Raw genomic sequence first — 144,179 nt, forward strand, 5'->3', positions numbered from 1 at the left:
AATGTGCTGAGGCCACAGAAGTGGCCCAAGAATGTCATAGTGTTGATGGAGTTCTCAACTAATCCATATCCTATGCTTGGCTTTCTACAGGTTGAAACTGGAGATAAAAAAACTATGCTTACATAATTTGTAAGGATGTGGATGAAATCAGAATCATGTGATATTTGTAGAGTGACTTAAACATGTAAAGCGCATTACAAATGCTGAATGCTATTACCATAAAGGTTGGTATTGAACCCAAACTCTCCATATTACAAGTTTTGTGCCATCCCTCTGGTTGGTTAATCCGTAATCGGCTTTCTAAACATTTCTTATATGGATATAGGCCATCACAGCACATGAGATTAATGCTGTGCAAGGAAATAAACTGTCTTGGGCTGAAATGGCAGACTTGGAACGGCTTAGTCACCAGGCTGCCTGCACTAGAAGAAAACACTCTGCCACTTCGCTGATTACTTGGCTTGCTGAGATAGAAGAAATGGTCTGGCTGCTTCTCTCTCTCTCTCTCTCTCTCTCTCTCTCTCTCTCTCTCTAAAAGATGAAAAAAATCACAGGGTACTGGATATAGGACAAGTAAATTATGCCAATCTATTTAAAAAATGCATTTAGAAGTGCCTTGGGCAAACTTTTAACAGGATGAATTTTAACAGCACAGCAGAGTCCTGCATACATGGACCTGTCAGTAGGTTTGCCAACCTTTGATATAAAATGCCAGTCCCCTCAAGCACCATGCTTGCAGGCTACCTAAAGGGATACAGGCCAGGTCATGTGGCACACACAGCCCTTTTCTGCAACACCTCTCGCTGCCCCTGCATGCTCACCCAGCATCCGCTGCCTGAGATGGTTGTCTCACTGCCTAATGGTAGGGCTGGACCTGAATCTTTGACTAGGTAAAGATAAAGGGACCCCTGACCATTAGGTCCAGTCGTGACCGACTCTGGGGTTGCGGCGCTCATCTCGCTCTATTGGCCAAGGGAGCTGGCGTACAGCTTCCGGGACATGTGGCCAGCATGACTAAGCCGCTTCTGGCGAACCAGAGCAGTGCACGGAAACTCCATTTACCTTCCCACCGGAGCGGTACCTATTTATCTACTTGCACTTTGACGTGCTTTCTAACTGCTAGATTGGCAGGAACAGGGACCGAGCAATGGGAGCTCACCCTGTTGCGGGGATTCGAACCGCCGACCTTCTGATCAGCAAGTCCTAGGCTCTGTGGTTTAACCCACAGCGCCACCCGTGTCCCTAGAATCTTTGACTAGTAAGTAGCTAATGACTCACTGTGAATTGCAAGTGGAGAGAGCACTGTTGCACCTAGGCACTTCTTCCAGGCTTCCTATAATCTTCTGGTTGGCAACTTTGAGAACAGAATGCTGGGTTTCAGTGGCGTAGTGTGGGAAGCTGCTGGGGCGATTGCACCAGGCACGTTTTCCTGGGGGCACACACGGCCCATGCTGCCATCCCCAAGCTGCTTTGCGAGGCTGGGACCTGGCAAAATGGCCCAGGGCAGGCTCAGGGAGGGCCGCCTAAGAAAGACACCCTGTGCCCTTTGATCCCAGCCTCACCCCCAAGGGGCTGGGATCGAAGGTCGCATTGCTGTTGTGTCCTTCTCACGTTGCCTTCCCCGGATCCCGACCTCGCAAAGCGGGGCTGGCTTGGGGAGTGCAGCGTGAGAAGGAATGCATGAGCCATGCACCCTTCAATCCCAGTTCCGTGAGACTGAGATCGAAGGGCACATGGGGTCCTACTCACAGTGCCCGCCTTGAGCCGCTTTGCAAGGCTGGGATCATTCCAGCCTCGCAAAGCAACTCAGGGCTGGTGTCGCTGCAGTGGCACGGGTTGCAAGAGCTGAGCTGGCTGGTAGTGCGCTCCTTTCGCCCTCCACACCCCATGCCCCACCCACCTGGGTGTGCACGCAACCCAGGCACCATTAAAGCATGCTTCGCCGCTGCTGAGTTAGGTGGGATTTTCTATGTTCTTCCTATGCTCTTATGTTCTCTGTTTTAACTACAGTGGTACCTCGGGTTACATACGCTTCAGGTTACAGACTCCGCTAACCCAGAAATAGTACCTTGGGTTAAGAACTTTGCTTCAGGATGAGAACAGAAATTGTGCAGCGGTGGTGCAGCGGCAGCAGGAGGCCCCATTAGCTAAAGTGGTGCTTCAGGTTAAGAACAGTTTCAGGTTAAGAACGGACCTCCAGAACGAATTAAGTTCTTAACCCGAGGTACCACTGTAGTTTGTTAGGAAGCCAATGAAAGACACACAACCTTCAGCTGATTGCTTGGCTGGGGTATCCATATCCCTGGCTTTAACTAGTATCCTTCAAGATAAATCTGACATAGAGGATGTTTCATTCTAATTGCAGTTTTTCGAGGGCAAAAAATAAATAAATATTAGACTGCTCTATTAAGCACTCCAGCTTCCGACGGCTATGTCGGAAACATCTCTCTGCGAGTGATACTTTGAGTAATACAGGCCTTCTCAGGAAGCAATGTGCCATCTGCTAATCAGCCTTGGACAACAAAACTGGGGCAGGGACTAAATAGAAGTGTAACACACTTTCTCATATGGGGACAACTGCATTTGCCTTCAGAAGTTTACGTGCTCTGTTAATAATATAGCACGTCAGCTAGTTATTAACCCTTTTTTCTACTTAAGTGGAAAATATAAGGAGCTCAATCTAGCCCATGTCCAACACTTTTAGGTCCTATTCATTTCAGCAATATTGAAATCGATGGATCTGAAAAGTGCGTAAGAATGAACACCAGAAATAAACAAACAAAACACCAATGAGAATAAAATAGTCTTTGTCTGGCACCAGAATGATGGCAAAGTCAGTGCCAGGCAGCCCTCCTTGGGAAGACGATTCCACAATTTGGGGGACCACCAGAGAGAAAAAACCTGTTCTTTCATTGCCACCCTATGCCACCCTATGAACATTTCTCAAAAGCACACAGGGAAGGGCCTTGAATGTTGATATAAGAGATCAGATAGGATTCATACAGGCAAAGGCAGTCCTTGTGTCATGGACTGGCTGGATGCAGAGGAGTGGTGAGAAACATCAGCTGGGGAACCCCCAAGGGAACCCCCAGGTTCAGAGTCAGGGGAATGGTGTGAAATGAAGATAAGTGGTCAGAGAGGGAAGCGGGGGCAGACTGAGAGGAGGAGGTGTCAGAAGCTGAAGAGGTAACAGGGTTTAGTGAGCAGGAAGAGTCTGTGCCAGAGAGCAGTCCAGAACCAGAGGCAGAAGCAGAGGCTGGAGAGGCAGCAATGAGTAAGACTAGTGAGGAAGCCAGGCTGTCTCCCCTCCTCTGGGGACTAGCTCCACTCCCCACTGGTGTCTCAGAACCTAAAGAGGGACCAAGAGATTGAGGAGTCTCAGATTGCTTAGGAAGGACCCAAGGGAGGAAGAGACATAGAGAACTGTGGGAAGGTAGAGACAAGGACTACTAGTAAGAGTTCCTCTGCTCAATAGACCTAGCCTCCTGAGCGGTTTGTTTCTTCGAATAAAGAGTTGATTTCTCTGTGTGAATTATCACTAACCTGCTCCTGGCTCCCACTCCAGACACCTTGAGGTATTGAGTTTCTAAGCTGTGGAAGGCTTTATACGTGGTCCTGAGCACTGCTGAGAAAGACAGTGGCTACAATTTTATACTTGCTTGCCTAGGAGTAAGTTCAACTGGGGAGGGGGAAGAATCAGGCGTGTAGTAGAAGGGTAGCCAAATGTGTGTTGCATCCATTTGCAAGATACACCATCAGATTCATAAAAACACCACATTGTGTCAATCTGGGTCTGAATGTAGCTGTGTGATAATGCCCTGCAAGAAACATTCTGGAGAGAGAGATTCTGATGTGGCTGGAAGACATTTATGTTGAGCACTATGTGTTATTAAATAAATCTGTTCCAAGGAAGAGTCTGAAAGGGGGAAGGAAATCAAGGCTTTGTCTCATCTTTCGCAGCCAACCCTCCCACACGACTACACAGACAATTATCAACTTGTCAGCAACCGCATAAATAAAATACATTTATCCTGGAAGAACCATTTGCTGATATCCTTTTATTTTGAAAAGGCTTCAACTTCCTTTTTTCTATTTAAAAAACAACAACCCTGAATTTGTTTGCATCTAGTTACAGAGCTTAATTAAAAAAGAAAGAAGGAAAGAGGTACTGAGGTCATGCCTGCTTGAAAATCAGCCCACTTCCCTAGAAACCTTTTTCATGGTTTCTCCATTAAAATGTGCAAAAATAGCATATGGTACAGTTGTTCTTGGAGCGAACCACTTTAGAGGGGGAGCTGGATATTTAAATGCTCTCACATAAAAAATGCCCTGAGAGAGCTCTGCCTTCACTGTACATGAGGTCCTTTTAAAAAACAGGGGGAGCTTTCAAACATATTGTTTTACCACCTTCTCCATCTGAAGTGAGCTTGTCTAAAAAGGAATGTATCATGCTCTACAGTATTTTAATATTAATGGGGAAAGGGCATCATGTCCATGTTGAAAGCTATGCTATTAGTACTTTCAGAGAAAAATAGATTTGGGGAACTAAGCATTTGAAAACTTTGACTCCGCTTATAATTCAGTCCTGCTCTTAATTTCCCCCAAAGCAGCACATCACACAAGCAAGTACATGGAAGTAAATATAGTACAATATAAACCTGGAATTTGGAGCACTGGGTTTGACTGGATTTGTATCTTTCCCTAAAACAACAACAAGAAGAAAAGATTTGTTGCATATGCTGTATCTTGAAAGTGATAAAGAAAATATTATCAATCATTAGGTGACTGGGGAGATGGGTGTTGGAGAAGGTGAAATCTTTCAAAATCGCAATTACACATTCTCAGGCCAACGTGCAAGGAAGTATATGGTGCATAGATCAGGGAGGCTGAAACTGAGAAGAATAAATGGTATCTCTTTAGAGCTACTGAGCGGGGAAAAGAGGCAGCAACATAACAGATTGTTCATGGAAGCCTGATTATTGGTCAGTATAAAATTGCTTGTAGGAGGTCGGAATAGGTAACAGCATAATGCTATATATTGGTGGTGGGTTTTTTGCTCTTGAAGGCAGGAGGCCATTTTTTGCCTGAGAAGAAGAAGAAGAAGAAGAAGAAGAAGAAGAAGAAGAAGAAGAAGAAGAAGAAGAAGAAGAGGAGGAGGAGTTTGGATTTGATATCCCGCCTTTCACTCCCTTTAAGGAGTCTCAAAGCGGCTAACATTCTCCTTTCCCTTCCTCCCCCACAACAAACACTCTGTGAGGTGAGTGGGGCTGAGAGACTTCAGAGAAGTGTGACTGGCCCAAGGTCACCCAGCAGCTGCATGTGGAGGAGCAGAGACGCGAACCCGGTTCCCCAGATTACGAGACTACCGCTCTCAACCACTACACCACACTGGCTCTGTTAGGTGTTAGATGTTAGGTTCTAATCTACAGCTTTGAAACTGGCTCAACCCAGCAACAAATTAAGGGTTTACCAGGGTTCAACCTTTGAGCACCCTTAGTACATGTGGAATCTTGGTTTTCGAAGGAAGCAAGGCTATATATGAACTCACTTGGGTCACTTAAACATCTGATAATTAACAGGTGGATTTGTGAAATGGGTTCACAATGCTTTTTTATTAGGTTCTGATCATTCTCTCGATGCTGTTCTCAACAAGCTGTACTTAGTTTTCAATCCTTGTTGTGAGGACAAAAGCTTAAAACCATACAGGCAACTCATTTGTTCCTTCATTCATTTTCTGCCCATCTGCCTTGGGTTGCCCCAGCCACTCTAGGCAACTTGTAATAGATTAAAAACATTAAGCACAGTAAAACATCAAACATTAAAAATTTCCCTATACAGGAAGGCCTGACTCACTGTCAGGGGCTGGTCAGAGGAGGAATGTTGGAGACCGCTTCCCCAGCCTGACCCTTCCAGAGAAGAGGAAGACAGTAAATTAACTACAGGGGGTTGAGGGAGGTTTACAGCTCAGAGGCAGATGAGAGGAAAAGTTGGGAAATAACAGGAGACGAGGAGGAGGAGGAGGAGGAAGAGGAAGCACCAGGGGGTGACAGCTGATGTCTTTAGAAAGCATTCCAGACTCCCCATCTCCCAGAACCCAGCAAGCCTTGAAAGTAGGAGAGCAAAGAGCTCAAAGACAAAGGGCACTTCTCAGCACTCATAGGAGAGACATTGACCTTGACAAATGAGGAAGTGGAAGAGATGGAGATTCACTCAGGACAACGCCATTATCCAAGAGGCTGGGTTTTACAGCCTCTCTCTGTAAATATTGAATAAAAAGCAGATGGTAGGAACATTCCTTGTCTTTGTACGTTCCTGGGCAACCGGCCATGGGAGTCACTTGCAGCAGCCTGACACCCACTGATGGTCCAACCCCCAAATTCAGTGAAAGAAGTAAAGCCTGGACATTAAGAACATTAATGACTGTGGTCTAGTTATGGGCCTAAGTGTACAGAAGCAGGCTTCCTTATGTGAATCCCCAGCTGGACTAAGTACCACGTATTAGAAACTGCTCACACATCTCTAGATCCATCTGAACTATAAGGATGCATTCAAGGCTGACTCAAGCCTTATTGCTATCCCAGACAAAAGCATAATTCAATCCTACACATACATATGTGTTTCAGAGCTCCTCAAAGAGAGGTTGGGATGCACACAGCTTATTGGTGTGAAGTTGGTACCCATGTGGTTCATCTACTGAAGCAAATTTTTTAAAGCCCTGGAAGGCCTGGCCTAGATGGAAAACCACCTGGATGCAATAGATCTTTAAATAAAATGAGTTATAAACCTGTCTATATATTTTTCTACCTTAGTCACCTATCCAAGATTGCTCCAAGTTTGCATTAAAAAAACTGAGTGTTGCTTGAAGGAAGAAATCCATGTTAAATAACAATGCCAAATTCAGGTGTATTGCAGTATCAAACATCCAGAAGTTGAAAGCTCAAGAAAATTAAAATACAGTGGTACCTCGGGTTACATACGCTTCAGGTTACAGACTCCGCTAACCCAGAAATAGTGCTTCAGGTTAAGAACTTTGCTTCAGGATGAGAACAGGAACCGTGCTCTGGCGGCGCGGCGGCAGCAGGAGGCCCCATTAGCTAAAGTGGTGCTTCAGCTTAAGAATAGTTTCAGGTTAAGTACAGACCTCTGGAACGAATTAAGTACTTAACCCGAGGTACCACTGTACAATGTTCTGTGTCATTGTCTAAGTGGATGTTGTGCTACTCACTCTGATAAACTTGTTCTTAAAGGTGTGAATGTTCTGAAAGTGGTATATGGACCTTAGTGAAGCCCAGGTGATGCATCTCCTACGTGATATATCAGCATAAGGGATTGCATTGCCAAATCAGACCACCTAGTCCAGCATGTGACTGAGCTGGAAGGTGATGTCCAGTGCCTATTGCTTGTCCCAAGGCTCTGGCTCTGATCAATATGCTATCTCCAGACCAGACTTCACAAATCCACTGCCTTCCTGATGCTTCAGACTGCATCTTCCTTCAACCCAAGTCATTGCAGGTTGTCCTGCTTGGGGCAGATGGCAGTTGTAGTCCAAAACATCTGGAGAATGCCAGGTTGCAGAAGGCTGTACTCTGTTGCCCTTTGTTGCAAATATTATTCTGCCCTTTCAACTTCTGCTTTAGGAGAGACAGGGAGGTAAGTGAACATGTCCTTGAGGACCAACTGTGGTCATGGATCATCGAAACATCTGGCATCCTGGCAAAAGACAGCTTGTTTTTTGTTATCTATTCCCTCTTCATTAGTATTCCACCAATGTTTGGAAGCAGAAGAATACATTAACCTTTCCAAAGGATGCATTCTTCCTCCATGCTCTCAAAAATCACGTGGAAGAGTCCTTTATGGCTTCCTCACATTCCTCCTGGAGACTGAACGTTGCAGGCACTTCTTTGCAGGTATAATTGCTCCTCATCTTGTAGCCCCTCACTTTTTCCTTGTCTACTTTGCACCATCTCAGTCCAGCTATGGCCATGCCCCATCTTTAAAGAAGCAAACACCATGACATATAGACATGTGACACATTATATTGAGTATGTCTTTATGAGACAGGTACTCATGTCAATAATTCATGTATGTTCTTTCTTTATTAGAGGCCTTTAATCCTTCCAGTCCAGTTTCTGAGTATAAACTCCACACATTTTCTTTGTAAACTGCCTTTACCTCCCTTCAATATTGTCCTCAAGTGAAGAAGAAGAAGAAGAAGAAGAAGAAGAAGAAGAAGAAGAGGAGGAGGAGTTTGGATTTGATATCCCACTTTATCACTACCCGAAGGAGTCTCAAAGCGGCTAACATTCTCCTTTCCCTTCCTCCCCCAACACAAACACTCTGTGAGGTGAGTGGGGCTGAGACTTCAGAGAAGTGCCACTAGCCCAAGGTCACCCAGCAGCTGCATGTGGAGGAGCGGGGAAGCGAACCCGGTTCCCCAGATTATGAGTTTACCGTTCTTAACCACTACACCACACTGGCTCTCAATGCCCTCAATGCAACATGAGTCAGTTTTGAATGGTGTAAGTAAGCCGTGCATGTTTAAGCACACAAAAGGACACTTTTCCACCAGGAAAGAAGCAACAGGCAATGCTAGCTCTGTCGCATAGGTTGGTATTCCAATATCGCAAAGCAAAACTGCTGCAGGCGCATGGCTAAGCCTGAAATGCCTAACATCCTTGGAATCGTAAGAAACAGCATTCAGCCACACCTGCATGTATAACATCTGCCTGGAAGAACACCCCATGGCTGGCACATACAGGGTCACTGCTGTCTCTCTGACCTTGTACAGACAACCTGTGATCAAGATAACACCAAGTGTGAAGGGGGCATGGGCAAATGAACCCAACAGCTGGAGGGAAAGAGTATAAGAGCCACACAGAGTCCACTGGGTGTACGATGAATTTATTGGGTGGCAGTCAACTAGGTTCTACTCACTGTAGACCTGTTGGAATTAATGGACATAATTTAGCCATGCTCATTCATTTCAGCAGGTTTCCGCTGATTAAAACTGAGCTGAATGGCTTGTCTTTCTAGTTCACTCTGGAAACAGTGGCTTGTTTTAATGGAGACCTAATTGGTTGTAGACTTTGGCCAAGCAACAAGGTAAGCATTTCGATGCTTCCACTTCTTTCCAGATGGCCAGAATGGATGGCTGGTCAGTTTCACCACATGGCCAATGGCTTCACACTCCTGCTGCTCTCTACGCAGCTTCAACAATGTGATTTTTTTAAGCAGCTATTGTTCTCACGCCGCCACAAATGCTCATCTGAAACCACCTTCATGCTTGATACATATATTCCCATGTGTGGGAGCTATTTTGTGCTCCCAGTTCCCCAAGTAGATAGATTTTTTTCTTAATAAAAATTTTAAAAAATCAGGCTGAAACCCAATTAAAGGATTTTAAACTTTTCAAATCATAGATTTTTAGTCAATTTAGTTATCGATTAAATTTGAATGTCAGTAAAAACGTTTGTGCCAAAGGAAACTTCACTCATTGGGCTAACAGTAGTTTCAGGTGGGGCAATTTTCATTGACACCATGGTGGTAGGAAAGGGTTAAAGCCCCTTTCTGGCCCTGATCCTATTTGGGCCCTCAGCACAGCTATTCCTCTTTTAAAATAATAATATGTGTGCATACTAATTACTTCCCCCGCCACCCTGGGTCAAGCTAGATGTGATATCAATTTCATATAAGCAAAAAACCCCAATACTGGTCTTTAAAGTAGCATCATCCCTAAACCTCACTCCTACAAGCAAGCAACATGCATTGACAACCTCCCCTGCCTCCAAGCTGTTATCTGCCAACTTTGCCAGCTGCAAAACTCACACTTCTGTCTCCTTCAACAGCAAACAATTTCTCACCAGCCTCCACCTAAGCCAGTGGGTTGTCAGTATCATGTAATCATCAGCCATCAATGGTTATTTTAACAGATCTCTACTAGCCCTCAATGCTCATTAAAGAAACATTGTATGCTATTAGATTCTTTATTTTTTTAAAAGTTCCTCCTAATAGATAGTTATTTCTTTACTTAGTATAATGCCGTAGCATTTTTCTCAAATTATGAATGAGGCTTCACTGTATCAGAGGGATGCTTAGTGCAAGTTTGTCTCTATCAGGATGTTGCCATTTTCTGGCTTTAATTTGATGCTACAGATCATTTTATAAGCTAGCCATACGAGTGTAGTGGCCTTTTTCAAATAAACTGATACAGAGTAACAAATCTCTGTCCAAATGGGCTGTCATCGTATTCAAGAAATCTTAGCCAATTAATCATATGATTTAAGTCACTTAATTGATTGGTTGATTAAATTGACAGATGTTTTGAAAGAATTCTGAAGTGAGAAGCATACTTTCTTGGTGTATATCTTCTGCACACTTAGCATTCAGCAGAAACAGCCCCTCCTTTTAATGGGCCTACTCTGAGTAGGGTTGGAAGAAGCATTTCATGCTCACTTTTCTGCGCACACACCTTTTTGATTAGCAGGAGCTGAAGGAATATTTAAAATAAAGAAATCACATAAAATTGTATGTATATCTAGCTTGCTACCTGATTTAGTTGATTAAAAGGTTTTAATTGATTAATGTAACAAATTGATCAATTGCATGCTGCAGCCCTACTGTTGAGTGATCTTCAGTGTGTATTTAATGTTCTCTCTCTGCAAAGTCCCTTAACCTCCCAAGGGATCACCTTCCCACCAGGGACCCAACTTGAATAAAATATTGGAGGGGAGGTAAGCCCCACCCCGCATAAATCAATCACAAGATGTGGTGCATTGAAATATACTCGGAGTCGAGAGTGGATTTCATGCTCTTTATTCAGCTCTTAGTGGTGAGGAGGAATGGAAGCTCCCCCAGACTGTCTGCTTTATATTTACACTATTATTTACACAACAGGCGCCACATGATTGGCTAATTCCGGGATTCACCTGTAGGCCAATCAGGTCGCGGATTCACTTCCACCTGGAGCTGGATTGGGTGGCTCCTGTGGACCAATCAGACTGCTGCATTCTGGACCCTATTGTTCTAGGGCCAATCAGACTGCTGCATTCTGAATCCTATTGTTCTAGGACCAATCAGACTGCTGCATTCTGAATCCTATTCAGCTCAGTACATAACATGCATATACACCATCTGTCCATTAACTTTGGGGAGGACTCCAGCCCAGCTCCCTCAATTAGTTTATTTTGGGGAGCGAAGGGACCTTGGCCCCTAGATTTGGCTCCTACGCTTTCCCCACCCCACCCCAAAGCCCACACTCCAGATCACAACATGAATTTGCTCCAGCTGTGGCAGCTTACCTGCTGTTCTCCACTCCCCCTCCACACACACCTTCCTACAAGGCACTCCATACTCACTCTTTCAGTCCCAATGCAATCCATGGGCATAGCCAGTGGGGCAGCTGTCCCCTCTAAATCAAGTAAATAAATAAAAATATGTAACTAACTGACAAATTGCATGGCAGATAACTCGGTACTGTCCCCCAACATAAACCCTGCCCCCTAACATTAATCCTCCCCCCCCCTAAAATAAATCCTCGCGACGCCCATGCCCCCCTCCACTGCAAACTCTCTTCTTTCCCCATTTCCACAACTTCCCATTTATAACGCATGAAACCCTTCATTGTCTTGTCTCCTCCTGTCTCAGAAACAAAACTCTCTGGGTTGGATCCAGGCAAAGTGAGTGGACCTGCGGTCCCATTAAAACCAATGGGGCATGCTAGTTTCCGCTGGAATCAATGGAACTCCAGTGTGTTCCATCCCTTCATCCTTCCCCTGGAAACGAAACCACCAAGAGCCCTTGGAGCAAGAAAAAACCCAAAAACAGTTCATTTGGAGCTTCTCTAAGCAAGCAAGCAAGCGCACACAACCCCACACAAAAGCGGGAGCGTCATGCTGTTAGTCCTACTCGTTGCCACTAGACTTGGCTTTGACAGTAAGGTCTGGCTCTGCAGCTAAAGACCTTTGCCACGCGCCCGACCTCCCGCCAGTCCTAGGCTAGATTCTCCGCTGGGTGAATGGGTGGCGTCTGCTATGTTCTTATCCTCCTTTCACGGTCACACCTGAACGCTGCCGGTTCAAAGTGCCTGCCTCCTTGGGCATCCCTTTGCTACGGGAAGGGAGGTCCTGGAGGGCGCGCAGGGGAGGCGATGATGGCATGTGGAAGGAGGAGGCTGCGGGTTAAGGTTGGGGAGGGGGCGGCTGCTGCCATTGGACAACTTCCCCCCCGCCCTTGCCCCCGTGGCTTTTCGGAAATCGGCGACCTCTAGCAGCCGAGGCGCTCCGTAGGGAGCTCGCTTTCCCCTTTGGAACCAGCCGGACCACCCTGCCCAGACAGGCGGGGAAAGCGCTGGGTGCGCCCAGAGCGCAGGACGAGGGAACTCCCCAAGGTCCCGCCGCCGCAGCTGTTGCTCGCTTGGCCGGACATTGCTGGCAAGGCGCAAAGGTGCCTTCGGAGACTGGGCCAGCTCGGCGCATGCGCCGCTCTCTCCGGCATCACAGCTCTGCCTGTGGATTGAAAGTTACATCCCTTGAATCTTCGCGGGAGGGGGTGGGGAGAGGGAAGGGGGAGAAAGAGGCAGCAACTCTCCACCCGGAGGAAGGAATGTGGGCAGCTCGGCCGCGGGAGCGCGTGGGGATTTTGCTCTTCCCTGCGATGATAGCCATGGTCTGCTATGCCAAGAGGTGAGATTGGCGCTTGGGCGCGAGAGGACGTGTGTGTGCGTCTGTGTGTATGTGATGGGCTGAATGATGGACCTCATCTTCCGGGGAGCTCAGCTCCGTGGATTTCTTCCTCTTCTGGGAGGCTGGTCGGGATCCTGCTTGTGGCTGTGTCGGTGCCCGTGTGTGTGCGTTCAAGCGCTCGCTCTGAATCCTTTTCCTCTCCCGCAGCCTGAATGAGCCCAGCAACATGTCCTACGTGAAAGAGACCGTGGACAAATTACTCAAAGGATACGACATTCGCCTGAGGCCAGACTTCGGAGGTGAGTCTCCTCGGATTTGTTTACAAGGGGAAATCACCAGGCTGCGTGCCGGTCCCTGCAGGGTCAGAGGCAAGGGCCGCTTAGAATTCTAATCAGCCGGGAAAGGGGTCCCTTTGGTAACCAATTCATTTCTCTCAAAATGGGCACGTTCTCCTTTCTCTTCCCTCCCCTCCCCTCATATACACATTCGGACATCTATAGACATGCTCCAAACGTGTGGGCTCTAAATTGATTCAGTAAATCGATGTCCTTATATAAAAGGATTTTGCTGGGGTCTGGTGGTAGGCTTTCAGATTTCACAGAGCTCTTCTTCAGACATGAAAAAGAGCACACCAACGTTTAAGCACGTGAACAGGCACAGGGCGCACTTGAGGCTCAGAAGTCCTGACCTTCCAACCCTTTTGACTGCTGGCCATTAAAAACAAACACCTGTTTCCGTTTCCAGGCTCTCCCGTTGACGTTGGCATGAGAATAGAGATTGCCAGTATAGATATGGTCTCGGAAGTCAACATGGTGAGTACTCTCTCTTGGAATAAATAGCATTGGGCGGAGGGGACGCAAGGCGCTCTCTGAGATTGCAGAGGGCTATTCAGGAGAGATTGGCCGTTTGTCGAGTTTAATGTCGTGGCGTCCTGTTCCGAGGTGTGCTGGAGAAATCAGTTTGGGGAAGACTTTGGCTGCTGCCCCCTCGTTCGCCTCACCTTTTCCAAATGTGGAACGGCGCCACCTGCCGACCGCCGCAGGTCACGAACTGGTTTCAGCACCGCGGACAGCGACCTGTGCCTAGGCTTTTTAAATGGTATTCCTACGCTTCTTCCGCTCTCTCCTTCTGTAGCGTTTGATTTGGATAAGGAATTAAACTGCAACTGTATTGGGGTGAAACAGAATAAAAAGAGGGGACGTGAATGGATAGCCAGTTGATCTTTGGGAATCAAACGCTGAAAGGATGCGCAAGTGCAAAAAAAGGGGTGCAAGCTTGCAGCTTATAGGACTTGGTATGCAACTGGTAGCTTCCTGTAATCTAACGACTGCAGCTCTCGTTGCAGTGATCTAACTTGGCATGCGGGTGATGGAGGGGAATATTTATAATAAGAAGCCATATTTATTTTATTTTACTTTAAGACTGTGCTGATCTTATTTACTGTAGGTAGCAAATTCTTGCTGCTATTCAGTGATGGGCTAAATCAGTGTGTGGTTCATTAGGAAGGGTTGCCATCTGAATTGCTACTGGAGATACAGAAGCCTGTTGATTCCACCCCCCACCCCGCCGTGTTTTGACAGTCTCTTGTGAAGATGAACAGTAACTGCTGAGTGGTGATTGCTGAATATCAGTGCTGACTTGAGGGACTCCTGCTGAGTAATAAAAAACAATGACAAGAATTAAGTATGAAGGTCTGGATGACTTTATTCAAGAGACAACTCAGATTATGGGTTTGAAAGCTTACTAGAATATGTCCATTGGTGTGTCTTGTTTGCAGCTGGGAAATGAGGGCCATGCAATATTTATTGTCGGTTTAGTAGATTTATATGCTGCTTTATGACTACAGTCCCCAAATCATCTCACATTTATTTGTTTAAAGTATTTATACTCTGTTCAGTGACAAAAGTTCTCTGGGTGCCTTACAATAAAGCAATTATATGCAAAATTAAAACCTAAAAAAAATAATTAAATATCGCATAAAAGATCAGCAGCAGCACCAAACATTTCACAGGTTTAAAAACTCCAGAAACAACAAATTTATAAACAACAAAACAGTTTTAAGAAGCCTGGGGAAAGAAAGGCATGGGGAAAGGAAAAAAGTATTCACCTGGTTCCATTTTTTCAAAAGCCAGAGTATATGCACCAAGCAAGACTATCTGGGCTGCTACCACTGGGGTGTTCCCTAGTAGCCAACTACCTGACCTTATTTGTTACAAATATGAAACTGGTGCAGCTAGAAGCATGCACTTCAAAACAAAGACTGCCCCATTCTGCTGCTTGAGCAGGAGCTAACAGCTGATGTTATTTCCCACAAGGCAGTTGGGTCAGATGGCCCCCTATTGAGTGGAGGGGAAAGTCCAGCTGGCACAGACCCAGGCATTTTGCATGACTCTTGCTCCTGGATTCCTTATCGCAGGCCAGTTGGCCTTAGATGGCCCTGTGGTGGGGAAGAGGAAGTCCAGCTGGGGAAGAAGCAGGCTTCTGGTGTTTTACTTTGCCTGCCTGCCTCCTGCCTGCCTACCTCCATATGTTTTAGTTTCCTGCATTGAGTAAATAGCTTTTCTCAAAGAAGTCTTGAGGGCCAATTTGTACTACTATTTTTTTGTCAGTGCTGAATTTCATCCAAGATTATTTTTAGCAGTCATGGTTACAGATATAGATATTCACAGTCTCCCCCCACCCCACCCCCATCTTTATTGTCTTTCTATATCATCAGGTCCCTATCCCCTGGCTGTTCCTAATTCTAAACAGCACAAGCCTTTGCAGAAAATGGCACATGGACATATCTTCTACATGTTCCTGCCCAGAAATCTGTCCTAGCTGCCTGTTGCTTTGGTTATACAGTGGAACCTCGGGTTAAGTACTTAATTCGTTCCAGAGGTCCATTTTTAACCTGAAACTGTTCTTAACCTGAAGCACCACTTTAGCTAATGGGGCCTCCCACTGCTGCCATGCCATTTCTGTTCTCATCCTGAAGCAAAGTTCTTCACCCGAGGTACCATTTCTGGGTTAGTGGAGTCTGTAACCTGAAGCATATGTAACCTGAAGCGTATGTAACCCACACATGCATACAACTTATCTGTTGTATACCAGCACTTATCCAAGACAAACTTCTAACTCAAAAGAAAAGCTACCTAGAGTTATCTAGCTATAAAATCTCATAGGGTTAAGTGCTATAGCTTGTATGTTTCACCACATGTCATGTGGTACATCCCAATGTTTCTTTCCTTAAGAAAACAATGGTCACAGCTGAAACATTTTCCAATCTAGATAGAATTGTGTTTCCCAAAGGACAGGGCTTGAAACTATCCCAACCTTTCTAAGGAGCAAAATTATGATTGGTTGACAAAGGTCAGGATCTCTGAACAGGGCAATCGGCTCCTTCTGACTGTAAACAATGCTTTGTCAAGCCTGACATGAGTTTGCATTAACCTCCTTGCCTGGGTGTGTAATTGCCCAGTGAAATAATGCTGTCCCTAGCAGAGTTAAAGGCCTTGTTATAAGAGATGCTCGTGAACTTCTAAGCATTGGGAGTGCTCTGTTAACTTCACTGGGAGCTGAAGGGACTCAGAATGTCACTGTGGGACTCTTAAGAGTGCTGTGGGATTTATTTGTGTTGCTTACACCAGCAATATTTCTCCTAGGTCTTCAGGACAGCATGATTCATAGCATGCCTGTCCTATGCCAAGGTTTCACATTACTCCTTGCTGAGGTGGCAGAAACATGCCTTGTAGCATCTGAGGATGTGTTCACCCCAGGGCAATTAAATTGGTCTAAAAGGACTTATAACATTTGTGCTGCCCAAGCTAGCAGATTAGTTTTACTAGTAGAAATGCAAAGCGCATCACTTCCGCCACAGCTGGGTGCAATTGAGTTTCAAGCGAGACAAAATCAGCTCACTCTTCCCTGTTCCATTAGGCAAAGCTCTGCCCCTGCCCTTGCTGTTGACTATTCCTGGAGCGTCCATACATTTTTTAATGGATATGCCTGCCTTTTCTACTGGATACACCTGAAGCACACCTGTCGATAATATTAGATGCACCTGGCCCCAAAGTCCCATAGATACTGCATGAAGGAGCCAGAAGAGATCTGCAGAGGGACAGCGCTTCAATATATTTCTTTCTAGAACATGGGTGGATAACTTTGGGCACTCCAGGTGTTGTTGGACCATGTGACTACTGGCCATGGTTGCTCGGGTTGATGAGAAATGTAGTTCAGCAACATCTGGAGGCCCAAAAGTTATCCACCCTGCTCTAGAGGGAATTGGCAGCAGGCCCATGAGTCAACCAGCTGCATCATTTTAACTACAGTGGTACCTCGAGTTACATACACTTCAGGTTACATACGCTTCAGGTTACAGACTCCGCTAACCCAGAAATAGTACTTCGGGTTAAGAACTTTGCTTCAGGATGAGAACAGAAATCGTGCTCCGGCGGCGCAGCAGGAGGCCCCCATTAGCTAAACTGGTGCTTCAGGTAAGAACAGTTTCACGTTAAGTACCGACCTCCAAAATGAATTAAGTACTTAACCCGAGGTACCACTGTATTCTGGCATTTTGTAATAATTAATTAATTAATTAATAATTTTTATTTATACCCCGCCCTTCCTGGTTGTACAGAGGGCCATGCTTTCAAGTGAATTTCTGGTCTACAGGCGAGTGGGAATGATAGCTCAGTTGGTACAGCATGAGACTCTTAATCTCAGGATCATGGGTTGGAACCCCACATTGGGCAAAGGATTCTTGCATTGCAAGGGGGTTGGACTAGGTGGGCCTTGTGGTCCCTTCCAACTCTACAATTCTGTGAGTCTAATCAACAAGCAGCACTCTTCCTTCCTTCTCTCCCCTAAACCTACCCAGGTGTTTCATGGGTGTTCCCGATTGTTTCAGTTGGAGAGACTTAGAGTGAATGATGCCAAGAAGGTATGTTGCTGCACAAATTGAGAGCCCCACCTGCATTCCCTAAGGAAAGGCTTCTCATTTTACCCCCTTCAATGGCAGGAGTAACTATGTATCCCTTTGCATGTACCCCATTGTACTGCCAGAGCCAGTCATCCGCTGGAATGAGTGGCAAAGTCTATGTGTTTGGATTAGACTACAGCTGGCATTTAACAGGTGATACCTGCTCACTTCTAGTTTGCAGGAAATGCCAAGTTCAGCCAGAATATTTTATAGTGACTTTTTTCAATTTTTAGTAGAATTTGAGAGCTGCGGGCTGAATGTTTCTGTGTTCTAACTAGGCAGATAGGTTCTTCACAACTGCTATTGAGTGTAAAGCCAAAAGGCTGGTTTTCTGCAGTAATAGATAGTTATCATCATACAATATTTGCCTTATGAACAATGCACCATAAAAGTGGAGACGCTATCTGTTACTCATCAAAATAATTAATCTGTCACTTAGGAGCAGATGAAAGTGATTGATTCATAAATGGTCTACAGTGAGGAATGGGTGGTCAGGTTTCCTGATGATATCAAATATATCAAATTGTTCAGGGTGGTTAAAACAAAAAGGGACTGTGAAGAGTTCCAAAAGGATGTCTCCAAACAGAGTGAATGGGCAGCAAAATGGCAAATGCAATTCAATGTAAGCAAGTACAAAGTAATGCACATTGGGGGGGGGGGGAGAGAACGTCTAAATTTCACATATATGCACACATGGAGTCTGTAGTTACAGTAACTGACCAAGAATGAGACTTTGGTGTTGCAGTGGATAGTTTGATGAAAATGTTGACACAGTGTGTGGCAGCTGTGAAACGGGCAAATTCAGTGCTAGCGATCATTTGTAACGCGATTGAAAACAAAATAGGCAATATTATAATGTCATTTTCAAAATCTGTGGTGCTACCAGACTTGAAATACTGTGCACTGTTCTGGTCGTTTCACCTCAAAACAGATATCGGGCAGCAGGAAAGAGTTCAGAAAAGGGCAGCCGACATGACTGAGGCAATGGACCAAGTCACTCTGAGGAGCCATTACAACATTTGGGGTTGGAGAAAAGTCAAGTAAGAAGGGATGTAAGCAAGTAAGAGGCATATAAAATTATGCATGGCGAGGAGAAAATGAAAAGAGAAAAGTTTTTCTCCTGCTTTCATAGGGTTACAACTCAGAGACACCCAATGAAGCCAGTGTGGTGTAGTGGTTAAGAGCAGTGGACTCGTAATCTGGTGAACCGGGTTTGATTCCCCGCTCCTCCACATGCAGCTGCTGGGTGACCTTGGACTAGTCACACTTCTCTGAAGTCTCTCAGCCCCACTCACCTCACAGAGTGTTTGTTGTGGGGGAGGAAGGGAAAGGAGAATGTTAGCCGCTTTGAGACTCTTTAGGGTAGTGATAAAGCGGGATATCAAATCCAAACGGTGGAAAATTCAAGACAGACAAAAGAAATATTCACTCCCACAAAGGCAGTGATGACCACCAACTTAAGTTTATTTTCTCCCCCCCCCATTTTTTTATTCATTTTATAACACAAATAAACTACACAAACAGAAAAACAAACAAGACAAACAAATTCTTGTCTTGTCCTTATTTTTTCTAAACATTGTTAGGTGGGCTTCCCCAAATCCCCCCTATCTGATTTTCATTTTACCTCATCTTTAGCAGTTATATATATATCATAATTTCTAACCATTTTCCCCCCTCACGCTTACTTTAACCATAAAAATCTTCACATTTCATTACTTACAGATAATACTATTTTAAAATACACTATCTTCTACTTCTAACCCTATAGCCTATATCCACTTCCAAAGCTATTCTAAGATTTAAATATTAACATACTTTTTTCAAATATTCCTTAAACTTCTTCCAATCTTCTTCCACCATCTCTTCTCTCTGGTCTCGGAGTCTCCCAGTCAGTTCAGCAAGTTCCATATAGTCCATCATCTTCATCTGCCATTCTTCGATAGTTGGTAAATCTTGTTTCTTCCCATTCTTCACCTGTAATATTCTCGCAGCTGTATGTTGTGGCATACAGAAAAAAAGTGACATCCTTTTGGGGGATTTCACCCCCCACTATACCAAGTAAAACCACCAACTTAAGTTAAAAAGAGGGTTAGACAAATTCATGGAGGATAAGGTTACCGATGGCTGCCTGCCACGATAGCTGTGTTTTATGTCCATTGCAGTAGGCCTTTGAACATCTGTTGCTGCAAATGGCAAGTTGGGACAGTGCTCTTGCACTCAGGTTCTGCTGTGGACTTCCCACGGGCATCTGGTTGGCCTCTGTGAGAACAGGGTGCTGGATTAGAAGACCTTTGGCCTCTTACATTCCCTACAAGAAATTCAAGGTGGTGCAGATAGTTCTTCCTGCTTTCCCTTTTATCCTCACAACAAGGTGGGTTACACTAGTCAAGGTCACCCAGTTTGTACTAGCTGAGTATGTACTAGCTGGTAGAGTATGAGACTCATAATCTCAGGCTTGTGGGTTTGAGCTCCATGTTGGGCAAAAGATTTCTGCATTGCAGGGGGTGGGACTAGATGATCCTTCTGGTCCCTTCCAACTCTATGAATCTATGGCTGAATGGAGATTTGATAACAGGTCTTCCTGCTTCTAGTCCTTTGCCTGCATAAACAGCTGTGTTTTATTATTTTATTATGAAAGAGGACCTCCATTTAGACTAGGCGCATTAAAAAAAATCCACTCCAATATTGTGTATAAAAGCATAACAATATCTAGTATCTTGGAAACATATTTATTTTGGGCCTACTCACTGGTCCAGTATATGGAGTACCTATTATAAACACAGTAATGGGTGTACGTATCAAGTATGAATACAAACACCCCCTCCCCCCCAAAAAAACACACCTTTGCTTAAAAGAAGGGTGACCATTTAGTTAATTGCTTTAGTTATTAGCAGCCACAACAAACATACGCTAGTCTTCTTTTTCACATTTGCAGCTTAACTTTGAATTGGTCCAAGAATGACCCTTGAAAACTTACTGAGAACCTTGTCTGCCTCAAAAAGTTCATTCCTCTCCCTAATGAAATGCTGCCCCCTGATATACCTCATGTTGTTGTTGTTTAGTCGTTTAGTCGTGTACGACTTTGTGACCCCATGGACCAGAGCACGCCAGGCACTCCTGTCTTCCACTGCCTCCAACAGTTTGGTTAAACTAATGCTGGTAGCTTCGAGAACACTGTCCAACCATCTCGTCCTCTGTCGTCCCCTTCTCCTTGTGTCCTCCATCTTTCCCAGCATCAGAGTCTTTTCCAGGGAGTCTTCTCTTCTCATGAGGTGGCCAAAGTATTGGAGCCTCAGCTTCAGGATCTGTCCTTCCAGTGAGCACTCAGGGCTGATTTCCTTAAGAATGGATAGGTTTGATCTTCTTGCAGTCCATGGGACTCTCAAGAGTCTCCTCCAGCACCATAATTCGAAAGCATCAATTCTTCGGCGATCAGCCTTCTTTATGGTCCAGCTCTCACTTCCATACATCACTACTGGGAAAACCATAGCTTTAACTATATGGACCTTTTGTGTACAATAACATGATCTGGACATAAATGAGATGGCAGGAATATGCTCTTCTACTAGAACTAAGAAATAAGAAAGGAATGTTGGACTTCCATGGATGATTCAATCAGCCTTGGTAACAACGGGCAATCAAACTGCAGCACGGTTGACATAAATGAAAACCGCCTAGGGATGATGGCATGCTAAAATTATTGATGGAAATGTTGCATAGCTGCCACGAGATCAAGTGACTCAGTTAGTAAAGGCATTAAGGAATCCCTTCAGGAAAGTCCATGAAAAATGGATAAATCCCAACACGCAAGGACGAGAGAATCCAAAGAACCCAAAGCCAATCACTTCTCCTTTGACAAGGAACATGATTATGGCATCTCTCATCTCAAATAAACTTGATTAGCATTTAGCTGCTCGGGGCACTCTTAACAATGGAGTCAAATTGATGCTTTAAAAGTTCCAGGGATAGTAGAGAGCAGCTAATCAACTTTTCTATTCTGATGCGTGCATATTCTACTTCATGCTCTGCTTCAGTTTGGCATATGAGACTCTATTGCGGTGCTCTAATGCAGTCCTCTAATGCACGGTCACTAGATCAGGGTTGGAGAACCAGGTTACTCTTAGGCTTCTGCTCCTACCACCCCTGACCACTGGCCATGCTGGCTGGAGCTGATGGGAGTTGGAGTCCAGCAACAACTTGGGAGGGCCACAGGTTCCCCATCCCTACATTAGAGATCCCTGCACTAGTTTGTCAGATGTTTCACAGCAAAGTTATTTGTATAAGAAGGCTGGTATTTATCTGTACCAGCCCCAGTTGGTCCTTTCATTCTTAAGGGCCATGCTTCCCTCCACTGCCTCTTCCTCAAATCCCTACTCTGTGTTGCTTCTGACTTCCGTCTCACCCTGACTCTCAGACAGCCTTGCTCAGTAGGAGGGATGGAAGAGTCTGCCAATTTCAGTCCTCTCAGTTTCTGATTTTCCCATCTTTAAACAAGTTCTCTGCATTTCTGCAGAAATCTGTGGATGGTTTTTTAAAAAAAAAATCCTCATGAAAATTCTTCGGAATGTTAGCGTGAATTTTCGTCTTTGCCTTCTTGGTAGTGGCACCCACCTTGTGGAACGTGTCCCCACCAGATGTCAAAGAGAAAAATGACTACTAGACTTTTAGAAGACATCTGAAGGCAGCCCTGTTTAGTGAAGCTTTAATGTTTGACAGACTACAGTGGTACCTCTGGTTGCGAATGGGATCCATTCTGGAGGCCCGTTTGCAACCTGAAAAGAAAGCAATCCACGTCTGAGCATGCGCGGGTCACAATTCGCCACTTCTGCACATGTGCATTATGTCATTTTGCGCATCTGCGCATGCGTGAGCAGCAAAACCTGAAAGTAACCCATTCCGTTACATCCGGGTCGCCGCAGGACACAACCTGAAAACACACAACCTAAAGCAAACGTAACATGAGGTATGACTGTATTATATTTTAATATTTTGTTGGAAGCCACCCATATTACCGTATTTTTTGCTCTATAAGACGCACTTTTTCCCTCCTCAAAATAAGGGGAAATGTGTGTGCATCTTATAGAGCAAATGCAGGCTGCACAGCTATCCCAGAAGCCAGAACAGCAGGAGGGATCGCTGCTTTCACTGCACAGCGATCCCTCTTGCTGTTCTGGCTTCTGGGATTCAGAATATATTTTTTTTCTTGTTTTCCTCCTCCAAAAACTAGGTGCATCTTATGGTCTGGTGCGTCTTATAGAGTGAAAAATATGGTGTTTCATACACCACTTTGACTAATGTACTCATTTGTGCAAGGAATTTCACCAAACGTTATGCATTTTTGTAAAGGGATTTTCACAAATATGGCACATGTTTTCTGAATGTGGCAAACCCTTGGAAGCATGAGTGATAGGTGTGCATCCTTAGACACTTATGCATGGTTCTTTGGAAACTAGAAGCAGATTAGGGGAAAGTACCCTGTTGCTCTGCACATCTTCCCATCCTCTGATTTGATCAGCCATGGTGACTCATGCCAAGCAAACCATCAGGGCATGAGATCAGGGCAATGTCAGCACAGTTATTGCATGGCTTGCTGGCACTGGATGCCCTCAGCTAGTCAACCTGAAAAATAAAGCAAAGCTCTTCATGGGCATGCTCCATGCAGCCAAATGATCAAAGGCGTGCCCAAAATCAAAGACAGTACGGGAGCATGGACTTCCGGTGTCACAATCCCTTGCTGTAGCCAATATACACACCCTGTGTCCTAGACTACCATGAGACATATGTTAATGTGAGTCTATTTCACCTCTGCTTTCTGGACACTCTCGCCGCAGTTTACAGAGCATCTTTGGAATCTACAAGGTGACCCTTTGGCATAGCATCAATTAATAGCAATTTAACAGAATTTAGCAGTAACAAAAGGCTTGTGAAACATTTACAAGACTCGGAAATGAGTCCATTAGCAGCAGGGTTATGACTACGACAAAATCTATTAGACTCCGTCAACATGAGCTGTCTGCTTTCTGGAGGGAACTTGCTTTGAGTTAAACAGGCTGTTTATAAGAGAAGCCGGCGAATGCTTGTAATCTTGCTATGCACAAGAGAAAGTAATTGTGTACAGCAGTGGTTCCCAATTATAGCTAATTACCGAGGACCCCCTGTTTTTCAAAAGCCAAGCCACGGACCCCCTACTTTTGAAAGTTTTGATAAGTCTATGGCATGGGTGTAGCCAAGGGGGGCAGTTGCCCCCCACTCAATACAAATCAATATAAATCTGAGGTTCTGCCCCCCCTAACAAAAGCATGCCCCCCAACAAAAATCCTGGCTATGCCCTCTATGGTAGTTACCTCTGCAAAGCAATTTTTTAAACAAAATGTGGGGTAGCCCCCAATAAGTAAAAGATTTTAGGTATAGTTTTTTAAAAAAAGACCATAAAATTTATGATATTACCATGCAAAAATGACAAAAAAATAGTTGGAGGGGGAGGCAAGGGATGGGGCCGTGGACCCCCTGGATGCGATCTGCAGACCCCAGGGGTCCCCAGACCCCTAATTGGGAATCACTGGTATACAGAGTTCCCCCAAAATAGTGGACCTTTTTATTCATGAAAGCTGTCCTGGTCACATAATTCAATAAATTGCATCCATTCAATAAATGATATAACACAGAATAACCAGCCACAGCAATATCTGACAGAGGGGTGTGCAGTTTGGTTACTGGTGCAGGAGAGCATTTGGTGAAAGGGAAGGGGTTGGCCTTTTGTTGTGGCTGCGTTGAAAAGGAGAATGAGTAGCGTCAGTGCAGAAGAAGCTCCTGGCCAGTTGAAATATACTCAGAGTTGCAAAGTGATCTCATGGTCTTTATTCAGCTCATAGTGGTGAGGAGGAATGAATGAATGTCCCCTCAAAGTATCTGCTTTATATACATTATTTACACAATGGGCTGCACATGATTGGCTAATTCTGGAATTCTACTGTAAGCCAATCAGGTTGTGAATTCACTTCTATCTGGAGCATGATTGGGTGGCTCCTGCGGACCAATCATACTGCTGCATTGTTCTAGGACCAACCAGACTGCTGCATTCTGAATCCTATTGTTCTAGGACCAATCAGACTGCTGCATTTTGGATCCTATTGTTCTAGGACCAATCAGACTGCTGCAGTTTGGATCCTATTCAACTCAGTACATAACACCAGTGTTTGGATTTGGTGGTTTAGTTTAAGTTTGTCATTCTTTAATTCAGTGCTCCTCCTCGACCTTGCGTAAGTGAGCTAGTTACTGTGAGGTTTTTTGTTGTCATGCACATTGAAATGTATACATACACTACACACACATGTGTCAGTGAAAATTTTAGGTTATTTTTAACCTTGTTTTTATACTTGTTTCAATATTGTTTCTATACGTTGCTTTGAGTTCACCTTCATCAAAACAACTATGAAATAATAATAATAATAATAATAATAATAATAATAATAATAATAATAATAATAATAATATCATTGGAATTTAATTTAATTTGAGTTCCACAATGGAAGAAAGGTGGAATATGAATATACAGTGGTACCTCGGGTTAAGAACTTAATTCGTTCTGGAGGTCCGTTCTTAACCTGTAACTGTTCTTAACCTGAAGCACCACTTTAGCTAATGGGGCCTCCCGCTGCCGCCGCACTGCTGACACAAAATTTATGTTCTCATCCTGAAGCAAAGTTCTTAACCTGAGGTACTATTTCTGGGTTAACGGAGTCTGTAACCTGAAGTGTCTGTTACCCGAGGTACCACTGTACTTACGGTAATAAATAAATCTAATAAATGACCTTTAACTAAAAAGTGCCTTCTGCAAGGAAGAATGACAGGGCTGTTTGGAAAAGCTGGATAACTGGAAATATAGTGTTGGGATACTGAAGAACGATCTCTTGCTTCACTCCAAGTACATATACAACCTCCCCATATTCTTTACAGATTTCAACAGCCATCATGTGTGTGTGTTGCATTTTGTATCCCCTAAGGAGAAATTCATCTAAGTCCTTTCACATCCTCTCCTTTAAAAGAATACTGAGTGCAGTCTCTTCCATTTCTCTGGGAGTAAACTGATTTAGAGGACTGTTCTGAACACACTTTTACTACTACCAGTCATTGATTCATGACCATAGTTGTGCAGGTTTCTTGAATTTCAACCAGTTGAATTTGTGGCTACATAATTCCTTCTGTCTTCCCATACTTCTTTTTAATGGTGATGGAAAGGGACAGAGCAAATCTCCAGGTTTGCTCCATCTGACAACCCTACTGGGAGAACATGGGTGTGGTGTTGGTGGTTGTTGTGATGGCGGTGGTTGGTTGGTTATTTGGTTGTGACGCACAATAGAATGGGCTGCTTGTTTCTTTTAATGTGGAGGATGTTTCAAATATACATCCCCCACTTGCAGGCTGAAGGCCCAGCCGCAAATTACATGAAATGAACCTGCTGGTTATGGATGCTAGTTCAAATGTCAAGCTGACCATCCACATGTCAAAAGAGGGAGAAAAGGGGGGAAATAAAGGGGAAATGGAAATAGCTTTATCCATTTAAACAACCAAGAGCAGGGTAGCATTAGAACCTGAACCACTTACCTGGGGCTGTGCTTCATAATCATCGTGAGTCACCAAGTGTTGCCATGGAAACAGCTACATTACATGACACAGTCTGTCTCAGAAATACAAAAATAACTGCGTAGAAAAATATTCATTTATGCATTTTGCAGTCCCCCCACCTGCTTTTAGAAATTGGCTTTCCAGCATTAATTAATTCCACCAAACTTCTGGATGTGATGAGCTAGGTGGGCACTGTTTGCTAAGTGGGCTTTTCGATAAAGATGCGTGGCGTTCTGCAAAGGCGAGTCTGCTTTTTGCTTTTAACAAAAAGGAAAAAGAAGAATGATGGATTCCACCCAAAACCTGAATGACATTCTAGGATGGCACAGAGCTTTAGTTTGCTGCACGGGGAAGGGCAAAGGATTGAGATATAGGAGACTTAGGTTGAAAACTTTCCTTAGTAACTGAAAACACTGGGCAGACTAGATGTTCCTGCCTTCACACAATTAACAATTGTTTCCCCAGTGTTACTGATCAATATCTGCAGTCCTAGGGAAGTGACAGGGATGCGGGTGGCACTGTGGGTTAAACCACAGAGCCTAGGACTTGCCGATCAGAAGGTCAGCAGTTCAAATCCCTGCAACGAGGTGAGCTCCCGTTGCTCAGCCCCTGCTCCTGCCAACCTAGCAGTTCAAAAGCATGTCAAAGTGCAAGTAGATAAATAGGTACCACTCTGGCGGGAAGGTAAATGGCGTTTCCGTGCGCTGCTCTGGTTCGCCAGAAGCGGCTTAGTCATGCTTGCCACAGGACCCAGAAGCTGTACGCCGGCTCCCTCGGCCAATAAAGCGAGATGAGCGCCGCAACCCCAGAGTCGGCCACGACTGGACCTAATGGTCAGGGGTCCCTTTACCTTTAGGGAAGTGACGTCTCTCAGACCTCCTGGTGCCTGTCATGGACCCATAGCAAAAATCAGGCATCAAAAGGTGGAGGGAGACTTTTCTCCCTCCTTTACCTATTGATAGAGCACCACTAAGCACCACTAGATTATTATTATATTAAGATTCAATCTGGACTACAGCTTTCGGTCCAGAATACTAGCCTCGTATTTCAGGTGAATATCACAGACTGGCTAGATTTGTATTTTCAGTTCTAGAAAGATGAATGTTGATGCCATCTCTAAGAACATGGCCTTTTGAAAAGCCTTGGTGGATCAGACCAAAGGCCTGAATATATCATGCATTCCCTTCTCACAGTACCTAAACCAGATACCTATGGGAAGTCCACAAGCATGACCTGCAAAAAATAAATAAAAATCCACTCTCTAATATTCCCTTTATATTTTGCTTCCTATCTCCCACCTTTTTAAAGTACCATCATGTATTTTTTTATTATTTAATCGCATTTTAACTAAAGTTCTTCTGAACTTTACTGGGGGGGTGGGGAAAGAGGAATTCAAGGTGTGTAAGGCCACATGTAAAAACCATTGAATAAAGTCACTTGAACTGACTTCTGAGTAAGCCCATTTAGGGTCAGGCTAAAAGGACAGAACGGATGCGGGTGGCACTGTGGGTTAAACCACAGAGCCTAGGACTTGCCGATCAGAAGATCGGCGGTTCGAATCCCCGTGACAGGGTGAGCTCCCATTGCTCAGTCCCTGCCCTCCTCCTGCCAACCTAGCAGTTCAAAAACACGTCAAAGTGCAAGTAGATAAATAGGTACCGCTCCGGCGGGAAGGTAAACACCGTTTCTGTGTGCTTCTCTGGTTCGCCAGAAGTGGCTTAGTCATGCTGGCCACATGACCCAGAAGCTGTACGCTGGCTCCCTCGGCCAATAAAGTGAGATGAGCGCCGCAACCCCAGAGTCGGTCACGACTGGACCTAATGGTCAGGGGTCCCTTTACCTTTACCTTTAAAAGAACAAAAGGTGAAACTTCAACATTTCTTTTTTAAAAAAAACAACCTGTTCTGTGCTATTTAGATATTTTTTTAAAATTGCACATGCACTCATCAGAATTTTAGAGGGATACACACACACACACACACACACACACACACACACACACACACATATGCAGGCAGAATAAAATGCACAGAAATGATAAGATATAATGGAATGCTGCCAAATCAGAACGATTTGTCCTCCTGTTACATCAACAGCACTGTATAAAGAAAAGCAGACAGGAGGTGATAGGTAGGTTAGATTTTATGCCTATCGATTTTGACAAAGCCCTGCTAAATGCTGGCTTTGTTTTTAACAGAATCTCAGGCATTTAGGTGCCTTTTTCTGCCTCTTATTTCCCCAAGTCCACATTTCTGCTCTACATGTGGCACTGTATCAAGAGTTTAAAATATATCAAGAGTTCAAAGATAAAGACAGAACGGACTGTGCTGCTCAGTCAGCTAATGCTGCTCATCATTTTTTTAAAAAAATATCTATTTTCCTCGTTCACAAAAGCACATGTTTGTCTCTTTCTTCAGGTTGTGTTCTCTACAGATCAGTTACATTTGTCATGAGACATTGGTGTTATATGCAGTATAGGGTTGGGAAGAAAAAGGGGGGAGGCGGTGGGGTGGTAAAGACTGTGTTATTTTACTTAGTGTGTGTGTGTGGTGGTTTTGTGTCAGCGTTACTTGGGTAGGATCTCTTTCTATTCGCTTGTTATGTCTCCTTGGTGGTGAGAGAGGTTGAGGTGGTCTAGGGTGTGGTTGATATAGTCTTTGGTTGGCTGCAGTGGGATTTGTTTGTGCCTGTGTGAGGGCGATGGGTTGTTGGGTTACGTTTTTGTTGTTGTTTAGTTGTGTCCGACTCTTCGTGACTCCATGGACCAGAGCCCGCCAGGCACTCCTGTCTTCCACTGCCTCCCGCAGTTTGGTCAAACTCATGCTGGCAGCTTCGAGAACACTGTCCAACCATCTCGTCCTCTGTCGTCCCCTTCTCCTTGTGCCCTCCATCTATCCCAACATCAGGGTCTTTTCCAGGGAGTCTTCTCATGAGGTGGCCAAAGTATTGGAGCCTCAGCTTCATGATCTGTCCTTCCAGTGAGCACTCAGGGCTGATTTCCTTAAGAATGGATAGGTTTGATCTTCTTGCAGTCCATGGGACTCTCAAGAGTCTCCTCCAGCACCATAGTTCAAAAGCATCAATTCTTCAGCGATCAGCCTTCTTTATGGTCCTGCTCTCACTTCCATACACCACTTCTGGGAAAACCATAGCTTTAACTATACGGACCTTTGTCAGCAAGGTGACGCCTCTGCTTTTTAAGATGCTTGGGTTAAGTTAGCCATATTGAATTGTATGTGGTGGGTTCGTGTTGTTGTCTTGCTGGGCTGTGAATGCCAGAGGTAGGCAACCTAAGACCCATGGGCCGGAAGCAGCCCATGAGGGTCACTTAACCGGCCCATGAGCCACCCCCGAACCGAGCTGCCCACTCAGTGAGTCCCTGTACGGTGCACTAAACCGGTGCAGCGCAGCACAGGGACTCTCTTCCATGGCTCCAGAAATCACTTCTGCGCATGCCCAGACACCAGAAATCGCTTCTGCACATGTTCGTGGTGCTGGAAATCGCTTCTGGAGATAACCAGTTGTGGGTTGGGGGACACATAGTGAAGACACATTTATTCCATCTAAGAATTTTTTGATATTTCCCCTCTTTGGAGAAAGGAACTCTGTGCATATGCTCAGAGGCACTTAGTCTATAATGCCAGATTGTCCGCGAATGAAATGTAACCAATTGCTGTATAGTGCATCCTTCAGATCAAGTCCCCTGAAAAGGTGTCTCAGTCCTTCAATAGACAGGCTAGCTCCAGTTCAGATATTCATGCTTGCACTTCTAAATAGTCTTTCAGCAATCGGTGGACAAAAATGCACCTAAATCACATTGTGATGTGTGCAATATCTCTCCTGAGTATTCTGAAGTCTGGCCACAAACTATATGGCTCTCTCTTACCTTTGTGAATTGGTTACCAAATTAAAGACTACCATTTAAACTCATTTTACATCATTGTACAGAAGAAATATGAAACGGCAGCCACACATTCAAATGATAGCATTGACACAGATCGTAATTTCAAGCGTTATGAACAGGAAGTAAATCTATGTCCATTTCTGATATCAAACAAGATGGAGATTGTTTTTCTGTTATTAGGCAAGGAGGGGCAATGATTGCATTCCATTCTTCTGGGAAAGCTAGAAACAAATGGTCTGTCCAGCATGAGTAACAGACAGACCCTGTTTCATTACATCATGGGAGATTTCAGCTGTGGGATGATGCCTGTCAGCATTGCACTTCAAGGCCCCAAGACACCCCCCCCCCAAAAAAAAAAAAAACACACGTCACACAGACACATATTTTAGTTTAAGTTATTGGGCAAATTTTGGCCACAACTTTATTAATTACAAAAGGATGAGCGGTATTGGCTCAGGCATTGGCACAGACTATAACTGACTCCGCCTCTCTGGCTGGTAGTCTGAAAGGGTAAACGCCAAACGAGGGAGCAACATCGATGAAGACCGACCGAAGCTCACCCTGGGGTTCCTGTGGTCCTGGCATGGCCCTAGCCCCTCAAACGGACTTCGGACGAGAACCAGGACCCCCAGATTCCTTTACCGGAATACCCTTATTCATGGAGGGGCAGGTGATGGCCACACCTCTCCTCCCCCACATTCCAAAAGCCAATGCCTAGCTGCCAAACCTTATAAGTTGTGACAATTGCTGAAGGGGTAGGTGAAAACCAAGTGGCCAAAGCCAATCTGCCAAATGGAAAAATTCCTACCCAGCCCCTGTTCCATAACAGGCAACCCAATCCAAAGCAAGGCCAACTCAACACAGCCTAACATAAGAGAGAGGGAGGGCAGGTGTCTGGCAGCGCGAAGCAAGTGCCCCAATTGCATTGCGCTGCCACCTATATTGCGCCCAGGGATCACGCCACATCACACAATTGGCCCAAACAGCCTGGCGTGATCCCTGGGCTGAGGGGGCCAGGGCTAGCTACAACCCTAACAATTTTAACCCTGCAGGGTTATTCCCGGGGCCCGCGCGCAACCAGGACCCTCTGTAAGGAGGACCCTATTTATTGCACCTTTGTGCGAATTCTGGGAACAAAGGAAAGAGAACAGGGTGCACTGGTCAGGGAGTTAGACTGCCCCAGAACGCAGTTCATCAAATTGCCCCAATGATCTTCCACTCAGCAATGCTCACGAGGCTCAGCATGGCTGTTTCCACAAGCTCCAGCACGCAATATTCCTTTTCCCTGACAGCTATTTACTCCCGGCTTTACCTTGCAAGTGATTCCAAAGCAGTGCAATCCTGCCGCATGATAATTACACTCTGCTCAGCGGGGCTGCTGACTGACACGCTGAGATATAGCAACAGGCAACTGTGAAGGTTTAGCTTCGCTCGCTTCAGCTGTCCGCCGCAGCATGTTTACAAGTGAGCACATTGGCAACATGGAGATGAAGAAGAGCTGTTGCTAGGTGCTTGGCAAAATCACACTGAGTCACGTCCCACGGTATCATGCAGCAAGACCAATAGAGAGAATCTTATATGTCTACACAATTGCAAGAAGGGAATCCAAATACTCTATACTAACACAATCCTACACATGCTTACTTAGACATAAGCAAAGGCAGACTTTAGACTCTCAAATTTCAGCAGTGTCCTGTGCGAGGCTAAAATTCTACACCCCACCCTGCCTCTCATGATTCATCTACAGCATTGTTGGGGTGACCCCTGCAACATGGCACCCAGTATAATAATAATAATAATAATAATAATAATAATAATAATAATAATACCCTGCCCATCTGGCTGGGCTTCCCCAGCCACTCTGGGCAGCTCCCAACAAAATATTAAAATACTGTAATACATCAAACATTAAAAGCGTCCCTAAACAGAGTTGCTTTCTTCTAAAAGTCTGGTAGTTGTTCTCTTTGACATCTGTTGGGAGGATGTTCCACAGGGCGGGCGCCACTACCAAGAAGGCCCTCTGCCTGGTTCCCTGTAACTTGGCTTCTCGCAGTGAGGGAACTGCCAGAAGGCCCTCGGCGCTGGACCTCACTGTCTGGGCTGAACTATGGGGATGGAGATGCTCCTTCATATATACTGGACTGAGGCTGTTTAGGGCTTTAAAGGTCTGCACCAACACTTTGAACTGTACTCGGAAACGTACTGGGAGCCAATGTAGGTCTTTCAAGACCGGTGTTATATGGTCTCGGCGGCCGCTCCCAGTCACCAGTCTAGCTGCCACATTCTGGATTAGTTGTAGTTTCTGGGTCACCTTCAAACGTAGCCCCACATAGAGTGTATTGCAGTAGTCCAAGCCAGAGATAACTAGATCATGCACCACTCTGGCAAGGCAGTCCACAGACAGATAGGGTCTCAGCCTGTGTACCAGATGGAGCTGGTAAACAGCTGCCCTGACCAGTATGGCCGTACTGGTCACACTACCACAGTCTCTGATGTAAGCCCCATTGAATTCAAAGGGATTTGCTTCCAGGTGAGTGTGTATAGGATGTGCGGCCTAAAATGCCTAATAATTAAATCTATTATCCTTTATAGGGAAGACGAGACTGATAAACGAGCTGTTTTGTCATTCTCTTTGACAAAAACCAGGCTTGGTGAGAAAGTAGCACCAGCCCAGGAAATATGCATGAAAGCAGGATGTCAAGTGACTCCATGTGATAATGCGCATTGGCACACAACTGTGTGGAAGGTTTTATTTACCCAGCTAGTTATACGATTTCTTGCCCACCTTTCACAACAAGTTCCCAGGACAGGATACGACGACACGATAATACAGAATCAAAATCCAGTAAAAGAAATTGCATTCTAAAAACAACAGAAAAACAGAAGAAAGATGTTCTGTTAAATTGACTTAGCCCACAGCCCACGCCTAGCAATCAGTGAATATATCCATTTCAGTTCCTCATGTTTCTTCAGATTAGTGCTCCTTGTATACAAGTTTGCAATTAAAAAAACCCAGAAGCCTAGTGAAAGTTCATCAGCATTTTAGTATGAAATTCTCCTACTATACACATTTCTGCAAAGCACTTTCCCCCAATATAATAAATTTTGTGTGCTTTTTTCACTAATATATGCATTTACATTCACACTTTACCCTTCATTCCCTCCCTCTTCCCTTTTTATGAAGATTACCTGCTCTGGGATCTCACAGCTAATTCTCCCCTGGTCTCCTCGCTGGCCCAAATAGGACTAATTTAGCCAGCTAGCCCTGGTGATCATGTAATGTTTATTGGATGGATTTCCCCCTAAATTGATTTTTGAATTCTGAATTTATTGTTATTCACGTTTTATACTGTATTTTATGCTGTTTTTTGATGCATCAATTAAGGGTTTTAAATTTGTTGTTAGCTGCCCTGAGCCAGGTTTTCTGTACCGGGAAGGGCAGGGTATAAATAAAAAGTTATTATTTTTTATTAATAATAATATATAAACATTTTTGTACATGTCACTTAGCTGGAGAACAGAACTGCACAATTTAGAGAAGTAGAAATTCCAAAGAGTGGGTGTGTTTCAGTTCACACATGGTATTAAGGTTACTTTACCTTTTAAAGGGACCCTGTACCTTTTAAAGGGACCCCTGACCATTAGGTCCAGTCGTGACCGACTCTGGGGTTGCGGCGCTCATCTCACTTTACTGGCCAAGGGAGCCGGCTTACAGCTTCCGGGTCATGTGGCCAGCATGACTAAGCCACTTCTGGCGAACCACAGCAGCACACAGAAACGCTGTTTACCTTCCCGCCGGAGCGGTACCTATTTATCTATTTGCACTTGACTTGCTTTCGAACTGCTAGGTTGGCAGGAGCAGGGACAGAGCAACGGGAGCTCAACCCGTCACAGAGATTCGAACCACCAACCTTCTGATCGGCAAGTCTTAGGCTCTGTGGTTTAACCCACAGCGCCACCTGGATTATCCACATTCAATTGTGAGTAGAATCCATCTTTTCTCCCATCCCTAACCCTGTAGGGCACGAACCATACCATTTGCCCTAGAGTGGGCGCTTTCTCTTTGCAGAACTTTCCATCGTGGGGGCACCCAGCCCCAATGGTTGTTATGGGTGCGTAAGTGGCACTCCAATTACCAGCTTCCTGCATTCCTACGGGGGAGGGAGTGATAGACAGTGCAGAGGCAGGAGCAAGTTGGGAGGTTGGTTTCCAGGTGGCTGGCCTCATTAGCTTAGAGGGGAGCAAGCATGAAACACCTGCCTGGCAAGCGAAGAGAGGGGGAAAACCTGGCAGCGTGTAGGGGAAACGCTCAGCATGAATTTCAGTTATGGCTTTTGCAGCGATGCTTTGCCTCCTGTGAGACATTTTGAATGACGTTCAGTGGTTTTATTTGGCCAGGGGGGAAAGACTGATGACATTTTAAAATGGCAGTCGATGCGAAGAAGACAAATGGTAAATAAGCTTTAAGATCAGCAAGCAACACATGGTGCAGCAGCAGACTAATAAGAGCATTTCATTTAAATAAAATTAAAAAACCACCTCTCGTTTTCTACATGCTACAGCATGATAAGGGGAAAAGAGTTTCCAATAAAACCATATTGCTTATATTTGTTGACGTGCTATTTAGATGTAGAATTGTGGCGGGGAGGTGGTTCACAAATCCTGTCCACGTTTGCCAATAAGAGGGATGAAAGGATATGCATCGAAGGATAGAAGGTACAGAATACAGACTGATTCTGTGTCTGGTGGCAGTGGCGTAGTGTGGGGGGTGCAGGGGGGGCCGGCCGCACCGGGTGCAACATCTGGGGGGTAGGGTTAGGGGGCGCAAATCCACAGGTTAGGGGGTGCAAATTACTTGCCTTGCCCCGGGTGCTGACAACCCACGCTATGCCACTGTCTGGTGGGCATACATAGCTGTCAACTTTTCCCTTTTCTTGTGAAGAATCCTATTCGGAATAAGAGAATTTCCCTTTAAAAAGGGGGAAAGTTGACAGCTATGAGGGCATGAGATTGTTGAGACTAGATATAGAACAAACTTATCCCACACCCTACCCCTCTGGTCCCACAGCAAGCTCTTTTACAGGTTTTCAGCACCCTCCAAACTCCGCTAGGAAAACCTCCAGTTCCTTCTTGCAGAAAAAGACAAATGCTGACTCATCAAATGTTTGGTGGTTATCGCGTGCACCTATAGGCTAGCACCTGTGACGCTACAGAGGCTAAGTGACAAACTTCCAATCTATTTCACAACCGGCATTAAAGGTTTTTTTAAAAAAAGTTTGTTTTTGTAGATATTGTCAGGAGCCATCCTACTCGCGAGTAGGACCCTGGCAGAGACACATGCCCGACTGGCATGTTCTCTCCCTCCTGGTCGATCATTCAGGAGCTTCAAAAGCTTTCTTCTGCCTGAACATCACAGCGACTGATGCAAACTGACATCAGCACACTCACGGATCCGCAGAGTTTTCGCAGTTTGCGTAACAGACCTCAGCAACTCAGCATTTTGGCTAATCTACTTTATTTACGTATAAAACACTCAGAGCATTCTGACTTAGCTCCTTCCTCTTTCTCATCAGACAGCAAAGAGAAAGAACAAAGGACAATAGTCCCACTTCACGGAACACAGTAACACAAACATCCTGTCTCCGTCACTTCCCACTCAGTGGAATCAAAACATACACCATCATGTGATAGACAACAATCACATGACTGCAAGCACGGGGAAATGAATCTTCAACAGATATACATAAACATTCTTTAGCAAATGAAGAGTGATATCTGCCTGTTTGAAACATATACCGGTATTTGCAAGGCTACTTGATTTCCCATCACAACTATGTGTCCCACCATTTCAAGCTTGTGTTGTCAAAAGTTATTTTATAGTGGACAGCAATGAGGGAGGCAGAAGGGTGGAAGGCAGAAGGGTGGAAGATCAACAGTACATGGAGCCAGAGCCACTAACAAGATGGCTCAGTTGGTTAGAGTGTGGTGCTGATAATGCCAAGGTTGCAGGTTCGATCCCTGTATGGGACATCTGCGTATTCCTGCATTGCAGGGGGTTGGACTAGATGATCCTCAGGGTCCCTTCCAATTCTATGATTCAATTCAATTCAATTCTAGTTTTATCCCTATCTGCCTAACTGCTGAGTTCTACAGAGGCAACACTGAGACCAAGAAGGAGGAAGCTGGCAGTAGCGCCACCCTCTGGACTTTCTGAAAGTAAGAGAATAGGAAGTTAAGAGATGGTGAAGGTCAGACTGATGTTGTTGGAGCACTGCTCCATTTGCACCAGAGGTCCAGGCCTCTGCTAGTAAATGGAGTGAATTCCCCTGCTTTTTCACTGGAGCTAACTGAATTGCTATGTTTAGGATGGTGGTACACAAAAAAAGGGGGACGCAGGTGGCGCTGTGGGTTAAACCACTGAGCCTAGGACTTGCCGATCAGAAGGTCGGCGGTTCGAATCCCCGCGACAGGGTGAGTTCCCATTGCTCGGTCCCTGCTCCTGCCAACCTAGCAGTTTGAAAGCACGTCAAAGTGCAAGTAGATAAATAGGTACCACTCTGGCGGGAAGGTAAACAGTGTTTTCGTGCGCTGCTCTGGTTCGCCAGAAGCGCCTTAGTCATGCTGGCCACATGACCCGGAAGCTGTACACTGGCTCCCTTGGCCAATAAAGCGAGATGAGCGCCGCAACCCCAGAGTCGGTCACGACTGGACCTAATGGTCAGGGGTCCCTTTACCTTTACCTTTACCTTTTACACAAAAAAGGACAGGCCTCTTGCTTCACTGACAGGACTCAGCTACATTAGAATACAGTCATACCTTGGTTGACGAAACCTTGCAACTCGAAGGTTTTGGCTCCTGAATGCCACAAACCCAGAAGAGAGTGTTCCGGTTCGCAAATGTTCTTTGGAACCTGAAGGTCCAGCGTGACTTATGCGGCTTCCGATTGGCTTCAGGAGCTTCCTGCAGCCAATCGGAAGCTGCACCTTGGTTTCTGAATGTTTTGGAACTCGAACAGACTTCCAAAACGGATTCCGTTTGACTTCCAAGATACGGCTGTATAAAAAAAAGTGTTTTAAATGTGTCATAGCAGCAGATGGCGCTGTAGAGTTTGATCCTTTAACAATGGGATTTCCCATTACAGTGGTACCTCGGGTTACATACGCTTCAGGTTACAGACTCCGCTAACCCAGAAATATTACCTCAGGTTAAGAACTTTGCTTCAGGATGAGAACAGAAATCGTGCTCTGGCGGCGCAGCAGCAGCAGGAGTCCCCATTAGCTAAAGTGGTGCTTCAGGTTAAGAACAGTTTCAGGTTAAGAACAGACCTCCGGAACGAATTAAGTACTTAACCCGGGGTACCATTGTATGAGCTTTACAACACGTTTTCCTGAAACTTTTTTTGATGTTTCTAGATCCAGCCACAGTTGTGCGGAAGGGAGGATTTCACTAAGTGTAGCTTGTTGTGCCCTGGTTCGCCCTCTGCCTTCTCACAGTTCATAGTTTTGCTCTCGGCCAGACATTACTCACAAGTGGTGCAAAGAGGTGCTGTCTTGCAGGGGGACCAAGATTGCTCTTATCTACTCCCAACGCTTTTCAGCTGTAATGTGACTCATTGGAACTTCTGATGGTGTCTGATAGCACAGGCGTGCTGTTCACCGTTTCTCTGAAAATCAATGAGAATTCTCTGTGGCACATCATTCGTTTTCTAAGCAGAATAAATTTGGGGACCAAGTCTGAAGTCACACTGCTCACTGGTTGTTTTGGAGTGTGGAAATGCTCTAATGATGCTTCTTCTTCTACTGGTCATGCATTCATATTAGAGATCTGGTCCTCAGCTTACTTGCCATATATCACAGACGACCATAACACGCGTATTTGGCACCTAGATCACAAACGCATATTATCTTAACTTGTTTGTAACAAGGCGGACAGAGATGTGGGGAGGGGCCTTTGCTGCAGATTCTAAAAGAATCTGGTGTTGAGGGAAGGAGCAGAGGTGGAAGGGGGAGATATACCCCACAAAGCCCAATTTGCTTCCCAATGCTTCAGTTAAACGGAAGCATTCGTATTTAAGTTACTTCCAGGCTGTTGCTTTTGTATGGGTGTGGTTCAATCACATACCAGCAAATCCTGGTTGCACAATTAAAGTTTATTAGTACTCTTGAACAACAATCCTGTTTCTCTCCAAATCAGACTTTTCATGATAAGGAAATTGATGGGGGAATGCACTGGGAAGTTTGTAGGGTAGCACTTGTTTGATGCAACAACCTCTAACCCCGCCACAAACAAATCAAACTGAATGCTTGATAAACAGATGGCAACATCTAATTTCCATGCAAATTGTTTTAGATTTTTTTTAGTTTTCGAATGTTGATTTTTGTGTGTTGTGTATTGTTATTTTTTGATATCTTTCGTGTTGTTGTTGTTGTTGTTGTGTGGAAAATACTAATAAAATTCATTTCCATGCAAACAAATCAAGATGAAAGCATAATAAATAGGTTGTCTAGAATATTAAAGGTCTGATAGATGTTCTTGCTGTTGTTTAGTCATTTAGTCGTGTCCGACTCTTCGTGACCCCATGGACCAGAGCATGCCAGGCACTTCTGTCTTCCACTGACTCCTGTAGTTTGGTCAGACTCATGTTTGTCGCTTCAAGAACACTGTCCAACCATCTCGTCCTCTGTTGTCCCCTTTTCCTTGTGCCCTCCATCTTTCCCAGCATCAGGATCTTTTCCAGTGAGTCTTCTCTTCTCATGAGGTGGCCAAAGTATTGGTGCCTCAGCTTCATGATCTGTCCTTCCAGTGAGCACTCAGGGTTGGTTTCCTTAAGAATGGATACGTTTGATCTTCTTGCAGTCCATGGGACTCTCAAGAGTCTCCTCCAGCACCATAATTCAAAAGCATCAGTTCTTCAGCGATCAGCCTTCTTTATGGTCCAGCTCTCACTTCCATACATCACTACTGGGAAAACCATGGCTTTAACTATACAGACCTTTGTTGGTAAGGTGATGTCTCTACTTTTAAAGATGTTGTCTAGATTTGCCATCGCCTTTCTCCCAAGGAGCAAGCGTCTTTTAATTTTGTGACTGCTGTCACCATCTGCAGTGATCATGGAGCCCAAGAAAGTAAAATCTCTCACTGCCTCCATTTCTTCCCCTTCTATTTGCCAGGAGGTGATAGGCCCAGTGGCCATGATCTTCGTTTTTTTGATGTTGAGCTTCAGACCATATTTTGCGCTCTCCTCTTTCACCCTCATTAAAAGGTTCTTTAATTCCTCCTCACTTTCTGCCATCAAGGTTGTGTCATCTGCATATCTGAGGTTGTTGATATTTCTTCCGGCGATCTTAATTCCGGCTTGGGATTCATCCAGCCCAGCCTTTTGCATGATGAATTCTGCATATAAGTTAAATAAGCAGGGGGACAATATACAGCCTTGCCGTGCTCCTTTCCCAATTTTGAACCAATCAGTTGTTCCATATCCAGTTCTAACTGTAGCTTCTTGTCCCACATAGAGGTTTCTCAGGAGACAGATGAGGTGATCAGGCACTCCCATTTCTTTAAGAACTTGCCATAGTTTGCTCTGGTCGACACAGTCAAAGGCTTTTGCATAGTCAATGAAGCAAAAGTAGATGTCTTTCTGGAACTCTCTAGCTTTCTCCATAATCCAGCGCATGTTTGCAATTTGGTCTCTGGTTCCTCTGCCTCTTCTAAATCCAGCTTGCACTTCTGGGAGTTCTCGGTCCACATACTGCTTAAGCCTGCCTTGTAGAATTTTAAGCATAACCTTGCTAGCGTGTGAAATGAGTGCGATTGTGCGGTAGTTGGAGCATTCTTTGGCACTTCCCTTCTTTGGGATTGGCATGTAGACTGATCTTCTCCAATCCTCTGGCCACTGCTGAGTTTTCCAAATTTGCTGGCATATTGAGTGTAGCACCTTAACAGCATCATCTTTTAAAATTTTAAATAGTTCAGCTGGAATATCATCACTTCCACTTGCCTTGTTATTAGCAATGCTTTCTAAGGCCCATTTGACTTCACTTTCCAGGATGTCTGGCTCAAGGTCAACAACCACACTACCTGGGGTATACGAGACATCCATTTCTTTCTGGTATAGTTCCTCTGTGTATTCTTGCCACCTCTTCTTGATGTCTTCTGCTTCTGTTAGGTCCTTTCCACTTTTGTCTTTTATTATGGAAATCTTTGTACAAAATGTTCCTTTCATATCTCCAATTTTCTTGAACAGATCTCTGGTTTTCCCCATTCTATTGTTTTCCTCTATTTCTTTGCATTGCTCGTTTAAGAAGGCCTTCTTGTCTCTTCTTGCTGTTCTTTGGAAATCTGCATTCAATTTCCTGTATCTTTCACTATCTCCCTCACATTTTGCTTCCCTTCTCTCCCCCCACTATTTGTAAGGCCTCGTTGGACAGCCATTTTGCTTTCTTGCATTTCCTTTTCATTGGGATGGTTTTAGTTGCTGCCTCCTGTATAATGTTACGAGCCTCCATCCATAGTTCTTCAGGCACTCTGTCCACCAAATCTAAATCCTTAAACCTGTTCCTCACTTCCACTGTGTATTCATAAGGGATTTTACTTAGATTGTATCTTACCGGCCCAGTGGTTTTTCCTACTTTCTTCAGTTTAAGCTTGAATTTTGCTATAAGAAGCTGATGATCTGAGCCACAGTCAGCTCCAGGTCTTGTTTTTGCTGACTGTATAGAGCTTCTCCATCTTTGGCTGCAGAGTATATAATCAATCTGATTTTGATGCTGCCCATCTGGTGATGTCCATGTGTAGAGTCGTCTTTTGTGTTGTTGGAAAAGAGTGTTTGTGATGACCAGCTTGTTCTCTTGGCAGAACTCTATTAACCTTTGCCCTGCTTTGTTTTGAACTCCAAGGCCAAACTTGCCAGTTGTTCCTTTTATCTCTTGACTCCCTACTTTAGCATTCCAATCCCCTATAGTGAGAAGATCATCCTTCATTGGTGTTGTTTCTATAAGGTGTTGTAAGTCTTCATAGAACTGGTCAATTTCAGTTTCTTCAGCACCAGTGGTTGGTGCATAAACTTGGATTACTGTGATGTTAAAAGGTCTGCCTTGGATTCATATTGAGATCATTCTATCATTTTTGAGATTGCATCCCAGTACAGCTTTTGCCACTCTTTTGTTGACTATGAAGGCCACTCCATTTCTTTTACGGGATTCTTGCCCACAGTAGTAGATGTGATGGTCATCCAAACTGAATTTGTCCATTCCCGTCCATTTTAGTTCACTGATGCCCAGGATATCAATATTTATTCTTGCCATCTCATTTTTGACCACATCCAACTTACCAAGGTTCATGGTTCTTACATTCCAGGTTCCTATGCAATATTTTTCTTTACAGCATTGGACTTTCCTTTCGCTTCCAGGCATATCTGCAACTGAGCGTCCTTTCGGCTTTGGCCCAGCCGCTTCATCAGCTCTGAATCTACTTGTACTTGTCCTCCGCTCTTCCTCAGTAGCCTGTTGGACACCTTCCGACCTGAGGGGCTCATCTTCCAGCGTCATAACTTTTACATGCCTGTTGTCTTTGTCCATGGAGTTTTCTTGGCAGGGATACTGGAGTGGCATGCCGGTTCCTGCTCCAGGTGGATCACGTTTGGTCAAAACTCTCACTATGACCTGTCTATCTTGGGTGGCCCTGCACGGCATAGCTCATAGCTTCTCTGAGTTATTCAAGCCCCTTCGCCACGGCAAGGCAGTGATCCATGAAGGGGTCTGATAGATAGATGTGGCTAGATAGATGATAGATAGATAGATAGATAGATAGATAGATAGATGATAGATAGATAGATAGATAGATAGATAGATAGATAGATAGATAGATAGATATAGATGATAGATAGATGATAGATAGATAGATAGATAGATAGATAGATAGATAGATAGATAGATGATAGAATTATTTATTTAATTAACTAACTAGCCAACTGCCATGTAAGTCAAGACACGCTGAAGCCTAAATAACTGTTGATTCAGCCCCAGCTCTAAACAACAACAAATTCATAATTTTTATTTAGGATATGGAGCCTCAGACATGTTCGCTCAAAGTCTTAGCTGTATGACTGTAACTTCTGCTCCCACTTCCATATATGATTGAAAACAACTGTGAGTTGCTGTACCCCAATTGTAAATTCCCAGCAACTAGTATACAGAGCCAAGGTGTCTCCAACAGTGGAGGTAGAATGTAGCTGAACTGGCTGGTAGCCATTGATATGCTTATCAGCTATGAGTGTGACCACCACATTGACTCCAATGAAACCTGCTTCCAAATAAACACCCTTAAGTGGTAGCTTTCGTAAATAAAAGCAGCCCTCTATATAGTTTCTCGCGGGCTTATTGAAGCTGTGACTTCCCAGTATCCCTCATGTACTGCCCATAGCCTGAACTGGGGCCGCTGTGTCTTAAATGCCAGAGCAATTTTTAAAATCTTGGGTCCATTGCTGTTCACATCTAGTTCAACCCACATATCAGCAAATGCCTGCCATTCATTCCTACAGGAGAAAGTAAAATGCCATGCTAGGAGGACAATGTTGTTACTACCTGCAGCACTCCATGGCTCTGTTCTAGGGTAGCTAGCTACAAGTCCTACTTAACAGAGGGCAGTGATCTATTTGACTGGTCTGTTCTAGTGGAAGGAACACCCATTCACATCCAGTTTAAAGATATAGAGGGAGCACGGTGGTTGCCTACCAACAGTAAGCTTTTGGACAGCAGAGCAAGCAGGTACACACATTATTTGGTCGCAGTCTTCCACCACAATGGTGAGATGTTTTGTCTTTATTTTAAACACCTATACATATAAATTAGCACATGCAAATGTTATAGAACTCCACACTCTCCTTTTTCGGAGAGGCATAAATGGCTGCTCTTCTCAGCTTTCACCAACAGGCGATCCACGAGAAGTGTAATGCGTATCAGCTCACACATTCTAGGGTTCCTATAATCTGAGTCTTCCCTCCACATACTGTATTTTTCGATCCATAAGACGCACCTAACCATAAGACACACCTAAATCCTGCAAATATCCTGAGGAGCCATGTGGATCCGTGCTTTGTAACCACATTTTTGCACCATTGCAGCCCCAGGAAACAGTGGATGCGTGGGTTTTTTTGGTGCAGGCTGTAGCCATGGACATGCTATGTGATCTGATGGTGAATTTGGAGTGATCCAATGTAAAAATCCTGAGTATCCATGGGCTTTTACCTCCCCACTCCCAGGCAGCCTCCTTTATGGCTAGTGCCCCTTATCTCTCTCCCAATCCCACCAATCAGCTGTTTCCTTTCAACACTCCCTTCCCTCTTGTTTGCCTTAGTGTCTTTTCCTTAGCTGGAGCAGTTTTTTGCTCCTCCTTTTCTTCTAATTTCTCTCCTTATTGCTTTAGTCTTCCTGTTTCCCCCCCCCTTTGCAAGTTTGCTGTCTTTACCTCCCCCCTCCCAGGCAGCCTCCTTTATCTCTAGTGTCCCTTATCTCTCTCCCCGATCAGCAAACAATCAGCGGCTTTGTTTCAACACCCACTTCCCTCTTTCAAAAAAAAAAGCATGATCTGCTTTTTGCCCCTGGGCAATTCAGCTCCAGGGACCACACATTCGCTCCCTAAGACGCACAGACATTTCCCCTTATTTTTTAGGAAGGAAAAAGTGTGTGTTATGGAGCAAAAAATATGGTATATACCATCCCTCAAAATGATGAGCATTTTGCTAGCAAGCACAGACCTCCTCCCGCTGGGTGCATCTCTTAGTTTCATAATGACATAAGCCATGTTACTTCTTCTCAAAGGCCTCTGCCTAATTTCACACTTCCTTATGCACATCAATATACATCAATTAGTCTGTCTCTCTGTTAGGGTATTTGCTGGAAGACAATTAAAATAGACATGGTGAACTTTGTGGAGACAGTTTTCAGTGCACAATGGGGCACAGGGAGAGAAATTTGCCAGTGACCTTTGGGAATGTTTCTCAGCTGCAAAATGCATTACTTCCTACGGTAGGGCTCATGTCACCTGTTATAAGATCAAATGAATTAATCATTATCAAATGGTTACAATGAGCACATTACCAGCACGATTGTTTTAAATAGGGAGCACCTTTGTGTTAAGTTGACATGAGCTACAGAGAGCTTTCTGACAGCACAGTTTATAAGCACCCCAGATCTCGAGGTCTTCTTCTTTATTGACACGGAGGTGGCAAGGGAACACCTAGCTACTTTAAATGAATTCACATGGAAGATGGCACAAGCTTGCTTTATCCTGCTCAAGAGAACAGAACCTGAATTAATGGCTTCAAGTTACAAAACAGGAGATTCCGACTAAACATCAGGAAGAACTTTCTGACAATAAGAGCTGTGGAATGGACTCCCTCAGAATATGGTGGATTCTCCTTAATTGGGGTGCTGTGCGTTAAACCACAGAGCCTAGGGCATGCCAATCGGAAGGTTGGCAGTTCAAATCCCTGCAATGGGGTGAGCTCCAGTTGCTCGGTTCCTGCTCCTGCCAACCTAGCAGTTCGAAAGCATGTCAAAGTGCAAGTAGATAAATAGGTACCGCTCCGGCGGGAAGGTAAACGGTGTTTCTGTGCACTGCTCTGGTTCGCCAGAAGCGGCTTAGTCATGCTGGCCACATGACCCGGAAGCTGTACACCGGCTCCCTCGGCCAGTAAAGCGAGATGAGCGCCGCAACCCCAGAGTCGTCCACGACTGGACCTAACGGTCAGGGGTCCCTTTACCTTTACCTTTAAGCAGAGGTTGGATGGCCATCTGTCACTGAGATACTTGAGATTTCTGCTTTGTAGGGGATTGGACTAGATGACCCTTTGGGTCCCTTCCAACTCTACAGTTCTATGATTCTCTGACTGCGTCACCAGTTCATCTAGGGCAGGCATGGGCAACATGGCCCTCCAGCTGTTTTGGGACTACAATGCCCATCATCCCTGACCACTGGTCCTGTTAGCTAGGGATGATGGGAGTAGCTTTTGCATCTCATTTGGAAACCATGGACCCAGAGTCTGGAAGAAGAATGGGGAAACACACAATGCCAGATGCTAGAAGTCCAGTGTGAAGTTTCCACAGTCTGTGTTAATTTGGGGAGCCATGACATCAGCTGGTGTTGGTCCACTGTGCTTCATTGAGTCCAGGGTCAACACAGCCGTCTACCAGGAGATTTTGGAGCACTTCATGCTTCCTTCCGCAGATGAGCTTTATGGGGATGCTGACTTCATTTCCCAGCAGGACTTTGGCACCTGCCCACACTGCCAAAAGTACTAAAACCTTGTTCAGTGCCCATGGGATTACTGTGCTTGATTGGCCAGCAAACTCGCCTGACCTGAACTCCATAGAGAATCTATGGGGCATTGCCAAGAGACAGATGAGAGACATGAGACTGAGCAATGCAGAAGAACTGAAGGCTGCTATTGAAGCTTCCTGGTCTTCCATAACACCTCAGCAGTGCCACAGGCTGATAGCATCCATGCCACACCGCATTGAGGCAGTAATTGATGCAAAAGGGGCCCAAACCAAGTAGTGAGTACATATGCATGCTTCTATTTCTCAGAGGTCCAATATTGGTCTATCTGCAATCCTTGTTTTGCTGATTTCATTTAATATTATAATTTTCTGAGATTATTTATTTGGGGTTTTCATCAGCTGTACACCACAATCATCACAATTATAACAAATAAAGGCTTGACATATCTCACTTTGCATGTCATGAATCTATCTCATATATTAGTTTCACCTTTTAAGTTGAATTACCGAAATAAATGAACTTTCCCACAATATTCTAATTTTCCTAGTTTCACCTGTATGTGTTCATAGGTCTGATGAGTGTGTTGGGCAGAGGCTCTGTACATTTTCAGAAGTGAAAGAGAAGCAGCACCTGCAACTTTCATCTGTGGTGCAGAATAGCAAACCTTCCGTGGGATAGCCTTCAAACTAGCCAACAGTTATTCCAGGCATAGGCAAACTCGGCCCTCCAGATGTTTTGGGACTACAATTCCCATCATCCCTGACCACTGGTCCTGTTAGCTAGGGAACATGGGAGTTGTAGTCCCAAAACATCTGGAGGGCCAAGTTTGCCCTATGCCTGAGTTATCCTGCTCTTAAAATGTCCAGTTTTTCAATCTGGAAACAGAAGCCTTGCCAGATTTCATGATGTATCTGCTGTGGGCTTATTGTGTAAGACTAGGATTGGAATGAATAAATAATATCAGAGGGAGCGGGTGACTCATCAGCATAACTTTCTGTTCCGATAACTATAGCAACAATGCAAATATCAATTGGGTAGGGAGACGAGATTGCATGCTAGTCAAAATGTAACTTGGCATTGGATCTGTATATAAGTGCCTGTCTATTGACTTCAGATTGGTGGGGCTTCTTGCGGTTCAGTCCAAATTAAATCACTTGCTAGGATCATACCTGCCTAGTCCTCCTCTCATTGGCTTAGGAGTGGCTAAACTCTGCTCCCCATATATTGGTGGACTCTAACTCCCATCAGCTGTAGCAACATCTGAGGGGCCAAAGGTTAAGCCCGCCCACCATAGTTAGAAGAGCAAGAGGAGGGCAGGAATCTGTACAATTTCTAAGGGTCACATTTGGTCAAACACCTATTGCAGAATCCTAGCATTTTTAATTTTTGCACAAATCCATTCCCAGTTAGAGCAAAACCAGATGAGCAGAGGCCTCATAGGACACAGTCACTGAGCTGTACAACATCAGACTGCAGATGAGATCCTGCATGTTTAAATGATTCACGCATCAAATATTCTTTGCACCTGCAAAATCGACATATCAAAGTTCTAGGCAAGGTTTTCCCCTGCCATGCTAGCTGTGACCCCTGGTATAAAGAGTATTCTGACGTAATGGCATGTTTGAACATTCACTTCCCCATCCATGATCTGCAATGGGACATACAGCTCTGCAACAGATACATCCCATGGGGTTTTAAGCTCATCTCCACTTTCACTGCAAGACCTGCATGCATAATTTTCACACGTGTCCAAATTGTGGAACTCTGGGCTGGTTCACAAAATCAGTGGCTGAAAAGTTTGCATGCACAAGGCTTTCATTGGGACCATGTGTCTTGTACACACATACACACACATAGTCTACAACAGGGATGTCCAACAGGTCGATCTACTGGTCGATCCCCGAGTAGATTGCGGCCGATCGCTGGTTCCTCCATCCGGCCCCGCCCTCTAGATCACTATACCGGAAGACAAAGCTCTCACTGCAATGCTGACTGTATCATTGGCGATCTCTTTGTGAGCGCCTTTTTTTTTATTCCTTCGCCCTGATCCCCCCCCCCAAATAAACAGGTTTTTCCTTAAAAGGGGGGGGGCTTTCCTCCCTTTAAAAAGCTCAACAACTTTGATGTGAACCCCCCCAAAAGGGGTAGATCACTGCCAGTTTTGAATTGTGTGAGTAGATCGCAGTCTCTTAGAAGTTGGCCGTCCCTGGTCTACAACAATGGGGAGCAGGGAGATGTGACCTTGGAGAGGTTGCAGGACTCTTACTACCATCAGCATGGTCAATGTTGATAAGAGCTGTAGTTGAACAAAATCTGGAAAGTCACATATTCCCATCCCTGGATTCAAACCATGCCTGCAGAGGGACATTTCCCCAGCTTTGTAGGTAGCTTTGCCAATCTGCAGAGGAAAAATGTCCCTTTGCAGGCAGGGTTTGGATTCAAACAGCACCTGCAAATAAGTAAATAATGTAAGGCTCACTGTTAGCACCAATCAGCTGGTCAGTGCTGGCAACCAGACCCTTTGAACTCCCCTGATGTCATAATGGCATGAAGTGATTGACAGTGGGCAGACCCACCCACTTGACAAAGTGGCCCATAGGGGAGGTTACGAACTGCCCACTAGTAATAATAATAATTTATAATAAAAATAATTTATTATTTATACCCCACCCATCTGGCTGAGTTTCCCCAGCCACTCTGGGCGGCTCCCAATCAAATGTTAAAAACAGTACAGAATTAAATATTAAAAACTTCCCTGAACAGGGCTGCCTTCAGATGTCTTTTAAAGATAGGATAGCTGCTTATTTCCTTCACATCTGAAGGGAGGGTGTTCCACAGGGCGGGCGCTACTACCGAGAAGGCCCTCTGTCTGGTTCCCTGTAACTTCACTTCTCGCAGCAAGGGAACCGCCAGAAGGCCCGTAGCGCTGGATCTGTGTCTGGGCTGAACGCTGTGGGTGGAGACGCTCCTTCAGGAATACAGGACTGAGGCTGAAAAAAGTTCCCCATTCCTGCTTTAAGCTATATACCAGTGGTCCCCACACTCCCCCCTAGACCTCTGAGAGTCTTGGCAGACCATCTAATGATTTTTCTGCCTCTTTAGCAATTGTAATGCCCTGTGCAAGATGCAATGTGATTTTCGATTGTATTTTTATTGCTTCTTTTATTTCTTATATTGTATTTTGTGATATTACGATTTGAATTCCAGGTACCCTCCAGCTGTTCAGTTCCACAGAATACAGTACAAACTGCATTAAGAAATAACAAGAATGAATAAGAAATAAAAGAAACAATAAATATACATTTAAAAATCAATGGGAATATTTAATGCTCTGCATCTGCCACTGCTTCCATTCTTCATTGCAGAAGCACCACTGTTCCCTTAGGCCTCCAGAGGGGTTGAAAAGGATGAAATTTTATTTAAAAAAATATGCAATCTTATCAGAACAGATTTTTAGCTTTAAAATATGAGTTACTTTGCTTTTGCTTGTTTCCACTTAGAACATTTGTGCCTGCTCAGTATACTAGCCTTAATGGCTATGGATTCCTTTAAAATGTTGAAAAGAGACATCAGGGGACTTGCTGTTTTTAAGATGGATTTAAAAATAAATAAAGCTCATTGGAAAATACGTCCCAAGATACACAACTGCCTCTGTAGCAGGATTTGACATATCCTAAACATGTGCTTTATGAGCCTGCTAATCACTGTTCAGATTTGGTATTAAATATTTAACAAATGCGGCGTGGTGAGAGAAAATCACTTACTAAGGAAGGGTGCATTCCACTGGGAACTGTTCTTCAACGAGTGCTATTGAAATTAACGGGAGAGTCACAAAAGCGTGATGAATTCTCATTCATTTCAACTAGGGCTGCCTCAAGAGACGGTCCCAGCGAACGGAGCCCAAAATAGCTGGCTCCCCCAAATGAGAAGGCATAGATAATTTGGTTTTGGCATTTCTTCCATCCTTCACCTAAAGTAAACTGCACCGTTTCCATTATTGATATATTGCTAAGCATTCCCCAGATGGCGAGAAGTTCCTGGGGCAATGCTTCCACAGGTTTTGTATCCTTTGGAAGGAAGCGTAATTGGGAGACTTGCGGCGTTTTGTAATGTTTCATGTTTATTTACAAATGCACAAGTTGAGCATAGGTCCATGTCAGATCTTGAGAGAGAGAGAGAGACAGGGTGTGAAGTAGAGTACCAAAGTGCTTTTTTTGGCCTTCTACTCACCTTCCCTCCCTCTGCCTCTCATTCTAAGACTGCAGTTCCCACGTCTCTCTGTTCCCAGAACTGCTTCTCTTCTTTTCGCACACAAACCAAGTTTACATCATCCTTACATCATCACTTGATATTATGTATTTTCCTTATCAATAGTGCAAATGACCCACCCAACTCGTACAGATAAACCACCAGAATAACAGCAGAGTGCTATAGATATATGTCTACCCAGAAAATTCCATTGAGGCGTATTCTCAGATAAATCGATACAGTGGTACCTCGGGTTACATACGCTTCAGGTTACAGACTCCACTAACCCAGAAATAGTGCCTCAGGTTAAGAACTTTGCTTCAGGATGAGAACAGAAATCATGCTCCGGCGGTGCGGCGGCAGCAGGAGGCCCCATTAGCTAAAGTGGTGCTTCAGGTTAAGAACAGTTTCAGGTTAAGTACGGACCTCCGGAATGAATTACCGTATTTTTCGCTCTATAGGACGCACCAGACCACAAGACGCACCTAGTTTTTGGAGGAGGAAAACAAGAAAAAAAATATTCTGAATCTCAGAAGCCAGAACAGCAAGAAGGATCGCTGCACACTGAGAGCAACAATCCCTCTTGCTGTTCTGGCTTCTGTGATAGCTGCGCAGCCTGCATTCACTCCATAAGATGCACACACATTTCCCCTTACTTTTTAGGAGGGAAAAAGTGAGTCTTATAGAGCAAAAAATACAGTAAGTACTTAACCCAAGGTACCACTGTACCGGAGTACAGGCTGCAATGCTGTACCCACCTACCTTGGAGTATGTCTCATTGAACACAATGGGACTTACGACTGAATAGGCCTGTGTAGTGTACTGTAAATCTCGATTCCTCCCACTGAATTTTCTTTTAAGACAGCAGAGCAGGGAAGCGCATGTGATCATAAATCCCACAAAATCAATCCACCCGTGAAGACAGAAAGTTCCTCTTCTTTGTATAATTTCCAGGCTTTCATCTAGGAAACTGAAATAATACTATATGACTGAAATGGCCACGGCGCTCACGACATATCTCAAAGTGTTTGTGACTATCCCATGGGCTGAAATTGGTCACTGAATACATTATTAAAGCCTTTTCCCAATTGTGAATCCATTCGTGAAAAATCAAAGTCTGCTCACAAATAATTCCTCCGTTTGCTGGATTAATTTAGCATCATTGGTTGTCTTCCTTTTTTTTTTTTTAAGGATTCCCATTCAGTTTTTAGGTAGCTGTATTTCCTTTCCTTTTCTTTCCTTTCTTTTTTTGCTAGAATTTGCTATATGCTCCTAAAATCTGCTTGAAGCCAGCAAAGTTTCATAGCTCCTATGGCTGGTGTCAGGGCAGATATCAGGAGTAGGTAAGCAATTAGATGCAAATACCAAAACTGACTGATCTTGTCCAGTTCAGCTCAGTAAGATATGTCTCATTTTCTGCTTCTCGTGGTTCAGTCCCCTTGGTTTATCAGGGAAGCAGTAGAGGTGGTATGCAGAAGGGCTGCAGCACAGTGGTAGAGTAGCTGCTTTGCATGCAGAATGCTGCAGGATGTGACCTCTCCAGACAACGGAACGACTCTTCTTTTCTTAAATCTGTGGTTGTGATGCACATGCATACTCCATCCATTTCCCTCCCACCCACCCTTCACGCAGCCCCAGGTTCTGGCAACCCATGCTACACCACTGCTTAGATATAGTAACATAGGAAGCCGCCTTATACTAAGTCAGCCAGACCATTAGTCCATCCGACTGGCAACGGTTCTCCAAGATTTCAGGCATGGGTATCTCTCAGTCCTGCTTGGAGATGCTGGATATTGTCTGGAGAGATCACTTGCTGGTTCGCATGGAGAAGACGTTCTCAACAGATCCCAGCAGCAGCAGCAGCAGCAGCAGCAGCAGCAGCAGGTGTTGAAATTTTGCATCCCTATTTTGTGCCCAGGACAACTGCCCCTGTGGCCCCTCACATGCTACACCACTGTATCTAGGTTTCCATTTGTCCATGTAAAGTTAAAGGTAAAGGTACCCCTGACCGTTAGGTCCAGTCCCAGACGACTCTGGGGTTGCGCGCTCATCTCTCTCTATAGGCCGAGGAAGCTGGTATTTGTCCACAGACAGCTTCCGGGTCATGTAGCCAGCATGACTAAGCCGCTTCTGGTGAAACCAGAGCATCATCATCATCATCATCATTTTTTATTTGTATGCCGCCTTTCCACAGTTACAAAACCATGCTCAAGGCGGCTTACAGCATAACAAGATTTACATAATTACAAAAGTCATAAACAATAAAGAAACCACATCAAAAAATACACAACCAAATGGGAAGCAATTTCCACATAAATCAAAATCTAAAACTAATAATTCAGCATTAATATCACAGTTTAAAATGACATAGGTAAAAAATAACAGCAATTTAAACAAAGAAAACCAAAACAAAATGGAGCCCTCTCTGCCCAGCAGCAGCAGCACTTTATAGAGCCCATCAGGCCCCGCCCTGGGCCAGGTGTTGAGTGGCGGGACTGGGGCCCTCAGGCGCTGAGCAGGGGAGTCCTCCTGGGTGAGCAGCACACGGAAATGCCGTTTACCTTCCCACCGGAGTGGTACCTATTTATCTACTTGCACTTTGACGTGCTTTCGAACTGCTAGGTGGGCAGGAGCTGGGACCGAACAACGGGCGCTCACCCCGTCGCAGGGATTCGAACCGCCGACCTTCTGATCGGCAAGCCCTAGACTCAGTGGTTTAGACCACAGCACCACCCACGTCCCTGCAAATGTGACTGTGGAAGGAAGGCAAATGGAGAAACATTTCTCAGTGAACTGCTCATTACCTACAAAAATCAGAGCAGAAGACCCCAGCAGGTTGCTCCCATTCTCATAACTAACAGAAAATAATCTGCCTGCTGCATAATGCATATTACAGCAGGAGCTGCCTGCCACCCTCTATCTGCTAGCGGTAGATAGAATGAAAAGCAATTTGGACTTATCGCATACGCAGGTGAGAGTTTGTGTATATTTGCATACTATATTTATAATAATCCGTCTGTTGCATCATACTGTTGGTAATGCTAGAGTACCCTCTTCAGCAGAAGGCATTAAGGATGGAGGGGGGGGGAGAGAACTCAGCTCCAGAGGTTTCAAATTACAGCACAGCTGGGTAAAAGTGATTAACATAAACTACGGAGATTTGCCCTCAGCTGCTGCCGTTTCACACCAGGACTGGGAATGTGAGTAGCATGAGAATGGGTTCCTATAACCGTTTTCTTATTAGGATGTGACTCTGGGGTGACAGTCCTCATCTTGTGACTAGGCTCATTGTGCATCTACTTGCCATGATCCCGTTTCTTGAACTTCAGAAAGCAACCTGACGTGTATTAACTCTGTTCATAAAATCCTATTTGAGGCACATTTCCCTGTAAGAAAACAGTATTTGGAGAAGTCTACGCAGGGCTGCTTTTCAGGTGGAACTCGGCGGAACTCAGTTCTGTCACCTCTGCGGTGGGTTTCCAGGTGGGTGTCATTGCCATTCTAAAAGAATGAGGGAGGCATCCATGGTGAGTTCTGGCACCTCTTTTTTTAGAAAAATAGTACTAGATCTACCTGCAAAGTGCAATTAAGGCAAAAAGGTGAAGGTAATAATAATAATAATTTTATTTATCCCCCGCCCTTCCCGGTTCAGAAAACTGGGCTCAGGGCAGCTAACAACAAATTTAAAACACTTAATTGATGCAATGAAAACAGCATAAAATACAGTATAAAACGCGAATAACAATAAATTCAGAATTCAAAAATCAATTTACGGGGGAAATCCATCCAATAAACATTAGATGATCACCCGGGCTAGCTGGCTAAATTAGTCCTATTTGGGCCAGCGAGGAGACCAGGGGAGAATTAGCTGTGGGATCCCAGAGCGGGTAATCTTCATAAAAAGGGGAGGGGGAGGGAAGGAAGGGGAATAAAAGATCAGGCTAAGTTCAAATTGAAAGCCAGGCGGAAGTTAAATCCTGCAGGGCCCTGGTCTCATGGGACAGAGCATTCCACCAGGTTGGAGCCATCACTGAGAAGGCCCTGGCCCTGGTGGAGGATAATCTGACTTCCTTAGAGCCTAGGACCTCTAAACTATGATTATTCATGGACCTTAAGGTTCTCTGCGGGGCATACCAGGAGAGGCGGTCCCATAAATACGGGTAAAGGACCCCTGGGTGGTTAAGTCCAGTCGAAGGCGACTATGGGGTTGCGGTGCTCATCTAGCTTTCAGGCCGAGGGAGTCAGCGTTTGTCCGCAGACAGCTTTCCGGGTCATGTGGCCAGCAGGACTAAACCGCTTCTGGCACAACGGGTCACTGCGACAGAAACCAGAGCGCACGGAATCAATTGCCGCATCTGTGCTTTCTACTCGTAATAAATGGGACACAGCTTCCAAAATATGATCAACATTAAGAGGTGGCAATGCTAAGTCACTTCTTACAGGCTGGTCATCAAATCCACCCTAAAACTCTTTGTTATCCATGGCTGAAATGTGGGTAACTCTTTCTTAGGCTCCGCCTGTCCTACTGAGCTTTGCAAGTCATGCCTTTGTATCCTGTACATTCCTTCTTGTAGGGTGGAGCCTTTTGATTTATTAAGATTGGTGCACTGTTCTCAGGCCCAGATGAGCACTTGACAGTTTACACTGAAATTATTCTCTTCACAGTGTATTATTAAACAGGACATGAAAGCTTCTTTCTGGAATTAGCTTCTTTGAGCATCTTAACTGACTTGGTCCTCTGTTTTAAAAGTGCTCTTCTATCACAGCGGTGACCAGAAAGACCACACACAGCCCCTCCAAGTGTCCCTATTTTCCAGGGACAGTCCTGGATTTACAGAAGCCATCCAGGTTTCCGATTTGATCCTGGAATGTACCACTTTTCCTTAGGATGTCCCTATTTTCATTGGAGATGCTGGAGGGTATGGAGTTATCAGATCCCCAATCCATCTGAGGCAACCCTTTACAGTGGTACCTCGGGTTAAGTACTTAATTCATTCCAGAGGTCCGTTCTTAACCTGAAACTTTTCTTAACCTGAAGCACCACTTTAGCTAATGGGGCCTCCTGCTGCTGCCGCACGGCTGGAGCACGATTTCTGTTCTCATCCTGAAGCAAAGTTCTTAACCTGAAGCACTATTTCTGGGTTAGCGGAGTCTGTAACCTGAAGCGTATGTAACCTGAAGTGTTTGTAACCCGAGGTACCACTGTATAGGGAAGGGTTTTTTTTTTAATGTTAACTGTTTTATTATGTTTATATATATGTTGGAGGCTGCCCAGAGTGGCTGGAGCAACCCAGCCAGATGGGTTGGGTATTATTATTATTATTATTATTATTATTATTATTACTACTACTATTATTGAATAATATAAATATTGGAAAGTATGCAAACAGGTCTGTTTTTCAGACCTGTGTGAACAAGTCAAGGAACTGAAGGTAGAATCTTAAGCCTGGTGGAGACATAACAAACTTGTTGCTTGATTAATGCCAAAGACCACAGTCAATTGACAGTAACTCTTTTATTGCCTAAAGGAAACTATACAACAGCCCTAACAAACTCACTAACACAGACCTTCCTTGTGCTTTGGTCCTTACGAGATACCTATAATTGTATTTGTTCACAGTAAGCCACTTGGCACTTTTGCTTCAATAATGTGATAAATGGCCTGGTTTCCCCAACAATTTGTATGGCTAAAAAAGGTAATAACTATAGTGAACTCTTGCTTATGCACCTGCCATGTTTTTAACCTGACCAAGTTTCATGCTCCTAAATTGGCCACAAAGGCCATCTCAGTCCTACTATGTCCAAATGACGTGGTCATTGATGAGGGCATTCACAGGATACTGCCAAAAAGAACAACTGGCTGTGAATTACAATAAACCAAAGTCACAGTGTTCTCAAGAAACTATAGGGCCTATGGATGGCAAATGGATACTGAGACAATTGAACAAGTCAAAGTCATGAAATATCTTGGACTTGTCTTTCAGTCAACAGGTTCCTGGGTAGCACATCTGAATTGTATAAGGCAAAATGCATCTCAAAGTGGCAAAATCTTATCACGGTTTTTCCACACCAAAAGCGGTAGCCACATACCCTCAGCACTAGAAGTGTTCAAAGCTAAACCCCTGGCCCAGCTACTAAATGGGGCACAGATTTGGCCTAATACTCACCTTGACTCTATAGAAATTGTTCAGTCCAAGTTCTTAAGGCAAATTTTCTCAGTGCCATCTTGTGTTCCAAATGCTTCATTGCAGTTGGAGGCCAACCTTCCCTCAGTTGAATTACAAATTCCGTACAGGACAATTTACTTATTAGCTTTGTCTGAATTTCACCCCCACCGGTCTATTGCCCTTAATGTTGCAAGAACGTCACCAGAGTGCTTGGACGAAAACTGTTCTACTCAAAAGCTTTACTCCTCTGGTTTATCACCCCAACAGTTATTAACACTAGATTTTGATAAAGCAAAGAATTTAATTAGGCAATGCCTATACGACATTGAGCAACAGAATAATTCAGCCACCATAAGAAAATTTTGTCCTTGGTACCATTTTTCCCCGCACCTAGTCTCCTCCACACATCCGCATCCTATCTGCAAAACTTAACAGTTTTAGAATACAGACGTGCCTTCACCTATGGAAGATTGAACATACTGCCGTCGGCAGTACTCAAGGGTTGCTTTCTTCAAATTCTGCCTGAAAAACAATTATGTCCATGCGGATATGGCAGTATCGAATCTGGAGTGCATGGACTCCTAGCTTGCTCTCTTTATAAAGATCTGTGTGATGAGGTTATTACCCCTCTTCAATCATCCATACCAGGTTGTTCATCCATTGCCACAGTCTCCTTCCTTCTTGAAGACCAGGATTACCAGGTGACAGCAAACACAGCAAAATTTTTAGCTGCGGCAATTAGAGTTACGTCTGCCACCTGACTAACCCGTTTAATGCCTAGCGAAGAAAGCCCACTAGTTCATATGTTTTATTTACGGTCAAGGACAGTTATTAACTCTTTTATTTGTACTGTTGTAAACTTTCAGAATGCATTTTGTATAGACAATGCCAGGGAACTGCCATCGGAGCTGGAGGCAGAGAGAAGGCTCCAGAGGGATGCCGGAGAGGGTCCCAGCAGGGAGAGAGGCAGCCCATCCGCTGGGGAAGGAAATCAGCATAACACCAGTGGAGAAGGGGGGCAGATGGGGGAATCGGAGAGGTGGCTCCAGGACTCCTCACCGGAGACCAGCGGAGAGAGTACAGGTACTCCGCTGCCCACACCCTCCCTGCGCAGAAGACTTCCGCGCAGGGAGAGTAGGAGAAGACTGGGCGTCAAACAGCTTTTATGCTGGAAGACGTTCAAGAAACGCCCACTGACGGATTCTGCCAGCGACTGAGGCAGCCACGGAACTTGAGGCTGTCCAGCCAGAAAGGGTTCAACCAGGTAACCTAGCCAGCAGTGGCGGCAACCTACGCATGAGCAACCCCTAGAACCATTACAGACAACCATCTAGCTATATCTGTATTTGATTGTATTTGATTCCTTTGCTATGGCTCGTGGCTGACACAAATAAAGATATTATGATTATGATTATGATTATGATTAACCTGAACAGAAAGAGAAAGGCAGACAATCTGAGAGGCTCCAGTCTACCAGAGTAGCATGCAGATCTTAGAACACAGATAGGCTTAGGGTGAGAGAGACGGTCTTGCTATTATCCTGTGAAAGAAAATCTCCACAAGTATGCAGGTGTCATTTATAGTGCACTATGCCGATCCAACAAGTGTGATTTAAATATGATAGGGATCAGCAATTTAACCGAGGGATACCTGCTGCTCATGTTGTTCCTCTCCCTTCATTCCACCTAAACATTAGGAAGAACTTCCTGACAGTAAGAGCTGTTTGACAGTGGAATTTGCTGCCAAGGAGTGTGGTGGAGTCTCCTTCTTTGGAGGTCTTTAAGCAGAGGCTTGACAACCATATGTCAGGAGTGCTCTGATGGTGTTTCCTGCTTGGCAGGGGGTTGGACTCGATGGCCCTTGTGGTCTCTTCCAACTCTATGATTCTATGATTCTATCCCTCCATTTGCCAGCCTTGAAATAACAAGTGGCACGGATACAGTGGTGTATGTGGCAACAGGATATGTTGTGAGGAAACTTCAGAAGATAAATATTGAGGTACGGGCAGTGACCATTTCAGGTGCATCCAATCAGTGCACGATCACCAATGCCCAGGTCCTTTTGGACCGAGAAGGCAGCAGAGCCAGGGCAGAATGGAGGGAGGAACAGGGGCAGAGCAGAACAGAACAGAACAAGGGCAAGGTGGGGCAGAATGCGGCGGAATGGGGCAGAAGAGAGGGGGCACACTTATGCCAGCTCTGTTGATGGGCATGGGGAACAGGAATGGAACCCCCACGCAAAATGGTCACTACAGTAGTACCTCAGGTTAAGTATTTAATTCGTTCCAGAGGTCCGTACTTAACCTGAGACTGTTCTTAACCTGAAGCACCACTTTAGCTAATGGGGCCTCCTCCTCCTGCTGCTGCTGCTGCGCCGCCGCTACACAATTTCTGTTCTCATCCTGAAGCAAAGTTCTTAACCTGAAGCACTATTTATGGGTTAGTGGCATCTGTAACCTGAAGCATATGTAACCTGAGGTACCAGTGTACCTGTACTGACACAGCACTCCTCAAATTGGCCCTCCCAAAAAACTAGTACCTAGACCAATGGTGTTAGCTTCAGCAACATCTAGCTTTTCTGGTTAGGGCTGATGAGAGTTGGAGTCCAATGTTTGGAAGACCACAGGTTACTCATCCCTGAGCTAGACAGTGGTATTGCACTATATGTTAATGCCAGGAAGTTATTTCTAATCTGGACAACATTTCTAAATTTAAAATAGAAACAGCAATACTGTGTGTGTTGTGGAGGAGAACCTACAGCATCCCAGGAATAAAATATCTTAGGATATGTTTTTAAAACCCTAAAATCAGTTTACTGGGTTTTTTTAAAAAATAAAAATATTTAAACCATCTGGAATATTCAAGCTAAATAGATGCATACCCTAGATTTTATATTTAGATCCACATATTGGATTTGCCACTTTTTTGTTCTCCAGTTTCTTCACATTCACATGACTTATTCCAACTCCCAGGTAAAGAACCCCTGGGTGGTTAAGCCCAGTCAAAGGCAACTATGGGGTTGCGGCGCTCATCTCGCTTTCTGGCCAAGGGAGCCGGCATTTGTCCACAGACAGCTTTCCATGTCATGTCGCCAGCATGACTAAACCACTTCTGGCACAACAGAAAACCGTGACGGAAACCAGAGTGCATGGAAACACCATTTACCTTCCCACCACAGTGGTACCTATTTATCTACTTGCACTTTGACGTGCTTTTGAACTGCTAGGTTGCCAGGAGCTGAGACAGAGCAACAGGAGCTCACTCCATCGTGGGGATTCGAACTGCCAACCTTCCGAACGGCAAGCCCAAGAGGCTCAATGGTTTAGACCACAGCGCCACAGGTGCTTATTAGTGTGCTGAAGATGCTCATTTATCCTAGTGCTCAGTACCTTCTAAATGCTATACATTTTCACAATATGTGTGGCATTGCGAAGTTGCTGTGGCAATTACAAAGGAAGGAAGGAAGGAAGGAAGGAAGGAAGGAAGGAAGGAAGGAAGGAAGGAAGGAAGGAAGTGTTATGTACTGAAGTTCTCACCCTGGGCCAGCAGGGGGATACTGTAGATAGTTATGCAAATGAAGGATCGAAAGTGACGTTCAGTGATTGGATAGTTTTAGAAAGTTGTTACAGTAACGTGGTACTGGAGCTCTATATAAGCAGGCTGACTGAGCCCTTCAGTTCAGTTCTGTCCTGGCCTGTGAATAAACAAGAGCTGTTTGAAGAATCGTTGTGTCGTCTGATATGTTCACCCACAACTTAACAGGAAGGAAGGAAGGAACTATGCATGTTAGGAAATGAAATAAGAATAAAAGAGAAAGATTCTAGCTTCAGACCCCAGAAGTTTCTTGTTCAAGATTCAGGGCTCGTCCACACTTTTGCTTGTTCCATGCCTAGAAAGCACAGGTTGAGGAGGTTTTCCACTTGCCCCATGCTTTCTAGGCACAGGTCTGATCGGTTTTTGTTTGTCCCACTGCTTTCCCTAGGAAAACCCGCTGTGAACAAGCCTGCAATATTGCTGGCATGCACATAGTTTTATCTGCAATTTTAGGTTCTGATTGACTCACTTCTAGCTTCTGCATTTTCTAGCTTAGTCTCTCTGACACACAAATGGGTTCCTTCGAGAGGAAGGGTGGAATATAAATTCAATAAATAAAATATATTAGTTTGTTGTTGATGATGTGGCAGATCAAAACATTGGCCCTTCACCTGTAGCTGGAAATTGTACAGTGCATCAACACAGTACTTTTGACCATGCAACTTGGCTCTTTGAAGAGCAGTAAAAGGAATAGCTACATGCCATGCCACAAAACATTATTACTAAAGCATTATGTAATCTTCTTGCTGGTATGCCGTTCCATGGTAGATGTTTGAGCAACCATTTATCACTGAACTCTGCTCCTTGCTAAGAGCTGTCCATAAAGATTTCAATCAAAGGTTTGGAATAAATAGCTTTAGGATGGCCTCACTACCACTCAGTCTGAACAGCAGAAAATGTATGGGAAATTAATTATCACTGTATACAGTGGCATGAACATGCCATTTCCCTGGCCTGCTGAAAGGGGAATGATTAACAACTCTGATTAGCGTGCGAACAGATCAGACACTTCTAGCTAAATAATAGTGGCTTTTAAACCAAACCGAGCACAATTCAAAGTGTTGGTGATGACCTTTAAAAAACCTAAACAGCCTCAGTCCAGTATACCTGATGGAGCGTCTCCACCCCCATCTTTCTGCCCGGACACTGAGGTCCAGCGCTGAGGGCCTTCTGGTGGTTCCCTCACTGTGAGAAACCAAGTTACAGGGAATCAGGCAGAGGGCCTTCTCGGTAGTGGTGCCCACCCTGTGGAACACCCTCCCACCAGATGTCAAAGGAAAAAACAACTACCAGACTTTTAGAAGACATCTGAAGGCAGCCCTGTTTAGGGAAGCTTTTAATATCTGAAGGACTTTTGTATTTTAATATTTTGTTGGAAGCCACCCAGAGCAGCTGGGGAAACTCAGCAAGGTGGGAGGGGTATAAATTATTATTATTATTATTATTATTATTATTATTATTCAGTCTTTTGAAAAGGATAAACAAAAAAAGTACAGGCAGTTCCCCCTGCAACCCTGACATATGAAAAGTGATAGGCAAGCTCAACTAGAATAATTTTTCTCTGTAAAGATCGTCAAGAATCACAGCTGATTCCACAAGATATATTCCATTTAAAGGGGTAACACAAAAATAGTGTGAAGCCAGTGCAAATCATAGCTTAAGGCAAGGATGTGAAACCAACAGTCCTCATCAGCCCCAGCAAAAATAAGGGGGGGGGGTGTTCCTGGCCATTGCATATACAGTGGTACCTTGGGTTAAGAACTTAATTCGTTCCGGAGGTCCATTCTTAACCTGAAACTGTTCTTAACCTGAAGCACTACTTTAGCTAATGGGGCCTCCTGCTGCCGCTACACCGCTGCTGTGCAATTTCTGTTCTCATCCTGAAGCAAAGTTCTTAACCCAAGACACTATTTCTGGGTTAGTGGAGTCTGTAACCTGAAGCGTCTGTAACCCGAGGTACCACTGCATAAGCAAAAACGGGGTACAGCCAGAATGACCCATAGAAAACCATTTCAAAACAATTTTTTAGATTGCTGCACATACAAATGTGGTACCTAATCTTCCTCCTCCTCCTCTCCTCCCAGTTGGGAATCCAAGGCTCTGGCTATGGGACAAGCAAGTCCCTTTTGGAGTGTTAATGCTGTGAACCCCTCTATCGTAGGCTCAGGTTGTATATTGGTGTAAATAAACCATATACAGTGGATGCTCGGGTTGTGAACATGATCCGTATGGGATGCATGTTCACAACCCGCAGTGGCGTGTCTGCGCACACACAGGTTGCAATTCGGCACTTCTGCGCATGCGCGACTGCCGAAACCAGGAAGTAATCCGTTCTGGTACTTCTGGGTTTCGACGGTCCGTAATCCCAAAAAACGCAACCTGAAGCGTCTGTAACCCGAGGTATGACTGTATTATAAAGACACCAGAACCTCTGCTGTTCTTCATTCCAAAGAAAACAGGAACCCTGGGTAAGCACCAGGAACCTCTTGAATCTCACACCGCTCAAAGATTGGGGTGGCAGGCAACAATATTCTGTTTGAGTGTTTGGTAACATATTACTAGGAATCCTGAGCCAGTATAAGCTGTTGTTAAGAATGAGTTGTATTAAATGTGCACTTCTGCTAAGACTGCGAAAAGAACCAGTTAGGGGATTGAGTTAATTGTCAGGCTTGCAAAACCTTATTTGCAGTCAAATATATAATCACCACGTGAGCCTACGATTCTTCTTCTCCACAGTAGTGTCTTTAAATTCGATGCAGGTTTATTTCCTAATTCAACAACCCAGTCTAGCTTTAAAGTAGAAGCAGAGATTATTTGTCATTCAAACTACAGTATTCTCTGCCATTTTTTCCCAGAAGAACTTCCACATACTAGTATGTCTGTTGTACCATAACTGCACCATAATGGCAATTCTCAGAAAGCTTGGTCAGTTCTGCCACAAACTCTACTACTTTGTCTCTAAACCTTCTCAATTGTGAGTTACATTTAAGTTTCATAACACATGTCATTGGCAACTCTTCAAAAGTTCAAGATTTTGAGGAATGTAGCAAAGTTCTCATTGAATTGTTAGTGCAAGCCCCCACACTTATGAGTAGAGTTGCTATTTTATCTCCGTCTATTGTATCATTAGTAGTGAAAAGGTGAGTCAATATTTCAGAGTACTCTTAGATTTCCTCCTGTTGAATAAACTGTGAAGGAGTCAGCAAAGTGGTAGGCATTATATTTCAGCGGGTAGAAATATTCCTGTTCCTTTCACTGAGCAAGGTTATAAGTTCAACTTCTACTTCTTCACTGTATGTTACAGCATAGACATAGGAACACTTTGGTTTTTAATTACAAAATATGCTGTGACAAAAATTTGTCAGAGTGACAGTTTTGGATTACCATATTTTTTGCTCTATAAGACTCACTTTTTCCCTCCTAAAAAGTAAGGGGAAATGTGTGTGCATCTTATGGAGCGAATGCAGGCTGCGCAGCTATCCCAGAAGCCAGAGGGATTGCTGTTTTCACTGCGCAGCGATCCCTCTTGCTGTACTGGCTTCTGAGATTCAGAATATTTTTTTTCTTGTTTTCCTCCTCCAAAAACTAGGTGCGTCTTGTGGTCTGGTGCGTCTTATAGAGCGAAAAATACGGTACTTTGTAAGGAAAGACTCCCTTGATTAGATGCTGGCCAGTGAAGGGACTGACCACTGCAAAGTCCACCAGGGGGGTACAATACTTGCTCCGACTCGGACACCAGCAACCCATGTTACGCCCCTGTATATGGGTGTTTTTTTAAATATGAGTATTCAATCATATGAGTCTCCATCAATAAGCATTCTGAAGTGTTACAACGTACCACTTCATCTGCCGTTTGGGAGACCTTGACCTACTAAGTGCAATAGAAGAACTAATTTTGCATACACTTTGTCTCCCATTTTCTATTCTCATTCAGATTTTAAACAGAGCTTTCTTAATACCTAGCATGTCATTAATGTCATGTTATCAACACCAGCCTCATCTCCACAACTTCCCAGTGGGGTTGGAAAGTTGTCTTAGAAACACAGTTGCCATAGCAACCGGATAATAATGGACGTTATAACAACTTAACGCAGTTTTGCTGAAGGACACTGTCAGACTTTATGAATTTGGTTTATTATTAGAAATACGGCGTGTGATCCTACAATGGCTGCTTGTTGTGTAACTTGTCAAAAATGGCGGGGGGGAGCGCAGTCAAATTATTTCTCTCTCCTTCTCTCTCTCTCTTTAAATACTCGTTGCAGCTTTTATGATGAACACGGGGCACCTGGTGTCTTGGACTGTATACACACCATGCATTTAAATCACAGGACTCCACCCCTCAAAAAAATTAATAATAATCCTGGAAACTGTAGTTTATCGTAGTCAGTTGCTTATCAGCTGCTTCTTCCTGCAGTCCAGGGCAAGGAACAAAACTGAGCACCTGTTGGGCTATTCAGTTATACATGACTGAGGAGTTGGTGGCTCACAAAATGTGCTGACCAAGAGAAAATTATATGTAAGAAGTTTGCACAGAACTATGGTATGGTCATTATTCTGGATGTTAAAATGTCCAGGAATTTTAAATGGTTATGTTTAGACTGCATTGTTGTTCTGTTGTCACCTCTCATCTTGCTAATTCATCACTAATGCTGATGTGCTATTGTTTTGTTTTGTTGTACAGTGGTACCTCGGGTTACATACGCTTCAGGTTACATACGCTTCAGGTTATAGACTCCGCTAACCCAGAAATAGTGCTTCAGGTTAAGAACTTTGCTTCAGGATGAGAACAGAAATTGTGCTCCAGCGGCGGAGCAGCAGCGGGAGGCCCCATTAGCTAAAGTGGTGCTTCAGGTTAAGAACAGTTTTGGGCTAAGTACGGACCTCTGGAACGAATTAAGTACTTAACCCAAGGTACCACTGTATTGGTATTTGGAACCAAGTTTCTTTCATGCCCATTGTACATTGCCCTGGCATCTGTTTGCATTAAATAATTTTAAGTAAAGAAATAAAATGAGGTTCAGCTCAAAGGGTGCCTTCAGACGGGTGTTTATTGTGGAATAGCTGCTGTTCATTGTTGTTTTTTTCCACCATCCACACAACATAGCTTCCCCCGTGCTTTTCTCCTGGGCATGGTCGGCCAATTGGTGTTAAAGAAAGATAGAACCTTTTTTATGTATGCTACAACAGCAGCAAGAATACTTATTGCAAAGTACTGGAAGACACAAGAACTACCCACCCAGGAAGAATGGCAGATGAAACTGATGGACTACATGGAAATGGCGGAAATGACTGGCAGAATCTGAGACCAGGGAGAAGAGTCGATGGAAGAAGATTGGAAAAAAATTAAAGTATATTTACAGAAATATTGCAAAATTAATGAATGTTAGAAGTATATTGGAATGAAGTTATACGGTTTTAGCAGAAGGGTTATTAAGAATTATATGAATATTAAGTGTTAATGTGTTAAATTGGAAAATTGAAAGTTAAATTGTGTTAAGATAAATTATAGAACAAAAATTGAAGAAGAGGGAAAGGATTTGTTGAATTAGATAATTTGAACTAGAATACAAAAAAGGGAGGTATGAGGAAGTCGAGGAAATAAGCTAATGAAAGATTGGGATATAAAAATTTGGATGTGTGTTTTTGTTCTTTTTTCTTATGTTGTATTGTTGTATTGTTTTTTGTTTTGTTTTTTATTGTCGATGTATTGTTTGTTGAATTCATGTATTGGTTTTTTTGTCATTGTTTTTCTTTTTATAATTATAAAATATCTAATAAAAATTTTATTTAAAAAAAAAACATAGCTTCCCCCGTGTAATCCATATTCACCCTTTCTGGGGAATAGGAAAACAAACCCTCCATTGCCAGTATCCAGTTTGCAAATTAACCCCCCATCTGGAAGACCCTTAGTCATGAATCATATTAATTTCTTGATATGCTGACATTCATTTTCTCCCCTTTCCAAGAGCAAAGTACTCTCTAAGTATTTGTTACCACATTTGCTTTTATAAGAATGGGAAGTTATTGCAGGGTTGAAAATCTTCCGAATTCACAGAAGCAATAGAAAATAATTTGGTTGACTTTGATGAGTTTTGGATCACGCTCCTTTAGGATGAATGTATAATGGGCTGCCTTACATTGTACTCCAAAAGTGTAAGGGCTGTCAAGGAAGTGTTTATTATGATTGCTTTGAATTTTTGACTCTTTGTTTGGCAATGAAAGGTTTTGAAAGGCCCCAGTTTTGCAACGGCAACTAAATTATTACATTGCCTTTGATATGTTCTGTTATTTGTCACTGCAAATGTTTCTGCGCAAACTTACGAGCTTTGATGCAGTGTAATGTGTTTTTGTTCCTTTTCCGTCTTTGCCTCAGCTCAGTTATTATGGAGAAAGGAGACACTCAGACATAAGGCTAAAGGCATTGGTGCAGGTGAATACTGATATCCAAGCTAAGCTTGTTATGCATCGAAAAATCCAATGAACACGTCAAGCGTTAGAGAATTAGCTTTCAAGTGTTTGTGGAAATTCATCTGCTAAGGCTTTGATATGAGACGGCATTGGCATGAAGGCATAAAAGATGGATGGCAATGCATTGAATATCAAATTAGGGTTGAGAGGCAAACTAAGAATGGCGTCTTCATTTAAACTCAAAGAGGGATACTGATTTTGGATCACATCAAATGAAATCACCAGTTTCCAGGTCATAGAAAACAAGTTGGAGGATTTTCTCATCATTGAGGCATTGGTTTTCAAGAAAATCCGATCTGTTCCTTTGTCATTTCTGGGTGCCAAAAGTTAATTAAAATGCATTCCCTTCTCAGGAGGAGGAGGGAAACCTCTGAAGTTCTCTTAGTTTCATCTTCAAGCACTGACAGATTTCAAAGAACAATGAAGTGTTGGCAGCATTATCAATTGGACCTGGTGAACTCTAGTTCAAACTACAGATTTTTCATCCAGGCCCCTTATATACTTTATGAAAATGATTCCTTCCTTTCAAAAACATGATCTAAAATGTTTATTCTGGTCTGGTGTTATGTGGAATGTAAAGGGGCAGGCTGGTATAATATGCAGGGTTTTTAAAGAGTTGTCATAAATTCAAGCAAGTTTTACCAATGTCTTTTAAAAGAGAGCATGAGTTTAGTCACCATCCACAGTTAATATGTATGCAGTGATAAATGTTATAAAATTTGTGAATATTGATGCTTACTAATAATTTTTAAGAACTTAGGAGGCCATTTGGATGTTAGCTGTTATTTTTTGCATATCTTCTCTCTAGAATGTTATGGAGATCTTCTTGGACTCTTAACTGCCATCCCAGGCCATTGGCCATCTTGGCTAGGGCTGTTGAGAGTTAATGTCCCTCATTATCTAGACCAGAGCTTTCCAAACTGTGTGTCGTGACAGGTTAGTGTGTCGCCTGCAGTGTGTAGGTGTGTCTGCTCCCAGGGCTGGAAAGGGGCTAGTTTAACCTCCGGTTTGCTAGTAAAACTGAATCACTGTGTCACAAAATGATGTAAAACTAAATTACTATGTCGTGAAAAGATGCATAACTAAAAAGTGTGTCACCGATATGAAAAGTTTGGAAAGCTCTGATCTAGAGGGCCACAGGTTTTCTATTCCTGCTTTAATTAAATCACTCTTGTTTGCTGTAACACAATCTGATTCTTCTATGAAATATATTTGCAGTATTTTACAATGGGTCATGTTTGTTTGATGGTTCATGAGCAGGGCAAGCATGGCTAAATGCAGAACAGGCTGACTTTGCTTACAGTTTCATCTGTCAGATGCATAGCTGTCAACTTTCAGATTTGAAAATAAGGGATCAGCGGCCCCAAAAATAAGGGATCAGCAGCCTCACCTGTCCTGGGGACAGCCTACGGGATATCTAACAATCCGGGATAGCAGCGGGAAGCAGCAGGAAACGGCGCTGGAATAAGGGAATTTCCCGCAAAAAAAGGGAAGGTTGACAGCTATGCTCAGATGCAACCTGCAGACCTGTCCATGCCATTGATGACATTTAAGCGACACATGTGCAAAATTGCACAATTTTTAGTAGGTTGTAACTCCAGAAAGGACTAATAGCTTGTTTTGGAGGATGAAACAATTCCCCTCATACTATTCAACTTCCTTTCATCACAGTTCTCCATGTGGAATCATTCTGCCAATGGGGCAACAAATTCTTCCTTAGCCAAAGGTGTCAGCTTGTAGTGATAATAATAATAATAATAATAATAATAATAATAATAATAATAATAATAAATTTTATTTATATCCCGCCCTCCCCAGCTGAAGCTGGGCTCAGGGCGGCTAACAACAATCAAAATAATCCAACATTCTAAAAACATTCATTATAAAATTAATTAAAATCAAATTAAAATCAAATTCATGGCAACCATTAAGCAAAATTCTGTGCAGATTGCCAGAGGAGGGGTCAGACTGCGCCCTGACCAAAGGCCTGTTGGAACAGCTCTGTCTTGCAGGCCCTGCGGAAAGATGTCAGGTCCCGCAGGGCCCTAGTCTCTTGTGACAGAGCGTTCCACCAGATTGGAGCCGCGGCCGAGAAAGCCCTGGCTATAGTTGAGGCCAGCCTAACCTCTCTGTGGCCTGGGATCTTCAGGATGTTTTTATTTGCAGACCGTAAATTTCTCTGTGGGGCATACCAGGAGAGGCGGCCCCGTAGGTACAAGGGTCCTAGGCCATATAGGGCTTTAAAGGTTAAAACCAGCACCTTAAACCTGATCCTATATTCCACCGGGAGCCAGTGCAGCTGGTATAGTACAGCAGCGAAGACCCCATAAGGAGTCTCGCTGCGGCATTCTGCACCGCTGGAGTTTCTGGGTCAGTCTCAAGGGCAGCCCCACGTAGAGCGAGTTACAATAATCCAGTCTGGAGGTGACCGTCGCGTGGATCGCAGTGGCTAGGTCAGGGCGAGAGAGATAAGGAGCCAACTGCTTAGCTTGGCGGAGGTGAAAAAATGCCGCCTTTGTTATAGCTGTAATCTGTGCCTCCATAGAGAGGGAGGTATTGAAGATTACACCCAAACTCTTAACGGACGATGCTGGCACCAGACACATCAAAACAACTTGATTGGTAGCATATTAGAACTCTACCAGCAGGAAGGTGACTATGTCCTTGATATGGAATCTAATATGAAGCCTAAGAGACTCTATGAAAAATGACCCTAGAAATCTGTTAATGGATACATACTTCTGCAGCCTTTTGCTTTTTTAAGAACTTGTCTTTAACTGATCTAGTCATTATTTTAAGTGCTTATTTTCATCAATATTTGTAATGAATATTTAATATTATTACTTAGAGATCATTCATTTGATTAAGCAATAAATAAAATGTAAAGGGACCCCTGACCATTAGGTCCAGTTTCGGACGACTCTGGGTGCTCATCTCGCTTTACTGGCTGAGGGAGCCAGTGTTTGTCCGCAGACAGCTTCTGGGTCATGTGGCGAGCATGACTAAGCCGCTTCTGGCGAACCAGAGCAGCACACAGAAACACCGTTTACCTTCCCGCCGGAGCGGTACCTATTTATCTATTTGCACTTGACGTGCTTTTGTACTGCTAGGTTGGCAGGAGCAGGGACCGAGCAACGGGAGCTCACCCTGTCGCAGGTAATCGAACCACCAACCTTCTGATCAGCAAGCCCTAGGCTCTGTGGTTTAGACCACAGCACCACCTGCGTCCCAAGCAATAAATAAATCTAGCTAAATAAATACGGTAAATATCAGAGGTTGTGCTGCTAGCTTTAATCAGAGACTTCAGGCAGCTCCTAAAAACTCCTAATAAAAATTAGGCAAGAACAGGTAATTAGGTAGGCACCCTGGGTAGGCCGAATGCATGAATAGATTTTTTGATCCATCACAATTTTATAAAGAATATGGAGTTTTGGTTGACTTCTGCATTGCAGCAAGTCCCCACAAATGGGTTTCAGTGCTAATTGCACTGCTATAGATATGTAAATGCATCTTTTCATTTAAGGCCATTGCAGTTAATGGCTTTATAATAACAGGGTGAAAGGATGCCAGGACTGGCACAATTCATTATTTTGCACAGGCTTATGGACCCAACCTTAAAGCTGGAACAGACATAGCTTTTCATTCATCTGCCCCAGTAGTCCTCTCCACCAGCCCCTTCATAGCACCGCTGTGTCATGCAAAGGTTTATTAATGGGACAAGACAAGTAGGGGATAAGACTAGCATCATCCCATGGCCAACAGATCATCAAAAATGTCACTGAAGCAGCCTCCACCCCTTGCAATAGCAGAAGGCTGAAACTAAAGCAACATTATCTTAGGCAGGGATAGGGAGCCTGTGGCCCTCCAGAGATTGTTGGACTCCAACTCCCATCAACTCCCATTTTGAATTATGGTGCTGGAGGAGACTCTTGAGAGTCCCATGGACTCCAATAAGATCAAACTGATCCATTCTTAAGGAAATCAGCCCTGAGTACTCACTGGAAGGACAGATCGTGAAGCTGAGGCTCCAATACTTTGGCCACCTCATGAGAAGAGAAGACTCTCTGGAAAAGACCCTGATGTTGGGAAAGATGGAGGGCACAAGGAGAAGGGGACAACAGAGGACGAGATGGTTGGACAGTGTTCTCAAAGCTACCAGCATGAGTTTGACCAAACTGTGGTCAAGGCAGTGGAAGACAGGAGTGCCTGGCATGCTCTGGTCCATGGGGTCACAAAGAGTCGGACACGACTAAACGACTAAACAACAACAACAACTCCCACCAACTGCAGGCAGCATGGACAGTGGCCAGGGATGATTGGAGTTGTGGTCCAGCAAATTCTGGAAAGCCACAGGCGTCCCATCCCATACCACGCAACTGTCCCATTTTGAGTGGGACATCCAAGATTTACTGAAGGCACGATGGCATCTGATCGCAATCCCAGATGTCCCATTTTGGCTTCTTCCTCTTCCACTGTAGTCTCTGCCACCAACGCTGCCACCAGTCATACTTCAGGAGTTTCCACCACACTTCCATAGACACCAGGTTCTGGAAGTGGTGGGCAGGAAGTACAGTGGAGGAGGAGGAAGTGGAGGCTGCAGCCATGGCAGAAGAGGAGGCAGAGGCCATAGCAGCAGAGGGAGTGGGAGAGAGAGAAGGAGGGAAGGAGAGAGGGAGAGACCCACTGATGGTGCTGAGATGCCCACCCAGGATGTCCCCATGCAGTTGCCATAGTGCGCTGACTCTAATAATAATAATAACAACAATAATAATAACAACAATTATTATCACTACAAGCTGATACCAAAGGTATCAGCTTGTAGTGATAATAATAATAATAATAATAATAATAATAATAATAATAATAATAAATTTTATTTATATCCTGCCCTCCCCAGCCGAAGCTGGGCTCAGAGCGGCTAACAACAGTAAAATAATACAGCGTTCTAAAAACAATTCATTTTAAAACCAAATCAGAATTAAATTAATAGCAACCATTGGGCTAGAGTTCTACGGGGATTACCAAAGGAGAGGGTGAGACTGTGCCTTGGCCAAAGGCCTGGTGGAACAGCTCTGTCTTGCAGGCCCTGAGAAAAGATGTCAAGTCCCGCAGAGCCCTAGTCTCTTGTAACAGAGCGTTCCAACAGATCAGGGCCACAGCCGAAAATGCCCTGGCTCTGGTTGAGGCCAGCCTAGCCTCCCTGTGGCCCGGGACCTCCAAGATATTTTTGTTTGAAGATCCTCCGTGGGACATACCAGGAGAGGCGGTCCCGTAGGTACAAGGGTCCTAGGCCGTATAGGGCTTTAAAAGTTAAAACCAGCACCTTAAACCTGATCCTGTACTCCACCGGGAGCCAGTGCAGCTGGTATAGCACTGGGTGAATATGATCCCGCAGCGAGGGCCCCGTAAGGAGTCTCGCCACGGCATTCTGCACCCGCTGGAGTTTCTGGGTCAGTCTCAAGGGCAGCCCCACGTAGAGTGAGTTACAATAATCCAGTCTGGAGGTGACCGTCGCGTGGATCACAGTGGCTAGGTCAGGGCGAGAGAGGTAAGGAGCCAACTGCTTAGCTTGGCAGAGATGAAAAAATGCCGCCTTTGTTATAGCTGCAATCTGTGCCTCCATGGAAAGGGAGGTGTCAAAGATTACACTCAGGTTGCCATGGCGTATGCCAGTGAAGGTAAGGCAGTGGGGTTGGATGGGAAGTGGCAGGGAGTGATGGCAGGCAGACAAGGGCATGGTGTGGGTGGGTCCCAATTAGCCCTCCCAAGATGTTGGATGCCACCTCTGTCAGAGGGAGCAAATCTTAATAGCAGCTGCATCTGTGTTCCAGTTGCCAGAGGCACTGAACATCAATACTAGTCTGAAAAAAAACTGAAGGGATGCCTCTGGTAATACGATGCCATCTGGCAAGATTATGCCAACCTCACATGAACTCATTTTAGATGTGGAAAGCGGGTGAAGAGTAGCCCATCAGAGTTGCCAAATCCCTTCAGTACCTATGTATATTTATAATTTATTATACAGTTAAAAACAAGTGTACTCTAGTTAATACAACTAATACTGGCATGGATAAAATAAAGTAAAATTAAAGGTGAGTAAGCAAAATGGAAGACTTAGGCTGGATCTAGACACATCAAAGAAGTGTTTCAGTTAAAGGTGTTTTAAATTTTGTATGAGAAATCAGGTTGGCAAAAACAGAACTCCACAGCGCCATCTGTTGTCACAGTGTTAGAATGCATAAACAACGCACATAAAGCGCTTTTTCTTTGCCAATATAGCTGAGTCCTTAGTAATTTAAAGGACAGATAAATGGTCTATGTAGGCCGAGTAGGTAAAAACGACTGGTGCATTTTGTAGGCTGTCGTGCAAAATTTTGCGGTTTGTCCGCAATGGTTGCCTTTGAAGAGGTTGCTCCAGTTCACAAGTATGAGAAATTCAGTCAGGTTTTTTGGGAACTATTCCTAAGCAGGACTCTAGATCCACGTGCTACCTCCTGATCACATTTCTTTTCTGGACAGAATTCAAGTGAATGGTGCCTTCTGAAGACACAACCTTTATTAAATATATGTCTCCGTGGAAATAGAGGATTGCAGTAGAGACAAAGACTATGTCAGAAGAGGCCGTCTACACTACAAATCTGCCCCTAAAACACTGTGGAGGTGCTTTAGAAAGTAGGGACGTGTGAATTAGTAACAGGCAATCCTGAACTAAAGCACAAACATGAAGTAAAATATGAAGCAAAGTAACCTCTTAATGAAGTAAACAGGATCTACTTACATATGAGAATGGGTTTGATGGCAATGGATGCTACTGGCTCTCAAATCCTCTCTGCATTTTTCATTAAGGAGCCCAGCTGTTCTCATTTCTTTGCCTTTTGGTTCCCAGTTGCTTTTCTTGCCCCAGGCAAGCTGGCGTGGAGCAGGCACAACATCTAGTGAGACGGAGAGGCTTGTCAGGGCGGCAAGAGCTGGCACTGAAGTCCCTTTTCTGAGAAAACCTGAAGAGTCACCATATGGCGGCAACACACGTGTTTGGTGCACTTGCAAGCAATTAAAAAGCTCATCATGGTTGCATTAGTTGACATCTTTCCAGGGAAGGAGGCCTAGCATCACTGTAATAAGTGACCTTACCACTTGTAGATCCAGATTCCTCTGGGCCTACAAGTACAGTTTATCCCCGGACTACTAAGCACATCCATTTATATAACCCAAATTATGAGATCCTAATAAACTTAGCATACACACACACCCTCCAGAACTGAGGAATGGTTATGAATGAAAACAATTATAAATAATAAGTTTTCACTCCAAAATCCACAGTTTATTAGGGCTACCAAAAATGTTACAAAATAGCAGACAACCTTTTTGAGTTCTGTGATATTTTTGGCATTGCCCAAATATGAAGTTGCAGGATGTTGGGGGCAGGTTTCTATTGACCAACATAACTGTATGTTGCTTAGAGATATTTTTAAAATACATCATTGTCAGGGAACTGCCATCGGAGCCAGAGGGAGAGGGAGGGCTCCAGAGGGATTCCGGAGAGCGTCCCGGGAGGGAGAGAAGCAGCACATCTTCTGGGGAAGGAAATCAGCGTAGCACCAATGGAGAAGGGGAGCAGATGGGGGAATCGGTGAGGTGGCTCCAAGACTTCTCACCGGGGACCAGCGGAGAGAGCACGGGTCCTCCGATGCCCACACCCTCCCTGCGCAGAAGGCTTCCGCGCAGGGAGAGTAGACGGAGACTAGGCGTCAAAGAACTTTTATGCTGGAAGAAGTTCAAGAAACGCCCACTGACGGATTCTGCCAGTGATTGAGACATCCACGGGCGAGTGGCTGTCCAGACAGAAAGGGTTCACTCAGGCAACCCACCCAGGTGTGGCACCAATTTACACACGAGCAACCCCTAGAACCATTACAATCGTTATTGGGGGGGGTTATTAACAACATACATAAGACCAGGGCTTTGGGTAGTGGAGGTGACACTACTCACTGGTGGAGAATAACAGCCCCCCCCCCTTATTTGCTACCCATCCAGCCATTTCATGCTAGCATCCACGCAGGGTTGCCATATTTCAAAAAGTGAAAATCTGTTGTTCAGCTATTTTTGCAAAATCTTCAAAAAATTGAAGTTTTGGAGCTATTTTTAAGGAAATTCGCCAAAAAAATCAACACTTCCAGCATAGGTTGTCATTTTTAGCCTGGAAGCTATTTCCAACAGATGTATGGCAGCCCTACACCCACGTATCAAAATACGAGTATTGTTCTAGCATCTCATCACTAAACCCAGTTACTTCTTAAGCTTCCAACACTTCCTCCTCCCAGTCTGCTCTCTCTTCTCCCTTTGACCACTCATGGTCATCCCACCAGCAACCCCCTAACTCTGAGCCTTTTCCCCCTGCTGGTGCAACCAGTCAGTCCATGACACTCACTGACACACACATCTTTGGAGGGCTGGCACCCATATTAGGTGGACGTGGGTGGCGCTGTGGGTTAAACCACAGAGCCTAGGACTTGCCGATCAGAAGGTCAGCGGTTTGAATCCCCACGACGGGGTGAGCTCCCGTTGCTCGGTCTCTGCTCCTGCCAACCTACAAGTTCGACAGCATGTCAAAGTGCAAGTAGATAAATAGGTACGGCTCTGGCGGGAAGGTAAAAGGCATTTCTGTGTGCTGCTCTGGTTCACCAGAAGCGGCTTAGTCATGCTGGCCATAAGACCTGGAAGCTGTATGCCGGCTCCCTTGGCCAATAAAGCGAGATGAGCGCCACAACCCCAGAGTCGGCCACGACTGGACCTAATGTTCAGGGGTCCCTTTACCTTTACCCATATTAGGACCTCATTCTTTAAAAAGTCTTATTGAAGCTTGACCAGGATGTCTTAACTATCTAGTTAAGTATGGTGTAGTGGTTAAGAGCGGTAGTCACGTAATCTGGGGAACCGGGTTCGCGTCTCCGCTCCTCCACATGCAGCTGCTGGGTGACCTTGGGCCAGTCACACTTCTCTGAAGTCTCTCAGCCCTGCTCACCTCACAGAGTGTTTGTTGTGGGGGAGGAAGGGAAAGGAGAATGTTAGCCACTTTGAGACTCCTTAAAGGGAGTGAAAGGCGGGATATCAAATCCAAACTCTTCTAGTTGAATTCAAAGGTACCTGACATTCTCTGCACTGGGATCTGGGGCTGTAAGATTTGGATAAACAATGACGTCAAGCCTGCAGTGTAGCTTTGACCTTAAGCTGAAGAACATGAAGATCTGTTTTGCAAAGTTTGTATGGTCACGCTTAAGGCACTGTGACACCTTTGTACAGGATGTTCTCAGTTACATCTTGGAGTTTAAGCAAGTCCCTCATGGAAAAGGTGGGCACAAGATTGTTCACTTACCACTTGTAAGAAAAAAGCTCGCATCAACAGGCCAACAGAAGCAGCATTCATGACACTCACAGTTGTTTGTTTTTTCAGTGAATCTCATTGTACAGTGGCAACAATTGCACTCTTCAGATCATAAAACGTATTAGAAACTATGCAAAATTCACACACACTGAATTACTACTTTTCTTTTCTTCTTTATTCCCAGGACTACACGCTCACTATGTATTTCCAGCAGTCCTGGAGGGATAAAAGACTATCGTACTCTGGAATACCTTTGAATCTGACGTTAGATAACAGAGTGGCTGACTATCTCTGGGTACCAGATACATACTTCCTGAATGACAAGAAGTCCTTTGTTCATGGAGTTACTGTGAAAAATCGAATGATTCGGCTACATCCGGATGGAACTGTTCTTTACGGTTTGCGGTAGGTAATGCTCTATTTAAGCTTACTGTGCAGCTACATACTGGGGTGTAGCTCATCATAGGAACTGGAATACCTGATGACAGCTATCTCTAGGGGACCCTGGGGGCCCGAGCACCCTCAAAACTTTTTTGACGGGTCCCCGACACAACTTCTGGTTCATCACGAAGCACCGGAAGTCGAATCCGAGGCCTTGCGGTGCCACCAGAAGTCAGGTTCTGAGGCCACAGGGTGCATGACGTCATATCAGCGAGCTGGGCAATGTTTACCTTTAACCTGTTCAGAAACTCCTCACAGACACATAGCCAAGCAGTTTTACCTGGTTCTTGGTAGTCCTAGCAAACTGTGATTTAAGGAATGGGACAAGTGTTCTGCAAACTTACTGCTTAGGTGATGGTGACATTCAATGGTTAGATCGTTGTGTGAGCAATGACAGGTGTCTGCAGTCATTTCAGCAGCAGCAAAATCTTATTCTGGATAGCAAATATATGGAAGCTTGAAATGAAACTGAAGCCACAATAGTAAGAAGAAGAATTGTACTCTCATTAATTTTGCCCCACACTTCTTGCTTCTTCTATGAATGATTCAAGAAGAAGAAAAAATGCTATTAAGTCTCTCTTGGGGAATGGTGGACCACACTGGTGTGCATAAATGACTTTTCTCAGGGGAGCGGGGAAACTGGTGTTTCAGCAGCGAAAGAGAAAACAGGGCACTAGGGAAATGGCTGATAAGTTCCAGAATGTGGTTATTATTTGTTAAACAGAGCATGCGGGAAATGTGTCTTTCTAATTGCCTTCAATCTTCATGGCTGCGGCTCCTATCCATCAAACTGGTTAATGAAAAGCAGCTTATAAGCCGTTGTATACTTTGAGGGATATTTAGATGCGTTTTGGAAATATCCAGTGCTTTTTTTCCCTTAAAAAATGTGTTTAGGGGGTACTCTCATTTTGACTCAAGAAAATCACCATTTTATGGTTCAAATTGGGAAGAATAAATAAATATCCAGTGCTTTTTTTCCCTTAAAAAATGTGTTTAGGGGGTACTCTCATTTTGACTCAAGAAAATCACCATTTTATGGTTCAAATTGGGAAGAATAAATAAAGTAAATGGACAAAAGTACAAACATTCACAAAACGTTTAGGGGTATGCGTACCCCTGAATACCTCCAGAAAAAAAAGCACTGGAAACATGTTAGTGTGCCTTTCCTGCCTTGCTGTAGCTGGACAGCTATTCAATTATTCCAATACATGAGATGGGAAGCTCTTAAATTTTTGGCCATGACATTAAAATGGTATTGTTATCCTGGCACAGAAAGGTTTTGACAAATAAAAGTGTACAAAAATGTACTAGGAGGGAAAACATTTCATAGCTTCAAAGATTACAACATAAGGCAAAGTATATGCAAAGTATCAGTTCAGCTGATCTAGTATATTGCCTTGTTGAAATACTTATCACAATGATATTTCAATATGATACAATGATTTATTGCACAGCCCTAGCCCACAGTTTTCCAAAAGTCCTCTGATTTTCCTGATCCAGGGACGATCTGAAAAGAGGGAAATAAATTCAGCATACCATCACAGCTTTCCTGGAGTGCATTATGTGGGTTGTTGTTGTTGTTTAGTCGTTTAGTCGTGTCTGACTCTTTGTGACCCCATGGACCAGAGCACGGCAGGCACTCCTGTCTTCCACTGCCTCCCACAGTTTGGTCAAACTCATGCTGGTAGCTTCGAGAACACTGTCCAACCATCTCATCCTCTGTTGTCCCCCTTTCCTTGTGTCCTCAGTCTTTCCCAACATCAGGGTCTTTTCCAGGGAGTCTTCTCTTCTCATGAGGTGGCCAAAGTCTTGGAGCCTCAGCTTCAGGATCTGTCCTTCCAGTGAGCACTCAGGGCTGATTTCCTTCAGAATGGATAGGTTTGATCTTCTTGCAGTCCATGGGACTCTCAAGAGTCTCCTCCAGCACCATAATTCAAAAGCATCAATTCTTCGGTGATCAGCCTTCTTGATGGTCCAGCTCTCACTTCTGTACTTCACTACTGGGAAAACCATAGCTTTTACTATACAGACCTTTGTTGGCAAGGTGATGTCTCAAGTTTCTAGTTATGCTTCTGCGATGCTGTATATCAACACATCTCCTAGTTCTCTGTTGTTTCTGACAGCTGAAAGGAAAGGATCTGGGTTCATTTGTGCATTTAAAATAATAATAAAAATAACCCCAATTTCGCAGCTCCTTTGAAGTTTGACTGCTGCACCTGAATCCCCCTGCCTGTAGGGGAAAAGAAAAATCAGGCAGAGCTTATTCACACTGGAATCCATGCTGCTAGATTTCTCTTGATATATATTAGTGTTGTCACCAGTATGTCAGGTAATTGCATGCAAATTGGAAATCCAATGTAAGGTACAACTTTAATTACTGCCCCTTTCATCTTTATTTCTGCAAGTCTGCAATAGATTTCTCTACCCGCCCCCCCCCAATGCTTTTAATGAGTTCTAGAGCCACAATCCTTAAGCCACTGACTCTGGAGGGAGAGGAGGAAAAATCCACTGCAATAAATGGGTCTTCTCCAAAGTAAGGAATCTAAGATCATCAAACTGAGCCGAAGGAAAACATTTGCTGTTCATATAACAAATCCATATCAACCAACAATCAAAGGTGACAAATCGGTGGTACACCTTGATGCTAAATGTCAGAATGCATATAATGGGAAACAGGGATTGTTCTGATGTTCACATACAGCCAATCAATATAGCCTCTTGGAGCCTTTCCAGGTGATATGTAAAAATAGGTTACTTTTGCTTACAGGGTTTTATTGCGAGCACACGCGCTGAACCCTGTCCGTGGAGCCTACCCCCCCCCCCCAAAGAATGAGACAAGAGACCAAAGTATGGGCTCAAATTGGCCACAACTTTATTGAACTTGAGAATGTGGGAAACTTGGCATAGGCCTTGGCATGTAACCCTCTCTTTTTCTAAAAAAAGTTTTTATTAACAATTTTAACATAACAAATTATCAAAACATATCATATTCATTATTTGAATTCAAATAAACCCTCCCTCCCCCCACCAGAGACTTCCCTCAGCTCCTCTCTCTGATTTCTCAGCACATATTATTCTCTGCATGTTATAAAATTGTACATATCCTTACATTATCTATCAACCAATAAATTTGTGTGTGTTTATTCAAAACCTGCCAAGGAGTCCAATTCATTTTTTTGTATTTTTAAATAAATTGTAAAAAGCTCCCATTTTTCCTTAAAGTCACAGTGGTCCTTGTCCCACAATTTGTATGTCAATTTAGCCAACTCTGCGTAACTCATCTTCCATGTTTTTACTGGTCCACCATTGTATAAAAGGTAAAGGGACCCCTGACCATTTGGTCTAGTCATGGCCGACTCTGGGGTTGCGGCGCTCATCTTGCTTTATTGGCCAGGGGAGCCAATAGGTTGGCAGGAGCAGGGACCGAGCAATGGGAGCTCACCCTGTCATGTGGATTCGATCACCGACCTTCTGATCAGCAAGTCTTAGGCTCTGTGGTTTAACCCACAGTGCCACCTGCGTCCCTCCACCTTGTATAGTATAGTATAAAATAGGAACCGGGGAGGGTCAGGAGTTAATCTAGACATCAGCACAATAAGCTGTCAGCACTGTCAGAGCACTTGTTGCCTATTTCAGAAGGGCAGGAGGATCCTTAAGAAACTTGCAGTGCCCCTCCTTAACCACTGAAACAGTCTCCCCATGAGAGCATGGCACACACTTCCTCTCTTCTGCCATCTTTAAACCCATGCCCCAACCCTTCTGATCCCTAGAACATAGACAGAGAGCAGGAAATCTATGGACTAAAGGTGCTTGAAGAATTTGGTTCCTGTGAATTCTGTTGCAAAAATGGACCTGATCTGCTCCTCCCAGACTTCTGTGTGGCCTCTGAAAGTAATTATCCTTCAGCCTCGTTTGGGGAGGAACACACACCGGTGTGCATTGTGTTCTCTCAACAGGCCAACACCTCGTAATGTAAATACTTCTCTCCTTTTTGTAAATGTGGGCCAATTTTTAGGGTTCCTAAAAAGTCCACCCATAAATGAGGCAAAGCAGAGTTGTTGTCTTTTGCAGTGGAAGTGAAACCGGCTCAGGACAGTTATATAGGGATCTATCCTTCCATCCCAAATTAGGATCTTACAACCATAATGCCGTGGCCTATTCTGACACACACGGATCGGGGCCAGTGTTATAGACCCTTTTAGAAATGCTCTCGCACAGATCCACAAAAGGGCTACACCTTTTGCAAAAGCAGAATGACCTTTTCTTGAGCCAGAGTGTCGGCTTGCTGAGAGAGCACAATGCACTCCTGTGTGTTTTTCTCCCCATACAACCTGCATCTGACGACATAATAGCTCCTGCAACGGCAGAGCAGAGAAGAGAAAGGCTTTGGTCCATTGTTTAGGTGAAGCACACGGTGTCAAACCAGATCCAGACAGCATATGCCAAGAACAGTGAAATAATTCCATTGTTGGTAACATGGCTGGGTGCCACATTTTCCAGAACAAATACACACATCGTCCTAAATGGCGAGGTGGCATTCAGTAGAAATCGAAGCATTCCCACATAAGCTATTTGTCATGGCAACAAAGATGCCCCACTTTCCCAAACTGTACTCTAGCTAGTTTACCTTCTCAGAGTGATGAAATGACACACACAATGGTTATTTCATATAGAAGTGGTTCACACATAGCACTTGAATTATTGTTTTTTTTAATATAGGACAGCTACATATTCCTGTAATGAAGGGGGTAGGACTAAATGATGCTCAGGGTCCCTTCCAACTCTACAATTCTATGATCACTGCGAAGATAAAAATGGGAAACAGTGGGTAGCGCTTTTCCACGAGTGCTTTATAAATGACAGAACATTTAATGCTTCTTATTCTCTGCGCGGGTGGCGCTGTGGGTAAAAGCCTCAGCGCCTAGGGCTTGCTGATCGAAAGGTCGGCGGTTCGAATCCCCGCGGCGGGGTGCGCTCCCGTTGTTCGGTCCCAGCGCCTGCCAACCTAGCAGTTCGAAAGCACCCCCAGGTGCAAGTAGATAAATAGGGACCGCTTACTAGCGGGAAGGTAAACGGCGTTTCTGTGTGCGGCTCTGGCTCGCCAGAGCAGCGATGTCACGCTGGCCATGTGACCTGGAAGTGTCTCTGGACAGCGCTGGCCCCCGGCCTCTTGAGTGAGATGGGCGCACAACCCTAGAGTCTGTCAAGACTGGCCCATACGGGCAGGGGTACCTTTACCTTTACCTTTTATTCTCTGGAAGGTTTGAAGCATATTCTTAGAAGCCAGACTTAGAGCCTATTCAGAAGGCCAAAGTAGCTTACCAACATCCCATGCAGAGATGTGCTAAAATGTGTAGTAAAACAGGCATCTGAAGCTAGACTTCATCCATTTTTGGACTCCCAAACTGCTATAACTGCAGCAAGTTAAACTAGCCGGCCACCTGACATATTGGAATGCACACACACACACACACACATTTCCACAGTATCCCAAAGCAATTGGAAGGAAAAGATGGCACGGATGACTAGAGAGATGTATGAAAGCCAGAAAGCCACAGGAGGGCAATAATAGTGTTTAATGGTTGGTAAGCAGCTTTCCATTTTCTGCTGCACTCGTTTTCGTGTTGAACTGGGGGGGGGGGGGAGAGAGAGAGAGAGAGAGAGAATGAAATCCTTTAAATATCAGTTTCGTACATCTGGAAGGCATGAAATATCGCTAGAGACATAATGGAGCTGCGCCCAATGAGAATTAAACATAGCAAACATCCTCTCTGTTGAGTTTATTTGAAGAGTTTCCTTGGGGTGATGGATAACTTTGAAAGGAGAATAAATGAGGCTATTTATAAAAACTTAATAAACTCTGTGCTTTAATGTTGTAGAGAAATGGCTGTTTTTGCTGCCTAAAATTCAGGCTATCATAAATGTCAGAAGAAAATTGCTCAGCGTACTACTCCTGTCTTATTTATTGTTTACTAGAAAGAAAAGTGGAACCCTGCCTCCTATCCTCTGTCTTATATTACTGCTTATATTTTCGACTGTAGATGAAAACGAATGACCCAAGGTATATGTTTTCGGGTCGTTCTAGTTTGCTGTAGCCCATCACATTTGTCAATAAAGTCTGGATCCTACACATTGAGCATGAGAAGATGGGGCTGAAGTGGTATTTGTCTTGGTGGGGGGCAGAATGGACTGCTCTACCGCAGACTACTGATGGAGGGTCATTTTTTATGCCTATATAGAAAAAGAAAATCCCTGTGTGTAAAAAGCAGCCAGAGGAGAACAGGATTAGGACTTTTCTCCCTGATACTTTGTTGGGGTTTTCCTTGCATGGAATCTTGTAGGCAGAGGGGCATTCAGAAATGACACTTGACACACACATACACACTCGCAGCAAGTGGCAACGTAGATTCTGTCACTTCATTCTGCGGCACATACAGACCAGGCATGTACCACATACCCGGCAAGTGTCCCGGAAAAACTGGGACATCCTGTTTTCCCCGCAAAAACACAATGGTCATTTTGGGCACCATGATATCACGTGATTTCATGCCAAGGTCTCGCCCCCCCCCAAAGCACTTTTTGGAGGGGCCGTGATCTCTTACAGTGCTCAAAACACACATTTTCGGGTACTGTAAGAGCACGCCCCCCCAAAGTGTGTGCTTTGGGCTCCATGATCTCATAAGGGTCACGTGATTCATGCAGGAGCACAGAGAGAGGAAGGTGCACGTTGATTGGCCGGGGTCCCCCTGTGCAAGTCGCTGTGGCGGCATCAGCAGCGAGGGCTGGGCTTGCATGGTGGGCTAGGTTTATGTTCCGTGGTCCACACTGGCCTGGCATGCATGCACCTGCATGAGCCCCAAGCCCCAGCAAACTATGCTATGCCACTGCAATAGATCAGAAGTATATACTCAAACATACTGGTGCCATTTCCAGGTGCCAATGAGGGGAAGAGCTCCCATCATGAGCTGGTTTTTGAGGAAATAATATTTCAATGAATATTTTTTTTTAAATTGAACCACTAAAATTAAGCTGTGTTTCCTCTGCATTTTCACATCCAAAATGCCTGTTCTATCCTCAAAGCTTGCTTTTCTCTTCTTGCTTTCTTAAATTTGCCGTTTCCCACTCCCTTTTGGGTTTAAAACACACACATACATCTCTACAGTCTATTTGCTCTGTCAAACAAAACTGTTGTTTGCAATAAATTGTGCTTCCCATTCGCAGACAACCTTTATTACTGCCGCTTGTTTGCAGAAGTGTAGTTATAGCATTGTCAGAATTTCTGCTATAAATTTTATTTGATTGTATTTATAGCCTCGCAGTGAAAAGGGCTAACTGTGCTGAAGTTTCTTCAATAGATCTCAGTCCCATAGGATATTTGGTAAAATAAAATAAAAAAATAAAACAGTGCAACATTACTTTGTATTCGGCATCTACAGAACACCTGGTAGGTAACCTTTATGGTACCTTGCAAAATAGTTTACCTTGACGCGGCTATGGGTTCATTCTGCACACACATAAAAAATGGGCTTCTGCCTGCTCTCTTTGCCTGGGGCATTGCAGGGATGGAGAAACTGCGACCCTCTAGTTGTGGTTAGACTCCAGCTCCCATCAGTCTCAACCAGTATGACCAATGGTCAGTGTGAGGATTGTAGTCCAACAACATCTGGAAGAGCCAGTGGTTCCCTACTCCTGGTGTGTTGCATTTAAAATGCTATTGTGTGCATGATTCCCAAGGCTGGACTAAAAGCTGTAGCTGAACTTTTTCAGGGTGAGATCTGTTTGAATTTAAAGCTTTTAATATTCTCATTCTCTCTCTCTCTCTCTCTCTCTCTCACACACACACACACACACACCTCACAGAATTGTAGAGTTGCATAGCAGGAATATACAGCTTGAACTTTCAACCTTGGTGTTATCAGCACCATGCTCTAACCAACTGAGCTATCCAAGCTGATATATAAAGGTAAAGGGACCATTAGGTCCAGTCATGGCCGACTCTGGGGTTACGCGCTCATCTCACTTTATTGGCCAAGGGAGCCGGCGTACAGCTTCCGGGTCATGTGGCCAGCATGACTAAGCCGTTTTTGGCAAACCAGAGCAGCGCACGGAAATGCCGTTTACCTTCCTGCCGGAGCGGTACCTATTTATCTACTTGAACTTTGATGTGCTTTTCGAACTAGGTTGGCAGGAGCTCACCCTGGGAGCTCACCCCGTCGCGGGGATTCGAACCGCCAACCTTCTGATCGGCAAGCCCTAGGCTCTGTGGTTTAACCCACAGCGCCACCCGCATCCCAAGCTGATATATGAACATTGACTAAAAAAACACACACCAGTAAATGCTGTATATATAAAAGCAGCATACAATCATCCTATGTCAAAATAGAACCTGGCAGTCCAACCCTCGACCCAGAGGCCACATGCAGCCCTCAATGCCTTTTTTGGCAGCCCCTGGCAACATTTGATACCCTCCCCCGCCCTCACACTGCCTTCCCAAAGCTGAATAAGTGACAGCACTGGTGTTTGGGAAGGAGGTGCGAGGGTTCCGATAGGGTCCTAGAGTCCTCCTCCTCCTCCCCAAAACCTAGTTAGCACTTGCCCAGCTTTGAGAAGGAGGTGGGAGGGCTCTAGGACCCTGCCAGAGCCTCGCACCTCTTTCCCAAAGCCCGGCAACTTGCTTATCCAGCTTTGTCGGTGCTGACCATTAAAGCCCTAAACCAGAGCTTCCCACACTGTGTGTTGTGACACATTAGTGTGTCAGCTGCAATGCATACGTGTGTTACACAAACGCTTCCCACACTCCTCCCGGGGCTGGAAAGGAGTTCATTTAACCTCAGGATTGCAAGCAAAACTGAATTACCGTGTCGTGAACTGGTGGAAAACTGAATTACTGTGTTGCGAAATGATGCAAAACTGAATTACCGTGTCGTGAAATGATGCGTGTCCAAAAATTGTGTCACCAACTTGAAAAGTTTGGAAAGCTCTGCCCTAAACGGCTTTGGCCCCATATACCGGAAGGAACTCCTCTGCCCCCATCGTTCAGCCTGGACACTGAGATCGAGGACTGAGGGCCTTCTGGCAGTTCCCTCACTGCAAGAAGTGAGGTTACAGGGAACCAGGCAGAGGGCCTTCTCGGTAGTGGCGCCTGCCCTGTGCTACTGTTGTGGAGGATGGGAGTGATTAAAAAAATCAATCCTCCTGTGAGACTGGAAATATCCCCTCACTTGCTCAGTTTAGGATATTCCACCATTCTTCAGCAGAGTTTCTTTTCTTTCAGCAAAGTAAGTGGCTGATGTATATTTCAAACAAAGCTTCAATCATAAAGAAAATTGAAGCACAATAGCAAACTGTCTGAGAGAAACTAAAACAACCTCATGAGGCGAGAATGACAGTTGGCCTCTCTAACTGAACTTAACTGAACACCTGAAGGGAGGGGCCGATTCCAGAGCACAACACAAAAGCCCCGCCCACCAGATGACAGACATTCTACTAATCCAATTAGGCCCCAGTGTTTTTTCTCACAGGAACATCCTCACATCAGATGTCAACGAAATAAACAACTATCTGACTTTTAGAAGACATCTGAAGGCAGCCCTGTTTAGGGAAGTTTTTAATGTTTGAAGTTTTATTGTGTTTTTAATATTCTGTTGGGAGCTGCCCAAAGTGGCTGGGGCAACCCAGTCAGATGAATGGCATCCAATTATTATTATTATTATTATTATTATTAGGAAGGCAGCATGAGAGCTTGGTGGGGGACATCAAATTTTGGCCTCACTCCACCCTCCCACACGACAAGGCAGTGGGTTCCATATTGTGGCCCTCTTTGTAGAAAAAGTTGGGCCGCCCTCATATAGAAGCTAAAACCAGTTAAAAGGTTTGGGGAAACAAAAATGTCTTTGCCTGATGCCGAAAAGACGTCAAGACACCTGGTGAGTTTCTTTCTCTGAAAGGTTCATTCCATGCTGGGAATGCTACCACTGGAATAGCCCTTTCCCCAGTGGACTACCCATCGCACCTGACCTGACAAGGAGCACTCAGAGAAGGGCCTTAGGTGAAGATCTTAAAGCCTGGGTTGGCGCAGCTCCAGACAGGCAAAGTGCTGGGCCTTATACGAGGGAGAAAGAATTTTGCATGGAGATTTGTATCTTGTCACTGGAAACATTTAATTTCTCATGCTGCATTACTTTTTGTCTACCTTATTGCTGCTTTGGGGCAAAACCATTTAGAAATACAGCTCAGCGTGCCTTATGGAACTGGGGGGTGAGGAAAACCTGGTTCCTTTGGTCCATTAGCAAACTCTTAAGAGATATTACGCAAAAAATCAATACTGTCAATGCTGAATAAAAATTATTAATTCTTTAGAGAGGGCTTTCTTTCTGAGCAAGTCTTAATACATAATTCAGTTTGAACAGCCAATTGCTCCTAATATTCCCAATGTGGCATACAGGGGTTCCACAAAGGCTTCCTGTTTCTGCTGATTTTATTTCCTAATTAAGGGTTTGGTCATTTGTTGCTGCTGCTGTTTGCCTTCCGGGGATCCTCCTTTTTTATTATTGGTTTTATTTGTTTGGGGGGCTTCCCAGTTTTTCTGTTAATTTTCTGTTTTTATGGTACCCAAAACAGTACCTTAGGTTTCCAAATGTACCCGCAGGTCCCAAAAGGCTAGGGATCTTAAATTAAGTTAACTGGCTCTTCTAGTGCTCCTCTACCTTTCCCCACAAAGTAGAAAATCCAAAGGAGCTATTTGTGTAGTCCGTTTTCCTTTGGAGGAGCAAGAACTGGAGATCTATGGGAGATGCTTATAGCTTCATTTGTTTGCTTTAAAAAATGTGCAGGTTGAAAAGAAACGGTGGGGATAAGCAGAGCAAGCAGAGACAGTGCTAGCCCAAAGGCAGAATCCGAATCACAGATTGATTCATGAACTGCAGCCACTCCATAGAAATTAATAATAACGAGCCCACACTCACACGGTGCAGTATGCAACTAATTACCTGAGAAACGGCTGTCTTGGATGGCACCGAGGATTCTTCCATTAGCATTTCACACGGCTGGGATGGAAGAAATCAACAAAGGGAATAGACAAGGAAAATTTTTCAAAGCAGAAAGGGAAGGACAACCTGGCCGGGGCACTAGCCAGAAGGACAAAGGCTGTGGGGAGGTCACACCTTTCCACCCAGTGCCAGATTTAAAGGTAAAGGGACCCCTGACCATTAGGTGCAGTCGTGACCGACTCTGGGGTTGCGGCGCTCATCTTGCTTTATTGGCCGAGGGAGCCGGCGTACAGCTTCCGGGTCACGTGGCCAGCATGACTCAGTCGCTTCTGGCGAAGCAGAGCAGCACACGGAAACGCCGTTTACCTTCCCTCCAGAGCAGTACCTATTTATCTACTTGCACTGGCATGCTTTCGAACTGCTAGGTTGGCAGGAGCAGGGACCGAGCAATGGGAGCTTACCCCGTCGTGGGGATTCGAACCGCCGACCTTCTGATCGGCAAGTCCTAGGCTCTGTGGTTTAATCCACAGCACCACCTGTGTCAGAATTACGTATAAGCTAAACAAGCTATAGCTTAGGGCCCCAGTCTCTTGGGGGGCCCCGAAAAATTCAAAGGAAAAAACAACTGGGTGTACATTTCCAAAATTTAAGATAAAAAACAAATAAAATAAAACCTACATACAGCAACAGTGTTTTGTGTTGTGTAGGCTCCTATGTTGTAAGTCAGGCATGGCCAAACTTGGCCCTCCAGATGTTTTGGGACTACAACTCCCATCATCCCTAGCTAACAGGACCAGTGGTCAAGGATGATGGGAATTGTAGTCTCAAAACATCTGGAGGGTCGAGTTTGGCCATGCCTGGTGTAAGTAATGGGCCCCACCTGCTAGTGTGCTTCCTAAAATATCACTATCGCTATTAATATACTTCTTCTTAACTGTATTTCACTATTAATATACTTCTTCATAATTGTATTTCAGTTCAACAATTACTTTGATAAAATACATACTTTGTTATGTGCCAATGGCTTTAGATACTTATTAGGTCTATAAAGTACCATATAGCATATATTCAACACAAAAAAGCGACAATTTGTTGTTGACAAAGGACAGCTGGACATATAAAGGCCCCCATTACCTTCAGTAGCTTAGGGCCTCATCAAACCTAAATTTGGCCCTGCTCCCACCCCCTGCACACAGCCTTTGACTGCTTTTTTAAAGTCTGTTTTGATGCCATGTGAATGACACTTTGTCCTGCAAGACAACACTTGATACTTGGTACAGTGGTACCTCGGGTTACATACGCTTCAGGTTACATTCACTTCAGGTTACAGACTCCGCTAACCCAGAAATAGTGCTTGAGGTTAAGAACTTTGCTTCAGGATGAGAACAGAAATCGTGCTCCGGTGGCACAGCGGCAGCGGGAGGCCCCATTAGCTAAAGTGGTGCTTCAGGTTAAGAACAGTTTCAGGTTAAGAACGGACCTCCGGAACGAATTAAGTACTTAACCCAAGGTACCACTGTAATTGTTTTTGAAGAAATTCAATAAAGTTTGCAATAATAATTTGAAAAGTGTTTTAAGAATGTTAAAAAGTTTGACCTGAGATGCATGTCCACGTATCCTTCTTTCTTGATCCTACCTTCTCTCTCTCCCTCTCCTCCTTCTTCTCTCTCTCCCCCTCTCTCTCTTTCCTCTTCTTTCTCAGGATCACTACCACGGCTGCCTGCATGATGGATTTACGCAGGTACCCTCTGGATGAACAAAACTGCACGCTGGAAATTGAAAGCTGTAAGTTGTCTCCCCATTTTCTACTGCTTATATAAAAGAACAAACTTGTTTTGTACTTTTGTACAATGTGTGGCAAGGAATCTTACAATGTATACTGCCATCTACACCTAAATTGCTACCATATTTCTGAGCCCAAATAAATTTGCTTATATCTCTTGCCTAATTTGCAATATTGTCTAAAGTATAAAGTATAGTTTGACTATTAATGTTTTAAAACATTTTTGAAACATTACGCTGCCTCTTTACCGTATCTTTAAAATAGGAATGTAACAAGCTGGTCACATATACAGTATGGTGGTGCATCTAGATTAATTACAGCACTGAATAGTTTAAATCAGTTAAATATACCATTTGGGATGCGGGTGACACTGTGGGTTAAAGCACAGAGCCTAGGACCTGCCAGTCAGAAGGTTGGCGGTTCTAATCCCCGTGACGGGGTGAGCTCCCATTGCTCAGTCCTAGCTCCTGCCAACCTAGCAGTTTGAAAGCACGTCAAAGTGCAAGTAGATAGATAGGTGAGAAGATAAACGGCGTTTCTGTGCGCTGCTCTGGTTCGCCAGAAGCGGCTTAGTCATGCTGGCCACATGACCCAGAAGCTGTACGCCGGTTCCCTTGGCCAATAAAGCGAGATGAGCGCTGCAACCCCAGAGTCGGCCACGACTAGACCTAATGGTCAGGGGTCCCTTTACCTTTACCTATAGATAGTACTGAGCTACACAGTCCAATTGCCTGACTCTGTCCAAGGCAACTTCCTCTGTTGCAGTGAGAATTCCTACTCCAGACTCAGTGTATCTAATGCGCCACAGCAGCGAATATAGCTTTGCTTCCTGGTTGGTTGGTATCTTGCACCTGTGTGTATTAGTTCGTTGGCTGTAATACCATTAGATTACTATGAAAAGCAGATAAAAACACTGCCCACCATCCTTATACGGAGCCCCATCAGGGTCTCAATAAACCTCTTGCACTAGTTGGACTAGGAAACTTGGGTTTGAATCTCCGCTCTGCCATGAAGCACAGTGTGACTTTGTTAGTTGCAGTGTCTTGGCTGAATCTACTCCACAGCATTGATGAGATGATATGTGCATTTGTGTGTGTGCTTTGTGCACCACCCTGAGCTCTGAAGGAAGATAGAATAAAAATGCAAATTGTACAAATAATACCTACTTAGGACTTCAAGAACAGGGTTGGGCGTGTTGTCCTGGGCTACATGAGGCGCAGTGGGTCACAAATTGTGCATTCCTGCATAAGCAATTTTCTGGCTTTCTTTTTGCCCTGACTGGTATCTCTTCTGTTTACAACACTTTTAGCATCCTTGTCATCCTTCGCAATGTTATCCACCATCGTCAATTACTATCAAATATAGAACAGCAGTCGCTGAATACTAATTGCCAAATGTAAAACACTAAATATCAAATTGTGAGCATTCAGCGGGTGTCGCCATAGAATTGGCTTCCACGTTAAATAAGAGATCGTGGGAGGAATAGAAAATGTCTCATTAAGGCATTTATGTTTCTGGAAAAGCCCGTCGCTGTGTTTTCCTTCTTTCTGCGGAAATAGATGCAATCTTAAATGTACATAATGGCTGAACAAAGACAGGGGTCAATTTGAAGAGGCATTGGTATGCATCAATAGAAAAATATTCCAGCCGCGTGCTCAGTGGTTCGTTGCCAGGAAGCCGGGGGGGGGGGGCACTCCAATAGCTGCATTCTTATTTGAACCATCATTGCCACTTACATTGGCAAAAAACATTTTGACCGATTTGTGCAGAATCATTATCACTCCCTTCCTGAGACAATATACTCCACTGTTAAGGTGGCTGCATATACAATACCTTGGGTTGAAAGGGTTTCACAGGAAGCATGAAAACACATAGCATATCATTGGGGAAGGCCAATTCTGCTGGAAGCTAAAGATCCCAACTGTTTATCTGGGCCTTTGGGAAAGAGTGGATGTGGCTGATAACCTACCTTATCTTTCACTCCCACTACACTGGCTATCGCTAATGTGGTATTCTAGAACCCATATAGTCCAAGAGCACTGATAAAAAAAAGGTAAAGGTAACCCCTGGACGGTTAAGTCCAGTTAAAGGCGACTATGGGGTTGCGGTGCTTATCTTGCTTCAGCGCTTGTCCACAGACGGCTTTCCGGGTCATGTGGCCAGCAGGACTAAACCACTTCTGGCGCAATGGAACACTGTGATGGAAGCCAGAACACATGGAAACGCTGTTTACCTTCCCACCACAGCGGTACCTATTTATCTACTCGCACTGGCGTGCTTTGCAACTGCTAGGTTGGCAGGAGCTGGGACAGAGCAACAGGAGCTCACTCCATTGTGGGATGTGGGTGGCACTGTGGTCTAAACCACTGAGCCTCTTGGGCTTGCTGATCGGAAGGTTGGTGGTTCGAATCCCCACCAGCACTGATATCGAGTTATGGGGAACTTGGAAACAACAACAGCCATATAGCTCAGGAATAATACAAACCGGTCTACATAACTAAGCTTTCCTCCTCCTTCTTCCTCTTCTTCTTCTTTTTGGAAAAAGGCTTAAGGATAAACAGATGTTATTTGTCTATTTATTACATAAATATCCTACTTTTCTTTCAAGGAGCTCAAGGTGGCCCACAAGATTCTCCCTCCTCTCAAATTTTCCTTTCAACTCTGTGAGGGAGGATAGGCCAAGGAGCAGCTTCATGCCTGAGTGGAGATTTGAATTTAGGACTGTGACAATCCCTCACCTGACAGAATATCACAGCCATCTCAGGAAAACAAATGCTTAAGGCAGCTCATCAAAAACCTTGTCATGAGCTTAGAAACTATGAATTTATGAATTGTAACTAACTTCTGAATGTCTCTCAATGCACTTTAGTGCTGCTCAGTGACCTGTAAATTCAACAAAAGCCTAACGCAGTCAGATAAGGATTGTCAAGCGATGTGTTAATGAACTTAGAGAAGCGATGTGTTAATGAACTTAGAGAAGAAGCCAGGGGGGCGTATGGACTGGTATGGGAGAGGGGGGACAGGTGACAGTTTTGACAGTTTATGGACCAGGAGAACTTGACTCCAGGTACTGGTGACTTCAAGACTGGATTATTGCAATGCTCTCTATTTGCGGGTTCCCTTGTGCTTGAACTGGAATGCTGCAGCATGGTTGCTGGCAGGAGTGAGACCTACTCAAAGATCGGCACTGATTGCCAATTTGTAACTGGTCCAAGTTCAAGCTGTTAATAATGGTATTAGAAGCCCTCAGCTGCTTGGGACTAAGTTTCTTGTAGGATGTGCCCACTAGACTGCTTTGGTTTGTGAGCTGACACTCCTGCAAGTGCAATATGAATCAGCTGTCGAAATTTCTGTTAAAAAATATTTAAGAGCCTTTGAAAGAATGCGTCATTAAATTTCAACTCAAGTCCTGTGCAAGGTTACACGCTGAACCTCTAGTTGCTTTGATGTTCATTCATTCTCAGGGTACGACAGCCATACTCCTAAACTCCAAAGGCTGAATGGCCTACAACGTTTTTGCAGCAGTACCTAAGAACCCAGGTCTTTCATAAAGTTCTGGCAAACAGCACTACTAGAAAAATTAACTAATAAACTGAAACTGACACGTGGACAAACAGAAGAAGACGCCTTCACCCCGGTATGGCTCCCCTTTATCACATACACAGCCCAACAGGACAAGGACAATAATCCACCAACAGTATACAAATCAATATGGCTAACCTGATCCAAAACACCCACTCACACACGAAAACAAAGATCACCACAGCCAATCACAAGCAAACAATCACACCCTAGGCCAACCCCAACCTCTCTCACCACCAAAGGAACACAAGCAACGCTGACACCAAACTCTACATACATTAAACATAATAGAAACACCACCACCCAACCCCACCCCCATCCATCTTCCCTCTCTCCACCCCCCCTTTCTTTTTTCTTTCTTTTTTCTTCTCCCCCTAATGCCTCAACAAATGAAACGAATTTGTAAAAATGTTACATTGGGGGGGGGGGAATACGAGGCATTACACTTACTTCTGTAAAACAAGAAAATCCTTAATAAATAAATAAATAAAAATAAAGTTCTGGCAAACAAAGCAGATGTGCAGGCAGACCCTAGCGTGTGATGTTGTAAGAACCTTGGAACTTCCAGTCTGTTGTGTGATAGCTCTTAGCAACTTTTTATTCAGTCGGATCACAATTAAATCTCTATGAGCGGGCAGCTGAAATTGTGAATCTTGTCATTTCACATTTTTTTGTGTGTGGGGAGAAGAGGCAAGGACTGTTTGATGGTAATGCATTCATCCTCACACTGTTGGCCTTTGGCACAGTTTATGCATTTACTGGTTTTCTGCCAATGTGTGAACAGCTGCCTGAAGCACAGACTCTCTAAGCAAAGAATTAATTTAAAGGTTTTCTTTGTCTGTTGGTGAGCTTGCTGCAGCATATGATAAATTATTCCAGTCCTCGCTGCAATGGGAACTCCATTTTCATCCTCCATTTTTATCCTCAACTCTTACTTAATGAATTCAACATGTATCCACAATTATAAACACTCTTTTAAAAAATACAAATGATATAGCAACAAGATAACAACATGTCTGAGTGAGGCAACACACTGTGTTTGCAGTAATGCTGTGTTTGTAGCAATCCTTGCTTAATGTTACATGAATGTGCCCACTCACCCCTCCCCTCTGCTATGGTATGGTCGCAATGTGGTGATCGAAAGCTTTCACTTCTACTTTTACTAACTGCTGTTTAGAATTATGTTCAAACCAAGACAAACTATTGCTATTCTAACCAAGTTTGGATAGCTCCGGTTTACTGAAACAAGCCAACTTCAAAGCATAGTTTATGAAGCTGTCTTGCTTCAGTAACAAAATAGAAGATAAACCACAGTCTAGGGTTCAGAAATAATATTAAATGCAGTTTACTAAAAACAAAAATTTGCGTCGTCTTCCGTGTGGAAGTGCTAGAGGGGAGGGGGGACGTGTGAAATTCACTCTGTTTTATTCGCATAATTCCAAACCATAGTTTGGCATTATGATTGAACATACAGAAGATGTTCATTCTCTTGTACAACACTTGTGCGTTGCTCACATCTTAATCATGTTTTGTACTCCCCAGTTTCCTAAGCAGTGGGAAGTTCCAGGGACAACCTTATAGGTTCAATTTTTGAAATGTTGGAGGGTATGAAATCCTGATAGGTGAATATCTTGATGGGCAGCTAAAATATTGCACTCTACAAACAAACAAACAAACAAACAACCCCCCCCCCAAAAAAAAATATTGTGTTTGGATTGGGTCTGTAACCAAGTCAAAGCCCTTTTCTATAACCAGCCATTTCCCAATCCACCGGTACCTGATTCAGTCTGGCTGCTATTTACTTTCACTGCGGTTGCACAAAGTGAATTTAACATGAATCTTGCCTTCAGATGCAAAGTTTGCAAATGGTAGTGATGCAACATTCACATGTGGGATGAGTGAAAAATAGGTGTGAAGCGTAAGCAAACCGTAAATTGTAAACTGCAGGGATTTTTTTTATTTTTTAAGTCAGATAGTTCTTGCACAAAGCAGCGAGGTATATTGCAAGTCATGGCTGCCCCCTGCAGCTGGTCTCAGGGCTCATTCAGATCCTGCTCTGCCAGAGGAATGCTTATTTTGCAGCATGTTTCCTAACCATTCCTTACTGCTTACCTGAGCCACGTGTTTCACTTTTCTACAGGGACTAAGAAAAGCCTTGCTTTAATTCTGAGTAGATATGCATAGGGTTTCACTGTTAAATCTGTGAGAGGCACAGCACAATCCTATGCATGTTTACTCAGAAGTAAAGCCCAATTGCATTCAGTGAGGCTTACTTCCAAGAAAGTGTGCATAGAATTGTAGCCTTATAGACATAGTGCCCATCATTCCAGTGATAACTTATGATTCAGGCCTAAATCCCCAAGTCCATAACAGTTCCTCTGTAATATTCTACAGGGCTATCTGTTCTTTATCAATTATATTTCTTCCATTTATTATTGTTGTTGTTTGTATATTTTATACAGTTTGAGATCTATAATTTTATAATTTGTTATACAGTAATTGTGAAATTCCATTTAAAAAAATATTGTTTAAGGAGAATAAGAAACCCCAAGTCTGAACTTCTCCAATATCTTCACGTTGCCTTTGATAGAGAGCTGGAGAAACATTTAAATAAATAGTTTTCAAGTTTGGAACGGATGCTTTCTTTTATCGAAATGCAATAAACATTATATAAAGCACAGACATAATATTTTGTTACTTTTGTTAATCTTTCAATTGTTTCTCATGAAAAATAAGTGGCCTGGTATAAAATCTGGTGATGAAAGCTTATTTATAATTTCTAAACATCAGGAATTTCCCAACAAGAAATAAAATAAAAATGGCGGAAGTTCACAGTAATGGTCAGTAATGTTTGTTCTTATTTTCATTTTATTGACATTTTATTGGCTTTGAGATTTAATTTTACTACTCAACTGATTTATAAAACATTTGGTCAACCAACTAACCTGCTTGGGTACATCTTTCCTATTGCAGATGGATACACAACGGATGATATTGAGTTCTACTGGAATGGAGGGGAATCTGCTGTAAGTGGAGTTAATAAAATTGAGCTCCCTCAATTCTCAATTATCGACTACAAGATGATCTCAAAAAGAGTAGAGTTTGCAACGGGTAAGCAGTGAGCATCCCAAGGCATACTCTGGGAATGGCAGTAGAAAAGAGACATGCTGTGGTTTCACTTTCCCCTTTTTCATTTTTTAAACAGGGGCATACCCTCGGCTGTCACTGAGCTTTCGACTTAAAAGAAATATCGGCTACTTCATTTTGCAAACCTACATGCCTTCTACTCTGATTACGATTCTGTCGTGGGTATCTTTCTGGATCAACTATGATGCATCTGCTGCACGTGTTGCACTAGGTAATTTATTATTTGGACAACGAAGCTACTTAAATATCCTTGGTGTGTGAGGTTTATTCTTTTCATTTATTAATTCATTTTAGCATGTTAGAGGGCTCTAAGTGCTCCGTGTGTTGTGTTGTTTTGGTTTTCTTTCTTTCTTTCTTTTAAAAAAACCCCATAATGACACATAACATCCTGGCAATTTTATACTACTGGTCACGTATCTCTTTTTTTAAAGTAAATTTCAAGTCCTTACAGTTGTGAAGAAAGTGGGTGAAAGTATGGGGGAAATGTAGTGTATCCCAGAAACTGGAAAGGGTTTCCAGAGCCATAATATATGAGTCATACCCTCCCAGTTTTAGACATTGTGTTCTATCTTCTAGTAATTGTGCAAAACAAGCTTAGTTTGTATAATTTATACAGTTGCAGGCCATCTCTCTGCCTGGATCTCATGAGAAAATGATGGTGACTCTGAAAAGGAGTCATAAAAGATAATGTGCTATGTTGGCAATGCATCTTTGGCTGCCCAAAAACAAACAAACAAAAAGCTTCTCCAATTACAATAACAGATAGCTGATGGCAGTATGGGAAACTACCTTATATTACCCTTAGCCAGGCTTCCTCAACCTCGGCCCTCCAGATGTTTTTGGCCTACAACTCCCATGATCCCTAGCTAGCAGGACCAGTGGTCAGGGATGATGGGAACTGTAGTCTCAAAAACATCTGGAGGGCCGAGGTTGAGGAAGAAGAAGAAGGAGAAGAGGAGGAGGAGTTTGGATTTGATATCCCGCTTTATCACTATCCTGAGGAGTCTCAAAGCAGCTAACAATCTCCTTTCCCTTCCTTCCCCACAACAAACACTCTGTGAGGTGAGTGAGGCTGAGAGACTTCAGAGACGTGTGACTAGCCCAAGGTCACCCAGCAGCTGCATGTGGAGGAGTGGGGAATCGAACCTGGTTCACCAGATTACGAGTCCACCACTCTTAACCACTACACCACACTGGCCTTAGCAATGTTACTACTTGCAAAAGTCTGCACCCTGTGCTCCCTATGAAAGTGCCACCTTCCAGCATGGGATGTAGCAACCATGCTGCTACAGTGATGTAGGAATGCAGGGATTGGGTGTCTATGTACAGTGGTGCCTCGCAAGACGAAAAGAATCCATTCCGTGAGTCTCTTCGTCTAGCGGTTTTTTCGTCTTGCGAAGCAAGCCCATTAGCGGATTAGCGCTATTAGCGGTTTAGCGGCTATTAGCGGCTATTAAAGGCTTAAGGGATTAGCGGATTAGCTGCTAAAAGGCTATTAGCAGCTTAGTGCCTTAGAAAAAGGGGGTGAGGAGCGGGGGAAAAACCCCAGGAATCGCAAGACATTTTCGTCTTGCGAAGCAAGCCCATAGCAAATTCGTTTTGCGAAGCACCTCCAAAACGGAAAACCCTTTCGTCTAGCGGGTTTTCCGTCTTGCGAGGCATTCGTCTTGCGGGGCACCACTGTATATGTAAAATACATTTGCAATGTACAGGTGGGACCTGTTCAGGATTCAGCCAGATAGTCAGGCAGGATTCAGGATGCTCCATTCCATTCACCCCTCCCTAGTTTTGTCCCCCCTCTCAATAGTTAGTATTCTATGCTTACCCTCATTTAGCTGTTTCTGGTGAATAGGGGATAACTCCAAATGAAGGAGTCTGGTTGTGTTGCTGCAGATGCACCGCATCGTTCCTTCTCTCCGCACTCCTTCCAGCGGTCATTCCTCCTCTGGTCACTGCTATGGATACATGACCTGACTGCCTGTCTCTAGGCACTGCGGTCATCTTCAAGGGACTCCCACGCAGCAGGGTTGATGTTGCCAGCCTGTTCATGTCATGTTTGCATACATCTTTGTAACGCAGAGTTAGTCTGCCAATGGGAAACCAGCTCCCTGCAGAGCACATCCTTAGGGACCCTGCCATCTTCCATTCTGTGGACACGACCAAGCCAGTGTAGAATGAGTTTGCTATTCGTATATAGGATTTTAGCAGGTTTGTTGTGGCATCTTTCCACATGAAGAGTTGCCTTGTGTACAGAGCTCTTTTCTTCCTCCTAGGGATCACCACTGTGTTGACTATGACCACCATCAGCACTCATCTCAGGGAGACACTGCCAAAGATTCCCTATGTGAAGGCAATTGACATCTACCTAATGGGGTGCTTCGTGTTTGTGTTCCTCGCCTTGTTGGAATACGCGTTTGTGAACTACACCTTCTTCGGCAAAGGCCCACAGCATCAGAAGAAAGCAGCTGAGAAGGCCAGCAGTGACAAGAGGAAACTGGAGATGAATAAAGTTCAGGTAACTGGTTGCCTGAGTTTTCATATATTTCCATTTACGTATATCAGGGTGAGGTTGAGAAGCAGGAAGGAAGCAGAACCTCAGGAAACTCTTGCAGAGCTATCCTCACTTGTGCCACATGACAGAATTCCATATGGAATATTTGTATGCAGCACAGGACAGGACAGCGATGAAAATGTTGACCTAGTACAGGGGTCAGCAAACTTTTTCAGCAGGGGGCCAGTCCACTGTCCCTCAGACCTTGTGGGGGGCCGGACTATATTGGGGGGGTGAATGAATTCCTCTACCCCACAAACAACCCAGAGGTGCATTTTAAATAAAAGCAGACATTCTATTCATATAAAAACACGCTGATTCCCGGACCGTCCGCGGGCCGTATTTAGAAGGCGATTGGGCTGGATCTGGCCCCCGGGCCTTAGTTTGCCTACGCATGACCCACTGTGTGGCAGCTGCAAAAAAGGCAAATTTCATGCTAGGGAAAGGAACTGAAAATGAGACTGCTAAAGTCATAATGCCATTATATAACTCTATAGTGCAAGCATATTTGGAGAACTGTGTACAGTTCTGGTCACCACAGCTCAATAAGGATTTTGCAGAGTTGGAAAAGGTTCAGGAGAGGACAGCCGAAATGGTCCAGGGGAAGGAGTGACCTCCCATATGGAAAGCTTGCAGCCTTTGGGACTTCTTAGTTTGAAGAAAGGGGAAATAAGAGGTGACATGATAGCTTATAGAATTGTGTATGGCATGGAGGAAGTGGATGGAGACATACCCCCTCAAATAATACTAGTAACATAAAACAGTTGTGCAGGGAATATGCATGTGGACCATACTGTCAACCCCAGCTGCTATCATGCAGGAAGAGAAAATGTAAAAGCAAGTCAGGGCAGAGCAAAGGTGAAGGCAGACAACAACAGAGTTGGAAGTTCATATCAGTCAGGCAGTAGGACATGACCCATTTGGCCTTTTTGCTGTTGAAATGCTTCCTGGCCATCTTAGTGGTGTAACCACAGGCTGAATTCTCACCAGTTTTTTGGTTTGTTTTGGATAGGAAAAAGTCTTAGTGATGGTGTCTAGCTTTAGAAAAAGATTCGACGAATTCATCGATTAAATTTATCAATGCCTATTAAGCCATGATAGCTAAACTTCCATATTCAGAGACACTACATTCTGGAATATAAGATGCAGGGACGAACAACAGGAATACCGTAGGCTGTTGTTATTATTGCCTGAATGAACTGCACATCTATAGTCTTTTAATTACTGAACAATTCAACTGGCAAATTAAAGGCCTTCCCAGATTTGTTATATAGTCACCTGCAATAGAAGCGCAAATATCATTAATACTTCTCTGTTGTTTTTTCTCCATTGTAAAGACTAATAACTGACAAATGCTAATGGTTTATATTGATGATTCATGTGAGTCCCCTCATTTAAAGTACTGTGCACTCATTGCTTATTACAAGGCAAGTGTTGGATGAATTACTGCTTTAATTTAAAGTGTTATGAATGAGCCTGCTACATTTTAAAATGAGTTTCTAAATCACTTTGAGACCCCTGTTCTGTATAAATCATCAGACTATTCATTTTCCCTGAATTATAAGTTTTGCAATTCATAACAAAGAGTTTATCATGATTGCTAACAAATTAACACATTCACCCAAACGGAAGGAGATAATAATCTCTATTTTTCTTCTCTGGTGCACCTTTTTTTGCCCAAATTCTCTGCTTGCCCAGTGTTACAGACTGGGCAATGGAAAGTGATTCAGTAGATAATGTGGTCCTTTTCCATTGTGAGGAAACACGTACAGGGTGTCCTACGTTCAGGACAAAATTGCTATGGATAGAAAATTATGTGCCTAGCTAAGGCTAAATGGCCTGGTGACCAAAAGAACAGGGAGAAATTATTATTCAACTGCCCACATACCCACAAATGACTGCCCATCTTCTTAGAACAACTATTATCTCCAACCTTAGGCCAGTTGATAAATAACTTGCAAAAGGAAAGAACGTCACAATTATCCAGCATGTGACATTTCCGCTCAGGTTAAGGGTAGGGACATCCAACCCACAGAGCTCTTTTCAGATCCCATATATCAGAGACTTCTACAAAAGTAGAGGGAAGGAGAAAGATGAATGGAGACAAAAGGGGAAGGCCAATCTAAATAGAAATGGCTATAGCAAAAAATAAATAAAAATAAGGCAGAGGGTGATATTGTCAAAATGGCCCCATCTGGGAGATCAAAGGGCACCAATCCAGTTCATTTCAGAATCTACACTTAAAAGAAAATGGCCCCATTGGAGGCTGGTCCATTAGGGGGGATGGGACACTGACCCACCAACCTCATGCTGCGTTCAACCAGCCCCCCACCTGCCTGCCTTCTTACTTATAACCAGTACAGAGTGTGGCAGGCTGGGGGGAGAACAACCCAGAATTCAATGGCTCGATCTTGCATTGGATGCTGGTCTTCCTGCCTTTTGCCCTACTGGTCCAAATGGGTGCCAGTCGCCACTGCCTCAGTGTATCTCCACCAAAGAGCAAAGTTGTCGGGACTGGCAACTGGTGAGAATTCAGCCTGTGGTTACACCACTAAGATGGCCAGGAAGCATTTCAACAGCAAAAAGGCCAAATGGGTCATGTCCTACTCGTTGTCATTTCCTATCATGCATTTTGTTCGTTATCATCTCACTCATTTGCCAGTGTGCCAAACATCACCAGTGGCGTAGCGTGGGGGGCCCAGGGGCGGTTGCCCCGGGCACAAAATTGTTAGGGGGTGCAAAATTTCAATACCCAGTGCTGCCTCAGTACAGTTGCGTGCTTCCGTTGCTGGACTGCATTGAAAACGGCTTCTCCATGCAAACCAGGAAGTGACATCTCCAGACAACAGAATTACTCTTCTTTTCTTATCTCTGCAGCTGTGATCTCCTGGGTGACGTAGACAGCATTAGGCAATTGAATGTGCATGCGTACTTAGTTTCCCTCCCTCCCACCCCTTAGTGCAGCCTCAGGCACTGGCAACCCACGCTACACCACTGAGCACCACTAAGGGATTAAGAGACCTTCTCTAAAGCCATGCTCCTTCTTTAGATTGACGCCCGTGGGAATATTCTTCTTACTACCCTGGAAATGAGAAATGAAGTCAGCAGCGCCAATGTGCTGGCAACTTTGAATGACCCGAGAGCTACCATGTACTCCTACGACAGCGCCAGCATCCATTACAGGAGGCCTGCCACCACAAGGGACCTCTACAACAGGAGCACTTTGGATAGACAGACAACCCATCAAAAGGGACGCCTACGGAGAAGAGCGTCGCAGCTCAAGGTCAAAATCCCAGATTTGACTGATGTCAATTCCATAGACAAGTGGTCCAGGATGGTTTTTCCTATCACCTTTATCCTTTTCAATGTGGTCTACTGGCTTTATTATGTGCACTGAGTTATGCTGTGATCCCTCCACCTGCCTAGCCCAGACTCCTGTTCTCAAATTTGCCAACCTTAAAGACTGTTGTAGCCGCAGTGCTACATATTCAAGGTACAATATTCAGCCATTCTGTGGGTTAGGGTGCCCTTTTAACCATATCCCAAAAATCAAACCATGTTTACTTCAAAAAAGAAGACAGTATCTATTTGAACATGCGCTCATCCTTTTAGATCTGCTTTCAAAGAGCGACACTGAAGACACAAGTGCTACCCCTCTGTTTTGTTCTAAGGTTATTTCTGGTGATCTTTCCTTTCTTTTTTCTTAGCATTTAAAACATGGCGTGAAAATTCTGCCTTATTTTCCAAAACACATACATTGGTCCTAACCGTAGGCTTATTCACACATTACACTGAACACAGGTACCAGCTCTTTCTACACATGTACAAGTGTTTGTGTAAAAGAGTGCGCAGCTAATTTGTTGATTTGTACATCTCAGCACAGGTATACACTCATGGAATGTTACATGTTTGCGTGTACAGCTCAACTATTTGTGTACACAGATTGTACGCTCACGAAACATAACGTGTGAACATTCCTAGTACCACCATACTATTTGCCAAACAAAGCTCAAGTGTTATTCAAGAAAAGGCACAGCTACAGCTGCATGCAACCCTAATCACACTTATCTAGGAGTCCGTCCCGTTGAACAAAGTGATTTCCAAGTAGACATGTACAGAAGTGCGCTGTACACATGTCACCATAAATAGGTTCCCAGATCAAGAACTGATATATAGCTTGAATGCCCATATAGTGCTTCTGACACTATCAGGGCAGATTTAGGGTTGTATTACTTAATTCGTTAATTCATAGATCAAAAATATGTTGATGAATTGGGTAGTTTTTTCAAATTGTTCATAAACTCTAATACAAATGACTGCAAAAACAAAAAATCATGGCTAGCAGGGGGCATCTTAGAAACAGACTTCTATGAAGGCAATGCCTCTTTCAAGACTGCAGGAATGCCTGCTACAACATAACCGTAGTTCTCTAGAAGCAAAGTATGCTTTTCTTTCTTCAAAACTATAGCTTTGTTTATATGCAGATGTATGCGGATTTAATCAATAATCGATTTAATCTCATACAATTATTTTAAGGAAATCTCTGTTTGATTAGGTGACAAGTCTAGACAGAACACCTAATGTGTGTCTTTGGGATCGGGGCTCGATGGCTGGTCTACAGCACAAGTGAAGCTGTACCAACATTACATAATAAGGGTTGCTGGAAGAAAATAAGTGCCAATTCAGATTTTGCCTTTCCCGCTCTGTCATGGTGTTAGTTTTGTAAGAACACACTGGAGTCTTTATTAGCAATTCCTGGCCCCTATCAGAGGACGTTTTTCTCTTTTTTTAGGAGCTAAAGTAGATGTGGCATTCCATTACAGGTCACCAATAACTAGTGCCTGAGGGCACACATCAACTCACAGACGCCTAAAGGATTCCCTGCTCCCCACCCTCAACTGAAATTAGGCTTGATAAAAGCATTCTAACATAGGCAATAGAAACAGCCTGTGGTGACTGGCCCAAGGTCACCAGTAAGCTTCATGGCTGAGTGGGGTTGCTGGCATGGCAAGGTTCTAAAATGTCCCCTGAATAGATCTCTTTTCAGCATGTCCCTCTTCCCCCAGGCATAGGAAAAGGCTACATACTTGGTAAGTTTAAAAATGGTTTGCTTACAAACTCTCCAAAGATCAAATTCACCTGCTTTAGAAAGTTGCACAGGCATTAAAACTTGGCTTAGATAAAAAGTGGTGGAAGTTCCTAAATTTATAGGAATAGAGCCATGTGGCTAAACTGGAGTAACCAGCTCAAACCTTTTCACATAATGAGTTCATCAGGTAGATTGGAAGACAACAATGACTTGATTACCTAGTTCCTCCCAAGGTGAGGGGACGTGGGCATATATATACAATGGTACCTCGGGTTACATACGCTTCAGGTTACATATGCTTCAGGTTACAGACTCCGCTAACCCAGAAATAGTACCTCGGGTTAAGAACTTTGCTTCAGGATGAGAACAGAAATCGCGCGGCAGCAGCGGGAGGCCCCAATAGCTAAAGAGGTACCTCAGGTTAAGAACAGTTTCAGGTTAAGTACGGACCTTTGGTACGTACGTAACCAGAGGTACCACTGTATATATATATATATAACATACCACACTATACCTGGAGGTCTCAGGGTAGTTCACAGAATAAAATCAAAATATAAATCCACAAAATACATAATCAAAATAAAAACAACCAAATAGCCCCCCCACAAGAAAACACGCATTTTAAAAGGGCATAGGATATCAATCAAATCAACCAAAAGCCTGGTTCAAAAGGAACTTTTTTGCCTGGCGCCTAAAGGTGTATAATGAAGACACCAGGCAAATTTCCCTGGGGAGAACATTGCCTAGATGGGGAGCCACTGCAGAGAAGGCCCATTCTCGTGTTGCAACCCTCTGGAGAAAGCACACAAAGAAGGGCCTCAGAAGATGATCTCAGAGTACCGGTAGGTTCATATGGAAAGAGGCAGTCCTTGAGGTATTGCGGTATTGAGGTGTTTAAGGCTTTATAGGTCAGAACCAAAAGTTTGAATTGGGCCTGGAAACTAATTGATAGCCTGTGCAGTTGGACCAGGATCGGTGTAATATGCTCAAACCGTCTTGCTCCCATGAGCCACCTGGCCACTAAATTCTGTGCGAGCTGAGGTTTCTGAACTGTCTTCAGAGGCAGCCCTACATATAACGCATTGCAGTAATCTAACCCTGAGGTTACCAGAGCATAGACAACAGTAGTTAGGCTATCCCTGTCCAGATAGAGGCATATCTGGGCCACCAGCCAAAGCTGATGGAAGGCACTCGGGGCCACTGAAGCCACCTAAGCCACAAGCGACAGCAAAGGCTCCAGGAGGACCCCCAAGCTACAAAGGAAGTGTAACCCCATCAAGAGCAGGCGATCTCCCACCCATCCAGTCTAGGAAACCACCCACTAACAGTGCCTCAGTGTTATCTGGATTGAGTTTCAGTTTGCTGGCTCTCATCCAGTCCATTACATCCAGTCCAATGTATCACTGAAATCTGTGTGGGTGAACAGGGTCTCAATCAGCTGTGGCCACCTGGGTACTCAGTGCAGCATCAGTCCAGACGTGAGGGTCAGGGAGTGGTAGTTGCTGTGGTTTATAGAGATTCTCTCTCTATCTCCAGGCTCTCTGTCCAGTCGGGGGCAGGCGGGTCTAGAGTGTGTGTTCCTGGCATTGGGCAATCACGACAGATTAGGGATTCTGCTGGTTTACTGCCCACCTCACTACCCAGGAGTTTCCTTGCCTGAGCTGACAGAGATGGTCTCAGAAGCAGTGTTGAGGACTCCCCGACTGCTGGTTCTGGGAGACTTCAACATTCATGCTGAGGCAGCTGGCTCTGGGGCAGTTCAGGACTTCATGGCCGCCATGACAACCATGGGGCTGTCCCAATATGTCAACGGCCCAACGCACATGGCAGACCACACTCTGGACCTTATTTTGTTGACTGGGCAGCAAGAGGGTGGTTTGAAAGTGGGAGACACTGACATTAGTCCCTTGTCATGGTTCGATCACTTCCTATTGAGATTTAGGCTGTCAGTACCTTTCCCCCTCTACAGAGGCGGGGGACCTATTAGGAAAGTTTGCCCTTGTAGGCTGATGGATCCAGTGGGATTCCAAACAGCTCTAGGGGTGTTTCCAGCTGGTATGACTGGCACCTGTTCAAGCCCTCGCCAACCTCTCCCAAACACCCAAATGGCTCGGGCTATTGACACGATCACCCCTGAGCACCCTCTCCCACTTCATGGAGCCCATTTGGCCCCCTGGTATACTTCAGAGCTTAGGGCGAGGAAACAAGCTGGGAGACTGCTTGAAAGGAAGTGGAGGAAAGATCCAAATGAATGCAACTGAACACTGGTAAGAGCTCATTATCGAGCCAACCTAGTGGTAGTGAAGGCAGCAAAAAAGCATAATTTGCTTCCTCCATTGCATCTTCATTATGTTGTCTGGCAGAGCTTTTCCAAGTAGTATGAGGCCTTTTACAGGCTAGCCCAAAGGATGCGGTAGAACCAACGGTAGCTCACTGTGACTTGTTTATCTCACACCAGCTAGGTCTGATGGGAGCTGGAGTTCAGCAACACCTGAAGAGCTACAAATTTCACATCTCTGTTCTTTGTTGTTTTAGTGAACTCATGCACATGTGCCCAGATCATGCATTCATCATTATGTGGGACCGATGGAAAGGCAAGTATGTGTGTATACACATACAGTGGTGCCCCGCAAGACGAATGCCTTGCAAGACAGAAAACCCGCAAGACAAAAGGGCGCAAGACGAATTTCCCTATGGGCTTGCTTCGCAAGACGAAAATGACGAAAAATTTTGAGGTTTTTTTCCGCTCCCCAACCCCTTTTTCTAAAGCACTAAGCTGCTAATAGCCTTTTAGCAGCTAAACCGCTAATCCCTTAAGCCTTTAATAGCTGTTAATAGCCCTTAAACTGCCAATAGCGCTAATAGCGCTAATCCGCTAATGGGCTTGCTTCGCAAGATGAAAAAACTGCAAGACGAAAAGACTCGCGGAATGGATTCTTTTCGTCTTGCAAGGCACCACTGTACACCCAATGCCTACAGTACTTTTACCATTACCACCCTTTTTTAGTAGGATGGGCATACACCCATATATGCACTTAGTCATGCATGTTATTTGAAGTGGGGGGTGATAACTCATCCAATGCGGAGGATCATTAGTTTGGTGAATATATGATCGGACAGTCTCCCAAGACTCTATTGACACTTTCGATTAAGTCAAAAGCTATTTTTGCACATCCGTTTCAAAGCTTGCCATTTTCCTGCCCAATATTGCCTTCAGTTCATGAGCATTTAAGACCTACTCCTGCCCAATTTTTGGTACTGCTATTCTTTTCCAGGTTTGGTATCAAAAGTGGTGACCAGGATAGGTCCCTTGTGCTTGATATCACATATAAATCTGGTTACTGATGCTACACATGCATCATGATCATGCCAGGATTCTGTGCCTCAGGAAGGTGGAATGTTCGGTAATAGTTTGGATCTTCAAAAATGAATCACCAGCTCTTCCCATGCATAATTTAAGCTGAAGTCACTCACAACTTTTTTGCGTTACTTAAAATGCTATCCTACCGAAATAAGCAGGACTTCTTATTAAGCATCCATGGGGATGGGGCTGAAAGTGCCTTACTGACAATGGATAAATTGTTCCCAATAAACAAAGCAAGAATCAACAAATATATGATGTTGCTCGCCTCCTATCTCCCAGGACATTTGTTTTAGCTAAGCCTCTTTGCTGGAAAGTGATGGACTTCCATATATTCAGTCTCACTAGTGAACATCTTATCAGAGAAGTGAAAATCACAGCTTGGGTTAATGCAGTGCTACCATCATCTACAGGGATGCGGGTGGCGCTGTAGGTTAAACCACAGAGCCTAGGACTTGCTGATCAGAAGGTCAGCGGTTCGAATCCCCGCAACGGTGTGAGCTCCCGTTGCTCGGTCCCAGCTCCTGCCAACCTAGCAGTTTGAAAGCACATCAAGTGCAAGTAGATAAATAGGTACCGCTCCAGCAGGAAGGTAAACGGTGTTTCTGTGCACTGCTCTGGTTCGCCAGAAGTGACTTAGTCATGCTGGCCACATGACCCGGAAGCTGTACGCCGGCTCCCTCGGCCAATAAAGCGAGGTGAGCGCTGCAACCCTAGAGTCGGCCATGACTGGACCTAATGGTCAGGGGTCCCTTTACCTTTACCATCATCTAGACCTAGAGTTACTAGACCAGAACTTTAAGGGGGGGGGGGAAGGACATTTTGAAATTGTAATGTCTGAAATAGGAGACCTTCCATATGTGACTTGAATGATCTCCTTAGAGCCAAGAGTAACAAGGCACATCATCCCCTCTCTCAAACCACACCCAACAGGCATGTAACACTTCTGCTGCATTTCAAATTCCCTCCCAAAATGTATTGGGCCAGCCCTGGTTTTGATTCCCAAATGCAGTGTTATCCCAGCAAGACTCCCATTCCTTATTTATCTGTTATAATGTTCTCCTAAAATCCTGACAGCTAAAGAAATACCCAAAGTGCCAAACTGGAAGCAGAATCTTAAGCTCCTTTTTAAAGTAGCACTAAATTTGAGCCAAGAGGTTTCACTCACATTGTGCCTTTCTATGCATCCATGCTTGAGTATTATCTAAATCCATGAAAAAAGTATCCATGAAAACAACATATCCTCAAAGTGCCTTATTCATACAAACCTTGGTTCAATTTTCTTTGAACTGAGCCAAACTTTTTATTATTAAAATGAGGGTAATTGCAGGGGGGTGGAGGAGGTTTGATTCCTAAAAAGATATCCCCCCCAAAAAAATTGTTCTACGCAAATGGACCCTGAAATATTTAATGTAAAAAGCTAATTTACTGCCATGTGCTGTCAGTTTGGAGCCTATATGCAGATAATACAGGACAGACTCAGGAAAATGGTCGGACGATATCCCATGAAGTAACTGAGTAACGCCAATATTCTTGACTTTGAAACAGTATGAGGTTTTTCTGGAATTTCAGTTTCAATTTATTATTTTTGAAAGCCTGCTTCTTTTCCAAAACGATTGTACAAATAGGCATGAAAACACAGCATCTTAATCTTCTAAAGCTGACATTTACTGGAACGAATTCTTCTCCATTGCCTAGTTCTCAAATGCTGGACTTTCATCTGTTCCTCTTTTTGTTTGTGTGTGTGTGTTGTTGTTGTTGTTGTTGTTGTTTTTTGTGAATATGGAGATGCTTAAATTCTTGTGGCACTGAGAAAGTTAGCTCATACATCTGGATACACCTCTAAAAACCTAATCAGTGGCTTTGAATTAAAGATTCCGCAACAGGGAGAATAGCTCTATAGCTTGATTCACCATTGCTGCCAGCTTTTGGAAGTTGGGGTACATATAATCAATACAAGGAGCTTTAAAAAAAAAAAAGAACACAAGGAGCTAAATTGGCACAAACGGCTTGCTTTAAAATTTCCAAATGAAAAATGCTCTCCTACGATGATAAAGAGAGTGTGTGCTTTCATTCCTCTTTTATTTACTACCCCTTTGAGAGCCAAAGCTTGTCTCGGGTGCCACTCTAAGATTAAAAGCAAAGTGGCACCAACAACTAAAGAAATACATCAAGTTGTATGGTTGATAAGAGTGATAAGAGTTTGAGGAGCATGGCTATACATTCCGACTCTTGGACTCTGACTGTAATATGAGGGGCAGAAGTTTACAGAACAAGAGACCATCAGGGTCATAGCACTTCAAAATTAAGATGAAGCACTATTCACCATTTGCTAACCTTCTAGTCTCTTCAGTCCCCCTTTCCACCAATTCCTAGCTAGCTGCTTATACAATTGTAAGGCTGCAAATCCTAAACACATTCATCTGGGAGTAAGTTCCAATGAAAATAACCAGGATTTGCTTCTGAATGGAAATGGATTACATTGCAGAAATGTCCTTTTAAAAAGTCTACCCTGACTAGAATCACTAATGGGCTTTATCTAACATTTTCTCTGCAGATATGAAATCATACAAAAGCGTGTATCTTATCAGCTAATTCCATGAGAGATACATCATTTTGCCATAGATAACAAGGTGGTAAATCTACTTGCATGAGTCATTAGGGAGTCAGGTGGCAATTTACCCAATATGTAAACCCAGCATACATTCAGTGAAATTGTTTAACCATTGCTTGAATGAGAGAGTCCCACTTTTGAAATTACCTTTCTTGCATAAAAAAGGAGCAAGACACATTAAATATAGGGTAGTAGAACTGAAGGAGGAAAGAATATACGAAAACATTGATTATATAGTTTTATTAGCGTGTGGAAGGAACAATAAAATGAAGCTTTGTTCTTGGTCAATAATCTGCTCTGTATTCCTTTTGCTGCAGATACATTTTCATCTACATGAATGCACACAGAAGAACATGGTAGGGTAGGGTGGTGGTAACCAATACAGTGCCCCCCAGTTGCCAATGTCCAAAAATGAGGGTACCACGTTGGCTTGTCCTGTAATCAGGTCTTTACAGCTTATTTTCTGCTAAGCCTACAGGTTGTATCAATAATCCTACAGGCAGGCAGCAAAATTTGAGGTCTATCAGATTCTTGGCTAAACAGCTTGGTGGGTCACAAGTTATGTAGACAGGTTGCAGTATAATGGTTTATATTCCTATCAAGTCGTATCATTAAGCGATCAGGACCTCCTTGCATAAGCATGGAGCTGCCCATTTGGCACCTGGCTGCATTTGCACACGATGGAGACTTTCTTGGTCTTCCATCACTACTCCTGGTCTACCATTGGTGCCTTCAGACACCAGTGAATCAGCCTGGTGCAACCCCTTGTTAGCCAGGATAGCTTGGGTTGACCTTGTACAGTACTTGCTAAGTATCTTGAAGAACAATTCCATAAACCTTTTATGTATAAACTTGCCAACTAATTAAAAATGAAATGGGGAGGATTGCCATTGTGGCTTGAGCAGCTGATTCATAATGGAAATATTTCAAGGATGGAATCTGAGGCAACGTATCTGAACTCTACAGGCCTCAATCCACAAGAAATCTAAAAATTTGGCCTAAACAATTTAGAGTATTAGGTGTCCCTGGCTGCTATTAGGATGAGGCCATCAAGGTGAAACTCTTATCCAAAGGCAAAAATGATACGGTGGTTCAAATCTATCTAAAACATCTACACACAGAGATTATATTCCCCAGGCCAATTTCTCAACTTTCAATTGTTCCTGACCAGCTTGATGTAGTCATCAAAACGCACTTCCAGCAACAAATGAACTATTTCCAAGTAACTGTTTTTCATTTTTGAATTTGTCTAATAAAAACAAGGCCCTAATACAATTACACACATTACAGAATCTCCTTAAGAAGGTGGGGGGGCAGCCTTTCTCTGTGGCTCGTTTCAATCTCATTTACGTATTTTAAAGAACTATTTTGAGTTAATTTTTCATAAAAACTTATAAATTCCAGCCGAATTTTCATGCAAACACGTTTTCCAAACCATTTATTCGACATGAAAGAGCTTTTATACATGCAGTTTCTGGAGTTCACTTGCTAAAAGGATCCCTTTAAATATTTGTTTTCTAAAACGAAAGGAAAGATTTCTAGGAAATAAAATCAACAAAATGCCAAGAGAGGAAAAATAGACTAATTTTTTATGATTAACTTTTCTATTTTGTATACAGATATGCTGCATTTTCTGATTAAAATTCCTGATCTGTTAATGCAATGTGAATTTATGTACTTGCTTTTTACACATCCCACGTCTTAACTTTGTAGAGTGTGCGCATTTTATAATTTTTGTTAGGCTTCTGTTTCCTTACTGTATATAACTGCATGTTTGTTTGTTTTTGCACATCCTGCATAATGTAGCACTAGACTCTATTGCTGTCAACACAAATGTTCTTTCAAATATTTTTCCAAAGGTGTTTTCTGGGAGTAACTGTACATTTTTGTATGTTTTGGAAAAAAAACATGTAAAGCCCACAATACTGTGATTATTTTCATACGCTGATTCAACTGATCTAGTATAGGACAAAGGTCACCGGGAAGGTCTCCTGTACAAGCTCCATTTACTCTTGCTGAGTTCTCATTCATTACAACAGAGCAGTGGTATCTTTTCACTTTGAGGTGCAAAGTTCATTCTTGCCGATCTTAAAAGCTAAACTGCAAAACAAGAAAAAGCAGTGTGTTCCATAGCAGCATTTGTGAAATTTTCTTCTAAACCTTGCAACGGTTAAAACGGTGTTATCACCACCCTTTGTTTAAACGAAGGTTTCAATGTTTAATATTTGTGCTAGATTTTTGCCTTTGGCATGCATACTGGACCATGTTTATAACAAAAGTCAAGTGTGCAGGTGCTGTGATTTGGCCAAGACAACACTCCTGAGAAATGATCACATGTGCGGAAAACACACCTTTCTGTCCAGCAATGAAGGGCTGGTGCCAGAAAACTCCCTGGTTTGTGACCTTGTTCTTGCAGCCTTCATTCAAAACACTGCTTGGGGGGGGGGCGTATTTTGTACATATTTTGCAAGCCACGCATCATGGCAAAAGAAACCCACAAGAATAACAGCTGTGTAACAGAGGAATCATCCTTTTCAATAAACGATGTTTATCACATTTGTCACCCCATAACTTACATTTTGTGAAGTACTTAACATTGTAGTATCTAGTGTCTGTAGATAAACAGGCTAAGCACCCATATCCAAGAAAATACGAATCTGCACAGAAAGGGCACTTTTTTAACAGCCTTAGGAGAACTGAAGTTAGTTCACCCAAGACAAAAACAAGGTATATTTCTTCACCACCTTTCATATGTTGCTTATTTGCCACCAAAGTGAATGCACATTTGCTTGCTCCCTAAACATTAATGGATCATGATCCTTGTTAAGCAGACAGTATTCACTCTTCGACACCATTCTTCTCTACTGCTTGTTCTAAACCAAGACACAGTTGGGAGTGGCATTCAAAGTAATCTTCATGTGGCTAACTGGGTCTCCTTGTAATGACAGCCATTTGTAGTTTAGAATTGCTTATTTACAAAACCACCCTAAATTGCACCTTATATTAAAATGATGGCCTGTGTTCACCTATTTGTCTCATTTTTAGTATACACTTTTGCAGTGCAAAGGGACACGGGTGGCGCTGTGGTGTAAACCGCTGAGCCCAGGGCTTGCTAATCGGAAGGTCGGCAATTCGGATCCCTGTGATGGGGTTAGCTCCCGCTGTTCGGTCCCAGCTCCTGCCCACCTAGCAGTTTGAAAGCACATCAAGTGGAAGTAGATAAACAGGTACTGCCCCGGTGGGAAGGTAAACGGTGTTTCCGTGCGCCGCTCTGGCCACATGACCCAGAAGCTGTCTGCGGACAAACACTGGCTCCCTCGGCCGATAGAGCGAGATGAGCACACAACCCCAGAGTCATCCGCGACTGGACCTAACGGTCAGGGGTACCTTTACCTTTTTGCAGCGTACACCTGGGATAATCCTCCCAGCAATCCTACAAGACAAGCCAGGTTGATAAATACTAACTTACTAACTTTCTCAAACCCATCCAGTGACCTTCATGACCACAGAAGGATGTGGACCCAGGTCTCAACAGTACTGACCATTCACTGCAACATCACAGACTGATCAGGGGCATAATCAGATTGCAGATCTTTAAAATGGCCCAGGATGGCATCATTCTGATCCAATAAGCTGCACAAGAGCCATCCGTCTTTCTATCACGCTCTTCATTTACAATGGACTATTTGTTCATCCACATACCGGATGCAACATAACATTCAGGTTCACATATATGGCTGTTCCTTTAACTATGTGATATACTGGATAGCCCAGGGCGGAGGGAAGATGGCGACGGAGACAGCTGCCTAATCAGACTCCTCCGCTTTTAGTTAAGTTTTTAAGTAGTTTTTAAGTAGTTTTTACGTAGTTTTTAGCCACCTCTTGGTTTTAAACTCAGCTTTAACGTTTTATTAGCTGTTTTATTACCTCCTCGCTTCACTTCGCTTTTAGTTTATTGTTTTATTGTTTTACTCCCCAATTTGTCGAGGGAGCAGCAACCCCTCATTGATTTATTGGCATTTGGCTGTGGGAGGTTGCCTACTGCAACAAGACAATCAGGGAAACAGAGTGGAGGCCGCCGAGAGAAGCGGGCAGGAGTCTCTTCCAGTCCTATGTGGATATTCTGCAACCCACCCATTGAATTCCCCCACCGGCCAGATGAGTCAGCGCTTCGCAGATAAGGAATAACAAACGACGCCATCAATCTTGACCGCCGGAGCAGGAAGACTAGAAGGCAAGCGTTGGTTAAAATTACTCCTGGGCACTGGATCACCTCTGCGGTAGCTGTAGCCTGGAGACAGGGCCTGAGCGGAGTTTTAATACTCGGGGAAGGGAAAGAGCCAAGCCGAAGTTTTGGAGCCAGGTCAGGGGAGGACCAGAGGAGATCATAGGCCTGGGCGGGCAGTTGAACCCGACGGGCTTGAGGACCCAGCCTCCCTCTTGAGACGTCTTCTCCAGCTGCACTTCGTCATCCTAACAGCGAGAGTGGGAAGCTGTGAGGCTGTGAGGCTTCGGGTTGCTGGAATTACACTCTGAGAGGTGAAGAAGTCTTTTTGGCAGAGAGGGGTGAAGAGAGAGGAGACGGAAGTTTAAATTAAACAAAACAAAGCCTGGAAATTCACAAAGCACTCTTCAACGAACTGCGGAGAAATCCCTGTAGTTAAATACTCAGCTGTACAGCTAAATCATTGACTGTGGTAGGAAGTCCCCTTCTTCTCTTCTGTATTACTCACATTATTTAGCTCATATCTACTGTGGCTATGGGCAAGAGGAAACGCCTCAGAGAAGCAGAGGAATTACTGCTTCTCCCTAGCCCCAAGCTACAAGCTAAAGGAAGAAGAGACCAGCCAAATTTTCAAGCAGCAGTTACCACATACAATAGATTTCTTCCACTAAGTGACTTGGATGTAGCTAATAACATTCCCAAGTCCCAAAATACCACCTTACACAATTGTAACTTAACGAGCACTCCCAACAAGGGTGGGCCCGATGTGGATGGGGAAAAGATCCAGGATAAGGAGAACCAGCTGGGAAATGAGTCCTCCCATTTACAACTAGTCATTAGGACACTGGACTGCATATTTAAAAAGATAGACTTTCTGACGTGCTCAATTTCCAAGCTAACGGAAAAAGTGATGGATATGGACGCCAAAATTGCCCTCAAAAATAACTACCAGAGGGGACCTCCAGTGATAGCCCCATCAAACTCTGGGGCAAAGGGGATGAGAAAATACAAACTAAACGACCTCATGTGTAAGCAAAATCTAACATTGCAACCTAAGAAGGTGTGCCTAACGATAAGGTCTGAGATTTGGGACTGGTCAAGCTTGGAAGGAGCTAAAATTGCCCTAAGTAAAATCTTGAGAACAAGCATAGTTCATATTGATCTTCATGCCTTACTCCCGCTAACTCAATCAAATGGCCCTTACAAAGTTATTTTAGCCTTCCGTTCGCTGAGACTACCCTTATTAATAATAAGACAAAAATGGAAATTCATAAAAACAAAAATCATACCCACAAGGGTTTTTGCGGACAGCATAGTAAAACCACTACTTGTGGAAAAAGAGAGAGAGACATTAGATCCAGGAACAAGCTCTACAAAATCGCCAGACAAAGAGATGTTGCTTTCCCCACAGAGAACGGAGGAGATTGCCTGCAGTCCACATCCAGGAACGAACTTGGGTGATTCCAGAATATCTAATGATGAAAGCGCCCTTATGAATTCATTTGACGAACTACAGTCACAAGAAAAAGAAAAATAATAAATAAATTAGATAAACTAAGAGAGAAGATGTCTCAGGCCAAAAGCAAAATAGGAAACAAAGAAATTCAAACCAACAGTGCCATTGGAGGCTCAGTGGACCTTCTCAAATTTAGCCCACAGCCCCAAAATAGGCCCATAAAATCCAAGGCAACGATACAGACAATCGTCTCGCCACCCCTATTAGTCAATCTGGAACCAGCTCTTCCGGCACCAGCCGGAATGGTCACACCTACTAAAGAACAGCAAAATGTAAACAAAATTTCGACACACTCCTCAATGCCTGACCTGGAGTCATCATTATCGGGCGGAGAATCTCTAGTTGACGATTTAGAAGCTCAAACCGCTATCGATATGGACTGGACAGAAGACCCCTTGGGCCATATAAATAAGATGACATACCCACGGAAGGGAAATCTAAGAATAGTTAAAACTTGTACCGACTTAATCTCTGCTCCCCTAGGTGATAAGCTCTCTGATAAAACAAGGGATTTCAGAGAGGAGACTAGACCAAATCAGGACACTACCCCTATAGGACCGGCTGAGCAGAGCATAATTACAAATAGCTCAAGAGGTACATCTGCGCCAAAAGGAGAGAAGTCATCTACTATTAGTCAAAGGAAAATTACTGACTTCTTTAAATCTGACAACCCACCAAGGCCAGCGTTCTCCCCTTCTCTATTGTGACTACCCAAACCTCAGTCAAATCCTCCCCCGTTCTCCCTTTTAAGCTGGAATATAGCAGGTTGGAAGGGGAAAAAATCTGACCCGGACTTTGTAAAACTAATAAACTCACACCAAGTAATTCTCTTGCAGGAAACATGGGAAGAGGGGAGAGTAGATATTAATGGTTTTGATGTTACATCATTACCGGCATGCCCGTCTACTAAAGGAGGCCGGCCCAGAGGAGGATTAGTTATAGCAATTTCCTTGAAAATACAGGCAAAACTCACGCTTGTAAATGCTTCCACCTTTGCAATTACAGCCCTGATTACGGGGGAAAACTTTGAACTTGTTATAACAAATGTTTATCTTCCTCCTGGAGGCAATATTGCAGACTTATACAATAAATGGGGAACCTTGGAGGAACATCTCACTTTTTGCCACTCCAAATACCCCAATATACCCAATGTTATAGCAGGGGACTTCAACGCTCGCATTGCAACAAACTGGGAGTCTTTAATCAAAGCCAAATGGTGGATAACCCCAGAATTCATTAATGACCTCTCCCTCCATAATCAAAGACTTTCCAAAGACAAAAGGGTAAATGAAGCGGGAACCCTTCTTTACCAATTGGTACTACGTCTAAACTTAGTGATTCTAAACGGGAACTGCCTGCCTGACGTACCGGGCGAGTTTACACACATAAGCTCCTCTGCAAACAGTGTCCTGGATTATATATTAGTATCTCATGACATATTCCCCAGAGTTTCCCATTTCAAAGTTGAAAATATTCATCTGAGCGACCACCTACCGTTGGTCGCCACAATGACTATAGACTGGACCCCAGATGGAAACAGACACCCAACACATCTGATTATGAACTCAGTATTGCAAATCAAAAGTGTAAAGTGGTCCGAATTACAGGCCCAAAAATACTCAGCATATTTCCAACAAGGACTAAAACAAGCATATTCAGGCTTAACCGAGGATTATTATGATTATGACCAAACTTTAAGACTATTCTCGAATCTGTCGGAAGATCTAACGTCTTTTTTCTCTGTCCCGACGCATAAAATAAATCGAACACAAAGGAAGATAGGTGCATTGTGGTTCAATAGTGCTTGTAAACAGGCTAGACAACTTCTCGGTAACATCTACAAAGAGTATAAAGCCTCCGGGGCAACGGTCTTGCCAAAAGAATATTTCCAAGCAAAATCGGCCTACAAGCAAATTCAAAAGGGAGCCAGACAGGAATGGCAAGTGAATCAATGGCGAGCAATCATAGAAGCCTCATCATCACGGAACTCCAGACAATTTTGGCTCCTGGTAAATAAAAGAACTAAAAGATACCCTTTGACTATTATTCCTGCCCCGGTTTGGGAATCTTACTTAAAAAATTACTTTGCCACAACTGACTGTATTGCTAACACAAGAGATGAATTTCAACATCAGCTTCCCCTCTGGCCCCCCACCGATCCAGAAGACATCCATGACCTGATCGTTAAACTCAAAACAGGGAAAGCGCCTGGGCCAGACCTGATCCCGGCAGAAGCAATAAAATACCACGCGGACTGGTGGGCCAAAGTTCTGGCGACCATCTTCGATGCCGTTAACAACTCTGGAATGATCCCGGAAGTATGGAAGGACGCTGTTATCGTTCCAATCCACAAAAAGGGCTCACCAGATGACCCGGGGAATTACAGAAACATCAGTCTGCTCTCAATAGTGGGGAAACTGTATGCCCGCTTCCTGTTGATCAGACTTAACCAATGGGCCGAAGAGAAAAAATTAATTGGGCCCGAACAAGCTGGATTCCGCCCAAAACAGTCAACAATTAATCACATTCTAACTTTACAGCATCTTGCCTGGAAATACTCCACCCCAAAGGGTGGCCAACTCTGTGTAGCATTCATTGACCTAAAGGCAGCATTCGATAGTCTCCCCAGGAGCATCCTCTGGGAAAAACTCATCCGCTGGGGCATTGACAGAAGGCTTCTCTGGCTAATAATCAAACTCCATGAGAACTCAGCGGCCAGAGTGAGATTCACCCCGGAGGGTGATCTCACGAATTCAATTCCCATTAACAGAGGTGTCCGACAGGGTTGTATATTGGCTCCACTCCTGTTCAATTTGTTCATAAGTGACATGAGGACTCCCCTAATAGAGGCCCAAGAAAGGATTCATGCACCCCGCCTAGCACTCTATCGCTGCCCCTTGTTACTATATGCGGATGACGCAGTCATTCTTTCTTTTTCTAGAGTAGGTCTCAGGAGGGCCCTAAAAATTTTTGGATCATACTGTAGCGCAAACTCCCTTACAATTAATTATGGAAAATCTAAGATCCTGATTTTCTCAAAGAGCCGGAAACTCCATAATTGGAGAATTGATGGGAGAGTCATCGAACAAGTCTATAGATTCCAATATTTGGGAGTTTGGTTACAACATAACCTCAGATGGAAGGCCCATGTAGCCTATGTTACAAATAGAGCCAAAGCTATCTCCTTGGCGATCTTGCGATTCTTCTTCACCGATGGGGCCCTTCATATCCCATCGGCGCTGAAAGTCTTCAAGGCCAAGGTGATCCCGACAATAGCTTATGCCATCTCAATCTGGGGGACCCTTGCCAACCTATCTCACCTGGAGGTCATTCAAAATCAGTTCTTAAGAGGGATATTGAAACTACCCAACTGTGTAAGTAATACAGCGTTACGCATGGAACTTAATATTGTATCCCTGGAAAATGCTCTGTGGAAGCACATACTCTGTCACTGGTTATCTCTATGGCACAATCTCCCAAACTTGTACTTGATACAATGTATGTGGAGAGATGATTTCCAGAGCCCATGGGTAAAAAATTTACAGCTGAAAATTACGGCAATGGGAATTTCCCCATCCAAATTATTAGAGCAGGACATAGTCCCAGCTAAAAGAACAGTAACCTGTAAGCTAGAGGAGATGGACTTGCAGCAGAAAATGACCTTGGGCAATGGTACCTGCTCACCTCTAAATCTTGGTTTATTACCCCTCTTAAGGCTCCCAAACTATTTGAATTCCTTAACTTCCTCAGCTCATAGATATGCCTTTGTAAAGGCAAGATTCAACACCTTCCCATCGAACGTGCTGAGAAATAGATTCTCCAATGGACAGATATCGCTCTTATGTGATTGTAACAGTGGGGCACCGGAATCGTTGCATCACATAATTTTTGACTGTGCTTTTCACCTACCGGCCAGGAGCAAGTTTCTGGCTCAATATCTTAAGGGAATTGCCGATGACACAATTGAAGCCAAACTGAGATATCTACTAATTGATGATGACCCCCTAAAATCACTCATGGTTGCCAGATTCCTGATCAGCGTCCTATCCCTAAAGAAGAGAAACGGTCTCCTGTGTGATTCGGACAACCCCTTTAAACCATGACCTATGTTTTAGGTGATATCACCATTGTTTTAAATCATGATCTATGTTTTGGGCGATATCACCATTGATACCCCTGATTAATTTATGAGTAGAGGGTGATGTATAGGTTACAAATTTATTGCAATGTATGGTGGTGGTTCCTGTTTTGTATGATGGTGGTTTTTGTTTTTGTTTTGCTTTGGTTACTGTTTGTCTTTTGTAAGCTTTGGCGATTTTAAATTTGGAGTTTTAAGTATAATATGTTGGTATGGGAAACTGTCGTGTAACGGGCCAATGGCCGTAATAAAGATCAATCCAATCCTTTAACTATGAAGATTTTTCAGCCTCTCCTTTTAGAAGTGTCAACATGCCTGATGCCGTCTCTCACTCCCCTTCCCCAGTCCCAAATTTGGTTTTTCACATATTTTGATTTTAGTCTTTATGTACGTTAGGGGAAAAAATCAATTCTGAAACACAGTACTCAAGAGAAATTGTGGGGGTCTTTTGTTTTTTTGCTGTAGTACAGAAACTACCATCCCCTTCTTCTTTTACTCAGTATTTTATTTTTCCGGACTTCCCTTTTAAATGCCGCAGGAACGAGCGGGGGACGGGGGAGAGATGCAAACGAAGTAGCATTATTTACGTTTTATCATTAAACCGGTTTTCATAGCTTCTGAAAATGTAATAAAATGTAAATTTCATTAGCTGATGTATTCCTAGTAACCAAATAAACATTTTTAAAAAACTTTTCCATTGTACAGCTTGAAATTTTATATGGATATTTCAAGCATGCATTATGAGGCTGTGTGTGTGTGTGTGTAAATAAAACCATGAAAAATCTGTTCCCCATACCTTTTTAAAAAAAACTCATGAAAAAATGATATTGCTACATCTCTTCTCAGGTCATGTTTTATCAGTCAATCATGCAGACACTTTAAGCATTTGAAAAATACTCCTTTCCATACTGGCATTGAAGTACTGGTGTAGCACACATGGTAATAATGGATCTTCTCCATAACTCAGAAACATTTTGTATATAGGAAATGATATATTACCTTATTCCAGCAATACTATAGGTATTCACCAATTTGTGAGTCTTTTCTCCAATTCTCAACAAAATGGATACACAAATAAAAATCTTAAGAGAAGTGTGGCACTATCCATCTACCAGATACCTTTGCAGCCAACCCAAAGACCAGCTCACAGGTAAGTCAGGGTTTACAGAGACAACAAAACAAGTGCAATATCAAAAGCCATCATATGATGGTGGCTCTTTGCAGACAGAGACCTTCAAGGCAAATTCCCATGGCCTTCACACAAAAAGTACTGACTTTCTTTGAACTAGTTCAGAATGGTTTAGGGTGCTTTGTAAGGCGAAAAGTCAAGTGCTTTGGAAGTTTTCTTTCAATAACTTTCTTTAGTGGGTTACATAGATACATATACTTTATAGAGCAAACTCTAAGGAGTCCATTGTTTGCAATCATGGGCTGACATCTTGTGCTCACTTAAACAGTCTACCAGCACTTATTCTGATAAGCAAGTATCAGCTAGATCACACCAATCAGGGGTAGTTGTGTAGGCTTAAACTGTACTGTTTCACAGCCCGACTTTAATATTTAAGAGAAATCAATTTATTTCACACAGAAGCACATTACAAGCTACAGCTAGGTAGAATGCTTAAAATGGTCTGGTGATAGGCATGTTCAATCCACATGTAGACACATTCTATTGTGTTTAACAGAGCTCAATCTGCAAAACAAAACCTCTTTTTATGCAGTTCCAAAATATAACAGCAAATTGTGTCTTTGAGTTTAAAATAGTTTTCACAGTCCTAGTCTGCGATGGAGTTACATAAATCCCATGAAAAGAAGAAAAGGAACGCTTGCATCAAGTTATTTCAGGTAACTGTTGGCTGCTTGTTAGTAACATGATAAGGCAAAGTCCAGCCTATCTTCAGGATCTCCAACAAATGCTTTAACATGGCACTCAAAACTTCTCAGAAATGCAGCAGTCTATCAAAGTTATGTTCACCGGTTAGCCACAATGCGATTTTGCATTTATTTTGGCCTAGCAGAGATCAAGAGTTGTTCTCTCAGTAAGATTATGAATAACATCTTTCCGTCTCTCACTTTAATGCGTCAACCTCAGCACTTCAGAAGCATTTCAGTTCCTTTTGTTTTGAAGAATACACATCTATTTTCTTATCACTGACACTTCTGATGGCGGAATCATTTCAGCTGCAGAACAACCTTCAAGAGGAATACAAAAGTTGGAAGCAGTAAGTCGAAGTAGCAACGTGTAACAACTATGTAGGTTCTCATGCTCAGACAACGGCTTACACAGCCTTTTAAAATGTTTGAATACATTTCAAACTTACACCCACACATTTTTTGCCTTTTTGTCTTCTCATCTAAAGGATAAAATACTGTATTTTTTGCTCTATAAGACGCACCAGACCACAAGGCGCACCTAGTTTTTGGAGGAGGAAAACAAGAAAAAAAATATTCTGAATCTCAGAAGCCAGAACAGCAAGAGGGATCGCTGCGCAGTGAAAGCAGCAATCCCTCTTGCTGTTCTGGCTTCTGGGATAGCTGCGCAGCCTGCATTCGCTCCATAAGACGCACACACATTTCCCCTTACTTTTTAGAAGGGAAAAAGTGAGTCTTATAGAGCAAAAAATACGGTAAGTCTCTAATGGCTTTCACACAACTAAGGGGTGGATTGGTAATCTTCTTCCACATGAAAAATAGTAGGCTTTCACTTTCATACCACTTTCTGCCAGAAGAGACATTTCCAAGGCAACAAACAAGGGCAGGAAGTCAGAACTGAGAGGGACTCCAAATATATTGCCACTCATAGTGAGGTATTAGCAAGCCTTCCCATTGATTTGAATTAAGTTGTGGAGGGCCACAGGTTCCCCATCCTTGTCCTAAGACAAATATCTTCTAACTGATATGACCTAAAGAAGTCTCTCCTAGCCCCAGATAAGGTTCCTATTACATAATGAGGGCTTTTCCCCAGCAAAGTTGTCCTATTGGCAAAAGGACTTCAAACTGTGCAACAGGATTTCCTTTTCCTCTCCCTGTGCCCCCCAATCTGTTATGTGGGTTCTTCCAGCCCTCCAGAGCAAATGGGGAGGGCAAGAGGCAGGCAAGAAGAGGAGAGGGAGAGGACATACTGTTGCACAGGAAGAAGTCCTTGCGCCAACAGGACAACTTTGTTGGATGTATCCCATAAAGTGTACCCTTTGCATACAAATAACTGTTGCTAGTTTTATCAGGGAAATCATTTGGGTAATTTCAGCTTTCTAAAATAATGTGATACACACCTTATTGGCTGCTTCCAGTGAACTTATTAGGTTCTGTAGCTCTTCCTTATTCATTTCTATGGAGTACGGCTTGAGGTTACCATTCTCTGTCAAATCCAGATCAAGGTTTAGAAGCGGCATTTGCAGCATGGATAGTTTATCACTAGAGAGGGCAAGCTAGACAGGAGAATGATTAGAGGGGAAAAACAGCTTAGGCCAGTTATGATAGCACTTTTACAACACAGTGAGCGGATTCTGAAAGGCTGATAAAAAGTTATTTATACTAACTATATAGTCATGAAGGTGCACATTCAGGGTATCCTCCGGTAACTGAGAACCCTGGACCAAAAATGTTTAATCAGAAACAACAACAGCAACAAAGATCTGAGCAGCTTTCTATATGGAGCAAATACACAGGTTTCAAATCAGCTGGAGTGAAATTTCCTCTGGAAATAACCCAGTTAAAGGATGTGAATTTGACTTTTTTAAAGCGACAATAAAACATAGAGGCCAAGAGTTCTCCCACTGATGGAGGGAGGAGAGCAACTGCAACATGTCTTCTTCTAGAAGAATTCTAGCTGCCATCAGGTGAGCTGTCTCTAGGAAGAGGTGTGTGATGAGAGAGCCCTCAATGCAGACATGATTATTAACCTCAGATTTGCAGAAAGGGATCTGCCCCCAGATCTACCAAGCAGCCAGAACCCAAGTATCATAAATGGATCTGTTCCTTTGTTCTAGGGTGGGGAATACACTTGCGGATGCCCACCCCTGCTATGAAAACTTTACTGAAATAGGATTGTAAGCCACCTTGTACAGTTTGAGAATGTGTTGCCTTGTTGTTGAAGAGCAGTATGCATCCTAAATAAATACGTGTCATGTGTGGCTACAGATTAAAAGCTCACAATTTCTCAATTAGGTTCCTGCTGAAATGTTCACATTCAACAAATAATGCTTTTAAGAACTCCAATAAGACAAACAAAAAACACCTCTCTTTATCTAATGGCTTCCAGAACAAATTTAAGCAAGAGACAATTTATAACTACAGCGAAGCAAGCAGAAGCACATTAGAAGAGTAATCACTCTTCTGAGCAAACATTTTGCATGATGGCCAGATGTTCTGCAAACTACCAGCTGCATAATTCTCATTAACGTGACCAAACTACTACAATAGATTTAACACAGATCCTCTTATGCCGATCTTATAAACAACCTGAATGTTCTATATATAATCCAAGGGGAATTGTAGGTTATATTGGCATGTTACATTGCTACAACCTGCCATACAGTAAATATGCTGTTGTTGTTTAGTCGTTTAGTCGTGTCCGACTCTTCGTGACCCCATGGACCAGAGCACGCCAGGCACTTCTGTCTTCCACTGCCTCCCGCAGTTTGGTCAGACTCATGTTTGTAGCTTCGAGAACACTATCCAACCATCTCGTCCTCTGTCGTCCCCTTCTTCTTGTGCCCTCAATCTTTCCCAACATCAGGGTCTTTTCCAAGGAGTCTTTTCTTCTCATGAGGTGGCCAAAGTACTGGAGCCTCAGCTTCACGATCTGTCCTTCCAGTGAGCACTCAGGGCTGATTTCCTTCAGAATGGATACGTTTGATCTTCTTGCAGTCCATGGGACTCTCAAGAGTCTCCTCCAGCACCATAGTTCAAAAGCATCAATTCTTCGGCGATCAGCCTTCTTTATGGTCCAGCTCTCACTTCCATACATCACTACTGGGAAAACCATAGCTTTTACTATACGGACCTTTGTTGGCAAGGTGATGTCTCTGCTTTTTAAGATGGTGTCTAGGTTTGCCATCGCCTTTCTCCCAAGGAGCAAGCGTCTTTTAATTTCGTGACTGCTGTCACCATCTGCAGTGATCATGGAGCCCAAGAAAGTAAAATCTCTCACTGCCTCCATTTCTTCCCCTTCTATTTGCCAGGAGGTGATGGGACCAGTGGCCATGATCTTCATTTTTTTGATGTTGAGCTTCAGACCATATTTTGCACTCTCCTCTTTCACCCTCATTAAAAGGTTCTTTAATTCCTCCTCACTTTCTGCCATCAAGGTTGTATCATCTGCATATCTGAGGTTGTTGATATTTCTTCCGGCTATCTTAATTCCGGCTTGGGATTCATCCAGCCCAGCCTTTCGCATGATGAATTCTGCATATAAGTTAAATAAGCAGGGGGACAATATACAGCCTTGCTGTACTCCTTTCCCAATTTTGAACCAGTCAGTTGTTCCATATCCAGTTATAACTGTAGCTTCTTGTCCCACATAGAGGTTTCTCAGGAGACAGATGAGGTGATCAGGCACTCCCATTTCTTTAAGAACTTGCCATAGTTTGCTGTGGTCGACACAGTCAAAGGCTTTTGCATAGTCAATGAAGCAGAAGTAGATGTCTTTCTGGAACTCTCTAGCTTTCTCCATAATCCAGCGCATGTTTGCAATTTGGTCTCTGGTTCCTCTGCCTCTTCTAAATCCAGCTTGCACTTCTGGGAGTTCTCGGTCCACATACTACTTAAGCCTGCCTTGTAGAATATTAAGCATAACCTTGCTAGCGTGTGTAATGAGTGCAATTGTGCGGTAGTTGGAGCATTCTTTGGCACTGCCCTTCTTTGGGATTGGGAAGTAGACTGATCTTCTCCAATCCTCTGGCCACTGCTGAATTTTCCAAATTTTCTGGCATATTGAGTGTAGCACCTTAACAGCATCATCTTTTAAAATTTTAAATAGTTCAGCTGGAATATCATCACTTCCACTGGCCTTGTTATTAGCAGTGCTTTCTAAGGCCCATTTGACTTCACTCTCCAGGATGTCTGGCTCAATGTCAACAACCACACTACTTGGGTTATACGAGACATCCATTTCTTTCTGGTATAGTTCCTCTGTGTATTCTTGCCACCTCTTCTTGATGTCTTCTGCTTCTGTTAGGTCCTTTCCACTTTTGTCTTTTATTATGGTAATCTTTATACGAAATGTTCCTTTCATATCTCCAATTTTCTTGAACAGATCTCTGATTTTCACCATTCTATTGTTTTCCTCTATTTCTTTGCACTGCTCGTTTAAGAAGGCCTTCTTGTCTCTCCTTGCTATTTTTTGGAAATCTGCATTCAATTTCCTGTATCTTTCACTATCTCCCTCGCATTTTGCTTGCCTTCTCTCCCCCGCTATTTGTAATGCCTCGTTGGACAGCCACTTTGCTTTCTTGCATTTCCTTTTCATTGGGATGGTTTTAGTTGCTGCCTCCTGTATAATGTTACGAGCCTCCATCCATAGTTCTTCAGGCACTCTGTCCACCAAATCTAAATCCTTAAACCTGTTCCTTACTTCCACTGTGTATTCATAAGGGATTTGACTTAGATTGTATCTTACCGGCCCAGTGGTTTTTCTTACTTTTTTCAGTTTAAGCTTGAATTTTGCTATAAGAAGCTGATGATCTGAGCCACAGTCAGCTCCAGGTCTTGTTTTTGCTGACTGTATACAGCTTCTCCATATTTGGCTGCAGAGAATATAATCAATCTGATTTCGATGCTGCCCATCTGGTGATGTCCATGTGTAGAGTCGTCTCTTGTGTTGTTGGAAAAGAGTGTTTGTGATGACCAGCTTGTTCTCTTGGCAGAACTCTATTAACCTTTGCCCTGCTTCGTTTTGAACTCCAAGGCCAAACTTGCCAGTTGTTCCTTTTACCTCTTGACTTCCTACTTTAGCATTCCAATCCCCTATAATGAGAAGAACATCCTTCTTTGGTGTTGTTTCTATAAGGTGTTGTAAGTCTTCATAGAATTGGTCAATTTCAGTTTCTTCAGCACCAGTGGTTGGTGCATAAGCTTGGATTACTGTGGTGTTAAAAGGTCTGCCTTGGATTCGTATCGAGATCATTCTATCATTTTTGAGATTGCATCCCAGTACAGCTTTCAACACTCTTTTGTTGACTATGAGGGCCACTCCATTTCTTTTACGGGATTCTTGCCCACAGTAGTAGATGTGATGGTCATCCGAACTGAATTCGCCCATTCCCATCCATTTTAGTTCACTGATTTTTCTTTACAGCATTGGATTTTCCTTTTGCTTCCAGGCATATCTGCAACTGAGCGTCCTTTCAGCTTTGGCCCAGCCGCTTCATCAGCTCTGAATCTACTTGTACTTGTCCTCCGCTCTTTCTCAGTAGCATGTTGGATGCCTTCCAACCTGAGGGGCTCATCTTCCAGCGTCATATGCCTGTTGTCTTTGTCCATGGAGTTTTCTTGGCAGGGATACTGGAGTGGCTTGCTGGTTCGTGCTCCAGGTGGATCACGTTTGGTCAAAACTCTCCACTATGACCTGTCCATCTTGGGTGGCCCTGCACGGCATAGCTCATAGCTTCTCCGAGTTATTCAAGCCCCTTCGCCACGGCAAGGCAGTGATCCGTGAAGGGGAAATATGCTGTAAACCACTCCAATTCAGGAGAGTGAAGAAATGCTGCATTATGTACATCATTCATTTATTGCATAAGACAGGGGTCAGCAACCTAAGGCCCATGGGCCACAAGGGGCCCATAGGGTTTGTTTAACTGCCCCACGAGCCACCCCCCGAACAGAGTCGCCCACTCAGCGAGTCCCCGCACACTGTGCTAAACCGGCATGGCGCAGGGACTTGCTTCCGCAGCACCAGAAATCGCGTCTGCGCAGACGCCGGAAATCGCAGGTGTGCGCAATCTGGCCCACGGAGGGATCTCTGCTGGAGAGAACCAGCCCAGGCGAGGTAAACCTTGCTGATCCCTGTCATAAGACATAACAGCCCACTTCCTTTCTATGGCTCGTCTCAATCTTACGAGAAACAAACTCTCATGATTATACCAACTGTTAATAACAATTGTTTGGAACCTTTACTACATACTATACAGCAGGGATGGGGAACCTCAGGCTGCCTCCTCTCCCCTCAGTTGATCTGCCATAGTCTTTTTCAAAGTCTCACAGACCACATATATTTGTCTAGATAGTCAGCATGGTCACCCTCCAGATGCTGCTGGATTCCAACCCCCATAAGCCCCAGCCATTGTAGCCAATGCTCAGGGTTGAAGGAAGTTGCAGTTCAGCAATATCTGGAGTGTCACAGTTTGGCTACCCTTGATCTAGCAGTCTTACACAGCTAGGAATGAAACTGTTAGCCGAACCTTCAGCTGCCAGTCAAAATCCAGGAGTCGTGCCGAACAGATGCCGTTTGTTCTTTCAATCAGGGCATGCCTGATGTCTTGTTTTCTGCCTTTCAAGCAAGTCACCACAGCTTTTTGAGAGTCAGAACTCAGCTCGTCCAATGGCTGAAGTGCCTACAAAACAAAACAAAAATGGGAAAAAACACATAAACCTAACAGGCTTAACAATTGTATGATAACAATTGGCATTGTTTGTACTTGTAAATACGAGAGTTATTTTTTAAAGACCACATCATTTTTGTGTCTGTTTTGTAGGCACAATCAAAACCACCAGAATGCCTATATTATGTCAGTTCTACCTTTACTCTGACTAAAACATGGGCCTCAGTCTTGCAGCTGAGGACCACATGCAACTGGGTACCACCGATACGCAGGCAAGAGCAGCCCCTACTGCTTTGATAACCAGCAACAAGCAGCTGGGCCCGCAAAACCCTCCATGTGCTCAGCTGTGAAATCCTAAACTGCCTCCCCTTTGTCAAAGCTATGGTGTAGGGAAGTGCCTGAAAGAGAAAATGACTATGTACCAGACTGTAAGAAATTCACACTAGGAGTGACATGGCATCCAGCAGTGAATGGCAAAACTCCAACTTGGGAGTGCAGGAGGAGGCAAATGCAAAGCTGCTTGGTTTGGCTGCAGGTGTCTGCACCTGCCCCCCTCTTTCCAGCTGTTTCATCATCCCTGATCATCTGATTGCAAATCTTCTAATCATGTGGCAGTGGAATGACTCTGTGGTTGTTGGCTGTACAATTATAGCAATGAACTCCTTGTTGGGGTAATTTCCCTCCCCCCAATTTCATTTTTGGGTTTCTTAAAATATATACATACTTTTATTTTTACTTCTGAAAACCTTGGGGTTCCCCATGCATGCTAGTACCTCCCTCTTGTTTCTCAGTGCCCCCATTTTGGCTTCGTTTATGTTGGCACTCACCAACTGGGTTCGCTATCAGAGTAAGAAATGTTCTAGAGCATCAAAGCAAAATCAGAAAAATGGTAACCATTTCAGGAATAAAAATCAAGTACAGGCAGCTCAATGTGTTTTACCAGCTGTAGGTTAATACACCTAAGAAGAAAAGTCTTTAACTGAACATTATCCCAAATGAAAGATTTAAGACATATTAAACTTCATTAGATTCTTTTCATAATCTACAAGAATTACAGAATACACTGGCTGAAGTACTAATGTACAATCTGTTTTAATTAAATTAAATTGAACTTAACTCTGCTTAATTTTGAAGCAGATACCTGTTGCAGATACACAAAGGCTCTGCTTATAACTTTCTCATAACATAAAGAGAATATATATATATATATATATATATCTCGTATTTTTCGCTCTATAAGACGCACCAGACCACAAGACGCACCTAGTTTTTGGAGGAGGAAAACAAGAAAAAAAATATTCTGAATCCCAGAAGCCAGAACACCAAGAGGGATCGCTGCTCAGCGAAAGCAGCAATCCCTCTTGCTGTTCTGGCTTCTGGGATAGCTGCGCAGCCTGCATTTGCTCCATAAGACGCACACACATTTCCCCTTACTTTTTAGGAAGGAAAAAGTGAGTCTTATAGAGCAAAAAATACGGTATATAACTTTCTCATGACGGTTATATTATTACATAAACTAGAATGGCAATACTGAGTCTTTATTTACAAAGTCACAAAACAAGTGCGGATACCTCTTCATCAGAGCGATCTTTGGCAACGGTACTTTTGAAATATGCCGAGGTTTGTTCTAGAACCTCCATCCATTCTGTCAAATTCCAAATAGTGTTATAGTCTTGATATCGAGGGTATGCGCGGCCACAAATCCCATCAATTACTTTGTGAAAGAACTGGAAGAAATGAGTATAAACAAATCTTTAAGAGACAGCTGGTTCTACTGATGTTGCATTTTGTTGGTTTTATAGATGTTGTATTTTCTGATGTTTGTAATTATAAGTAGTGAACAGGATCTTTGACCATCTACTTTGCTATGCAACACCACATCATTTGCAATCAACAGTTTGATCACTCCCAAATGATAGTCTTAGCAAAATTAATTAAAATTAATAAAACGGACGCTGGGTATGCCTCTGTCCAGCAAGGGGTTCTGTTGAAATTACTGACTTAACAATCTGATCACCCACCCACCCCATATGGAGACAGTTCAGAATCATCTGTCTTCAGGGTTGGCCCGAGACATTTTGGCATCTGAGGAAAAAACACAAAATGGCATCCCCCTCCACACCTGGGAAGAAGAGGTGAATGAAGATCTACATCAGAAACAAGGAGGGGCCATAAAGCTCTACGGCAGTCGCCTCATGGGTTGGCCGGCTCTGCCTGTGAGATTACCTGCTGCTTCTGCGCCCATGTCTGTGTTATGAACACACTAACTTTGAGCCTTTTCATGTGCATTAGTGAAGAACAAGGGGTGCCAACTTGAATAAAATATGGGGGGGCAGGTAAGCCACGCCCACATAATTGATCACATGACACAACCCCCCCACACACACACTACTTGAATGGCAATGCCCAACAATCTTAAAAATTATTTTATTGGGGGGGGGGGCGACCATTAGGAGTTGACTCCTATTGCGAAGGGCAAAAGCACCAGGTCATGCTGTGGAGGCCATGCAGTCAGTTCAGGGCTCCACCAGCCATCAACCCTTCAGAAGCTGGAGCACTGCTGGCATGAAGCAAATGGAGCCTCCATGAACAGGAGCAGAAACCCGAGGGATGTTGGGGTCATTCGGGAAGGGGACGGCCCATCTTTTCCACGCCCTGCTTGTGAACCCTCACACATATGCTGGAGGCAAAACCCCGGGCTTTCAGCCATGGCCAAACTTGGCCCTCCAGATGTTTTCGGACTACAACTCCCATGATCCCTAGCTAACAGGACCAGTGGTCACGGATGATGGGAATTGTAGTCCCAAAACATCTGGAGGGCCAAGTTTGGGAATGGACCGCAGTCGCTCCTTCAGAGCCACCTCTTTGCCTCAGAGCAAACCCTCAGGCAAAAAGGAGCGCGCCTTTTTTACCCAATCAGCGGCCAGCCTTCTCCCCCTCCTCCCCCCCCTCCCAGCGTTCTCACCTTCAGCCTTTCCTCGGCCGGCAACTTTTCCGTCAGCTTCATCTTTCTGCCCCACCCATCCAAGCTGCGCACGCGCGGGGGTCTCGACCCGCTTCCCCAGGCGAAAGCTGCGAACGCGGCGGGGCTCACGTGACCGCGCGCTGGCCAGGCTTCGCCCTATCAGAACTCCCGAATAAAGCCGCTTCCGCCTCCGCGTCATCCTCCTCCTCCTGCGGAAGGAGACTGCGCAGCGGCTGAAGCGCCGCCCCACTCTTTCAACGCACCCCCCCCCCCCCGCTCCCAGCTTCAAAGCCGTGGCTCTCCTTATATTTGAGTTGAAGTGCTAGTCCGGGCCAGGCACTTCCAGAGGGGAGGGCAGTTGGTTAGTGGTCCTACCCTTAGGCAGATCTTTATATCAATGTGTTTATGTTTCAGCAGAACAAGCTGCAAATCAGGTCAAAAAACAGCTGGTATATAATAAAAGTACAATATAAATTAGCAATATCACAATATACTAATCGATCACATTAGATGATGTGAGGAACGTCAATTAACCTTGTGACAAGAAATAGAAAAGCATCAATCAAGCCACCCCATGTGTCTCACCTAGGGTCTTTCGCCTGGAAGGACAGGTTATACCCACATTCTCACCTGAGACAGAAACTGCATTTTCCTCTCACTGTTGCCAACCACCTAGCAGACAAAATGCTCATTAACCCCACACTAGAATAACCAGAGGCTGTTGAGAAACGGGTGAGAAATCGTACAAACTTGACCTACAGCACCCACTCCTGTCTCCTCTGTAAGATCTACAACAGTGGGTTCTTTTCACCCTGGAGCATGAAACATTTTTCATTCATTCTCCCTCTGCTAGTGTTCCAGCCATCATGCACAGTTCAGAGGAAGTGGATATGGAGAAGTTTTGCTTCATCATAACTCTAGGCCATCCAGCTAAGCAGAGAAACTCTCAATTAAAATTGCAGGACAAATGTTACAACAAGCTGAGTGCAAATGTGATGTGGCAGCACCAATTTGCATTTTATTTAGTGATAAGATGCTGCTGCATGAAACTGGAAGTTACAGTACAGTGAATGATAATAAACAAACAACAGCCCCTGCCTGCTTGCCTGCAATCTAGTTCAAGATTGCAAGGCTGAAGTTGGTGCCTGGTTTCTCATCTGAAACAGCAGCTCTTTCTGTCCAATAGACAGCAGCTCCTCTGCCATCCCAAATAAGCTTTGAACAATCCCAGATCCTACACATTCATGAAGTTTGCACCCTTTGAGATGCATCAGCATTCTTTTCCGTCCAAAGAGTTGTTTTTGGTGCTTCAAATATCATGGTATTCCTATGTCAGTGGTTCCAAACTCCCCCGCCAACCACTTGAAAATTGCTGGTGGTCTTGGAGGACCACTTAATGATTTTTATGTCTCTTGTCACAATTGTAACGTGCTGTGCCAGGCGCGATATTATTTTTCATTGTATTTCATTGCTTCTTTTATTATATTGTATTTTATTGTGTTGCATGTTTCATTCCATAAAATTCAAATTACAGTATAATAAAATACACTATAAGAGTTAAAAGAAGTAATCAGAATACAATGAAAAATCAATGTGGATATTTAATGGGGACATGCCACAGGCCACCTGCATGAAACTCTAGGAAAGTCCTATTGGTTTCAGTGGGAGGCATTTGTGAATGTGTTCTTAACTTAAGGTTACCAGATTTTTTTCAATGAATCCGGGGACACTTTTCAACTTCAGTAGGAATGATAGGATTTTGTCAGGGGACTCATTTGTAAATCTGGGGACTGTCCCCAGGAAACGGGGATGTCTGGTAACCTTAGCTTAACTCTCACTGGCATAAAAGGTTGGGGATCTTTTGGGTTCATACTCTCATACTCTCATACGTGGGAGCCGATTGAAACTAAATCCTTCGAAGACAGAGGTCCTATGGCTAGGTCGGGATGGCATGGGGATGAGGGACCAACTCCCTTCTATTGCGGGAGCCCAATTAGTGCCATTGCCTTCCGTTAAGAGTTTGGGTGTAATCCTTGACGCCTCCCTTTCCATGGAGGCGCAAGTTACAGCAACAGCCAAGGCGTCATTTTTCCACCTTCGCCGCATCAAGCAGTTGGTCCCTTACCTTTCCCGCCCCGACCTGGCCACAGTGATCCATACGACGGTCATTTCCAGGCTTGACTACTGTAATTCGCTCTACGCAGGGCTGCCCTTGAAGCTGTCCCAGAAACTCCAGCGGGTACAGAATGCTGCAGCGAGGCTCCTCACGGGGTCTCTGCCATGGGAGCATATTCACCCAGTGCTTTTCAAGCTGCACTGGCTCCCGGTGGAGTACAGGGTCAGATTTAAGGTGCTGCTTTTGACCTTTAAAGCCCTTCGCGGCCTAGGACCCTCGTACCTATGGGACCGCCTCTCCTGGTATGCCCCACGGAGAGTCTCAAGGTCCATAAATAACAACACCCTAGTGGTCCCAGGCCCTAAGGAAGTTAGATTGGCTTCAACCAGAGCCAGGGCCTTTTCAGCTCTGGCTCCGGTCTGGTGGAACGCTCTGCCTCATGAGACCAGGGCCCTGCAGGATCTGATTTCTTTCCGCAGGGCCTGTAAGACAGAGTTGTTCCACCTGGCCTTTGGCTTGGAGCCAATTTGATTCCCTCCCTCCCTCTCTTTCTTTTTTCTTTTCCTTCTCCTCCTACAGTGAGGCTACATTTTAATATTTTAATGTTCCATTATTTTAATGCTGTATTTTACTTTTGTTTTTAAGTTGTAATCATTCATCTTGTTTTTATTATTGCTTGTAAGCCGCTCTGAGCCCGGCTTTGGCTGGGGAGGGCGGGGTATAAATAAAAAATTATTATTATTATTATTATTATTATACTCAATTAATTCTGGTTAGTTATCACTTAACAAACTTAGTACCTTATGATATTCCCAACCAGGCAAAACACACCAAATGGTATTTTATCTGAAATACAACAAATGTGGCATATGTTTTGTGCCAGATGGTTAAAGTAGTCTATAAAGTTTGTAGGTATATACCTATTGGGAGAGGGGGATCTTCATAGTACAGCCAAAGAAAATGGTTGAGGATTCTAAAGTGCATTAATGATATTAGAAGTGGAACTAGCATGGTAGTCACTTTCGTTCCAAAGTCATAAATAAGAGTGTGACCTTCTGCTTTTTGCATCAGAGACTACTGATTTGGGAGCCTGACTATCTGAAGGACTATCTGTACCAATATGAGCCTGCCTGTGCATTAAGATTGATGTCTGAAGGCCAATGAGTATTGGGAGCATGGCTTTTTGGGGTGGTAGTTCCGAATTTATGGAATTTATTCTCCCTGGAAATCCATCTGGCTCTGCTCCATCATTATTAGTTGTTGTTTTTAAAGAAACATACTGTATTTTTCCATGTACTGTATAAGATACCCCCTATTTTGGGGGACTCATATTTAAGAAAATGTGGGGAGATGACCCCATGTATAAGACACCCCCTAATTTTTTACATTATTTTATAGTAAAAAAAACCCCTAGTCTTATACACAGAAAAATGTGGTATTTTAGTTTTCATCTACATTTTTCATAATTGCACTTTGGTTTAACTTATACTGTTAATTTTAAGGGGTTGTGTGTTTTCAGATAAATGATTTCATGTTGTTGTGATTGATTCTGGAGTTGTACACCACAGTGTGAAGATTGTTATGCCCTGAGAGTTGATTAAGAAATATTTTAATAAATATTGGTATCCAGATATTAATTTGGCATTCTAGCCAAAGACTGCCTTGTCATGATACAAGGTGAGGCAGTTACCTCAGCAGGTTTGGAATACCACTGAAAGCAATAGTGTGGGAGATTGTGTCTTGGGAATCAGAATGATTCACAATCTGCCCAGAAGACTCCCACTTATTTGCCAAGGGGTGGTATTCTGTGTTAACTTGTGACAGAGGTTGTTGTTCTGAGTTTTTTTGTCTCAGGCAACAAAATGACTTGGGTGAGTCCTGATCTTAGTGATTCCCAGTGTGCAGTGCCTGCCTGCCAGGCACCAGGTGAAAAGTCTGGAGAAGACAATTTAGGGGGGCATTCAGGACTGTTAGTCACATAGAATAAAATGCGGAGATCTCATTTCTGTCACAGTTGCTGTTAAATAAAGTGGGGGGACGGGACTAATGGGAACTCCTGGATATACAAATACAAATATTGTATTTCTAGGAACGCACTGATCCTAAACAATAGTTACTAGGATCTCAGCGGGACTTAGAGCTAATAAAGACAGAAGGAGTAAAAAGGGGGCAATTAGACAGAAGTTAGCAGCTGCAAAAAGAAATATGTGAAAGAGAAAAGTAAACACAACGACGCAGAGGTTGCCACGGAAGCCAACGCTGCATTGCTCTAAACGGGTCCTCGTGGTGCAGAAATAAAACTGCTTGCACATTTGCAAAGCTGAGATTCCTGCTTTGGGGGGGGGGCTGTGGACTAGATGACTCTATGGGTTCCCTTCCGTCTCTACAGATCTGGGATTTCTGTGCTAGAGTTGGGAGAAGAGAAACGCTTGAAGGAGGCGTCAGAAAGGGCGGAGGCCGGGTCCTTGCAAAGACTGGCTTTTGTGGAGGCGATTCGCTGTCCCAGCCTTCCCCCCCCCCCCCACCTCGGTTGGTTCTTCCTACTGCAGCCGGCGAAGTGGGCGGGGAGGGGATCGGCTCCCAGCTGCAGGCGTCTGGCTGCGAGCTTAGGTTTCGGACCATAGTGGGAACAGCGGCGGCAGAGGGAGATCCTTCGAGTGCGCGGGGAGAATCGAGGCCGCTTTTGTGATGCGCCCAGGGGGAGAGGTAGTAAGAGGCATCTTCTCGTGCGAATTCATTCTCTCTCGTCTTCCCCTTCCTTTTGGTGCGCTGCTGATTCCCTTTCTATCCAGAGCGTTTTACCACCCATCCCGCTCTGTCGGAATCCCCTCGACATAGTCAGAAAGTTCTATTCTCCTGGCTTTGCTTTATTAAATCAGGATTTTACTGTACTTGTTATTCATCTAGAAAAACGAACGTAAGTATTCCTCAGACGCCCCTCTCCAATGCTGCAAGTCTTGTGCATCTTTATTATAATATACTGTATACACCTTTCACCCTAACGTCCCAGGGGCAGGCACGTTATAAAATTACAGTACCTGGTACAGGAAGCCGCACTGAATTTTTAGGATTTACTTTTGAGTAGGCAGAAGTAACCTAAGGAAGGTTTTATCACAGCCGCATGAGGTAAACCTGTGCATCGCTCAGAATGATTGATTCTGTTTTGTCTTCCAGTTTTGTATCTTCGAAATAGACCAGGACAGGGTTTGCAAACTAGGTTGGTGTCCTTCTATTTGTTGAACTTTATGGGAAGTTAGAACAGTTTTGGGGGAAGTAGAATAAAGCCTCATGTGATCTTTGTAATTATGGACGCAGGGCAGAGCTGTATGGAGTTTGTAAGCTGCAGTTCAACGTTTGCATTTCATTAGGATGGCGTGGTAAGTCAAATCCAAAGTATAAGCACAAGTGTCCCATACTACATGCCTTGTGTGGCTTTGCCTGTCCTATCTGAGCTGCAGAATAGGTAGCAGCACAGTTTAGGAATGAAAGGCAGGAGAGTTGATTGACTCTTATCCTGTGGGCAGGCCTGCAGGCTTTCCTGCACTTGTCCAGGTGTGCCGCAAATCCCCACTGCCTAAATGCCACAGGTTCTTCATCCGGTTATTGGGGCTTCAACATTTGCATTCAGTATTAAAGGTTCTGACTTTGGGAAAGTTCAGCCTGTGGCCTCAGGGCACAAACAAGCTGGATTTTCTTGTTTTGCCCCTATTGAACATAGTGAAGTAAAGAGAGGGAATTAAATTTTTAGACAGAATTCTGAACATTTGTATAGTACTTCCATACATTTAAAGAGCTTCCCATGCATTATCTTGTTGCAGTCCCTTAGAACTAGCAGTTAGTGTTATTGGTCCCCATATTGCATGGGTGGAGGAGATAAAGAATGAGAAAGAGTGTGTGGCTTGCTTTTAAATCAGGTGAATTCATTGCAGAGGCAAAATTTGAACCAAGGAATTCCTGACTTGTAGATCATTCTCTGCTGTGAACACACCATATGATTTCCCCCAAAGAATCTTGGGAACTGTAGTTTGTTAGGGTTGCTGCAAATTGTAGCTTTCTGAGTGATAAACTACAGTTCCCAGGATTCTTTGGGGGAAGTCATGCGCTTTAAACGTATTGAGCCAGGTGGTCTTATGATTTTTGTTGTCTGGGGGGTTTTTTTGGTAATGGATTAGCTTTGATGTTAATTTGTACTTTTAATAGAGATGGTTATATATATATATATAATTACTATTAACTGCCCTGTGTTTTGGATTGTAAATTCCCTTGAGTTACTTTGATGATTAGGCAGGGAACTATAAAATATTTATTGTGTAAAAAAAAAACCAGTACCCAGGAAGCCATTTAGAGTTCCCTAGCGACAAACTAAAGATTTCCTTTGTGCCTTTAAATCTCCTGGGAGATGAGGCAGTTTCGGCTTCTCCCACCTGTTTTTCATGTGGGCACTATCTATCTACTTTACTTTCCTACCTGTGCATTGTAGCCTAGAGACCTGTTTGCTACAGCAACCTTAACTAGAACACACTAGCAAAATGGCAGCAATCAGCATTGTATGTGAGTATTTTGCTTGTGGGATTCTTGTAGCAAAAAGAACAATAAAACTAGATGCTTAACTCAATAAGCTGAGTGTCAGTAAAGCATGCAGGATCATGCCCCGTTCTAATGCTGAGTGAATAATTATGCGTCAGACCATGCTGCCCTGCACAAGATAATTAGGCTTCCCATTTTCTGAGTTGATTTCGTCAGATCATGTGAAAAGGGTTTTGATTTTGTTGTATCTTCCCCACTCCCAGCCCCAATGAAAGAATCATAATCAGATTAACACATGGCTGATGACGGCATAGAGACCTGAAGTGCCATGTTTGTGCCACAGCTTGTTTAAAGTGGAAGGGTTAATAAGACTCACTATGACATTGAGTTAGGCCTGCATTTCTACTTGGTATACTGGCCTGGTTTTCACAAAATTCTAAACCATGATTTAGTGCGTAAACCACCAGCCCTCTGATTAACAGCCAGACACACAGATCCATTGTGCCACAAGAAGTATCCCCTGAATGAAGTATCCCCTGTCTTCCTCCTGTGCAGTTGGTTTGCAGGAGGTAATGTCATTGATCATATTTTTCCCTTTCTTAAAACACTCTGGGTTCAATGTTTGGCTTTTAAAGTCTCAGGTCACTCACTATACTGTAGTCCTATTGAAATAAACAGGTGTTAACTATGCTTACATAGTGATTTATCTGCTAAGGTCTAATTAATTATGTACCTCACAACCTTCAAACACAAGACTGGAGTTTTCTTTTTGTTTTGTTTTACTATCTATTATATGTTTGTGTTCTTTTTCCCCTTTTAAAAAAAAAAATATTGATTTTTTCCACTAACAACAATCCAATATAAGCCACATTAATACAATACCAAATCTTAATACAATCAAAAGAGCCAAGTATCCAATTCCAAATTAAACATTTTGGGTGACTTCCCATTTTCTGTTTCTCAGGAGATGATGTTACTTCGTCCTGTTCCAATCCTCTTATTTAATCCAAATAAAACAGTTCTGATCTTAATCCTTTATTTTAACAGCCACTGATGTGATGACTTTCGTTCGTATTTAACTATGCAAGAAGAGTTTATATCTTGTAACTTCCTGTGTGAAATGTTTTGTTTTTTTTAACATTCATCCTTCCCTTCATGTTGTAATCTATCATTTGCAGCATTCCTCCCCCCCCCCCTTCAAGGATTCAGTTCTTGTTGCACCACAGCCTTACGCCATCTTGCTTTTCCAAACTGAAAGAGATCTGGTGTCTGTCTATAGCTCCGGGCAGACTTTCAGCATTTTCTTCTTTGATTTCTTTCCCATCTGTTAATAAGCTGGTGTCTCGCCAGAGCCATAATAAATCAAAGTTAGAGTCCTCTTTAGAGGGTAATGCCACAAATCATTCCGATGTTTTCACACAGTTCCATTCTTTCAATCAATCCGTAAATATTATGACGTTCTTGTTAATTTCCTCTTGCATTCCATAAATAATTGCATTCCATTAATAATTACATTCCATTAGTAGTTAATTTTTTCCTCGATGAAGGTTTGCTGAATCATAAAGTAGCATATATAATGTAACGAGAGAACAAAGGCTCCCTTCCACCTACATACCAATCCAGTTATGGCGAAAATCCTCTCCAGGTCAAAACCTTGACATTCAGTGGCTGATTCATTTAGCAGGTTATCTTGTCTCCTTTGTCCAGAACACACCTGTTTCTTAAGTCCAAATTCAGATCCATCTTAAAAAACAGAAGTACCTCCGCTCATGGTGGCTGCGTTGAAGAGTTTCCATTATGTGCAGTGCTATGCACTCAGTGTCCTGTCCCCCCCCCCCCAATTCCATCAGAACGAGAGGCAGGTTTTGGACAACCTGCGAGTGAAAGCTCACCCCCCAACCCTGGGGAGGGCTTGCAAGGATTATCCTTATTATTAAATTATCCTTAATTTGCTGCATGGCCGGTATTCGCTAGTGTGGGATGCGCTGTTTACCATGGCAGTGAGCGCCGCAAGTCCATGTTTGTCTTTCTTCAAAACTGTACTATTACAGCTCTGATTGATAGTTCTTTTACTGGTGGGGCTTCAGGAGTTGATAGGCACTCTCTCTATTTCAGTGCTCTTGTTCTTTTAAAAACTGTAAATTCAGCTATAAGCAAGGTATTTTCTTGGGCTGTCTGTGGAACACCTAGTATGAGCAGATTGTTGATTTTTTAAAAATCTAAGAAAGACCACTTACACATAAAAAAGAGGACGCTCAATTCCATAATAGGAAGCCAAAAGAGGCCACATATTTACATATGCCAATTTATTTTTGTATATATACTAATCTGTGAATAATTACTATAATTTCAATGGAAACACAGTACAGTGGTACCTCGGGTTACATACGCTTCAGGTTACATACGCTTCAGGTTACAGACTCCGCTAACCCAGAAATAGTGCTTCAGGTTAAAAACTTTGCTTCAGGATGAGAACAGAAATCGTGCAGCGGTGGTGCAGCGGCAGCAAGAGGCCCCATTAGCTAAAGTGGTGCTTCAGGTTAAGAACAGTTTCAGGTTAAGTATGGACCTCCAGAACGAATTAAGTACTTAACCCGAGGTACCATTGTACATCTCACTGTCATGAGGAAGGCGGTGGCCAGGTGACCTGTTTGCCTATGGTGTTAATAGACAAGGCTGTTGATCTCCCTTATTAGACTGGACTTCAAATAGAAAAACCATTCAAATAGAGGACAGTCCTCTGGCAGCTGTCTTCTGTAAGGTGGGACACATATTCCTTCCCCATAAAAGGTAAAGGTAAAGGTACCCCTGCCCGTACGGGCCAGTCTTGCCAGACTCTAGGGTTGTGCGCTCATCTCACTCTATAGGCCGGGAGCCAGCGCTGTCCGGAGACACTTCCGGGTCATGTGGCCAGCGTGACAAGCTGCATCTGGCGAGCCAGCGCAGCACACGGAAACACCGTTTACCTTCCCGCTAGTAAGCGGTCCCTATTTATCTACTTGCACTTAGTGGTGCTTTCGAACTGCTAAGTTGGCAGGCGCTGGGACCGAACAACGGGAGCACACCCCGCCACGGGGATTCGAACCGCCGACCATGCGATCGGCAAGTCCTAGGCGCTGAGGTTTTACCCACAGCGCCACCCGCATCCCTTTATATTCCTTCCCCATATATTCCACTAATTTAATCGTCTTCACGGTGATTCCCGCAATGCACATGCTCCTCTATTTTCCTCAGAAAATCAGCTTGCTCTTCTTAGTTGTCTGTGTAAGGAGACTAGGCCTCTGTCCTCCTTGATACATTTCAGTATCAAGGTAAGGCTGTGGAAGGGGGGTCTTCGAGTCGGAGATTAAGCGTGAGGCTGATTGAGGATCTCGGGAGTCTGAAGTTAACGGTTCTGGGGAAAGAGGAAACGTTCTGAATCTGACTTCCTACAGACTTCAGGTTCCCTAGGGTCGGTGGTCTGAGCCTAGTAACAGTATTTTTAGGGTCCAGAAGGAAGGGACTGGCAGTTGTACATGTGTGTGTATGTGTGTGTGTGGCTGAGGAGCAGGCAAGTGTGGGAGCCATGGAATCCTGGAGCAGCCATCTTGTGGGTCACATGACTCTCTTTCCATCTCTTCTAGAATTTGAGAACAGTGGGAGTTAGTTTATAGTTCTGAAGAGGAAGTCCCTGAGCTTAAGGAAGGCGGTTGCAGCTCAGGGGCGGCCCAAGTTTCTGTGCCAAAGGAAATCCTGCCAATATCTTCCAATGGTTGAGAGCCACAAGGCACAGCCTCGCTGCTGTTTCTCCTTCTGCAACGATCCCCATACAGTACCTTCCCTAGTTATATCTTCTCTGTCGACGGACTTGGCTGTCAACACTGCTTCCTTATTCCCCCTATGATTCCCACCCCCTTCCTTTTCCAGGGCCTTGCTTTCTCCTCTCCCCTTCCTCAACTTCTGCCAGGCATAAAACTATTCCTTCCTCTCTGCTTTCCAGCGATATTACTGCTTCCTCCAGAGCCTTAAGCCCTACCCCGTGCTCCCGGGATCCATTTGGCCACTGTGTGGCTAGGGAAAGGGATGAGAGAAGGAGAAAAGGCACTCTAATTCTCTCACACATTTTTTGACTGACCCTTATAGATCAGCTTCTTCACTTCATCTTTCTAAACCTGTCGGGAGCCGCACCTGAACTGCACGGCAGCCATATATGATTTGTGAGAAACGGTTTGACCGCCTAGGCCGCAGTCCCGTAATCCAGTATTTTTCCGTTTAAGAATTATGTTTAGAAAGCCTGCTGTGCTGCTCCTTTTGCAAATCCCTTCAGCGGCGATGGCTAAAGAGTCGCTAAATGTTGTTGCATGAAAATAATGTTAATTTGCTTTGGAGCTGTGTGGATCCAGAATAGGTAAGGTGCTATTTTGCTTAAACCACTTGGTTTGTTGTAGCGGTTGCTAGGCTGGAGAAATCATTATGGGTCTGGTCTCCTAAAATGTGGCACCAAGCATTTGAAAGGCATTCAGCCTTACTAAGCAAGTGGCACTGTTCCCCATAAGTAAGGGGAGCGTGGATGTAGCCTGGGGGGCAGGGAGGGGCAGCTGCCCCCCAGGAAATAAAAATCAATAAAAATACATAGTGAACTGAGGTTCTTCCCCCCCCCCCAACAAAAATCCTGACTACACCCATGATGGAGAGACCATTTGTCCCCCAGCAAATGCTACCACACAGGTATCTTTGGCATTGTCTCTTTGGGATAGCTTTGGGTGTTGTCCCAAATGTGGTGGGATGTGGGATGTCTTGTGAAGGTCTTAAAGCCCCTTGGTAGCTCTAGTTACGTACTGAGTTTTGTGAGAAGGCTTTTGAGAGGGGGGGAATGTCCCAGTTCAGTGGTACAACATCTGCTGAGCATCTGCTATTCTGATCGCTTGCATCACTGTAGGACAAGGGTCAGCAACATTTTTCAGCCATGGGCCGGTCCACTGTCCCTCAGACCTTGTGGGGGGCCGGACTATATTTTGAAAAAATATATGAAAGAATTCCTATGCCCCACAAATAACCCAGAGATGCATTTTAAATAAAAGGACACATTCTCCTCATGTAAAAACACGCTGATTCCCGGCCCTTCTGCAAGCCGGATTGAGAAGGCGATTGGGCCGCATCCAGCCCCCGGGCCTTAGGTTGCCTACCTCTGGTGTAGGGCAAGGAAATATTTCCTGTCTGAAGCTCTGGGCGGCTGCTGCCAATCAGTGCAGACAGTACTGAGCTAGGAGGAGTAATGATCTGGTTCAGTATAAGGCAGTTTCCAAGTCTACTACTTGGGTCATTGCAAACATCGAGACAGCAAAGAGGGCCAAGACTCTTCAGAGAGTGGTCATGGGGATTATCAGTTTGTTTTTGTTCTTATTTTTATTATGCATTTTGTTTTTTATATTGACATTTTGTGTTGCGAAACACACACACCCTGGAGATCTTTGGGTATGGGGAGGTATGCAGATTTAATAAATAATAAAACAATACTAAATAAAACTTTATGTTGGCCCTTACCGTGTTATTAGCTGGCCGAAAGGGCTTTGCTATTTTCAGGTGTGCTCGCACTCGCAGCTCTCTGCCCCTACCTGGCTCACTCACTCTCTCTCACTGCAGTGCTGGCTGTGCGAATCCGATCCGAGCCGCCGGGTCGCCGCCCACTGTGGAGGGGAGGGTGCCAAGCGTGCGGTGCGATGTGGAGAGAGAGCGAGGGACTATCTGGGGGAGGGACAGTGCAGCGGGGGGGGGCGCAAATTACTTGCCTTGCCCCGGGTGCTGACAACCCACGCTACACCACTGAGTGGGTGGCTTTCCTCTTTGTTACATCTCCTTGAGCTGCACCTGATTTTCTACCTGTTGCTGAGCTGTTGAATGCTCAGAGCTGCCCTCAGGGGTCTGGGAGGCAGCACCCTTATATATACTTCTCCATGGTGAGGTTTGTTATCTGGAGCCAGTCCTCCTCGTGCAGAAAGATTGCGTAAGCTGCTTATCGAGTTTCTCTGCACACTGAAGAGCAATTTGGCAGCGTTCATTGTGGCAGAAACAACTATATTTGGGTCAGGTTAGGAAATGCAGCCCATCTAGTTCCTGTATGTATTTCCTGAGAACGTTCTCCACACTTAGGGCTAGAAGGTTACGAAACGGAATCTGCCTTGGTTTAGCACCACTGATTTCAGGACATTGCAGGAGAGATTTGCTGAGTCAAATATTTTGGGTACATAAACAGAAGGGACAAATGTACTGATGTGGTATCTCTGGGTGTCCTCTCAGCTAGAGGGCTCTGAAGTTCCCTTACTAAATGCACATGATAGACTGCAGAGTGGTTTAGAATGAACATATAAGGAATCTGCAGGAAAACCCCAAAGGAATATTTTGGCAAATCCGTATTGCTGAGGTTACACCTACACAGCAGTTTTTGAAAGGCACTGAGCTTCGCACTTTACTTGTTAAACAAGTTTTGTTTGCTAAGTAGCCTTAAAGGTAAGCAGAGCTGTGGTAAAGAAGTACTATAGATGCTTTGGGTATACCTACTTGAAGACTCGCACCCATATATTAAAAAGCTACACTAATTAGAATTTGGACTTCGAGCACTCAGGATGTGGGAGGGAGGGAGAGGCAGACTTTTATTATTTTACTTCCCATTATAAATACTAGTCACTCCTTCAAGTCCAAAAGGAGTGACTAGTATTTGAAATTGAATTCTGAGGTACTGATTAGGACACCTAAAGGCTTTAAAAATTAATAATAAAATATAAGAGCCCCTTGAAACAGGCATTGGCCATTATGTCTCTGTTTTTAAGTATATTATAGTTGATTATTAATAGGTTATCTCTTTATTATTGTCCTTTGAGAGACCATGAAGTGATTGGGAAGAGTTTGGTATTATCTTCCATTTTAAGTGGGACCAGTTCTCACTGCCTGTGCTATGTTGCTTTTGGTTTTTCCTTGCTATTCTTATGGTTCTGTGCATGTGTTGAGTAGTGGATCTCCACTGTCGGGGGGGGGGGGAATTATTTAACCACAATCACATTAATTCCCTGGAATTAATGCAGACCATTGTAGGGAATTTAGCCCTGAGAATTGGCCTTGAGCTGTATGGGATTGATCTCTGTTTCAAATTTTAAACTCACTGTCACAATATGTAATAACATGACTAAGTTAGACAAAACAACACTTTTAAAACATGATAAGTTGCTCTCATACAGGTTAAGCATGTACAGTATTAAGGTGGATAAATAAGTATTTACTAGATTGTAATTTTATGCATGCTAATTGCCAGAGTCA

The 144,179-nt window shown here is 43.9% G+C and overlaps 4 protein-coding genes and 1 long non-coding RNA gene across 28 annotated transcripts in view; 3 read left to right on the forward strand and 2 right to left on the reverse strand.

The window, feature by feature from the left end:
* The first annotated feature begins 12,207 nt into the window (after positions 1 to 12,207).
* On the forward strand, positions 12,208 to 102,734 carry GABRB1 (gamma-aminobutyric acid type A receptor subunit beta1). The gene is made up of 9 exons (XM_083458341.1): positions 12,208 to 12,680; positions 12,888 to 12,979; positions 13,425 to 13,492; positions 75,491 to 75,711; positions 88,438 to 88,520; positions 95,074 to 95,211; positions 95,306 to 95,458; positions 97,521 to 97,762; positions 100,848 to 102,734. The coding sequence occupies exons 1-9, from the start codon at positions 12,472 to 12,474 to the stop codon at positions 101,193 to 101,195; spliced, it is 1,554 nt and encodes a 517-aa protein (XP_083314467.1). The 5' UTR covers positions 12,208 to 12,471; the 3' UTR covers positions 101,196 to 102,734.
* A 645-nt stretch (positions 102,735 to 103,379) lies between these two features.
* Positions 103,380 to 106,499, forward strand: LOC310685718. Its single transcript, XR_014515425.1, has 2 exons — positions 103,380 to 105,493; positions 105,840 to 106,499. It is a non-coding gene; the product is annotated as an uncharacterized lncRNA (long non-coding RNA).
* A 13,081-nt stretch (positions 106,500 to 119,580) lies between these two features.
* COMMD8 (COMM domain containing 8) lies at positions 119,581 to 130,404 on the reverse strand. Its single transcript, XM_083458512.1, has 5 exons — positions 130,247 to 130,404; positions 128,853 to 129,008; positions 127,141 to 127,293; positions 122,014 to 122,169; positions 119,581 to 120,934 (listed from the first exon to the last, which is right to left on the reverse strand). Exons 1-5 carry the CDS (start codon positions 130,286 to 130,288, stop codon positions 120,914 to 120,916), a joined length of 528 nt encoding a protein of 175 aa, XP_083314638.1. The 5' UTR covers positions 130,289 to 130,404; the 3' UTR covers positions 119,581 to 120,913.
* LOC310685618 (uncharacterized protein) overlaps positions 124,262 to 144,179 on the reverse strand; it is an 850,221-nt gene continuing 830,303 nt past the window's right edge. For both annotated transcript variants that reach the window (XM_083458358.1, XM_083458357.1), the window contains one exon: positions 124,262 to 126,410. In XM_083458358.1, the coding sequence (XP_083314484.1) occupies positions 124,503 to 126,008 (1,506 nt within the window). In that variant the 5' untranslated portion in view covers positions 126,009 to 126,410 and the 3' untranslated portion in view covers positions 124,262 to 124,502. The remainder of the gene's footprint in view (positions 126,411 to 144,179) is intronic.
* The window catches only part of ATP10D (ATPase phospholipid transporting 10D (putative)), a 73,688-nt gene continuing 64,423 nt past the window's right edge, over positions 134,915 to 144,179 (forward strand). For 5 of the 23 annotated variants that reach the window (XM_083458005.1, XM_083458006.1, XM_083457988.1 and 2 more), the window contains exon 1: positions 134,956 to 135,279. Coding sequence is in view for 7 of the 23 variants with exons in the window: in XM_083457996.1 (XP_083314122.1) it covers positions 135,051 to 135,126 (76 nt within the window). In the remaining 16 variants the exon portion in view is untranslated. Of the gene's footprint in view, positions 135,280 to 140,427; positions 141,277 to 144,179 lie in introns of those variants that run through there. The other 18 variants (XM_083458002.1, XM_083457987.1, XM_083458000.1 and 15 more) reach the window with 12 other exon arrangements.

Source organism: Podarcis tiliguerta (assembly GCF_965153285.1).
Source record: "Podarcis tiliguerta genome assembly, chromosome: 9".
Taxonomy (NCBI): domain Eukaryota; kingdom Metazoa; phylum Chordata; class Lepidosauria; order Squamata; family Lacertidae; genus Podarcis; species Podarcis tiliguerta.

Excerpts from the sequence above, each read along its gene's own strand:
- GABRB1 (XM_083458341.1), top strand. The coding sequence starts at position 12,472 with ATGCGCCGCTCTCTCCGGCATCACAGCTCTGCCTGTGGATTGAAAGTT. Across the intron at positions 12,980-13,424 it reads CCTGAGGCCAGACTTCGGAG|GCTCTCCCGTTGACGTTGGC; the intron begins GTGAGTCTCCTC and ends TTCCGTTTCCAG. Across the intron at positions 95,212-95,305 it reads AAGAGTAGAGTTTGCAACGG|GGGCATACCCTCGGCTGTCA; the intron begins GTAAGCAGTGAG and ends TTTTTTAAACAG.
- COMMD8 (XM_083458512.1), bottom strand. The coding sequence starts at position 130,288 with ATGAAGCTGACGGAAAAGTTGCCGGCCGAGGAAAGGCTGAAG. Across the intron at positions 129,009-130,246 it reads CGGCCGAGGAAAGGCTGAAG|TTCTTTCACAAAGTAATTGA; the intron begins GTGAGAACGCTG and ends CATTTCTTCCAG. Across the intron at positions 120,935-122,013 it reads CACTGGAAGCAGCCAATAAG|GTTGTTCTGCAGCTGAAATG; the intron begins GTGTGTATCACA and ends TTCCTCTTGAAG.